Source organism: Dama dama, chromosome 4 (assembly GCF_033118175.1).
Source record: "Dama dama isolate Ldn47 chromosome 4, ASM3311817v1, whole genome shotgun sequence".
Taxonomy (NCBI): domain Eukaryota; kingdom Metazoa; phylum Chordata; class Mammalia; order Artiodactyla; family Cervidae; genus Dama; species Dama dama.
In genome coordinates, this window is record NC_083684.1 from 17,147,486 (window position 1) to 17,269,381 (window position 121,896).

The 121,896-nt window shown below is 51.7% G+C and overlaps 3 protein-coding genes and 1 long non-coding RNA gene across 7 annotated transcripts; 2 read left to right on the plus strand and 2 right to left on the minus strand.

Moving 5' to 3' along the window:
• Nucleotides 1-26,946: 26,946 nt before the first annotated feature.
• ZDHHC7 (zinc finger DHHC-type palmitoyltransferase 7) lies at nucleotides 26,947-45,238 on the minus strand. 3 transcript variants are annotated; one of them, XM_061138314.1, is made up of 8 exons: nucleotides 45,085-45,238; nucleotides 35,410-35,495; nucleotides 33,478-33,798; nucleotides 32,016-32,140; nucleotides 30,726-30,822; nucleotides 30,204-30,285; nucleotides 29,392-29,522; nucleotides 26,947-28,790 (listed from the first exon to the last, which is right to left on the minus strand). In XM_061138314.1, the coding sequence occupies exons 3-8, from the start codon at nucleotides 33,790-33,792 to the stop codon at nucleotides 28,614-28,616; spliced, it is 927 nt and encodes a 308-aa protein (XP_060994297.1). In that variant the 5' UTR covers nucleotides 33,793-33,798; nucleotides 35,410-35,495; nucleotides 45,085-45,238; the 3' UTR covers nucleotides 26,947-28,613. The 3 variants fall into 3 exon arrangements, with proteins under 3 accessions (XP_060994297.1, XP_060994298.1, XP_060994299.1); XM_061138315.1 differs by lacking the exon at nucleotides 45,085-45,238 and adding an exon at nucleotides 44,862-44,987; XM_061138316.1 differs by lacking the exon at nucleotides 45,085-45,238 and adding an exon at nucleotides 37,988-38,040.
• A 141-nt stretch (nucleotides 45,239-45,379) lies between these two features.
• On the plus strand, nucleotides 45,380-53,464 carry LOC133053879 (uncharacterized). The gene is made up of 3 exons (XR_009692341.1): nucleotides 45,380-45,652; nucleotides 46,852-46,930; nucleotides 49,453-53,464. It is a non-coding gene; the product is annotated as an uncharacterized LOC133053879 (long non-coding RNA).
• Nucleotides 53,465-54,290: 826 nt separating this feature from the next.
• Nucleotides 54,291-105,643, plus strand: KIAA0513 (KIAA0513 ortholog). Of its 2 annotated transcripts, none has more exons than XM_061138319.1 (12): nucleotides 54,291-54,371; nucleotides 83,755-84,263; nucleotides 86,194-86,293; nucleotides 87,115-87,188; nucleotides 89,967-90,037; nucleotides 91,322-91,526; nucleotides 91,872-91,912; nucleotides 92,383-92,461; nucleotides 94,870-94,947; nucleotides 98,919-98,999; nucleotides 99,392-99,486; nucleotides 100,401-105,643. In XM_061138319.1, exons 2-12 carry the CDS (start codon nucleotides 83,935-83,937, stop codon nucleotides 100,448-100,450), a joined length of 1,203 nt encoding a protein of 400 aa, XP_060994302.1. In that variant the 5' UTR covers nucleotides 54,291-54,371; nucleotides 83,755-83,934; the 3' UTR covers nucleotides 100,451-105,643. The 2 variants fall into 2 exon arrangements, with proteins under 2 accessions (XP_060994302.1, XP_060994301.1); XM_061138318.1 differs by lacking the exon at nucleotides 54,291-54,371 and adding an exon at nucleotides 68,815-69,032.
• Nucleotides 105,644-108,384: 2,741 nt separating this feature from the next.
• On the minus strand, nucleotides 108,385-119,233 carry CIBAR2 (CBY1 interacting BAR domain containing 2). The gene is made up of 9 exons (XM_061134170.1): nucleotides 119,214-119,233; nucleotides 117,135-117,369; nucleotides 114,978-115,046; nucleotides 114,784-114,885; nucleotides 114,651-114,656; nucleotides 113,734-113,838; nucleotides 110,679-110,792; nucleotides 108,829-108,930; nucleotides 108,385-108,498 (listed from the first exon to the last, which is right to left on the minus strand). Exons 1-9 carry the CDS (start codon nucleotides 119,231-119,233, stop codon nucleotides 108,385-108,387), a joined length of 867 nt encoding a protein of 288 aa, XP_060990153.1.
• Between the last annotated feature and the right edge of the window lie 2,663 nt (nucleotides 119,234-121,896).

A 121,896-nucleotide genomic window follows, 5' to 3' on the forward strand; every position in this document is an offset into this window, starting at 1 on the left:
ACCCCCTACAGAGGAAGCACAGATTCTTAGCTGCTGAACCACTAGGGAAGACCCTGTCTTGCTGTTCTTCAGACACACCAGACACGCTGCTGCCCCCAGGCCTTGCACCTGCTATCCCCTCTGCCTGGAATGCCCTTCTCCAGTGACCTTCCTCACCACCTCCGCACCTACCCCAAACCCCACCCTCTAGACTACATCCCCCTTTCTTCCTTATTGGTTTTCCAGATCGCTTTTTAAAAACGTGTTTTTACTTACTTTCTTGGTCATCTCTCTCACTAAACTGTAAACTCCACAAAGACAGGATTGTTCTGTTCTTTTCATTCACTGCTGAATCCCAGTGCCCAGGAGAGTCTCTGGGACATAGTAGGCCTTTAATAAATATTTGGCGGAAGAGAAAACTCAGGAGGAGAGGGAGGCGGAGGGGGAAGGGAAGAAAAATGAGGCATCAAGAAAGAAGGAAAAAACAAGGTGAGAGAGGGTGAGTAGATGGAGGGAGGCAAGGAAGGAATTGCGCCTTTCGCCGTCTCCTGGGCCAGAGCTTCTCCCACCCCATTTAGGCCCCCGAATCCCTAACGCGACGTAGAAGCAGGTCTCCCCATTGGGTTAGCTCATGCACTGAGGCTGTTGGTCAGTCCTGGCTTCCCTCCAAGAACCGAGTCTTCTTTTCGAAGCCAATTGACATTTCCACTTAAAAAGACACTGTCCAGCCCCCAAAAGCCCAGTGCATGCTTCCGGCCTGTTGCTTGTTCAGCTGTGGCCTGGGCTTGGCCAGCTCAAGGCTTTCAACGTACTGAGCCTTTAAATGACCCCAGTCTGGCCCATTTTTAGCTGTCTCTGGCCCACCTACCATCTGCAAGCCATTTCCTGCCCGCAGTGGGCACTCGGCGCTCATTTACCAGAAGCGGAGCAGAGGGGCCTAGCTGCGGGGCAGATCCTGGGTGGGACTGGCAGAGTACGCGTGGCGGATGTTCTTGGCCAGAGGCTGGCACTTCATCTCGATCGTACTTTAATGCCACTTGCCTCAGTCAGAAAGGTATGTGGTTAATTTCACGCCATGAATGGGCCCCCACAGCAACCAGAAAGAAGCTGTACCAGGGCAGCCTCGAGTGCCCGCAGCGTGGGGGTTGATGGTTATGACTGACGGCATGAGTCCTCTGCTTGAGGCTCACAGCAGGCCTCGCGGGCCAGGCCCTGGGTCATTGTGCATCTGTAAAGGGGAAACTGAGGCCCGCAGACTCTGGCCGATGCTAACAGAGCTGGCCACGTAATTTCCTCTCCCTTCGCTTTCCATATTCAGGGCAGGCTTGTTAAGGTGTTTTTCCCTCCTGAAGCACTTCCGTGTGTATCACGTGTGAGTCATGCATGTGACACATAAAGCTGGGTCAGGCTGAGGCCAGGACTGGGCATGAAATCGTACGCTCTCAGGCTTCATCCCGTCCCGTCCTGCTCCCCCACTCCCAGGCCCACGACCCCAGGAGCCCTTCTGTATCACCTGCCTGCAAAGCCTCCCCTCGGGGGTATGAAGTGACAACTCTAAGCCAAGACACTTGTGTGTTTGGGGGTTTCCTCCAGCACCCAGCATAGTGAGCACATCATTGATTTAGTCATTTTTTCATTTAATGATCGATTATTTTACTAAATAGATATTTACTGAGTACCGATTACATGCCAGGCACTAGAAGGTGCTAGAAATGTCCGTGCATGTGTGTTTGTGTGTCCCTGTGTGTTTCTGAGTGTGTCAAGGTGTGTGGGGGCATTTGAGGAGCAGGTGACAGTCACACAGGTGATGGGTGGCGGGGCTGCTGCTTCCCTGTGTCCCTCACAGGGGACCCCAGCTAAGGGAGCAGCTGCCATCTGGGCTGTGAGGCTCAGGTCACATTGACAATTAAAGGCTCTCACCGGGAGCAGAAAGTGCGACCCTCCAAGGTGCCAGGAAGAGTGAGATCCCGAGACTGAACTGCAGTGGGGCGTTGTGTGGGCCCGGGGGCCAGCAGTGCACATGGCAACTCAGATGCTGCTGGTCTAGCTGGGGACACAGTGGACGAGCCACGGCAGAATTAGTGGTCTAATTCCATCCGTGGTAAGTGCTGTTGAGAAGTGCAGGACACCAGGGTGCCAGAGAGCCACGTAACCTCATCGGGGTGTTGGACGGCTTCTCTCAGCACCTGAGCTGATGCTTATTAAACCTGAGGGACCACTGGGCTTCTCTCGGTGCAGATGAATGGGAGAGCCTCTGAGAAGTGGGCAATGATCGCAAAAGCCCATGGATGCATTAAGTGTCCTCTCGAGGAATGGGAGAAAAGCCATCTGTGCTGGAGCACAGGGCAGGGAGAGCAAGGTGAAGCTGGAAAGGTCAGCGGCCAGATCATGCACAGCGTGTCAGTGGGTTTACGAAGCTGGCCTGTGTCCTGAGGACCGCGGGGAGCCTCGGAAGGTTTTCAGAAGGGGAGTGGAGGGGCGGTGCTGGACAGCACCCTCTGGTGGCTGTGTGAGGGGCCGCAGCTTCGGTGCTCTCGGCCAGGACCTGTCCCAGGCTTGGTTCTAAGCCTCTGCTGCGGACCTGGAGATACAGTCCTTCTGAGGCTGCCTGCCCCATTAATGCAGGTAGACATGCTCACAGGGGCCGGCCTCCCAAATGGCATGCCACCAAGGCATGCTGTCCAGGAGACACCAGCCGGACATGCCAGCACTTCGTGGAGCAGACCCAGACAGCAAAAGGTCTGGCCGGCCTGGGTTTTCTCCAGCGGGGTGCCTGGTCTGGGTCTGACTTCAGACAGGACGAAAGGGAGCCTGATTACCTCCCCACCCCCACCCTGGGGAATCTCAGACCTCACATGGGTGTGTGCTTGTGAGTGTTTGGACAGACACCCCTCCAGTGAGGGGCGATGGAATGGCAACTCAGATCCCCCTGCATTACCAAAGGCAGATAAGCCCCAGCCAGCCAGAAGTGCGGGACCCCGTGGCGGCTGCCCCCACCCTCCCTGGCATGCTTGTGGCCTGTTTCTGCCTGAAACTGCAAATGCTTATCGCAGGCAAGTGATGAGTCATGGCTTGGGTTCTTCCTCAAAGGACAGCCTCAAGCAGGAGACGTTTATCAGCTGCTTTTCTTCTTTATTTTCAGACAGGATGGATTGAGCCAACTGAACTTTGTGGAAAGGGAGGGGAGGTGTTTTTCCTCCTTCATTCTTGGGAAGTGTGACTGTGCTAAAGGGCACTCAAGTCTCCCTCTCACCCTGGAATCCCTATTCCCTTCTCATCACCAGTATCTGCCCTTCCAGAAACACCAGATACACAGCAGCAACCAAGGGTCCACTAGTTTCTACAAAGGTTTTGCTCCCAAGAAAACAGCTGCCTTGCTGGCTATACTGGCTTTACTTCTCTAGGGGAAGAAGATTTTGAAATAGCCCAGTGCCCTTTTTTGAGGTGCCCCCAACGGCACCCCTTCTGTTATCCCAACCAGGCCACAGATGTGGCTTGTTAGGGCAGAGGAGAATGACTGCATAGGACTAAACACAGCTCTGAGCAGGAAAATATTTTCAGTTGTCTTTTTAATCCTTGGTGAAATAGTGGTCTCGAAAGTGGGGTTTTTGAGCCTGAGTAACCATTCCTGGAATTCCCATTGCTGGGCCGTCTCCCATGAAGAGTCTCACAACCAGGACACATCAAGGCGTGAATCAGAATCATAGCAGGGGGATGTGAGATGCAGCCGAGGGGGGAGGGGAGCCGAGGACAGGGCAGGTGGGAGAGCCGGAGCCTGGCCACAGCCTGACCCCTGGGAGGTGAAGACCCCGCTCAGCCTTTCCCTGCCCTCCGTTGTGGGTCCGGAAGTGTGACCCACAGCAGAGAGGCTCACTGTGGGCCCACGGGCAATCAAGGTCCAGCCCAGGAAACTGACACCCTGCTGGGCCTTTCAGCAGAGGGTACTGAATGCAGGGAATTGATGATACGGGTGATGGAAGAGCTGAGAAGCCAGACAGAGCAAGGGGAGAGCTGGAGGGGGTTTGAAGGACCCCGCAGCCCAGTGCCACCTCCAGAACGGCCCCAAGTGATAGAATGAAAATGGTGGGGACTGGGGCCCTCCTTCTTGCGACTTGTGTGTGGCGTGTGAGGGCTCGAGAAATGCCATGTGCCCCAGTGGGGAGTGTGGACTAGGGCTGAGGGGGCAGGTTGAGGAGCTCATGAAGGGATGTGGGGTCACCTCTGGAAGGAGCACAGATGGAGCAGAGGAGCCTTCATGTAGGAACTTGGTTCCCATGTCCTGTGTCCCATGGGACAGCCTCACTTCAGTGACCCCCACAGGGCTGCCTGGAACGGAAGACCGGCTAAGACATGGTCCCCACCCTCCGGGGTCTTTCTGTGTCCGTGGAGTTGACAGACCCAGGAAAGGAGGACTGAGCGGAAGTCCACACTACTGTCTGTGGGGCAGGAGGGCACCTGGGAGCTTCCGCTAAAGGCTCACAGCTGAGGTTAGCTCTGCATTCTCAGCAGGGCAGCCTGCCTCTGTAGAGGGCTCAGACCTCCGGGTCTCACCACCATCAGCCCTTCCCATCCTCTGAGCAGGGCCAGACTCTGGGAGCTGCTGCTGACCTGCAGGTGGGTTATTCATAAGTGTGGTCCTGAGTAAGTGGCGCAGTCGAATTTCTCACCTTCAGATCTCTTGACCATGAGCTCTGGATAATCCCTTGTTGTGTGGGTGGGTGGGTGGGTAGGGCGTGCTCTATGTACTGTAGGAGGTTGACCAGCAGCCCAGCCTTGCTCCACGAGATACCATTAGCATAGCTCTGAGCTGTGACCAGCCAAGATGTTCCAATTTGCCAAATGACCCCTGGGGACAGAACTGTTCCTGGTCAAGAACCACTGGCCTGGAGAGTGGTTCTCACACCTGATTTGCACATTTGAGTCACCTGGAAACTACAGAAAATGACGAAACCAAACCCTGCAGGGCCACTCCTAGGTATGGGAATGAGACAGAGGAGGCACATCCACAAAAGACTGGAACTACGTTCCTGTCAGCTTACTAACAGCTGATGGCTGGGAACAGCTGAGGTGTCCATCCGTGGGATACTAGACAAACAGGTTAAAGTCCTATAGTCCGAAAAGGAAGAAAGAAAAACCCACCAGCATGCGTGCATTGCAGTGATACTAAGCTGAGCAAAGGACACCTCACACCAGAGGACGTGCTGTACAGCCCCTGTATGTGAAGTTCAGGAGCAGGGAAAACCAGTCTTTCGTGGTAGAGGTGGGCAGAGGGGTTGTTCCTGGGGAGGGTGGAGGGTAGTGCCCGACCCCTGGGGTGCTGGGAACATTCTGTCTTGGTCTGCAGGATGACACGTGCTGTGTGTGGGTGTGGCAGTTCATCGTGCCGTGCACTTCAGATTTGTGCACATAACCGGCTTATGCCTTGTGCTCGTTTCCTGTGACAGCTGTAATAAATTACCATCAGCTTGGCGATTAAAAAAGCAAAGACAAAAAACAAAGCAGGAATGTATTCTCTCCAGAGGATTGCGCGCCCTCTGGAGGCTTCAGGGGAGGGACTCCCTGTCTCCCCTAGCTTCTGGCAGCCTTGTGGCCACATCAGTGTCTCTGCCCCTCCTGTCACTCTGCCGTCTCTTTGTGGGTGTCAGATCCTCCTTGGCCTCGCTTATAAGGATACACATGATAGCGTTTGCTTTTCGTTCTCGTTGTTCTTTTTTTCAAATACTTATTTATTTATTTGGCTGTGCCAAGTCTTAGTTGCGGCACTCGGGATCTCTGATTTTTGTTGCCGCATGCGGGATCTTTAATTTTGGTATGTGAACTCGACCTCTTAGTTGTGGCCTGTGGGATCTAGTTCCCTGACCAGGAGTCGCACCCGGCCCCTCACTCCCATCCCCACCCCCCAAATTGGGAGAGTGGAGTCTTAGCCACTGGACCACCAGGGAAACCCCCATGCGATAGCATTTAAACCCACCAGATAACTCAGGATACTTTTCTCATCTTGGGATCCTTAGTTACATCTGCAATTCTTTGCTGTAGAAGGTAACATTTATAGGTTCCATGGATCGGGACCTGATACGATGCGGGGGGCCATTATTCAGCCTGTTATATAACTAAATTTGAAAGGAGAATTCTAAGTTACCAGTGCAGTGACCCCACCCTACACAATTGACTCAGACTCTCTGCTGTTTCTGTCGGTAAATCACGCAGTCCTGGGCTCAGCATGTGGAGAGACCATGATCTGGAGGTTGCGCGTCCCATCTCTGTGAGTTCAGGATGTGCCTTTCTTGCTCATCACTTACCACAGTGCAGAGTTGACTTAAGCAACTTGTTAAACGTTGAATGAGTTAACGTGTGAATGAATATAGTTACTACTAAGGTCTATTTTTCATGCATAACATTTATGACACCAATTATGTGGATTTTTCACAACAAACAATTCTGTCATTCTCTATGGACACCAAGTGGATGTCCTACAACTTAATTCAATTCTAACACTTAACTACCAGGAGTCAGAGCAGACCCCACAGGTGACGGGCTTCACCCCACAGGTAAAGGGCTCAGTCCCAGAAGACTGCCTCCACTTCGATGCCAGTCACAAGTGGTGAGTCCCCAGGTGACACCCACTTCTTTCTGGTTTGGCTACAAATCAAGAAGTCCCCTTCTCCATTCAGTAGCTTGCTATGATGGCTCTTAGAACTCAGGGAAATACTTTCCTCATGTTTATTTTTTTTAGCCAAACCACGTGGTTTCTGGGATCTTAGTTCCCTGACCTGGGATTGAACCTAAGCCCTCAGCAGTGAAAGCATGGAGTCTTAATGACTGAACTACCAGGGAATTCCCTCTTTACATTTATTATTGTTGTAAATATGGATCCTTTACATTTATTGTAAAGGATACTGATGAAAAAATGTACATAGTGGAAGGTCTGGAATGGGCTCAGACCTTTTGTCCCCATGGGGTTTGGGGTCTGATCTTTGTTGATCTTTGTTGCACAACCTCTCGACACATGAATGTATTCACCAACCCAGAAGGGTTTTCATGGAGGTTCCATTATATAGACATGGCTGAGTAAATCATTTGCTATTGGTGTTTCCCGTCACCTCCCTGGAGGTCGGGGATGGCGCTGCAAGTTTCAGCCCTCTAATCGGATGGTTGGATCCCCCCACAACCAGCCCCCATGCTGAAGCTCTCTGGGGGCACCAGGAGTCGCCTCATTAGCATAAACTCAGGTACAATTGAGAGGGTTTTGTTAGGCGTAGCCAAGGACACGCCTGTCTCTCCATTGGCAGATTACATGGGTTCTAGGAGCTCTTGTGCCAGGAACCAGGACTAAGACCAGGCTTATATTTTTTATTCTGTTACAGTATCACAAGAGAAGTGGGTGTGGCCACAGTCAACTGGGATGATCTGAAGTCAGAGGATCCAGCCTCAAACCCAGCCCTGCCACTTATCAGCTAAGTGACAGGGCCCAAGTCCCCTTCCTCTCCCATTCCTGTTTCCTCATCAGGAAATTGGGGACCCCTGAATTGTTGGGGTAGGGAATTCATAAGATGACATGTGAACCTGTTGGAAGTCCAAAACAAGTGTACATCTTCCATGCAAAACATCTAATGCTGAGCCCATTGTAAATAGTGACTTCCTGCATGAATCCATTCAAATCAAAAGATGCTGGGTGTTAGGCAAGTGGGATATATGTGCCTGCCTCTGTCGGCATAAAATACACTCCCTGTAAACGTGTGGAGCTTGTGAAATAGCTGTGTGCTCTTTGAAGGCTGCAAGGAGGGACCCTGGAGGATACAAGCTGGGTGGGGGAACAGATGAGGTCCTTGTGACGATTAGAACTGTAAAACCCTCTCCTAAGTTGAGGGTGATGTCCTAACCAGTTCACACTTCCTACATAACAGTGTGCCTGGTGCTGTTTAGTTTGATGGGGAAAACAAACCAAAGAAAAGAAAACACCCAAACAACAACAAAAACCTTTTCAGGAGAACTTGGAGTCTAATGGTCCTTCCATAAGATGCCCTGCTTGGTCTGGGATTTCGGGCAGGTCTGGGAGAGGGGAAAGGGCCTGGTCCGGTGGAAATTTCCAAGTAGGTTTATTTTGAAGCAAAGGTTTGGCAGCCCTGACCCCGTCTCCTTGGCTAGACAGAGCTTCTTTGAAGAGAGTCAAAAACAGCAGGGGTGGGAAATGGCCCTTGAGTGAGCTGGGTTTAGTGGAATCCTCTTCTTTCAGGAAGAATTGCCAGGACCAGCCCAGGTTTCCCTTGCTCGATGGAGTTCAACTCGGCTCACCTGTGGTCAGCAGAGTACCGCCCGCCCCCTGCGTGCCCCCACCCCAGCCAAGACGCCCTCGCCCTGGTTCCTGGAACCTGTGTGTGTGTGTGACCTGACGTGGCAGAAGGGACTTGGCCGGCGTGATAGAGTGAAGGGCCTTGTCATGCGGGATGATCCTGGGTGATCCCGGTGGGCACTGTGGAATCACAGGTCCTTGAAATCAGAGTCCCTTTCCCAGCTGTGGTCAGAGAAAGAGGAGGCAATGGAGATGGGTCCGAGATGCAGGGTCACTGGCTTTGGTGATGGAGACAGGACCATGAGCCAAGAAAGAGGGGCCACTGCTGGATGCTGGAAGGGGCGAGAACAGTTTGTCCCTAGAACCTCAGGGGCCCCACTGACAGCTCAGTTTGACCCAGTGAGACCCGTGTTAAGTTTCTGACCCCCAGACAGCAGATACTGAGCATGTGCTGTTGAAGCGGTAAAGTTTGCAGAAAAGTATTCCATTAGCAGCGGAAAGTTAAAACACCATCTTTCTTCATTAAAAAAAAAAAAGTCATTGAGGTGTAGTTGACTTAGTGTCGTGTTAATTTCTACTGTATAGCAAAGTGTTTCCGTTATACATCTACATACATTCTTGTTCATATTCTTTTCCATTATGCTTTATCACAGGATATTGAATATAGTTCCCTATGCTATACAGTAGGACCTGTTTATCTATTCTCTATGTAATTGTTTGCATCTGTTAACCCCAAACTCCCACTCCATCCCTCTCCCACCTCTCTTCCCTCTTGGCAAACACTAGTCTGTTCTCTATGTCTGTGTGTCTGTTTCTGTTTTGTAGATAAGATCATTTGTGTCATATTTTCAATTCCACATATAAGCGATATCATATGATATTTGTCTCTGTCTGGCTTACTTCACTCACTATGATAATCTCTATGTCTATACATGTTATTGCAGTGGCATTATTTCATCGTGACAATTACTTATGGCTGAGTAATATTTCCATTGTATTCATGTACCATGTCTTCTTTATCCATTCATCTGTTGATGGATGTTTAGATTGCTTTCATGTCTTGGCTAATATAAATAGTGAACATAGGGGTACCTGTATCTTTTCCAGTTACAGTTTTCCCCAGACATGTACCCAGGAGTGGGATTACTGGATAATATGGCGGCTCTACTTTTAGGGTTTTTTTTGAGAAACCTTCATGCTGTTTTCCATAGCAACTGCACCAGTTTACATTCTCACCAGCAATGTAGAAGGGTTCCCTTTGCTCCACACCCTCTCCAGCATTTGTTATTTGTAGACTTTTTTTTTTTAGTTGCACTGGGTCTTTGTTGCCATGTGCGGGCTTTTCTGTCGTTGCAGTGAACAGGGGCTGCTCTTTGCTGCGGTGCTCGGGCGTCTCATTATGGTGGCTTCTCTTGTTGTGGAGCACAGGCTCTAGAGCATGGGCTTAGTTGCTCCTCGGCATATGAAATCTTCCTAGCCCAGGGATCAAACCCATGTTCCCTGCGTTGGCAGACAGATCCTTATCCACTGCGCCACCAGGGGAAGTCCTCTTTGTAGACTTTTTAATGATGGCTGTTCTGACCGGTGTAAGAAATCACTGTCGTTGGGATCTGCATTCTCTAATAATTAGCGGACATCACCTTTCTTGAGCACCTACTATGTGCCTGTTCCTGGGATGGGACCCCTAATCCTAGTGACCACCTGTGACACTGTGCTCGTGATCTCATTTTACAGGTGAATCACCTGAGACTCAGCGAGGTAAGCTGACACGCTGGGATGGCGTGAGAGGGGATGGGAACCCCGGGATGGCTCCAGCTGCCCTGGGCCTTTTGCCGCTCACAGGTAAGATGGTGGGAATGGGAACTTGAAGCACATGGTGCACAGTAGGTGTTTAGTCGGAGCTGCTTCTCTCTCTCTCCTTTTCCCAAAGATCAGGTGTCCAGCAGGCCTGCCTGTGAAGTGGATGACACTTTCTTCCTGACGACACTGTAAAACCACTATAAAATCAACCCTGGTTCCCAGGGGCAAAAACCTCCCCTCATAGAACCATCTCAGTGGGTAAAAGGCTCGCATTGGCAGAACTGGGAGGCAGGTCTCTCACGCTGGCACTGAATGATTGCTTTATGACCTCAGGCTGGTTACCACCCCTCTCTCAGAAGCATGTAGTTTCGGTTGACTCAAGCCCCCCCTGCAGCGTCGGCCTCCAGGGAGCCTGTGAGCAAACTCTGGTCTGCATCCAGAGGGTTGAGGTCAGGCCAGGTGGTGGCTGCTGCTGTGTCTCTGCACTCATGCTGGGAGGGCACAGGGGGGCCCTCACGGCAGAGTCAAGCCCTCCTGCCATCCGAAAGGCCGAGGTGTGAATCCCTCTGCTGTGAATCTGCCCCTTGGCGGGGCTGGTTTCCTGGCCTGGGGCGAGGCTTTGAGCTTCTTCCCCAGGAAGGTGCCCAGGTCATAGCCCAGCCCTGGCCCAGCACTGAAGGTCCATGTCTTAGCCTGGCTTTGCCAGCTGGCAACTGGCTGCCCTCCAGACAGTTACTCCTTGGAACGGAAATGTGTGAGGGAAGCTGGCTCTGCCCAGGGGTCCCCAGCTGTCCCTGGCGGTCCAACCCTTCTCCCCAAGCTGGGAGGGCACCATCCCTCAGATCCATCTTTATCACGCTTTGCTGTCAGCATGGGAAGGGCCTCGGGGGTGGAGGTGCCCTGTAATGCTGGCCTGCTCAGCCAGCTTGAATGGTGTCCCTTAGAAAGATCTACACCAGTCTTGCCCCTCAGAACCTGTGAATGTGACCTTATGTTTAGAAATAGGGTCTTTGCAGATGTCATCAAGTTAAGATACGTTCTTACTGGGTTAGGGTGGCCCTGATCTAATGCCTGGTGTCCTTATAAGAAGAGGGGAATTTACTGACTTATTTATTTTTAAAGCAGTTCATTTTTATTATTTTCTTCAAGTATCTCTACAGACCTTAAGACCAAATTTGTCCAGGCTTAACATTCATAATTGTTTACAGGATATAATCACAAATACTTGTATTACAGTCATTGCAAACATAACATATCCAAAGCAAAACTCATCTTTCCAACCCCACTTGAAGCTGGCTCAAACACTTTCTTCCCTACTGTTGTTAATGACTCAGAATATCAGTTTATTCTCACCCTAAGCCAGTGCTTCACCCCATTATCCAGTCAGGTGGAAGAAGGGACTTTAGACACAGACCACCTGAGAGGGGCCATGTAAGATGGAGGCAGAGATGGGAGTGGCCCTTGTACAAGCCACAGAATCCTCCCTGGAGCCTTCAGAGAGCCGTTGGCCTTGTGGACACCTTGATTTGATTTTATATTTTTGTTGTTTGACTGTGCTGGGTCTTAGTTGCGGCATGTGGGATCTAGTTCCCTGATCAGGAATCAAACCTAGGGCTCCTTCATTGGGTGGGAGCACAGAATCTTTGACACTGGACGACCAGGGAAGTCTCTGACACCTGGACTTTAGGGCTCTGGACTATACATTTCTGCTGGTTTTTTTTGTTTGTTTGTTTTTTACTAATTTTGCTTACTTTTGGCCGTGCTGGGTCATCATCGCTGGGCAGGCTTTTCTCTGGCTGCAGGGAGAAGGGGCCGCTCTCTAGTTGCTGTGCCCAGGTTTCTCAGTGCAGGGGCTTCTCTCGTGGAGCGCCAGCTCCAGGGCACTCGGGCTGCAGTAGTTGCAGCGTGCAGTCTCCATAGCTGCAGCTCCGGGCTCTAGAGCACAGGCTCGGTAGTTGTGGTGCACAGTCTTAGTTGCTCCGAGGCATGTGGGCTCTTCCTGGATCAGGGATTGAACCTGTGTCTCCTGCTTTGGCTGTCGGATTCCTTATCACCGAGCCACCAGGGAAGCCCCATTTCTGCTGTTTCAAAGTCCTCTAGTTTGTGGTGCTCGGTACAGCAGCCCCAGGATACTTGCACACCCACTGCCTGCTCATGCCCATTTCCAGTAGTCGGTGCTTTGAGAAAACGTGAGAAAATCACCTAGTGTCCCTCCAGACTGAACAAAATGCAAACAAGGGGACTGACATTTGCTCACAGCTCGTGTCCTTCCTCTATTGCTGGGGGTTAAGTTATCATTTTATGAAGGGATGCTGGTCAGGGATGGCTGTGGAACTTTATTGATTCTTTTTAGTTCTCAAAAGATTTTTCTAAGTTTCTACGAAATTCAAAAGTCTGGGGACATGGGCTCTGGAGTTAAAAGAGTGCTTCAGACACCCTGTGTGTGATTTTGGAGGGGTACCTAAACCCTCAGAGTCTTCCTGCCATCAAGAGGGTTAGAGCATGGCTATTTCTTGGCCAGTTGTCAAGTCCCTTTAAAACTGGCTCAGCCCTATGCTTGCTCTTCCTGCCTGCCCTCTCTGTATCCCTTGAACTGTCTCAAGTGCTGTCTGGATGCTGCAAACTGTATTTGGTTTCTCAGAGAAGGACACCACTAAATAAATAAACAAAAGCAAAGTTCTTATTTACATTAACCCCTGAGAAGCTTAAAGATCCACTCCGGGGACTTTGCTGCCAAGTGAGCTTTCTTGACTTTCCCCATTGAAAATGAGGACCTCATTTTCTCTGAGAGTAAACAGGTTTTCTCCCAGCAGTGAGAAACATGGTGCTGATGTGAACTCAGGCTTAGGCTTGATGAAAAAAGAGAAGGGATCATGTCTCTTTTCCTGTTTCAGAATATTGGTGGTCCAGGGAAGACTCTTGATTGTCCAGTCTTAGTCACATGACTAAGCCTTGGTCCTATCCCTGTGGCTAGAGGGCAGGAGTTGTTTGATTGGCCAGGCCTGAATCACATGTAGGCTCAGTGGTGGGGCCCTGTGATTGGCAGCTCACCCAGCAGCACATGACTGATAAGAGAGAAGCACAGCTAGAAAGGAAGGTGGACAGTCAGGTCCTAGATGACTCTGACCACAACCCAAAGGGCCCTGGACAGGAATCAGAGCCATGAGATCCCGAACCACTGGCCAGTAGGTTTTGCACCTCCTGGTGGGGAGCTTTTACTTGGAAGACTGACCAGAGTTGTTCTGGCTGAGGCAGGAAGGGCTGCAGTGGAGGCAGGAGGGCTCGGAATCCGGCCTCCACCCTCGCCCAGGCTTCTCCACAGAGCAGGGCCTGGAGGCCACGGGGCCATCCCACCCTCGGAACATGCGGGAGTAAGATCCCACTTTGCAGACGGGAAAACAGAGGCTCCGAGGGCTCTACCCCTTGCCTGAGGAATTCGTCACAGTTCATCGCCACGTCTTCTGCTGCCCAGGCCAAGCGGTTGCCTGGAATTTGGGCCAGCCTCCTTTTTGCCCAGATGTTGGACCAGGTCCTTTGAATTCCCAGCAAAAGGGAGAGGTCCACAGACATTTCAGAGCTCAAATTAGGACAGTGGACTGTGGCTCCCCAACCTGCTTTGTGGCGAACCTGAGAGGTGACTCTGTGGTGCGGCCGGCTGGCGAGTGCCTTCAGCCTGGGCAGCAAGACCCTTTTTCATGAGTGTGAACCGCCCTCGGCCCTGATGAAACAGAAGCGGACTCCAGTTCTGAGGTTGTGCCCGCAGGATTCGCCAAGCCCAGCTGGTCAGACCAGCCTGAGACGCACAGTCACCGAAAGCCACAAGAGTCCCCACCTAAGGGACCTCTCCTGCCCTGGGCAGCCTCTGTTGTCTGCTGGCAGTGCCCACGGCGGTGCCCCCTCCCTAGGACACCCCGGGCGCAGCTGCCGGGAAGGCCCCCTGGGGCTGGTAGGTGTGGGCAGGGTCCTGCCCCTCCCCCAGAACCACAAGACCACCTGTGAGCCCTGGCAGAGGACACCGAGGCCCCAAGATCTGCAGCCTCCCGTGTTGACAGGGAGGCGGTGGGTGCACAGAAAGCGGGAGTGTGAGTGGGGCAGGAGCGTCAGGAGGTGACTCTGGCGGGAGGCACTGAGGCCAGTGTATACACGGCGGTCGTGGACTTGCTCCTGGAAACACACAGAGGACTGATTTCATGGGGTGGGGCAGGGGTGACTCTGCACCCAGGTCCATGCTCGCCTGAAGGACCAGTCCCTCCATCCTAGTCCACGTCAGTCTGCCTCAGTGTGCCCGGAAACCAGTTGGCTCTTTGCTTTGCTCTGATGGCAACTCCGCTGTCCTGGTATCTTCGGCTAAAACCTGGAGCTCCCCCTTGATGCCTCGTTTTCCCCCATTTCACGTCCAAATGCAGAGTTACCTTTTACTCCTTCAAAGGGACGCCCCAGGCCACCCGCTTCACCACCTGCACTGGCTCCGCCTGGTCTGAGCCGCCATCTCCTCTTGTCTGGATGGCACAGTGGTCTCCCCACTGTACTTGCTGTCCCCCTGAGCCCACCCTCACCCCCACTCTCCCAGCACAGCAGGTTGAGGGATGCTGGGAGAACTTGACATCAGTCGGCTCCTCACCACCCCTCCTTCTGAAGCTTCCATCTATGCTGCAGCGAAAAGCACCCCCCCAATTCACATCCATGTGGACCTGTGAGTGTGACCGTATTAGGGTCTTTGCAGACATGATGAAGTTAGAATGAAGTCAGACTCAAGTCAGGTGGCTGGGGTCCTTCGAAGAAAACGGGAATTTAGGCACAGTGACACACATGGTCTAGTCAAAGCTATGGTTTTTCCAGTGGTCATGTATAGATGTGAGAGCTGGACTATAAAGAAAGCTGAGCACCGAAGAATTGATGCTTTTGAACTGTGGTGATGGAGAAGACTCTTGAGAGTCCCTTGGACTGGAAGGGGATCCAACCAGTCCATCCTAAAGGAAGTCAGAACTGAATATTCATTGGAAGGACTGATGCTGAAGTTGAAACTCCAATACTTTGGCCACCTGATGCAAAGAGCTGACTCATTGGAAAAGATCCTGATGCTGGGAAAGATTGAAAGCAGGAGGAGAAGGGGACAACAGAGGATGAGATGGTTGGATGGCATCACTGACTTGAGTGAGTCATGAGTTTGAGTTTGAGTAAATTCCAGGAGTTGGTGATGGACAGGGATGTCTGGCATGCTGCAATCCGTGGGGTCACAAAGTCAGACACGACTGAGGGAATGAACTGAACTGAACTGATATACACTGAGTGAAGACACGTGAAGACGAAGGCAGAGGTGGGAAAGATGCAGCCACAAGCCAAGGACACCTGTGTCCATCCAAAGGCGGAAGAGGCAGGAAGGGTTCCCCCTGAGAGCCTTCAGAGAGCCTGGCCCCGCTGACCCCTTGACTTCAGACTTCTGGCCTCCAGAAGTGTGAGACGGGATACTGCTGCTGCTTGCCATCACCCAGCTTGTGGTCGTTTGTTACAGGAGTCTGACACTGCCGCCTCTTTCTGTCTCGTGCAGACTGCAGTACCCGCCATCAAGCAAAAAGGCTCCGAGAAAGCCTGCAAGGAAGCAAGTGCCCATTTCTCCGGCTTATCCAAGCATAGAGGCATCCACTCCACCTACCCTTTCACCTCCCACTTTGGGGAATGTTGGACTAGAAGATCCCTGATGTCCCCTCTAGACTGAAAGTTTTATTGCTTTCGGAATTGAAAGCCAAGCCATGAAATACATAGAAATACATATGCATGATTAGATGCTAATTTTCAACATAGTCAAAATGCTCTTGCATTTACGGGGGAAGCAGAACAAGGCTGGGGAAGAACAGCTGCTCCAGTGAACCAGTTCCAGTCAGGCTGTCAGACGTGAGCTCCCCTGACCCCGTAGGAGCTCAGTCTGAGGTCGGTCACTGTGGCAGTGAGAACAGTTAGTGTCCAGTAGACTGTTTCCTTGGGCTGTGTTCCTAGAAGTGGACTTGCTGGGTCAAAGGCTTTGCGTGTTTAAGACGTCGGATTCATGGTGCCAGACTGCTCTCCCGAAGGTTGTACAGGTTTCAAACTCCACTAACGCAGAGCAGCCGTGCCCATTCTCCATCTGTGCCGACACTGGCCATCATCCTATTTGACGTCTGTAAAATTGTCCTGTGTGTTTTGACCACAAAGACAAATAGAGTTTTTCTTGAGTTGTCTGAGTTTCCACTGCGTCGTGCCAAGAGCAGCCTGCCTACCAGCCCACAGCTGCCAACAGGGCACTCTGGCCAGTGACCGGGCAGCGGTGCCCTGAGGTCAGGCCAAATTTTGGAGGAAACGGCAAACCTCACTCAAATCTGGCCCGAAATATTAAACCCTGAAAAAGAGACGATTCAGTGTCATAGGATCCTTCTCCTGGGGCAGAGCTGGAGAGAGAAAAGAGATTGGGGATTCGGAGTCAGGAAAATGCGAGGATTTGTCCTGACTCGGCGCCTTTTAGTGCCGTGACTTTGGGCAACTCACATGACCTCTTTGCACCTCAGTTTCCTCATCTCTGATGTGGGGTGACTACAGCCCCTGCCTCTCTCTTGATGGGGATTAGATCATTTCCTTGTTGTGAAAGGGGCTTTGTGGATGGAACCCTAATAAGAACCGAGGTTCCAGGTGGCCCAGTCCAGAGAGCATCATAGAGGGGTGTGGCCCATCCACCAAAAAGGATTTGGAAGGTTGGAAGGAAGCCACGTGTTCACTTTTCATTTCTCTCAAGCGTCAGGAGGAACCCACTCCTCAGCCCACAGTTGTGTTTGCGTGTGTGTTTAGCTGCTCAGTCGTGTCCAATTCTTTGCGACTCTGGACTGTAGCCTGCCAGCCTCCTCTGTCATGGGGTTTTCCAGGTGAGGTTTTCCTTGCCTTCCAGGTAAGGCGTGGGTTGCCATTTTCTTTTCCAGGGGATCTTCTGGATCCAGGAATCAACCCTGTGTCTACTGCATTGGCAGGCAGACTCTTTACTGCTGAGCCACCAGGGAAGCCCATGGTTTCTCAGAACTCTCTCTCCTCCCCATGTCTTTTGCATCCTGCAGTGACTCCATCCAGAACCCCTCCCCGGCCATCCACTGCAGCCCCGCTGCCAACCTCAGATCTCAGAGTTGCCTCTCGTTCCCTCCCTCACTTTGCTTTTATCATGGAAATGAGCTTCATCTGCAGTTTCACTTGTTTTCTTTTATAGATGAACGTATTTACTTATTTTTAGCTGTGTCCGGTCTTAGTTGAGGCAGGCAGGAGCTCTTGTTGCAGTGCATGGGCTCCTTTGGTTGTGACACGTGGGCTTGGTTGTCCCATGGCCTGTGGGATCTTAGTTCCCTGGCCAGGGAACCCTTGTCCCCCTGCATTGGATGGTGGATTCTCAACCACTGGACCACCAGGGAAGTCCCCAGTTTTGCTTGTTTTCTCACGGTCTCATCCAGATCTCAAGTCTCCACAGCAAAGGCTCTCCCTTGGCTCTCCAGCCTCCGTAGGGCCTGTTTCCTTGTCCCCACTTCCCAGCTCTGCTCGCAGCATGGAACCCCCCTGAGAAAGGCACAGCCCTCAGCAGGAGGCAGGGTGGGGGGAGCTGGCCAGGCAAATGACAAAGCCCTGGTTACCTGGTGAGGCCCCGCCGGAGATGTGGCCGTGTGTGCACCTCCCTGCCACGGGCTCCCCAACCCCGTCATGTCTCCCTGCGCTGAAGCTTCTTAGTATCTTCTGCGCTTTCCCCTCAGCGAACGTGTTCCTTTCTCCCTCCTACTCTCCCACAACAGAGGTGAGAGAGGGCAGAGTGTACCGTGAACCCAGCCACCTGAGGCGGGCCAGCCCTTTGCTCTGGGGTGCGGCGGGGAAGGGGCGCTGATAGGTGGCATCTTCCGTGACTGCCTCTTTCCCAGCATTGTCAAAGGGCTCTGGGGCTGACACACGTGTGCTCACGTGCAACTCCCCCAAGGATCACCTCCCCCTCCCTGCTGGGGTCCTGAGGGCACCAGGGTGCTGGAGACACTGCCCACCTCCCACCCCACCCAGCCTTTCCCCGAGCCTCCTCCTGCTCCCCAAGATCCAGACCGTGCTCTGCTCTGTGGGTGCCCTTCAGCCCTAAGGAGGGTGGGAGCAAAGTTCGGGGTGGGGGAGAGCTGGAGAGGTGGGGTCACCAGCCCCTCCCCCAGTGAGAAGCTGGGTGCCTCAGGTAAGATGCTGAGCCTCTCCAAGCCTCACCTTCCTCATCTGGAAAGTGGCTGTGATTGCACCTGCCTCCCACCTCCCTGGGCCTGGAGGAACCTGAACCTACTAGGCACGCTTTAGACCCGATGCTGACCACACTGGTGTCCATTCACTGCTCTGTGCTGGGTGTCCTTCCAACTCCTGGCAATACCCAGAGAAATCACAGCTGATGAGGTAGATACTGATAATCACAGGTGGTAGGCGTAAGTACTGTGATGAGAGTACAGGGCCTGTGGGCTCAGAGAGGGGTGACTAGGGAAGGCTTCCTGGAAGAAGTGGTATCTGAGCCAGACCTTAAACAATGCATGAAAAGTAGTTGTTTCTTTTTTCATTTGTGTGATTAACAAGCATCTGTGACATGTCTACGGAGTACAAATGCACGTCAAGTGTTGGAAAAATAAAGGCACATGAAGTGTTGGCCCAAGGAGATTTGAAGCCAAGAAAGCAGAGAGGACATCTTAGACTTCCCTTTCCAGGCTGGGTGTCTGAGTGTTGGCAGGGTTGTCCCTATGTGGGGATCAGAGGCGTGGGCTCTCACTCTGTTAGGAATTAGAACCATGCAGTGGAGTAGCATGCAGCCAAGAACAAGAGGAGATGGTGCTGCCTCTGATGTGGAACAACCTCCAGGATATACTAAGTGAAAAATAGCAAAGTGCCAAGCCACAGGATGGGGCTATTCTGCTACATACATGTGTATGTGTCAGTGTGTGAGTACACGTCGGGGACACCCAGGCCGGGGACTGCCAAGTCACTCAGCAGCTGAGACCCTGCTCCTGAGAGGACGTAGCTGCTAATCTGAGTGGTCCACGGGGTTGTAGAAGCCAGCAGGGCCAGAGGAAGAGGGGACAGGCCCAGAGCAGACAAGCAAGGCGGGAGTGCATGCCTGCCCTGCCGCTCCTCGGGGTTGCCGTGTGACATGGAAGTGGATGCTTGCAATATGCATACAAGCGTGTGCTGGGGCAGTCCTCAGCCCTGACCCATGTGTGAACCTCAAAGATGCGCCGAGTGAAAGAAGCCAGGCACAATGTGTGGTTCCATCCGCAGGAAGCATCCAGAATAGGCAGATCTGTAGTCGGAGGAGAGGAGTGCTCACCGGGGGCTGGGGAAGGTGGGGAGTGAGTGATGCTGAGTGTTTCGGGGGATGATGGAAACGCTTTGGAGCTAGGAAAAGGCAGTGGTCACACAACACTGAATGTGCCCAGTGCCACTGATTGTTCATTTGAACGTGGTCAGCTGTTTTTCTTTTCTTTTACTGAAGTATAGTTGATTGACAATGTTGTATTACTTTCTGCTGTACATCACAGTGATTCAGTTGTACAAACATACACATTCTTGTTTTATATTCTTTTCCATGATGGTTTATCACAGGACATTGAATATAGTTCCCTGTGCTATACAATAGAATCTTTTTATTGATCCATTCCGTATGTAATAGAGTGTTTCCACTAATCCCAAATTCCTGCTGCATCGCCCCCCTGCCCCAACTGCTTGGCAACCACAAGTCTGTTCTCTATGTTTGTGAGTCTGTTTCTGTTTCATAGGTTAATTTATACCCTGCTTTAGATTCCACATATATCATATGGCTATTTGTCTTTGTCTGGCTTACTTCACTTGGTATGATTGATAATGTTTGGTTGCATCCATGTTGCTGCAGATGACATTATTTTGTTCTTTTTTATTACTGAGTAGTCTTCCATTGTAGTTTATATACTGTGACATCTTTATCCATTCCTCTCTCAATGGGCATTTACGTTGTTTCCATGTGTTGTCTGTTGTGAATAGTGCTGTGAACATTGGGGTGCCTGTATCTTTTTGAATTATAGTTTTGTCTGGATATATGCCCAGAATTAGTCTGCTGGATCATTAGGTAATCCTATTTTTAGTTTTTTGAGGAACCTCCATACGTTCTCCATAGTGGCTGTACCAACTTACATGTCCACGAACAGTGTAGGAGGGTTGTCTCCACACCCTCTCCAGCTTTTGTTCTTTGTCGTCTTTTTAATCATGGCTGTCCTGACTGGTGTGAAGTATGGTACTTTAGTGTAGTTTTGATCTGCATTTCTCTGATAACTAGCAGTGTTGAGTATCTTTTCATGTCTTGTGGCCATTTGTATTTCTTCTTTGCAGAAATATCGATTTAGGTCTTCTGCCCATTTTTCCGGAGAAGGCAATGGCAACCCGCTCCAGCACTCCTGCCTGGAGAATCCCATGAACGGAGGAGCCTGGTAGGCTACAGTCCCTGGGGTCGCGGAGAGTCGGACACGACTGATCGACTTCACTTTCACTTTTCACTTTCATGCACTGGAGAAGGAAATGGCAACCCACTCCAGTGTTCTTGCCTGGAGAATCTCAGGGACAGGGGAGCCTGTTGGGCTGCTGTCTCTGGGGTCGCACAGAGTCGGACACGACGGAAGTGACTTAGCAGCAGCAGCAGCAGCCCATTTTTCAATTGAATTTTTTGTTTCTTTGCTATTGAGTTATATAAGCTGTTTGTGTATTTTGGTGATTAAGCCCTTACCAGTCGCATTGTTTGCAAATACTGTCTTCCCTTCTCTAGGTTGTCCTTTCATTTTGTTTATGGTTTCTCCTGCTGTGCAAAAGCTTGTAAGTTTGATTTGGTCCTATTTATTTTTTATTTTATTTCTATTGCCTTGGGAGACTGACCTAGTAAAACATTTGTACAATTTACAGTAGAGAGTATTCTGCCTGTCTTCTCTTCTAGGAGTTTTGTGTCCTATCTCCTGTTTAAGTCTTTAAGCCACTTGGAGTTTATTTTTGTGCATGGTGAGAGGGTGTGTTCCAACTTCATTGATTTACATGCAGCTGTCCAGCCTTCCCAGCACCACCCTTGCTGAAGAGACTGTCGTTCCTCTTGTATATTCTTGCCTCCTTTGTCAAAGATTAATTGACCTTAGGTGTGTGGGTTTATTTATGGGCTCTCTGTTGTGCTCCATTGATCCATATCTCTGTATTTGTGCCAATACCATGCTATTTTGATGACCATAGCTTTGTAGGATTGTCTGAAGTCTGGGAGGGTTATGCCTCAAAATGGTCAATGTTATGTGAATTTTGCCCTCATAAATCCTTTGAAAAGAATTCAAATGCTCTCCTGACGACTTGTGTGCGTGTGGGGACAGCTGCCCTGTCACCAGGCATCTGGCCAGGAAGAATGGGACCCAGGCGGCCGTGAATCTGCATTTCTAGGTGAAATCTCCTGATCTGCAGATGTTAGCAACTGACCGTGGTATCTGACCCACCCGTGGGGGCTGGATCCAGGACACGGCCGCCAGCCTGCAGCCTCTGCTCCAGAGCATCACTCTGAGTGCAGAGCGCCTTGCCGGCTGCCCACAGTCCTCAGGCTCTGCTGGGAAATGAGGGCACATGGAAAAGTACCCCGGCGGGGAGAGAGTCCCAGACAAACACGAAGACGCTGGCGGTTTTCAAAGACACGAGCTGCAGCCTCTTAAAATTCCACAGGCCTCCCTGCCATGGATAAAATGCTTTCTGGGGAGATTGCAAATGTTTGCCCTGGTGGGACTTTGTTATAAATGGACTTGGTTTTGTTTAGTTGGTTATATTTTTATTTGGTTAAAAAAAAAAAATCTTGCAAGATCTTAACTGAGGACTCCATGTTAGTCCAAACAAACTAAGAAAGGGCAGACAAGATGGATGAAGGATCTGACTGCCCCCTGCACATCAGATCTGGCTTGAGGTCTTGCTTGGCTGCAAATCCCTTCAGTGGATAGGCCCGTCACAGTTACCCCTGTTTCTGGAGTGCCTACTATGCACCAGCCCTCCCGGTCAGCCCTCCACGTTCCCTCCTTTCTAATCCTCCCAAAGGCTGCACGAGGCAGGAAATGTCGTTGCATCGTTTTAAAGATGAGGAAACTGAGGCCAGAAGGGTGAAGGCACTGGCCCCGGGTCACACAGCTGGGAGGTGGCAGGGATGGACAATGTAGCATATCTGCCTCTTTCAACCATGTTTCACAGCCACGCAGGCTGAAGCCAGACCTGCCCACAAAATAACCCTCACGGAGGCTGCCTGGTCACTCAGCTTTCTGGGACACAGAACCCATGTGTGCCAGCCAGCCTGCGAAGCCACCCAGTAAGCAATTCTCCTCTATTACACAGATGGCAGACTATCACCCAGGCCACGGCCAGAGAAAGGCCAGGTGCAGACCCCTCCCAGCCACTTAAACCCCCACCCCAGCACCCCGCTGGGCCAGCTTCCCATAGCAGAGGCCAACCCTGCTCCCACCAAGGCCCTCTAACAATCCACTCAAGATGGAAATGTCTCTGAGGTCCCTGTCTTCAGAGGTCTGTCTGCTTTGCTCCTGGACTTTGGGGAAGGTGGTTGGCCCATGTCTAAGAAATCTGCTTCAGATGAGCTTCCCTACACCCGGCGGATGACCTCGGTGTCTGCACACGTCTTAACCCCTCAGCCTCTTTCCTGAGCCCAGCAGGCTGACACGTGACTTTCACCAGCTCTTCCAACCCGAGTTCTTGGATTTTAACCAGCTCCAATTCAGAGTTGAGCACCACACCTTTCCCTGCCCAGCCCCTCCCCGAGTCCTCACTCTCCATCACACTAGCACTAACGCTCCCTCTCTCTGCTGCTCTGTTTTTTAGCACGAATCAGCAGTATATAATTACACATTCAGTTTCTTTTTTTATTCACAAAAATATTTCCCTTTAATAAAGACTTTCTCATCATGTTTAATGGGAAACAACTAAAATGTCATGAAAACAGTCCAGAAGGGAAAATTTTGCTATTTATCTTTCAGATCATATATTTTTTTCTTCAACACCTGTACATATTCTGGTGATGTTTTCAAAAGTAGGTCTTGATACAGATATGACCCATCTGTAGATCCTAGAGGAGACACTCCATAGGACTCAGATTCAAATTCAGCAGCAGCTCAGAGTTCATTTCCTTATTAAGCATTTCTTTCTGCTTTTGTTTGGCAAGGTGATTGGTCAGGATTCCCTCCTGTAAGATTCTGGCATTCCGTTCTCCAGAAGGCTGCTTCTGAGTGTCATATGTTGCTTCCATAACCTGGAGAGACACTGATTCAGATCATTTCTCAGTCTTCAGTTCCATCTAGTGCTCTGAGAGTGAGTTCAAGTTGCTGTTTCATTTCAGCTTCTTTACTATATTGGTCTTCCTTTCTTCTTCACCGCTCCCTAATTTTTCATGTAACATATCAGCATTTCTTCTATTCTCTTCTTCTTGCTTTAAGAAGCAAGACCATGAATTATTTCCATGAATTTCACATTCCACTATACTAACGACGCATTCTCCCCTCAAGCTGCCGAGCTCTTGTTGCCACTCTACTTTCTGATGCCCTGTGATTCACTTTTTTTCTTTCGGACAGTTCTTTCTGTAGCTTACCAACCTTACTTTCCAGTTTTTTAATTTCTCCTCTAAGTAGTTCACAGTGGCTTTTTAAAAGTTTTATTTATCTTTCACATGAAAGAATTGCATCCCGAATTTGCAGTAAGCTAACACAATCTTTATACCTCAAGCCTAGTGGTTCTACTTGCAACGTGGAATTCTTAAAGACATCGCCATCCTGGGAAGCACTTTCAGATGACTGAGTTAAGTCATTCAGGTAGCTCACGTCATTAATTTGTGCTTTGACCTGTGAATGGTTATTTTCATCTCCATCAGATTTTTCTTGTTCTTCCTCTTATGTCATTTATAAGTCTAGTTCTGCTGACAAATCTTCTACTTGTCCACTTAATGGCTTTTTTCCTCTTTGACCAGCAGCTCCAGATAAACGATCCACATACTTCTGTGGAAGTCTCTTAGAGATACTCTGGAATAACGCAGCAATTTTTAGATAAATGTCACTTCAGAACCCAAAGTGTAGGGTGGAAAAATCAGGATATTGTCATTATCTTCAAATTAAAAATAATTAGGAGCCCAGTGGCAGCAGGACCCACGCACTGGCCAAGCCCACCGCTGGCGCCTCGCAGCTTTCTCCAGGCGCCCCGCCGGCCCCACTGGGAGGGGGCCTGGGTTCGACCGCCAGCTGCCCGCCCCTCAGGCCAGAGGATGACCGCCGCCCTCCCGGCTCACAGGGCCACGTGCCAGGCTCACAGGGCCCAGGGGCGCCTGCGCGTGTTTCCCACTGACAGGGCCCGGTTTCCGGCGCACACCCGCTCACAGGCTCCCCGCTCACACGCACCCCTCCCGCTCCCCGGGGCAGGCTCACCGCCCACACCACCCCCGTCCCCCAGGCGCTGCTGGTGCTCGCCGCCACCCGCCCCCTGCGCGCCGCGGGCCCTCGCAGAGGCCCGGCCTAAGCTCTCCGCCAGGCGCCTGCTCCGTGTTCTGCGCAAAGGCCCTGGAGCCGGCTGGGGGCTGCCCCTCGCGGGCGAGGGGAGGCTGCCTGAGGCGGGGGCGGGCGGGCGCCTCCCGGGCCGCTTGACCGGGGCTGCACAACCGCGAGGGATGGCGGCTGTGCCTGTGGTCCCACTCCGTGGCTGTGGGCAGGTCGGTTTCGGCGGCTTCCCCCGCGCGCGCGGGGGTCGGCGCCGCTGCCTCAGTGACCCCCGCCGCCCCGCGTCTTTGAAGCCGCTCCACATTCAGTTTCTTGTGCTTGTGTCTACTGAGGGCAGAGGCCTTGCCGGCACATAGTAAGTATTCAGTAAATATTTGTGGACTGGCTGGCTGAATGAGACGATGGTGCAGAATTTTTCTGTGGCCTCAGCAGCGTGCAGTGTGGGTGCATTTGCTGTCCCATGGCGCCCTCTGGTGGACGCGATGCTGACGCCAGGCTGAGGACTGACCCATTTCTCCTTTGCTTTCAGCATTGTTCCCAGCCCTGTGCTACCTGGGATCAGTGAAGGTTTAATTTGTTGTTTTCGGTTCCTTGTTATTCAAGAAGTTATTACTATTACTGTTTTTAAACTCAGTGCTTTTTTAAATTTTTAAAATACCTGTATGCATTTGACTGCGCTGGGTCTTAGCCGTGGCACATGGAAATCTTTAGTTGTGGATATGGCATATGGGATCTAGTTCCCTGACCAGGGATTGAACCTGGGCCCCTGCATTGGGAGCGTGGAGTCTCAGCCCCTGGAAAGTCCCTGAACTCAGTATTTTAAAAAGTAAAAACAGAGACGGATCTAGGTTAGAAAAAAGTGCTTTTATTCTAAACGTTCATGTGGACTCACTCCTTTCTTCCTCCCTCTGAGAACCTCAATGAAAGTCTGTTGGTCTATAAAATGGGTGCACTGTTATCAGCCTGGAAGTTCATAGGGAACATGTGATCCGGCCACAGAGGAAGGCACTTTGGAAACTGGAAATGTCAAAATCACATCTTAGCGATCGTCACCATATTTATCTATGTACTTGGGACTTTTCTTGAAACTCAAGCAAGTTCTCCCAGCCTGGGGATGGTGCTGGTGTGTCGGAGGACTGGTTGCTGCCTGAGTCTGAGTTTCCTGGTGCCCAGGTGGACCTGTGGCTAGATGGCATATGGAGCTTGGCTGTCCCATGCCAGGCCTGTCGGGGAGAGGACTTCAGGGCTACTGCGCCTGTGTTGCAAGTAAGTCAGAGCTTCTGCACCCGGAGGACCACGTCCCCTTCAGAGTGGGCCCACCAGCACCTGGCGATCCGAAGATGTCTCCAGGCCTTCAGACAGACGTGCCACTGGCCTCAGAGCAGGGTGACCCCTTCTTCAGGCTGGCTGGGGTAGGGAAAGTAGCAGAGCTATTCCAAGACGGCAGACCTGCAAGGGCCACCCGCCCTGCACGGTCTCAGCAGATCCCAGCAGTGGCCAGGCGGCTGACTCTGAAGGAGCACTCTCTTCTTTCCTGACTTTCCACACGACGTCCTCAAGGATGACAGAACGAGGAGATGCAATAGAAGCAAAATTAAACCTCAGACGTTTCATTTGATTTGAACATTGCTGCTTTAGCGATTTGAGGTCTCACGTTGCCCCCACAAATTCCTCAAAACAAAGTATGTGCCGCTGGCACTTGCCTCTGCATTCCCCAGAGCAGTAATGACCAGAGTGATGACTGGCCATGCTTTCCCAAACACACCGTGGCACCCACCTCGGCTGGCGTCTTCTAGTGGATGCTGTTTCTTCGTGCCTTAGTCTCAGTATGTTTCTGATCCTGGGAATCGATCCCCCTCTTCTAGTCATGCAGCTTGCTGGCCATAGTTGCTCACAGTGGTCTCTTGTGATCTTCCTCTGGCATTGGTTATAATGTATAGTCTTTCATTTCTAGTTTTATCAAGTCTGCACAGAACTATAACTAATGTGGAGATGGAGTCAGTGATCAAAAACCTCCCAATATAAAAGTCCAGGAATAGATGGCTTCACTGGTGAATCCCAGCAAGCACTTAAGGGATTTTTAAAACTTTTTATTTCCAAGTACACTAAAAAATTAAGGAAGCTTTAGTGCAAAGCTAAGTGAGACGAGGTGCATCAACTGAGAGTAAAATGAAAAATGTGGAAACGGCAACCTGTGTGAGCACGACCTTGGTGCTGAATCACACGTCTCAGGCGCTGTAGGGGCTCTGGACACCGCGGCCCGGGTGTGGCGTCCATGAGCCGAGGCAAAGCTGAGCACGGAGACACGCCCACAACCCGCCAAGAACCGGCCACTGGACAAACTGCTGGACAATGTCAGTTGGTGACTTTATTTCTTACAAAAGTTACATTGAAAGAAGAGGTTGAAAAGTCAAGTATACTTGATTTGCACATATTTGCCAAGTCTCACAGGATTCAACCACTTCGATAATTTTTATTGATAACCAGGATATACATATTAAAAGCCTCACACTGAAGCTCAGTACACACATCCAACCCCAGTGACGGATGTGCAAATGAGTGTGCAGAACAACCTCGGGAACTCCTGTCTCCTGTTTGTCCTCGGCTGTGACTCAGCCCCCCCCCCACCCCCTTTTCTGCAGTGACTGAGCCCCCTCACCTCTACCCTGCAGCCTGTTCCCCTCGGCTACATCTGCTGTCAGCCTGGATCAGGAATGGTGAAGCCCCGGTCAGGATAGAGGATGGGTTAATTCAAACAAAAGCAAAATGGCTCATGGGTGAGCAGAGAGGCATGGAGACCAGGCGGGAGATGCCCACTCTTCTCAGCGTGGAAGGGGGCTGGAGACCCCAGACTCTGTCAGAGATGGTGGAATCCCGTAAAACATGGACAGACCAGGCAAGTTTAAGGCGAATCCCCAGGGCGGGGAGCTGTTTGCTTTCTGGCATAACTTTAAACTCTGCACCAAGGGTCCTGTTTTATCACTTGTGACGTGGGTAGAGAAACAAACAAAAGGATACCCCCCAAAAGTAAGAATTTAAAAAATCAAACCAGTTGTTGCCATCCTGAATACTGTTTGCAAACCAGGTCCACAGGGCTCCTGCCTCCAGGTCCCTTCCCCTTCTCAGGGCCTCGCCCGCCTCCTGCAGGGTCAGCCGTGCAAGCCCGGGGCCACAGAGGGGCCAGTCCACGCCGCTGATCTGGCCAGAACCACACAGCGCAGTTCCAAATCCCTGTCAGGCACTCCAGATTGTTCAAATAAACTGAAAACAGGAGGGAGGGCAACAGAGGACCACACAGGAGTGACTGTTCTTTGGATCTCGATACTCTCCAGTATGCAATACATTCATGTAAACCCCATGGGAGGGGACCCCGCACAGCTCGCCCCTCTTCCCTGAAACATTGGTTTCTAAAAAATAGCTTGTTTGCAGCACACCCCCATGACACATTGCCTGAACAACACGGCCCACTTTAAAACACACGTGCACGCACACACACTGACACGCGAGGACTTGCTCATGGGGTCAGGGCCCACTGGCTCCAGGCCAGGAGCAACATACAGCCCTGCTGCTCCCGTAGCCCCCACGGGCTCCTGTGTCCAGACCCCTCCTGGACTGAGGGGGCCCGAAGAGTCCCAGGGCCACCAACCGTGGCGTTCCTGTCCACTGGACTGGCTTTTCTTCATGATTGAGGAAAGCAGCTCGGCACATAGGATTCTAACAACCCGTGTAACAGCCCACACAGCTTCCTACAAAACGCTGAGCGTGTTAACAGACTCCTGACCGTGCAGGGAGGGAATGACGTCTGGCTTCTCCGAGCGGCCACATCCCTTCATTACTGGACAGTGACGTCACTCGTGGGGGAAACCTGCCGTCTGTGACCATGAACGTGTGAAGCCCCGCTCGCTGCAGGCCGCTGGTCCACTCGCCCTTGGGGTCCCAGGGGAGCTGTTGATACCCTTTCCAACCCCAGATAATTTAAGTCCATGGACAAGTTCTGGAGTGACGAGAGGGCCTCACACTGAGAACTCTGGGGCCCCTTTCCTGGGTCTCGTCTGCAGTCGCCTGAATCGGAAGCCGACGAAGGGGTTCATCCAGAGCAGCGAGGGGGGGCCTCCAAAGACGGACTTCATCCCTTCCCACCGCAGCCGCCGCTCCCACGTCGGCTTCTCGCTCTTCAGCCTCTCGATCTCCTGGGAGAGAAAGAAAAGCAAGTGGGCGGCAGCAGCGGGAAAACCCTGGGCAGGTACTGAGCAGGAAGGGCAGGTGAGTGGCCACCACCCGAACCACACGTCCTGGTGCCAGCCCTGTGGGCCCCTGTGCAGACAGCCGGGCTCTAGCCACCGGGCCAGACCACATCAGACACAGCTGGGCAGGGGCCTCCAGGTGGGTGCAAAGCTCAGGCAGCCCCAGGGGTGCGAGGGGAGCCGGTCCTCTGGGCCAGGCACTGATCTTCTTTCTGGGTCTTACAAATACGTGTCAAGTGCCTGCTAGAGGCCTTGAGCTGAAAGGCATGAATGTGATCCAGTCCCTGCGACTCACTCAGCTGCCGAGAGCGGGGTCTCTGAGAAATGGGGCATTTGCTGGCTCCACCTGCCTGGCTCTGTTGACTTTCAAATCAAAGGGACCCTTGAGCCCTGAGCTGTGCCCGGGGAGAGGGACACAGGCAGTGAAGCTGTCATGGTCCATGAGGGCTACTCCGCCCACCTCCTGGGGAACACCAGGCCCTTGCGTCCACTGCCCACCCACTCCGGTGCACTGAGGCCACACACACCCAGCAGAGGAGGGGCGTACCGTCTCGTCATTGCATATGGAGTGGATCTGGGTGCCGAACATCACCGCGGTGAAAGTGAAAAACAGCAGACCCTCAAGGCACAGGAAGATTAACAGGATGACAGTGACCGGAGGGGAGAAGTCACTGCACTCTGCGAACGAGAGGGGGCTGGCTGTGAGGCGTGTCTGAGCACCCCCAGCGTCCTGAGCCGCAGGTGCGGGGGTCCAGCTCGCGGAAGGGCCCCCTCTGTGCCACTGTCCACAGAGAAGCGAGCTCGTTTCATTCACGGGCACACCTGCTGTCCGCCCGGGGCAGAGGGTGGCCCTACCAGGCCAGCATTCGTTCGTGTGTGTATTCGTGTACTGAACTGTGTATTAAAAGACAACTAAAGCCAGAAAAGATGGGAGTTGCCTGTGCCTACACTTGTGAGCAGGGCACACACACGAGTCCATGCCACACGGCTTGTCCTGCCTCATCCGATGGCCCTGAATGATGCCTGGCCAGTGGCCAGAGCACACACCAGGCCTGCGGGGATCATACGAATTTCCACTCAGTCTCAAAGGTCTGCAGGATACAAATGGAACTCAGCAGAAACTATCAGCTGACTAAGGAAGACCGAGTGTGTGTGTGTGTGTGTGTGTGTGTGTACATATATATATATATGGCTTCATCATGCCAGGTAAATGGCAGTGTGAGAACTTTCCCACATTCTCCTCTCAAAATGCTCCGTTAATTCGTAAGACAACCTTGAGGATTTCCTCTGAAACTGGAGGCCTCTTCCTCCGTCTCTCCCCACCGTGGCACGGGCAAGAGGAGCCGCCCCCAGGCCTACCTGTCCACTGTCCTCGGACGCAGGCGATGAACTGCAGCCCACAGAGGACCAGCGCGTGCACGGATGCCAGAGCGATGTACATCTGCAGGGAGACACTGGTCAGCACGGTGCCAGGACCTAGGGTGAGGACCCGTGCATCCACTGCCACACCTCGGACTCAGGGAGGGTGTGGGAGGCGGGCAGCAGCAGTGAGGGAGCAGGTGACGTGCCTCCTCTTGGTCACTCGGGACCAAGGATAGTAATTGCGCAGACTAATACACCATGGGGAAAACACGTTTTAGTGACAACTGAACAAGGTATCCAGGAGAGAGTTAAATCACAGTGAACACTTGGAGCAACACAGGCAACACACACTCATCTGCTGGGCGACTCCCCACCAGCGACAGCACAGTTGTAATCTGAACCCCAGAGAAGGGACTGCAGGTCTGATGTCAGAATAAACATGCACTCGTTTCAGGTAAGACTGTAGATAAAGAATTAAGACTCAACACAAATCACTACATGAGTAGTATCTTTACTCACAGTGAAGAGCACAAAAAATCTCTGATTCTTTTCTCCGACACAGTTGTTCACCCATGGGCAGTGATGGTCCATTTTCCGAATACATCTTTTGCAAATGCTGAGAAGGAGAAGTTAGATTTTCACTAATTTTGTGCTCTGAAGAAACACCACCCACTGAAAACAGCTCTGCTAAGAGGCCGCCCCAGGGGATCCTGCCCCAGGGAAGGTGGGTGCTCAGGATGTCCTTTCGAAGTGGTCCCAGCGGTGGGGGGGGGAGGAGCCGTTGCTCAGGCTGCCCTAAGGATGGGGGGTCCCTCCAGTGGTGGGTGTTCAGACTGCCTGGAAATGGGTTCCCTGCTGTCAGTGGTGGGTGCTCAGCACCCCCCACCCCCGCTCTGGGGCCCGTGGTCCCCTTGGGGCAGAGCCGCCGTGCCTGCAGTGGTGGGCGTGCTCAGGGCCCCCCACCCCCCAGCCCGGGGCCCACAGTCCCCCTTGGGGCAGAGCCGCCATGCCTGCAGTGGTGGGCGCGCTCAAGGCCCCCCCCCCCCCCCCAGCCCGGGGCCCACAGTCCCCCTGGGGCAGAGCCGCCATGCCTGCAGTGGTGGGCGCGCTCAAGGCCCCCCCCCCCCCCCCAGCCCGGGGCCCACAGTCCCCCTGGGGCAGAGCCGCCATGCCTGCAGTGGTGGGCGCGCTCAGGGCCCACCCCCCCCCCCCAGCCCGGGGCCCACAGTCCCCCTGGGGCAGAGCCGCCGTGCCTGCAGTGGTGGGCGCGCTCTGGGCCCCCCCCCCCCCCAGCCCGGGGCCCACAGTCCCCCTGGGGCAGAGCCGCCATGCCTGCAGTGGTGGGCGCGCTCAGGGCCCCCCCCCCCCCAGCCCGGGCCGCGGTCCCCCTGGGGCAGAGCCGCCGTGCCTGCAGTGGTGGGCACGCTCAGGCCCCCCCCCCCCCAGCCCGGGGCCCGCGGTCCCCCTGGGGCAGAGCCACCATGCCTGCAGTGGTGGGCACGCCCAGGGCCCACAGTCCCCCTGGGGCAGAGCTGCCATGCCTGCAGTGGTGGGCACGCCCAGGGCCCACAGTCCCCCTGGGGCAGAGCTGCCATGCCTGCAGTGGTGGGCACGCCCAGGGCCCACAGTCCCCCTGGGGCAGAGCTGCCATGCCTGCAGTGGTGAGCACGCTCAGGGCCCCCCCCCCCCCCCCAGCCCGGGGCCCACAGTCCCCTTGGGGCAGAGCCGCCATGCCTGCAGTGGTGGGCACGCTCAGGGCCCCCCCCCCAGCCCAGGGCCCGCGGTCCCCCTGGGGCAGAGCTGCCATGCCTGCAGTGGTGGGCGCGCTCAGGCTTGATGCAGCAGCACTTGGGGCACTTGTAGATCACCTCTCCGGGCTTCAGCTGCAGGCTCTCCATGTACTCTTTAGTAGCGTTTCCTTTGGGTACTGCCCCCTATGGTTTAATAACAATGTATTTTAGCTGGGAGAAGAGAAGTTTTAAGAAAGAAAAAAACCCAGTAAATTTAGGAATTAGTCTTAACATTTACAATGCTGTCCTTGCCACTTATATCAATGTGAAAAACAGCTATTATGTAATGTAGGACCAGAAGTTTTGTTTTCATGAAAAATTAAGCTATAAAATGAACTCAAGTAGCACATTATCCTTCATGATGTGGTGAGTCACCTGGATTTTTCCAACTTCATGCAGGACACGCCAGAGGCTGGCTGTGTTTGCTCAGCCACTCTCCCTCCACCCTGGGCTCTGGGCAGGGTGTCCCTGATAAGCACACCCACAGGTTTCCTATCAGCTGCAGCAGGGGGTGGCTGAACAAAACAGTCGGAAAAAGGACTTTATCTCGTGTTTTAAAGTTACATAATGCTTCCCTGCACACCTATCACAGCCCGGGGACTGTGGCCCTGGGCCCCTGACCCCCAGGTGTCCAGCCCCAGGGGTGGGAGTAGCTACCAGGCTCTCAAAGGGTGTCCACACGAGCCCCCAGCACTGGGGAGCTGCAGAGGGCCAGGGAACCCGGTGTGCTGGGTGGCCATGGGCCACAGGCTGCAGAGCGGAGGGTTTCCTCTCTGGGTGGTGGACACAGGCAGTGAAAATCATGTCTGGAAGATCATTCTGGAAGCCATGGCCGTGTAGACTGGGAGTAGGCCTGGGTCTCGTTTCTGTGCCCCATGGGGCTTGTCCTTCACACAGAAATACGTGTTTCTGGAGAAGGAGCCCCACTAGGGAGGAGAGAGCAGGCGTGTGGGGATATCAAGGGCGGGGAAGATGGCAGGGCACCGCCGTCAGCAGGAGTAAAGACATAGCCCGCTGCCGGGGACGGAGGAGCCGAGCCCAGCTCGGCATGGCCGGGCTGACACCACGTCTGCAAAGCCCAGCAGGCGCGTGTGAAGACCGAGGACCACTGGGCTCCAAGGCCCGCAGGAGCCGGGCAGGCTGCCCTATCACCGGAAGGAAGTGATGTGGGGGAGGGTCACAGGTTCCGTAAGAAGAAAGGGACCAGGTTTAGGAGTGCCGCCCCTTCGTTCTCATGGACACACACTCGCTGCTCCACAGTAAGGCACGTGACCCCCACCCACCCACCCACCCAAGAGCGCTCCTGCGTGCTCAGAGGACAGATGTGCAGCCCAAGGCGGGGACGCCGAGGACCAGGTTGCCAGCCTGTGCCCAGGAACTTGACCCCCAAGGCCACGGGAGTGCGAGACCCTCCGGCCACAGCCGCTGGTGTCTCCCCAGCCCAGACCTGGCAGGAAAGCCCTGCGAGGGCGGGCACTCACAGGGTCGGTGAGCATGGTACGCAGGTGAGACGACAGGGCGAGCACCGCCAGGCAGTTGAAGACCACCCCGTTGACCACGGAGTACCAGAAGTCCTTGGAGGGCAGCAGCATGACGAATGTGACCACGAAGTCCGCGTACACGACTAGCAGCCAGGTCAGCACAGCGCAGATCATGCCGCAGCCGTCGCGGATGAACCACACCCTGTCGGCCGCGTCGGCCTCGGCGGGAGAGGAGGCCGCGGAGTCGTAGCTGTCATTCTCGCTCAGCAGAGGGTGGTGCTCGACGTCCCGCAGCCGGTGCCCTGAGGACGGCATGGTTCCCTGCGGGAAGGCGGGAGGGGGCACGCCTCAGCAGGACGACACAGGACGACGGCCAGACGCACACTGCGGGGCCCAGGCTCCGAGCCCGAGGGGACCAAGCCTGGTGGACAGGTGACTCCTGCTGCTCATGTCCATGCTGGCCCCCGGATGCGGAGCTCAGGGTTCTCACCCGACGGGTCTCCACCTCACCCTGCGTGTGCTCTCCCTTCCCCCAAGTTCTAACTCTTTGACGATGGGTGAGCATGTTTTTGAGGCAGGCTCCCATTTTAATCTCCATCTTCTTTATGTTGTTCCTAGAATGCCCTTCCTCTCTCATTCTTTTGACAGTTTCCCTCACTCACTGGTCTGTTCTTTTGACAACTCTCCAACATTTCCTGGGAAATTACCTGACAGGCAAGAACATGGAGAGTCAGACATGCACTTTTCCTCATAAACATCCTGCTGTCTCTGCACCCCTATAACGCCTCTCATCTCATTTACAACCAGATGCAACAGCATGAGGTTGGTCCCTCTCTCAGATCTGGCGAGTGGCCTGGTGATCGCCACACAAGCTTCCTAGTGGGTCATACACGTCCACCAAGGCTGAGAAAATCCTCTGGCCAGAATCCCACTGCTGCATGGCTACTCCTCAGGTAGGCTGCAGGCTGAGAAGTGGCACCTGGGTGCTGGGCAGGGAGCAGAGCCATGCGTCCGGAGACGGAAGAGCCTTTCGTCAGAGCATGGCTGTCTGGTCCAGAAACAGGGGCGCAGATGGCAGCTCTGACTGTGACAAGAGTGATCGCGCACACACCCACCTGGGCGGGGACCGTCCCAGGGCACGTTAGGGTCCCGCTGTGTCCCGCTGTGTGCCTCAGGGCCAGATGTGTAACACCCACCCGGGGGGAGAGGGAAGACAGTCTCATACCCCACAGTTACTTCCCGAGATGTTCAAGAAAGCAGTCCATGAACGCGGGGAGGCTGGGCTGCGCACACTGGGCTCTCGGTGACCGAGCGCAGGTGCCTGCCGCTGAGTCACAGCACCTACGCCATGTCAGTGTGACAGGAAGGGAGGGGAGGAAGTGCAGAAACTGTTCCCTCAGGCCCAACTCGGCTACAGACACTGGGCACACCAGGGCAGGGCAACGGGCGCCGCGGCCCCAGGGCGAGGGTGCAACCTCACTCCGCAGCAGCGCCTTCGAAAGGAATGCTCCGGATTTCAGTTTCCTGAGAGAAACCTGAAAGCATAGTGTGTTGACTGAAGGCCAAGCAGATATCGCATCATCGGTTTTCTACTTTCATGGCTAGTTTAATGGGATTTTGTCTACACCCCTGAACCTGTTTCTCCTCCTGTTAAAGCAAGCCTCACTTCCCAGAACACCAAGGGCAACGCTGCAGATATCCATTGTTTAAGTGACAGCCATTCAAGCAAAACCTTTCCAGTGATGTAGACTGGAGAACTACCCTCATTTTGTGACTCCTGCTAATAATCGGGGTCTTGCTCCAGAGACTCACTATACTCTTAGGGTAGGTGGTCAGCAAAGCAAAGACAGGAGGGGACTCTCAACCATCAACGGGTGCAAGTCAGTGCGAGCACTTAGGGAACAGTGATTATATACCTAGGGAGACACTTACCTCACAAGTTATCACTAGACATCACTTGAATATTTTGTGCCTTTTCTTGAGTATCTTACGGTACATACTGTCCTATGTGATAGGATCTGGAAGATAATAAAATCTAATTAGAAAAGTGACTTGTTCTGGCATTCAGAACTATCTTTATGAAATCATGACTCCTGTAGGTTTTCCTTACTAGTAAATTGACTGAGAATCCTGAAAATTTTAAACCTGTCCGTTTTACCCCCCGTTACATTAGCCCCGGTTTTAAATAAAACCTGTAAGCCAAAATCCCTCGAGAAAGAGCCCTGGGGATAATCCAGACCAAATCTAGTCAGCCTGCATTTCCACAGGTAACTGTTTCACCAGCCACAGCCGAGGAACTGCAGTAAACGACGGGAGTGAGAGGTGAGAGGTGCGCCAGGGGCCCCAGGGGAAGGGCCCCGGGAGGGGCGGCACGAGTGAGCAGGCGGGACAGGGAGGAGCGGCCGGGCTCACTGGGCTCACTGGCAGGTGGGCGAGCAGACAGCCTTCCTGGAAGCACTCATCTGGCCCAGGAAGAAAGGCCGACTGACACCACGAGGCGGGGGTATCCCCCAGAGAGGGCAGAGTGCTGCCAGGCTTCCCCAAGAGCAGGGCCGCCAGAGGCCAGCTGACCACGGACACGGCCCCCTCCACGCGCCTGGCAGATCTTATGCTTAAATGTCAGCGAACGGCCAAGAGTCAGATATTTTGGAGAAAGCCCCAACCAGGTGTCATGAGAGACAGAGCCCCAGAAAGAAGCCAGAGGGAAACAGGAGTTAAGAGCAGGTATAATGCACAGGGAAGAAAACCAAAGAAATAAGAGACTGCCTTTGTGAGACAAAGAGGAACATTCTGAGAACTTCCTACTTATTGAAAAATGATATGATAGAATTTTAAAATCTTAAAAACAGGATTGGAAGAGTGGGAAGCCTCCCAGAAAGGAGAATTAAACAAAAAAGAGGCAGGGGAAATAGGAGTTTGAGATTAACAGATACACGCTACCATATAGAAACTAGATAAGCAACAAGGACCTGCTCTATAGCACAGGGAACTGCGTTTGACACCTTGTAAGAATGATAATGGCAAAGAATCTGGAAAAGAATACACACATACACACGCATGCACACGTGTGTGTGTACATATATATACATATAATCAAATCACCCTGCTGTACGCTGAAACTGACACAGAATTGTAAATCAACTAAAAAACAAACTGAAGAAAAGTCAGAAAGACCACAGGAGAGACAAGGAATCAGAGGACCAACTTCCGAACGACGGGCTGTCTGGCAAAGGCAGCCCCCAGCCGAGACGTCCTTCCTGGCACGGTTCCACTGCTGCCCCAGCCCCCAGCCCCTAGCCCCGGCGCCTGACAGCCGGCCCGCTCCGTTTGCACCCTGTGTCCTACAGTGTGACACTGCTCTGCTGGGCAAATCCTCGGCTGGTGTCTGTTTTCTGAAACCAAGACCCCTAACTTAAGACGCCAGAGGGCTGGCGTGAAGGACGGTGAGGCGCCAGAGCACTGGTGGGACTGAGGAGCAGGCAGGCTAAGCTTCCCTGGTCGTCTCCAGGGCACGGACTCTGGGTCCCCCCAGGAACCGGGGGCTGCTCGCTGCATCCTGGCCACGTGCGCCCCCTTCCGCGTGCTGGTTCTGGGGTCAGGCTCCTCTGCCCGCCTCCACACTGAGCTGGACAACCTCCTGCCCACAGCCAGCGCTGGCCCGCACACCAAAGCTCTCTGGCGTCCCTGTGACTCTGAGTGCCTTCGGAACTCTTAGTAACACATGTGGCCATGGACCACAAGCTGCTTAACCTACAGCAGGTGACCTTCTTTTTGATAACTGTGTGTATTGATAACCTGACCTATTTATTTTTCGCTGAGCTGGGTCTTCGTTACTCTGCAGGCTCTCCTCCAGCTGCAGAGAGCAGGGGGTGCTCTCTAGTTGGGGTGCGTGGGATTCTCACTGCCACGGCTTCTCTTCTTGCAGGACATGGGCTCTACAGCATGTGGGCCTCAGCAGCTGCGGCTCCCGGGCACAGGCTCAGGAGTGGTGATGCTTGGGCTTGGTTGCTCCATGGCGTGAGGGATCTACCCAGATCAGGGATCAAACCCACGTCTCCTGCACTGGCAGGCGGATTCTTTAACCACTGAGTCACCAGGGAAGCCCAGAGCTGACTTTTAAATTAAAATCTGGCATTTACATATAGTAACTTTATTCAAGTATCTATGCGTAGCCAACAACTTTAAATGCTGAATAACGTGCTGAACCAGTAATGCCTAATTATGCTTAGCAATATTTTCCACTTTTCATTCACATTCATTCTGAATATCTTCAAATGAGCTTATGTGAGCAGTGTTTTAAGAGAAAACTGACTCTGCAAAACACAGGTCAATGCATCCCAGGCCGCGGGCCTAAGCAGAATCTCTACAGTGAGGCCAAATCCCCAGTTACTTTCATAAATTTTAAAAAGTAACCAACACAGCAACCACTTTGGAAAGTGGTCTGGCACTTTCTCCAAGTAAAACCAAACACCCGCCCTGTGACTTAGAAATTCCACTTTTAGGTATTTACCTCAAGGTGAATGTGACCCAGGCTTCCCAGGTGGCTCAGTGGTAAAGAATCCGCCTGCCGATGCAGGAGATGCGGGTTTGATTCCAGGGTCAGGACCATCCCCTGGAGAAGAAAATGGCAATCCACTCCAGCATTCTTGCCTGGGTTTGATTCCAGGGTCAGGACCATCCCCTGGAGAAGAAAATGGCAACCCACTCCAGCATTCTTGCCTGGGAAATCCCACAGAGAGAGGAGCCTGATGGGCCACAGTCCCTGGGTTTGCGGAGCCGGACATGACTGCGTGAGTGACCACACACGCCTGAGTGTGAACACAGAACATGCACACAGCTGGTCACAGCTGCTCCCTTCATCACAACCACCAAACCAGAACGCCCAAACATGCCCCCCCAGGGGATGAACAAACACACCAAGTTATTCCTACAACTCATACTAAAAAATGGGGGGAGGTTAGATACAGAAGAATGTATTCAGTAGGAGTCAATCTCCATGGCCCTCTAACCAAGCAAAGCTAATGTACTTTGAAAGAACTCAGAATGGGGCTGGACCACAAGAGGGAAGGACAGAGACCCCAAGGCAGCTTTCTGATTTGATGCAAAGTCCCCTATGTGGCCAAGGCAGCAGGCTACAGACACGCACACACTGTCAGGACCAAATCAGCAAATTGTTAGAGGACAGTTAGGGGGCTTCCCTGCTGGTCCAGTGGCTAGGACGCAGCCCTAAGACAGGGGCCCGGGTTCAGCCCCTGGTCAGAGAACCAGATCCCACATGCTGCAACGAAGACTCAGCACGCCAAATACATATTTTAAAATAAAACAAAAAATTACACACTTAAAATTGTCCGTTTCATTTTACATGAATTATTCCTCAACTAAGAACTGAAGAGAAAAAACCACCAGCACAGGTGCGTGTGCAGGTGTGAAGGGAGCGGTAACAGCCGCGTTCTAGGTGCTCTCCCCGCGGACTCTGCCTTCTGAGCCAGGCCCTGTCTCAGTCGACCCTTGACAGTACCTGTGGGCAAGTGTCTTATTAATCTCCTCCCCCAGTGTTTTCTCTTCATGCCTATAGACAGAAAATGCATCTCATAAACAAACTGAAAACAAGTAAACAAAAGACATCAGTATTCTTCGGGGATCAGTTGCTATTGCAGTAACAGGAATGCCTACCCTAGAGTCTGGTGTTCATGTTTACATTAATGCGCTGCTTTTACACTCAGCATTGTTCTACTCTTCAGACACCCACTGCTGACCTATAAAAAAGAGCAGTAAGCAAATCTCTGCCTTGGGCACAGAGGCGGCGTGAGAAGCAGACGCAGCGCCCTGAGATCTGCTGCATTCAGACGTGGGGGCGGGCCCCCAAGCTCCAGACACCACGTGAGGCCCACAGGATGCTCGACCGCAGACAGGCCCCCGGCCCAGGAGCGCTCACACACCAGAGATGGGAACCGGCCTGCGCAGTGGTGTCTCGGTGTTTCCCCCAGTGACAGCAGAGGGTGAGGACGAAGAGAGCCAACAACAGCTCACCCTGTCCAGAGAACAGAGCGGTGTCCACCAGGAAGGCAACGGTGCAAGGGGCACGGAGGGAAGAGAGGGAACCCACGGGCTGCAGCACCTCCCACCCCGCCCCCAGCGTAAGGGAGGCAGGGAAGGAGGCCGGGCCGCCCAGGAAGCACCCAGAGGCCAAGCTAGGACATCTGGAATTCCGCACTTCGTTCTGCTGCAAAGGGAGACACTGGGGCTTTGGTAAACAGATGTTTTAGAGCCATCACTGACCAAGTACGACTGGGGTGGAAGGAGGAAGGCAGGCAACCAGGAGGGACTGCCAGGACCCAGAGCAGGGCCAGGAGGGAGCAGATGGGGGCAGGCGCACGATGGCTGGAGCAGTCAGCACACACAGGCCTGGCAGGTGGGCTCGGGAGCCAGGTGGGCCTGAGGCTGGGTCAGCAGGGGTACCTGTGTGTGATTTAGCCTCTTTAATGGTCCGCCCTGGTACATTTTCCGTCATTTGGTCTAAAGTTCATTCTCTGGATTTCCTGTTGTTTTCTCAACTTACTATGATGTAAGGGAAATAATTATGACCAAAAAATAAGCTTCCAGGGAGAATTTTAAGAACTCCAAGGAGGTGCCGTCACCGGGGATAACGGGAAGATGTCACATGTGGCCCCGCCAACAGGCTGCTCTGTAGCAGGGGAGGCTTAGGAGAAGGGCAGACGGCTGCAGCCCGGTGTAAGCGAGCCAGCATGGGCCTGGGTGAGGCGGGGAGACAACAGGGACACAGGCTCCTCACTGAGGGAGGGGAGCGTGCAGATCACCTAGCCCAGTGCATTCACTGCAACTGCAATTACGTTCTTAAATGTTCTTTCCATCCATTTGCAATCATGAAAGATTTAGTTTGGGCTTTGAAACCAGACCAATAATGTATGCCATATGAACCACTATTTTCTTCTCAAATTACTGAAGCTGAAGAACAGAATATAAACCTTTGAGGGAAAAAAAACAACGGACCGAAGCCAAGTCTCAGTGGTATGCTGGCATATCGGCCATTCTGTGAACAGTAAACTTATGCAACCTCTCTCGAAAGGTCCTTCATACTAAAACAAAAGAGGTCAAACTGAGAAACACAGAAGGAGCCGAGGCTCTCGGTGGAGGTGGGGGCGACATGGGCTTCTTCCCCTTCCCCGCCAGTCACTCCCAGACTCCTGGCAGGCCCCTCTCTCCACAGACACCTCAGTGTTGGGGTGCTCAGGCGGGGTCTTGGGTTTTCCTCATTGGCTGTGTGCTCTCCAGCTGATCTCCAAGAGCTCAGTTCCGTGAAGTTAGAGAAAATGCATGTGGGAAACCCCCAAACAAAGAATGTGCTGTTGAGTGTCTCTGACCGGTTACTCAACAAGACCACAGTCAGGTCAAAGCAGAAACCTCTCCACCCACCAAACTGCTGGGATCCCACCTTGTCATCTTGATAAACGGCACCTGCACCACCACCTAGTTGCCAAAGTCAAAAATCAGGACACACCCTTCACGTCACTTTTCTCCCCTAGCCCTCCACACTTCACCCATGAGCAGGTCCTTCCTGTGAGCTTGACTTTCAAAACCTGCCTAGATGTGCGCCACCCTCCACCAGCCTGCCTCGCCTGATGAAGGCTCAGGAGCCCTCACCTGGGCTGCATGAACCAGCACTGTTACACACTCGCGGCCTCTGCGCACCCCCCAACCTACTCTCCGGCTCCTAACCCATTCCCCAGTCAGCATCTGGAGCCAGTTTTAACAGACAGAAGTCAGACCCTGCCACTCCCGGGTTTATCAAAACCAGCCAGTGGCTGCCTCTACGGTTAGAACAACACCCCCAGGCCTCCCGTGTGGGGCCTGTGGACCTCCCCCTCACCTCCCTCCCACCCCCACTGTCTCCTTCCGCTGTCCTCACCTCAATGGAATGTTCTACTCTTATCCCCGGCACACCCTGACCTCTGCAAATACCTGTTGAGTGAGAGAAGAAAAAGCAAAAATGAAGCCCACAGGAACACGAAAGGACTAGGGAAAAGAGTCAGAAGTGGGAGTCTGGGGTGGGGTAATGTGGACAGGTTAGGACCGGGACCCCCAGTAGCAGGGTTTATTCTGGGTGTGTCCCCAGGAGTGCACAGGCTGCGCGAAGCAGCCTCGAAGCCACAAGGACAAAATACCAAAGCTCCCGCCTTTATCCCCGTATCACAGCCACAGCCTGTCAGTCAGGTGGGGGTCTGTTTAAGAAAAAAACAACTTTGGAGTTTTGACTCCAAAGCCCATGTTCTTCTATTAAAACACACGGCCTCCCAGAGCACGTGGTTTTAGAAAATGCATTCTGTGACAGAGTGAGTTTTGGAAATACAGAACGCTAAGAATTAAAAGCATTTCAACCAAGATAACGCTGTAAAAAGCCTGTCTCAAGAGAAGCTGGAAGCCTCTTTATCCTGACTGCTCCTGCTAATTACCGGGGCTGCACACGCCCCGTGCCCTCTCCCGGAATGACCTAAACCGCCGGCTTAACAGAGCCGGCCTCTCCTCCCATTAACTGATAATGCTCCCCGCACACCCAGGTGCACTATGCACCTTCCCCTCGAGACCCAAGTCCTCCTCCCCGTCCCTCCTCCTAGGAGCTGCTGACACTTGTTGCCGCTAGGCCCTTCCCCTGCCTGCCTTCCCACGACCCAAGCTCAGGCTCCCCTCACCTCTCGCTGTCCCTCTGCAGAATCTAACCGATAGAGGGGCCAAGCCTTGGGGCCATGGCATTCAGGGCTCCACTGAATCTGGCTCCGGGGCCTCTCCAGGCTCTTTGCCCAGCCTTCCTGCTGTTTCCCTGCTGTGTCTGTGGACACCCCCCCACCCACCCCCGGCCCTGTGCTTCTGCTCCTGCTGTCTCCTTAGAAGACTCCCACTCTACCCAGCAAGATCATTCATTCACCAAGCACCCAAGACACAGAGAGCACTGCAGGATAAAGTGTTTTCAAAACTATGAGGTGCTGTACCAATATAAGGCATTATCTTGGCCCCAAGAGGAGTCTGGATTTTATCAGACAATTAATAAAATTCTACTGGCGCTTTTTCAAGAATGGAATCAAGCAGTAATCGAGACAAGAACATGTCTGTAGATAGAGGCAAAGAAGTGGGTGAAAGAGAAAAAAAAAAATCAGAGGCAAGTGATTGACGAAATGCCATCCCGGAACAGGCAGACCAAAGTACAGACAAGGTAAACTGTTCCCTCTAGACTTTGTAGCTGACCAGCTCTGCAGGTGGCTCAATTATTGGGTACTACAGCTGAAGGGGCACACACAGGTTGTTAACGTGACACATAAACTACAGGACATAAACTACAGGACAACAAGGAGCAAGAGTAAGTGTTTGGGACTCTATATTTTATGCTCTGCTCTAGTGTTTGATTTTTTTTTAAACAAAACAAGTATGTATTAATTTTATAATTAAACCATTACTTTAGGGAATTCCCTGGCAGTTCAGTGGTTAGGACTCTGCTTTCACTACTTAGAGCATGGGTTCAATTCCTGACTCAGGGAACTAAGTTCTCACAAGCCTCATGGTGTGGCCAGAAAAGTAAACAAAACATTACTTTAAAGAAACATACCCCCAAAAAAGACACTGATGCTGGGAAAGATTGAAGGCGGGAGGAGAAGGGGACGACAGAGGATGAAATGGTTGGACAGCATCACGGACTCAATGGACATGAGTTTGAGTAGGCTCCAGGAGTTGGTGATGGACAGGGAAGCCCGATGTGCTGCAGTCCATGGGGTTGCAAAGAGTTGGACACGACTGAGCGACTGAACTGACTGACCCCCAAAAAGCTGCTTCAAGAAAACTATCCTTAGAACTGTTCAGCATGGTCTGGAGCAGGGAAGGTCTGGAATCATCAGGAAAACTAGTACTCAATTCATCCCAAGCATTAACTTCATATGAGAACTTACTGTTCGGTCCAGTTCCTCAAATTAACAAAGATGGTATTACTTATGTCACCAAAGGGTCCAAGCCTGCAGGGAACAGTTTCAGTAAAAGTGGAAAGGCACATCCAGGCTTTTGACTGGCTCAAGACAGTTCTTATACAGAGTTCCTTTCAGTACTTTCCCTCTCACTGAGGTCATTCTAGTCATGCCGGTATTTCCCAGTTCACTCACTGTAATCGAGGCAGGCTCTGAGTCACTGGTTTAAAAAACACAAAACAAACTCTGTATCCATGTCTACTCATTTCACTTTGACTTGAGATGTGTGCAGAGAGTTCCACCTGCTGTTTTATGAATTCTTTAGGAAATTGCCTTCATTTAGTCTCATTCTCCTCCACCTCACAACTCAAAAGTTAACCTACCAGCCTCATTCCAGAAAGTACACAGTCCCAATAGTGTCCATCACTCTGATCCTTCCATTTTTACCAGAAGGTTCAAGAGATGCAATTTAACATGTGTGTTCCACCCCATTTTTCAAATACCCCCAGTGACTTTCTCTTTAATCAAGTATCCCGACCTACTAACAAGCAAATTTAACAAGGTGACTTTTGAAAGTTGCCTTTGGTTTCATAAAAGTTGTAAGACAGCATCAAACAACTAGGTCTGACTTTGAAAAAAATTAAAAGTTGTAGAAGTATCAGAAGATTCAATTCACAGTCTTTGAGGTGAATAGTCTAAGAAGGAATATATGTTGACCGAGATTTCCAGACCCTCAAGCAAGGGGCCCGAGATTGGCGGACGGGGGTCTAGCTTTCTAGACTGAGATTTGAGACAGTAGCAGTAAAATAGATAAATCTATGTGCATTAAGTACAAATGCTAAGCAGACTGCAAATGTTAAGCACTGTTGCATTGATTGGACTGCATTTTACAGGACCTGGTCAGCAAAAAAAGCTACAAAGCAGCCATGTGGACAGTTCTTACACTCATAAAACCGGTTACCCACAAGCCAATAAAGTGTCTCCATCCAACAGCGAAGAGAGACAGTTCCAGCAGCAATGACTCCTCAGGAGAGATGATTCTGGCTGCAGCAAGATTCAAACACTGCCCTGAAGGCTGACCTGACTGTCCCAGGTGGCCTGGTAGGTAACCCCTGAAAAGATCCTGGACAGGGAAAGAGAAGAGGAGGGAGCTGGCAAAGAACAAAAAAGAAAAGCTAAAAACGTATAAAGGAGTGAAGAACAGGCGCATTTGAAAAGCCATAGGCGATGTTTAAGAAAGCCTATTGTAATGCAAGCCCATAAACTACTCTTTACAGCTTACAGAGGGTTTATAGCTACTGTGTCTTCTGGCCCTAACCACCCCCTTATTAGCTATCAAAAGGAGGGAGCTGTGGCTGGGAGAGCTGAGTGTCACGCCTAAGGTCAGGCAACAAGCTGGGGCTGCAATTCGGGCCCTACCCCGAGAGGTGCACCAAGGAGGGACGAGGAGACACCCGGCAGAGGAAGGAGTCAAGCGCCGGCACAGAGGTGCCCCCGAGAGGCACTCAGGAAGGTCGCAGGTGCGGCGGGGCGCGGCGGAGCAGGACGGAGCAAGGCGCCCGAGACTGGCGGACGGGGGGCCCCGGATCGGCCGGGAGAGCCGGGTGCCAGCAGCCCGCCCGACCCGGCCCGCCGAGCTCACCCGAGGCCCGGGCGGGGTCGCCCGGCGCTGCGGCTCCTCCCGATCGGCGGCGGCGGCGGCGGCGGCGGCGACTGCAGCGGCCGAGGCAGGGACGCATCATGCGGCCGCGCTCATGGCCAGGCCACGGCGGGCCCCGCGGCTCGGCTCGGTCCCGCCGGGCCGGTCGGAGGGGGTCGGCCGCCCAGGGGGACACGAGACCCGGAGGCCAGCCGGGGAAGCGCGGAGGCTCGGCTCCCGGAAGTGAACCGCTAGGGGTCGGCGGCGCCGCGCTTGCGCAGATCCGGCCGCGCCGCGGCGGGGGCGGGGGCGGGGCTTCTGCGATTCTGGAACCGCGGGTCCTAAAAACTGGATGTTCGCAGGGAAAGATGGCCCTCCATAGTCTCAAGGTCCGCTTTCTAAAATAAAGCGATCCGTGCAAGCTGACGTCTGGGGAAGAGAAAGGATGGGGGCTACGGGCTGCCGCAGGCTTTCGGACCCGCGTGTCCAGGGGCCCGCGGCGGCGCGGGAGAAGAGCGCGAGAGGTGCGAGCTGTGCGTCCGGCGCGCGGGGATGAGAAACCCGATCACGGGTTAGTGGAGAAGCGCCAGGGGGACGCCTGGGCCGGAAAGCGCGTTGGGGGAAGGGGAAGCGCCGCTGTATGCGTGATTCCCGATTAACAGCCTCGGGGGGGCTGGACACCACAGCGTCCCAGCGGCCCCTTTACAGATGCTGAGTCCTAAGTTTGTCGAAGGTAGAAACGTGGTTAGCTTTTGTGTGTGTGTGTGTGTGTGTGTGTGTGTGTGTGGTGGTTGGGGAGTATTTCCTATAATGGGAACAATTTCCGCAGGGCTGGGAAGTAGGCGCTCAGTTAGTGTTTGTTGTTAAATTCTTTAAGTACTAACTTGTAACTAACTTAACACTAACTTGTAAGATTGATAGAAACTAATTGAGGGTGAAGGATAGAATCTCATTGTCTGCAAGCCACCTTCTCACAGTTTACCATTCTTGCTCCCAGATATGCTTATATAGCTAAGCTTTTGGAAGTAAAAGGTGCATTAGTCATTGAATTCCAACTTTTAAAAGTTTAAGATTTTTGTTACTGTCCCTGTGCATTTAACATGGTGCTATACATTCCTTCTTGGAGAAGGCAATGGCACCCCACTCCAGTACTCTTGCCTGGAACATCCCATGGATGGAGGAGCCTGGTAGGCTGCAGTCCTTGGGGTCGCGAAGAGTCGGACACGACTGAGCGACTTCCCTTTCACTTTTCACTTTCATGCATTGGAGAAGGAAATGGCAACCCACTCCAGTGTTCTTGCCTGGAGAATCCCAGGGACGCGGGGAGCCTGGTGGGCTGCTGTCTGTGGGGTCGCACAGAGTCAGACAGGACTGAAGCGACTTAGCAGCAGTAGCAGCAGCATACATTCCTTGTGGCTCAGCTGGTAAAGAATCCGCCTGCAATGCAGGAGACCTGGGTTCGATTCCTGGGTTGGGAAGATCCCCTGGAGAAGGGGAAGGCTACCCACTTCAGTATTCTGGCCTGGAGAATGGGTCGCCAAGAGTCGGACAGGACTAAGCGACTTTCACTTTCATACATTCAGTCAACCCTCATTGAGTCTCCTGTGCTTATTCACTCAGTTGTATCCGACTCTGACCCTTTGGACTGTCAACCCTCTGTCAATGGGGTTTTTCAGGCAAGGATACTGGAGTGGGTTGCCATTTCCTCCTCCAGGGGATCTTTCTGACCCAGGGATCGAACCAGAGTCTTTTGTGTCTCTTGTATTGCAGGCAGATTCTTTACCGATGAGCCATCAGGGAAGCCCTCCTATCTCCTGGCATATTTATTTCCACAAGGAAGAAAAGAGAGGTAGGCTTCCAATCTGTGCGCGATTCTTTTTGTATAGGCTGAAAGAAAGGGTGATTGTCTTTGGATAATGTCGAGACTGCAAGTGGTTGCTATGCTTAAGATACACTTGCTATGAACAACGTGAAAAGACATCTTTTTAAATATTGAAGTATAGTTGATTTACAATATAGTTTCAGGTATACAGCCCAGTGATTGAGTTATACATATATGTGTATATGTTCCTTTTCAGACTCTTTCCCCTTATAGGTTATTGCAAAATATTGAGTATAGTTCCTTGTCCTATACAGTATGTCGTTGTTGGTTATTTGTTTTATATATAGCAGTGTGTATATGTTAATCCCAACCTCCTAATTTATCCTTCTCCACAAAAGTATCTTTAAAAATAAGTTAATAAACACAACAATCAGATCTGAGAAATTTTAAAAGTTAAATCATGACTCTCATACAAATATAAACACATGTCAAAGATTTAACTCACTAATTTACGAGGGAAAAAGTAGGTAAGATGAATGATACAAGTGGTTCAAAGATGAATCCAAAAGACAGGTACATGTAGGCAGTCAGGATGCTGCCAGTGGTTAAGACTACACTCCCAACGCAGGGGGCACGAGTTCGGTCCCTGGTTGGGGAACTAAGATCCCACATCCCTTGGTGTGGCCAAAAAATTAAAAAAAACAATTTGTTTAATTGAACCAAATCGAAACTGGCTTCTACAGTGGGGAAGTCAGTTGAATTTCTGCCAGACAAGTTTCTTTTGAATGTCAGATATCGGTGGGCAAGAGTTGTTACCAAGCAGGTCAACTGGACTTGCATGGAGACCTCTTGTCTTTTTCCTGAAAGCGGTGCTGAGAGCGGAATCACACAAGCTATATTCAATGGCCAAAGGATGGAAAGGGGGAACCTAGTTTGCAAATCAGCTCTCAACCCAATTCTGGTGGAGCCACCAAATATATTAGAAGGTCAAGGTTAAAAGGAAGGAATTGGAAGGAGTGGAAAGAATATTCCTGACTTACTGGAGAACAGGGGTGTGGTTTGGACCTGAAACTGTTGCTCTCTTCTCTGCAGTGGTTGTGTGGGCTTTTTTAGTTGTTGTCCTGGCAGTTGTCAACTGTCCTGGCGCTGGTGAGCGTGTCATTTAGCGTGTGCTAATATATTAGAGTGAGCTGATAATGGGACTCAAGGTCCACTGGAGGAAGCCAAATCTTCCCCAGTCTTTGGCCTAGTTTGTTCTAATCAGTTCTTGTTACTTTTTCTCTTTGCATCTTCCTCCTGAAACGTGTGTGCTTGTGGGTGCTCAGTTGCTCAGTCATGTCCAACTCTTTACAACCCCATGGACTGTAACCCACCAGACTCCTCTGTCCATGGGATATTCTTAGATAAGAATGATTGGTTTTGGAGTTCTGTGGTGGTCCCAGTAGTTAGGGCTCTGAGCTTTCACTGCAGGAAGCACAGATTTGATTCCTAGTCAGGGACTAAGATCCTGCATGCTACATGGTACAACCAAAAATTTAAAAATTAAGTAAATTAAAGAGAAAAAAACACACTGATTTCATTTGAAGGAGGGGCAAGGGTAAGATTCTGGGGCAACAGCCTTGGTAACAGAATCACTTGCCTTGCTGTCTATTCTCCAGAACCTATAGAGCTGGGACTCCCCTGTTGGGTCCAGTGGCTGGGACTGCGCACTTCCAGTGCAGGATGACCGAGTTTGATCCCTGGTCAGGGAACTAGATCCCACACACTGCAACTAAAGATCCCAAGGGCTGCAACTAATACCTAGTACAGCCAAATAAATGAATAGATAAATAAATAAATTTTAAACCTATAGAATGGAACTTCCCTCATGGTCCAGTGGTTAAGAATCCGCCTTTTAATGCAGGGGACATAGGTTCGATCCCTGGCCTGGGAACTAAGATGCCGTGTGCTGGGAGGCACTTAAGCCCACACATGCCACAGCTACTGAGTCCCTTCACCACAATGAAAGGTCCCTAGTGCTGCAGCTAAGACCTGATGCTGCAAAAAAAAAAAAAAAAAAAAAAAATCCTATAGAGTTAGAAAGAGCTTAAAGCAAACAAAAAGATCCTTAGACCCAGATATCCCAAGGGTGTGCACGACAACACCTAGTTGTCCACTGAAGACACACAATAATTTTGTGACCCATTTCAAAGTCTTTCACAAAAAGACTTGTAATTCTCCTCAGCCCCCACACTTGTATGGGTTTGTTTACTGTAACTTGAAAATTGCCCTGTTGCTAAAGGAAACAGCATGATGAAATCATTCATCAAAATATCTAACAGGATGACAACAGTTGACAAAAACAATTCAACTCTTATCAAGGATTTTCATCTCTTTCTCAATAGACTTGATATGTGGTCTTCTGCAAGTCATTTCCCTTCTCTAAGCCTCAGCTTTTTTTAATCTCTAAAAAAATACAAGATTAGACTTGATTTCTAAGGTTTCTTCCTGTTTTGAGACTGTGGTTCAACACACTTTTTTTTTTTTTTGTCTCTCCTTGATTTCTTAAGGCCCATGGAACCAAACACCTACCATTGGACGTCCTCACAGGAATGAGGACATCTCAGCTCCAGGATCAGTTCTGTGTATCCATCAGGAGCTAGTGTGCAGCTAACCACTCATCCCACGAGATAGTTCTTTTAAAGTGGAGCCTCTGTTCAACCACATGAAAAGATGTTCAGCCTCATTCAAAGTAAAAGGAATGAATGCAGATTTAAGAGTATCAGGAGATCCCATTTTTCACCTAGTCAGTTGATGAACATTAAAGTTTGGCGATTCTGTGTGTTGGCCAGGAAGACCAAATTGGTGCAATTGTCACTTTACTCAGCTCTTTGCAGAGCAAGACAGAAGTATGAATCACAAAAATTTAATTGTATTTACCCTTTGACCCAACAATCCCACTCAGCAATTTATCCTCCAGATAGAGTCCCTCATGCACACAAAGATGTTTGCACTTCAGTATTTACAGTAGAATGTTTGTAGAAGCAAAAAACTGCATCGCCCTATATGCTGTCAGTATATTAAGTAGAGTATGTTATACATAGGAATGGAATACTGTGCAGTGATCTTTGAGGTATATTAACTCTATCATGTCAGTTCAGTTCAATTGCTCAGTCGTGTCTGACTCTGCGACCCCATGGACTGCAGTACGCCAGGCTTCCCTGTCCATCACCAACTAACTATGGTGTAAAACTGTGTATTTGAAAAAGAAGATCTGGGGAATATATATGTTTATATATACAATCCCTGGGAAAATGTACAAGGAATAGGTTTGTAACTTGTTAAGTTTGTAAACCATGTATCCATTTTTAAATATATAAAAATTTAAAATAAATGAGACAACCCTATAGAACAATTGGCAAAACACTTGAACAGGTACTTCACAGAAGAAAATCCAAACGTGAAAAAATGCTAATTTTCATTAGTCATCAGGGAAATGCAAACTTCAACCACAATGAAATACTATTTACATACCCACTAGAATGACTAAGATGGAAAAACACCAAGTGCTGGTGAGCGTGCAGAGAAACTGGGACTTCCATCCACTTCACTGCTGGGGGCAGGAATGTGATTGTTAAACCACCCCACAGGGGTATCTACTGAAGACAGATGGAAAGACGTGTGATAGAATGTTCCCGCAATACACAGCACAGCATTGTTTATGGATATTCAGGTGGTTTGCAGTTTGGGGCTAGAATGAACAAATAGTAGTATACCTATACAGTGAAATATAATACTAGACAGAATGAAAGTGTCCACTACACACAAGTAAATCTCACAAACAGGATGTTGAATAAAAGTTCAAAATTGGGCAAAACTGACCTTTGGTATAGGAAGACAGGGCAGGGCTGTGACTACCACTGTAGTGGGGATGCTAGGGGGCTAGTGATCTTCTCTTTCTTGAGCTGGGTGCTAGTTGTATGAGTGTTCACTTGGTAAAAATTCAGCCTTGTACATTTATGATTTGTATGCTGGTACTTCAACAGTGGGAGGGAAAGAGACTTCCAAGGGCTGTATAGTGGAAAAATCAGAAATTTATTCAGAAGGGAGTTTCTTATTTTTTCCACTGAGATTGTGATGTGGAATGCATCAGCCAGATCAGGGAAGCCAGAAGGCTGAAGCTCCCCAACCCAAGGTGTTGAACAAGGCCCAGGAAGTCTAAACAACCCAAAGTGGAGTGACACGTTCCTGAATTCCTTTTCACTGGGTCACCTCACCTCCGGCTGCAGGTAGAGCCCTTGGGGGCGGCAGGGCTGTGCCTCGGGCTGTGCGTTCTCTGGAATCCCAAGCTGGCTCTCTCCTGCCCTTCAGCGTGTCTTCCTCCCTGGCACATTATAAAAAATTCCTCCTTCTCTCCCATTCCTGCGACAGTGCAATACGCAGTAAATGAATGAATGAACATGCATTGGCTGGCCCCTTGTTCAGATGAAGAAACAGGCCCATGGAGTTTAAGGCGTGTGCTGAAGGTCATACAACTGGGAGAGGAACTCATAGCCTCCTGCTCCTGAAACGCCCTCTACAGGAAGAAACGCGTATACACATGGCTGATTCATTTTGTTGTGCAGCAGAAGCTAACACAGCATTGTAAAGCAATGATACTCAAAAAAAAAAAAAAAAAGATACTAAGGAGAAAAAAAAATCCTGAAGAAAAAATCTGATCTGAGAATGAAGCCCACCTCAAAGGGAAGCAGTCAAGAAGGTGAGAGAGATGAGACCCAAGTTCTGATGATGTCACTTGGCCCCTGGATCCAAGTTGGCCCCTGGGGTTGGCTGGGCCAACCCCAGAACTTTTCAGTCATGTAAGCCACTGTATTCCTACTATTACCACTTTACCATTTTTTTTTTTTGGGGGGGGGGTTGTGTCTTGAGGCATGCAGGACCCCAGTTCCCCCACCTGAGTCAAACCTGCACCGCCTGCAGTGGAAGCTCAGTCTTAACCACTGGACCACCAGGGAAGTCCCTATATTCCCTCTTTTTGAAAAACCAGTTTGCCTGGACTTTTGTCACTTACACATTTACATTCTGGTAAATATACCTCCTAGGTCCAAACACACTAGTTCTATATTTCCTCGAATTACCAGTATAGATTTCGTATCTTGAAATCTCATGGTTAACCCAGCATGACTTGATCTTTGCCACTGGTGCTTCCTCTTCTGAGGGGTCACAGATGTTTTTCATGAGTCATCTGTCCTGAATGTTTCCCAGGCCCAATGTCTAGGTCACTGATCTGTGGTTTGCAGAATTTACTTTCTTCCCCTTTTTAAGTAAAATGGCCGTGTCATGTGCTTCTCTCCAACCTTCTGGCAAGTTCAGAAGATCTTTTCTGAGGTTTGGAGAGACAGATGAATCTCTTGAGGACAAATGATATTTCCCCCAAATGGAGTCTGACCCGGAATGAACCCTCATTTTCCAATTTTCCTGAATAGTTGGTATCACCAGAGTGAGAACAAGGCTGCAAGAGTCCACTTCTGGTGCTGGGTTCACTCACTGAACCAAGGTAGGACTTCCTCCAGTCACAGGTACGATCCTCCTCCATTCCATACAGTCTTCATGATGGTCTTGTAGCCTGCGGGATGCCCCCATCTGTAGTGCCCACATAAGGGAATGAAGACCGTCTTACACTTCTCTGAATTCACACGAAGCTTAAAAAAGAGATCTGTTTCTCACAAATGATGACTACACGGAGCTGGTCATGCAAATTAGAAATGGACCAGAAGCAGCTGAGGTGCTGAAGGCCCCATGTCTCTTATAGAACCACAGCTCCCAGATCTTTCCTTCCCGTTGGTCCCTTAAACCTTCCCAAGCAAGTCTTAACAGGCCACCTTCCCAGGGACCAGCAGCTCCATGTGTGGGGCACAAGAAAAGACACTTGATCGTCAATCCACAGGTCGTCTTTTCGTCTAAGTGGCAGAACTCCAGTTCCTCCTGCCTAACGCCTTGGACTTCAGAGAACACCCCCCGCCCCAGTTTTCTGAAGCTGACATTCTGTCCTAGTTCAGATGCCAGGACATTTATTTAAAGGTCGAGCCTTATAAGGGCTTCCCTGGTGACTCAGTGGTAAAGAATCTGCCTGCCAATGCAGGAGATGCAGGTTCGATCCCTGGGTCAGAAAGATACCCTGGAGAAGGAAATGGTGACCCATGCCAGTATTCTTGCTGGGGAAATCCCATGGACAGAGGAGCCTGGAGGGCTGCAGTCCATGGGGTCGAAAAGAGTTGGACACAGCTTAGTTACCCACCCAAAGGCGCTCTATAGCTCTGCCGTGTAGCTCTGGCACTGTTTTCAGAGAATTTGCAGTGTCATGATTCAGTCTGTTTGACTAGGTGCTAGAACCAAGCTTGCCATAACCCCAAAATGTTTGGGAGGGGGGTGTCCATTTATATTCCTATGCTTGCTCTTGAACTGAAAAATCTTCCAGATACATGTATAACTGAGTCGTTTTGCCGTCCACCTGAAACTGTCACAACACTGTTAATCAGCTATACTCCAATATAAAATAAAAAGCTTAAAAAAAGTGTCCGAAGCACACTTATTTTTTACCTTTTGTGGTTTGGTTTGTTCTTTTGAAGAGATGTGGAAGAAACCCAAGCCAGACAGCCCGAAAATTGTGTTTACTGTATCTGGTGAAAAGATGCTGATGGGCGTAGGAGTTCTGGAGCAGAAAGTGGAATCCATCAGCTTATTAAGATGCCCCCTTTAAAAAAAAAAATCAATCGGCCTCACGGTACCCTTCCTTCCGTTCCATACATCCTTGCCTGACTTCTTTCACAAGTACGTTCCTTAATGTCAAGGCTTCAGCCTAACTGAAACAGGCAAGCAGGAAATGGCATAAGGGGATCCTTGTCTTAAAGGTGCGGACACCACGGCGGGGTAAAGCAACCCGAAGCGGGTTATACCTCCTTCCCGGGCTTCCCCACCTCCAGAATCACCAAATAATCCACTCGTCTGGCCGCAGACCGGCCTGCACGCACCCCCCCCACTCCCCAGCTCTGCTCGGCCCGGGAGAACACCTTAGTTTTTTGAGCAGATCCAGGAAACGGGGTTGCGGCGACTTTCTGTTTGAGGTCCCCAAGAGTACTCCCAGGGTGGGGCGGGGTGGGGGTGGGGGTGGGGGGTGGGAACCACGCCTGCAGCCGAAGGGCGGCCCCAGCCCGGGAGCAGCGGGGAGCCTCGGAGCCTCGGAGCCTCGGGTGCCGGTGGCTGCCCCACCCCAGCACGTGACGCCGCTTCTGGGCCGCCCCGCGCCTGCGCAGTCCAGGCGGGGGCCGGGGGGGCGGGCCCGGGCTGCTGACTGACAGCTCGCGCGGGCCGGCGCCTCAGAAGTACCCGGCTCCGAGGCCGGCGCAGTGACCGCGCCACCGAGCCCGAAGGCGCCCGCCCGCGCGCTCGCTCCCGGGCCCGCCCGGCCGGCCGGCCGACCCCCGCCGCGGTGAGAGGGGCGGGGGGCCAGCTGGCGCCCGTGAGGGGGACGGCGTACCGGGCTCTGTGGGCGGCGCGGGGACTCGCTCTCCGAGGGGCGACAGCCGGAGCGCGCGGAGACCGGCGGGTGAGGGGTGGTCGGGTGGGGGCCGGGGCCCCGGGGGGCTCTGCGGGGTCGGCCTCGGCTCGCGCAGAGGTGAGGAAATGGGAAGAGGGGGCCAAGAGTCCACCTTGCGGGGAGCAGGGTGCTCCCGGGGGTGGGGGGGGGACGGCTGGAAAAGGTGTCCCCATCCCTGGCGGCTGACGGTATCGCCCGGTGGCTTAGGAATGGAGCTGGTTCCCCAGTTTGGGGGGAGGAACCCCCCCCACTCCTGGACGAGCGTGCTGGGGAGGGGCTTCCTCGAACCGGGATAGGGAAGACTCTTGGCGAGTTGTGCTGCGTGCTGGGCTTTAAGTTTGCTGCCCCTCTGCTTCTTAGGTGGCAGCGGGGGCGGTGTGGGGGCACAGGAGCAGGGCTCGGCCCGCCTCCCCGGGGTCCCCGCCTCCCCGGGGTCCCCTCCTCCCCGCGGTGGTCGGAAGCAAGTGGAGCTTTGCCGCGGGGCCGCGGTACCCGCGCTGTGGAGAGCAGCTGCTTCAGGGTGGCCTGGCCCAGGGACCAGGGTCTTGGAAAGGACAGGATGGGGGATTTTCTGGAGCTGGGTGCGAGTTTCGCCTTGCGTAGGGTCTGGGCTTCCCCGGGTTGTAGGCTGATTGGATTTGGGAGGAGGAAGAGGACTTGATTAGTAGGCACTGGCCAGCTCCTGTGACTCCTGTTAAGTGTGAGGCCAGGGTGCCCCCTGCAGACTGGGCAGGAACCCACCTCTGAGCTGGCACAGGTGAGGAGCTTGACGGTGCAGCTTGACTTGCTGGGGTGAGTAAATGCTAGGGGCAAGCTGACAGCTCTCAGGGACCAGGCCACCCTCCAGACCATTGTCACCTAAAGCTGAGGTTTGGCGCTCATTTGATTCTAGGCACCCCCTCCCTCAACCTAAACCAGGGCAACCATGGTTAGGTGCTTAACACTGAATTAAGCAAAGGGAAAAATTTCAGTTGGATTACACGTGAGCGCTCCTTTCCGTCTTTCCGTGGTTCTGTTTGGAAGTGTGTGTTTTCCCCTTGTTCCATCTCTCCCTTGGGCTGTCACTGGCTTTTGTTTCCACTTGGTGCAGAAATAGGACTGCTTACGCATTTGAAGCACAGGGCGATCGGCTATTGAGATCAGCTCACAATGAGAAAGTTGACTCATGAGGTTCTTTTTCCATTAAAGAGATGAAGATGGTTGAGGACTCAGGCATATGCCCTTTACTGAGCAGATTATCTCTAACTTCTCATTTGGTTCTGGAATACATTCCTGTGATTTTCTGCTGTGTTTGTCTTATGTATGGCATGTGTGGGTTAATGTGAAGATAGTTTGTATTATTTGAGAACACAGCAACTAAGGCCAATGAAAAGCCAGTGACCTGAGTAAATCACAAACCTTAAATAATTTGCTACAGATTTCCAGACAGTGTAGAATATCCACAGATATTAGACATGGTCCTTTTTGCATGACAGTAGCTTTGGTTCTTCGGAGGTAAATTGCTTTGGGGTGACCCCCAAATGGCTCTGAAGGGCTTCTCAGGTGGGTCAGTGGTAAAGAATTTGCCTGCCAATGCAGAAGACATAGGTTTGATCCTTGGTCCGGGAAGATCCTTGGGAGAAGGAAATGGCAACCCACTCCAGTTTTCTTGCCTGGAGAACCTCAAGGACAGAGGAGCCTGGCAGGGTACAGTCTGTGGGGTTGCAGAGAGTCAGACATGACTGAGTGACTGCGCAGTGACAAAATGGCTCTGAGGGGACTTCTTTTAGGACAGTTTTTAGGAAGGGTTTAAGGTGGAATGAGTCATGCTACCTGCCTCTGTCTCTTTTCTCCTCTTCTCTCAAAAGAAAATAATCAGGTGAAAAGAAACATCAAAAGCATTTCTCTCTGGGAAGAGAGAAAGTCAGGGAAAGTCAACCCATATGACCTGCAAAGGGAGGAGTAAAAATCCCAATTGCCAATGATAACCCCTCACTTTTACACCACAGAGTAATTTGTAAAGGGTTCTCACACAGAATCTTAACTGATCTCCATAAATGTCACAGATGAGGAAACAGGCTAAATGGCTTGCTCGTGGTCACTTAGCTAGTAGGGGCAAAGCAGAGTGTTCAGCCTAGCTGTCTGACACCAGATGCAGTGGCCCATCACTGCTCTGCCGAGCGGGATGCAGGATGCGGGCCGATGACACACACATCCCAGGGCCCGAGGGTTCCCAGCATCCCTGTCTCCCACTGCTTTCCCCGCTCGCTAAGGCAGCATGGCTCTCAGGCATAGGTGCTCTCCACCACTTCCTTCTACCCCCGGCTTGAGCGTCTGCGTGTACTCAGATTTGTTTATAGATCCTTGAGAAACCTAGTGGGAAGTATGATTACAGGGAGTGTTTTGCTCAAGCGCTCAGAGTTTCCTAATAGTCTAGGTGTCTTCAGCCGTGTGATGCAACAGACCAAGGCAATTCTAGGGACACTTGCCATAATCATTTTCCTTGTCCTCCACCCGGAAGAAAAATGCAGTGGTTGTGAAACCTGAGGAGTTGACCCAGTACTTTTGTTTGTTTTATCTAGCTTTTTTTATACATGGCATTGTTTGCGTTATGGCAATGCTTTTTTTTTCCTTTAAAGAGGGCACAGCTGTTCTCATTAGGGAAGAATAAACTTGAATCCCATCTTCTAGATCTGAGCATCTAGATCTGAAAAAGGACACCAGAGGAGTTTATCTGAGTTTGTTTCAGCAGGTCAGTGGTACAAAACAGTTTTTAAAAAGTCAAGGCAGTCTGGGGCACATCAGTGGATGTGTAGATCTGGAATGACAAAGGTGAAAGTTCTCGTGTTGAGGAGTACAGGCTCCAGGTACACAGGCTTCAGTCGTGGCATTCGGGCTCAGTAGTTGTGACTTTCAGACTCAGTTGCTCAGCAACATATGGAATCTTCCTAGACCAGGGATCGAACCCGTGTCCCCTGAATTGGCAGACAGATTCTTAGCCACTGTACTACCAGGGAAGTCCCTGAGTGATTAAACAACAACAACAACAACCAACAACTATGAATCAAGTCATGTCTCTCCCCAGTGACATCTTAGTAGTCGTGGGATCAGATGCAAGCTTCTTACCTGGGCCCACTATGCAAGGACTGACTGACCTTCCTCGTTGCTCCAGCTTCATCAGTTGCCACTCCCTCCCTCAACAAAAGTCCTTACTTCTTTCTGAGCCTTGACTGGGTCTAACTTGCTCTGTCTCAGGGCATTTACACTGGCTGTTCCTCCAGCCAGATTCTCCCATGGCTGACTCCTTGTCATTCAGGTCACTGGTCCAGTATCACAAGCTTAGTGGGACCTCCCCTAACAATCTAAATAATTTCATCCTGGTCCCTAACCCACTTCGCTCATGTTATATTGTTTTACTTTCGTCATTGGTGTCAGAAATGGCCATATGTGTACTTGCTTTTAGTGTTGGCTCCCCATTTAACATTGTATCAACAGTGCCCCAAAGAGTACCTGACATGTAGTAAGTGCTCAACAAATATTTTCTAAATGAATGATTTTTATAACAGACCTTGTCAAAGATAAGAGGGATTGCTGCATTGGTAGATAATAAGTTAGTCTTCTTTTACTAGAGACAGCTATCCGTAGGCTGGTCAGCTGACTGTCAGGCCACAGAATTTTAAGCTTTAGACAGACAGTAAAACCAGATCGGTTTCTTTATGAGTCTCCTAGGGCTGCTGTAACAGTATTTTTGTACCATAAACTGGGGGGTTTTAAGCAAGAGGTAATTATTCTCTTACAGATCAGGAGACAAGATGTGCAAAATCAAGGTGTCAGCAGGGTTGGTTCCTTCTTGGGGTCTCAGAGGCAGTATCTGTTCCTGCCCCCCTGTCGGCCTCTGGGGGTTTCCAGCCATCCTTTCTGTTCCTTAGCTTGCAGCTGCATGACCCCCATCCTTGCCTCTGTGGTCACATGGCCTTCTCCCTGTGCGTCTGTGTGTATGTATGCGTGTTTTCACAGTATCTTCCCTCCATGTGTGTCTCCCTGTCTCTTCTTATAAAGACACCAGTCAAATTGGATTTGGGGCCCAACCTATTCCATTATGACTTTATGACTTAAAAAAAAACTGTTTGTTTAGTTGGCTGCGCCAGGTCTTCGTTTCGGCATGCAGGATGGTTAGTTGTGGCATGTGGGATCTAGAACCTGGGTCCCCTGCATTGGGACCGCAGAGTCTTAGCCCCTGGACCACCAGGGAGGTCCCTCAGCATCTCTTTACGTGGTTCAGTTCACGGAGCGCTCAAAGCATAACACCTTCTAACTTCGAGAGCCAGTAACATTTTACGGGGTAAAACTGGCAGGAGGGGCCGGGTTATTTTTCGGGCTAATGACATGGATTTGGATGTTTGTGCCTAAAGCATTTGTGATCCTTACAACTTGCAGCTTACAGCTTGTGCTCTAGGTGTGTCCTGGGCGAGGAGAGGGAGGGTCTGAGCCACAGAGGGACTCGCGCTGGGTCGTCCAGGGCCGCACGAACCTCCTGACTGCCTGCAGAGCCCGTGGCCTCTCCCTCAGCCGCTGGCGGTGAGGTCTCCCTGCTGGCTCCAGCCTGGGGCAGGATGTGGAGTTTCTCCTATGGCTCCAAGGGGCCCTGGGGGGATGACTGCTCCCCTGGCACACTTCTGTCTCTGCCCTTGTGGCAGAGGGTTGGCTCCCTGACGGCGAGATAATCGATGCAGCTGGACACGATGTTCCCATGTCAGGCCTCGCGCAGCCGGTCGGAGCTGGAGGCCACAATATCAGAGCAGTCACATTTTTCCTTTGTGGGGCTTTCCCAGTGATTCTGAGGGGCTTTTAAGTAAGGCGTTTGAGAATTCTGAGTTTCAGTGTCTCAGATTTTGACCCTGCAAAAGGTTCAGACAAAGGGCCATGTAGGAGTTGCTAGAAAAACTTGTGATTTGGGCCTGGGCGGGGAGAATGGGGTTGGGGGTGGTGAGAGCGGGGCAGCCTGTGAGCAGAGCGGCCGATATAACTTGTCCCTTCGCCTTCGGAGACCTTCTTATTGCTGGCTTCATCTCACCCAGGAGCCCAATTCCCACCCCTCCCCTATTTAATTTTTTGTTGGCTGGGTAATTCATGCAGATGGTACAAAACTCAAATGATACGGGAGGATGTCCAGGGAAAAGTGATTTCTGTCTCTACCTCCCCTCCCCTGGCTTCCCAGTCTCCTCCCCAGCGGCACCATCTCTGCCCATTTCTGTGTCTCTTTGCAGAGACTAGATGTCCTTTAACGTCCCCAAGTAGCGCCCTCACCCACCCCGTGGCATCCCGCACGCTGCGCTCCCATCCTTCCTGACTTTTCATGCCTCTTGCCTTTTCAGACCCCTTGCTGTGGGGGCCTGTGAAGCTGGCCTGTTCCGAGGTGCTGAGAGCTGATGGCAACACCTCTGCCGAGAGTTTTATATTTAGAAGGGAGATGCTTGGGAAAAAAGGAATCTGTAATGGTAGAGCGTGGGGCCTTCAGGGAGGAGTGTGGGAGCAGAGCTGGTATCTGTGGGTTCAGATCCGGTGCCTTGAACTTCAGGGTTAGCCCTGGCGAGGAGGCCTGTGTGCCTCCTGTCACAGCCTGTGAGGGCATCGCTGGCTCTCAGGTTCACGCAGGTCCAGTCCAAGTACCACGCTGCGTTTACAGCTCATCTCTCCCATGTCCTGGTCTGGGGTGGGGCCCATCCTCCGTGTTTTACACACAGTTTGGTGGTATCTTCGTAGCTCTCAGAAGGTAGTGTGGTTCCAGCGTGGCACATGGGGTGACACTCTGTGTCTCGTGACAGAGGAGGGACGTCATGGAAGAAAAGCCTCTCATCCTTGGGGCCTTCTGGGCTCATTCTGGAAACTTTCTTCTGCCTCTGAAGATGCAAAGTGAATGATCAAGATGCACTGCACTGTGGGAATCATCTCCACCAAAAGCTGAAAGAAATGGTAAATCTGGAGGAGAAAAAAAGAGAGTCAAGGGGATTGTCTTTTCTCCTCCTTACTGAATCCATGTATGGAAGCTCGTGCTGGGTGCGGGCCGTGTTCCCAAGGGCCAGCCTTTCACAGACAGGTGTGCTCCGAGGCCTTTGCATCCCAGCCAGGCATGACTCAGAGCTGATGACTCACCGGTGGCAGTGATGACCAACAAGCAGGGGAAAAGGAGAATCTCGAAAGAGCAGCACAAACGGAAAATGCCAGAGTTAATGAGCTTGGAGGGTTACTGTTCAGGTGACATCCTTGAGTGAGGGGCTTTGGGGGTGAAGCAGGGAAGCTAAGATGTAAAAATAGAGCCCAGGAAAAGTGTGTGGGGGGGGAATCCTCACAAGAGAAGAAAGCTAAACTGAACTGTGTGTTCATAGTAAATGCCAAGAATGAAGTCAAAGAATTTAGTGAGACCGGAACAGTGAAAAGCTTAATTCTTGTGGTGATGCACAGGAAATAGGAAACCAGTTCACGGAGGGAAGCTGGTTCACTTCCCTCTCTGGAGGGAGGCAGGTTATGTTGGACTTCTAGAAGCAGCAGGATCACTCTCAGGAGCCCGAGGCCCGATCTGGATGATGAAAAAATTTCATTTTCCTGTTGTTGTGGAGTAAAGGTTGTCCACATAATCAAATGTAATGTACAGGGAATTAATAAGACCCTTGTGCCCCATGAAGGAAGCAGCATCTCGGACTTCCATCTCTCAGGTCACCCCAAGGGGCCAAAACCTGAGGGACCCCAGAGATTGACCCCTCCCTCCCAGTGGTCCTTCTCTATCCTCACCTGTCCTTTTTCTGCACAGCCACAAAGAGCGCAGCATCTTTGTACAGTTAAAATCAGATCGTGGCATTCCCCTGAGGCAAACCCTCCAGGTCTCTCCAAGTGCTCCTGGGATGAAACTCCCCGACTCCTTAACTTGGCTCCCAAGCCCCTGCCTAGTATGTGGCAGCCCCGCAGCCTCAGCCAGGCCAAGTTCATTCCCGCTACAGAGCCTGTGAACTTGCCGTTTGCTGGAGCTGGGCTGCTGGTGGGCAGTGGAGATTTCTCAGGCTGAAGGAACAGAAGGGCAGGATGAGCCACACATGTGGGCTTCAGCTTCTAGCAGCCGCACAAACAAGTCAATGAAACAGTCCCAATTAACTGTAATAGTAGATTTTATTTAAGCCAGTATGCCCAGGATATGATCATTGACATATCTAATCAATATAAAAAATTGTTAACAAGACAGCTTACATTCTCTTCCTGCACTAAGTCTGGGGTCTGTGTGGTTGGCACATCTCAGTTTGAGTGAATCATGTTCCCTGGCTCAATGACCACACAGGGACAGTGGCTGCAGCCCTATCCCACTTGTGCTTTTGTTTCATTTTGTTTCATTCATCACTGCACTTAGGATGGGGAGCATGATGCCTCCTATTTACCTCTGTTCTCTGATTTGAGCACATGCTCCTGGAGGCCTGGACTTGTTTGCCTTGTCCACTTGGCATAGCGCCTGGCACCCTGTGATGCTCAAGAATGTTTGCTGAGTGATCAAACAAACACATGACCGAACAAATGAACCACGTCTCCATCCTCTTCACATCCCAGAGGCAACTGAATAGTCACTGCCATTTAGAGCCTCCTTTAATCAGGGGAATTTCATGCACAAGGCTTCCTGTTTCTCGTAGGTCCGTAACTACTTCATATCAGGACTTGGGTATGTCACCAGGCCCATCGTGATAGTTCTTTACTGAGCTTATTTGTGGGGTGACGGTGATACTACCAAGAAAAAGATTTTCAAAAGGAAACAGTGAACAGGATTGAGGCTCTGTGGTGTTGTTACTGCTCACAGTTAATCTAGATCAGGGATTTCAACTGGGGACAACATCTAGGGACCTTCTGCTTGTCACAGCTAGATGGTGCTTCAGGCATCCGTGGGTGGAGGCCAGGGATGCTGCCCAGTGCGCAGAACAGCCCCCACTGCCGAGAATTATCCAGCATGCATGCTGCTGGAGCCCTGCTGTTGATCAGCATGGCTTCCTGTTGGCTGCGTTTCTGAGTTGCCTCTGGTAACGTCAAGGAGGCTATTAGTCTCCAGAAACTTGACAGGTTCTGTGCTGGCCCGTCTTTTCATTCCCTTGTCTCCCTTTCATGTAAACCCACCGCTACTTAGCATTTCTTTTCCTAAAAGGGCAGACCAAACAGGCACTGCCTCCAGCTAAAGGCTTTGAGATGAAAAAAAAATGCCGCTCCACGTTTGCCGCAGGAATTAGATTTCTTCAGGGAAGACGTCTGGAGAAGCCCGTGCTGAGAACTGTGGATCCATGTGCTTTACGCCCGTGGAAGCTGTTTGGAAACCTTTGCAGCAAAGCAGAAGCAGAAACCCATTTCTTGCCACCTTCCTCGAAGTCAGCATCTGCCATCTACATTTTCAAGCAAACAGACAGACATGTACTGCACTGCGGGAGTGCAGTGCAGAATCACACCTGTTTCAATTCTTGTTAAATATGAACACCCCCCAAAATCAGAGAGTTCAGCTCCCATACTATTGTGGGTAGAAAAGGGATTGATGATAAGTTTCAGGTTTACACTTTTAGAGAATACTTGCAAGCATTAAGTGGCGTTGTGCTGCACTTGATGATCTTTCTCCTCCTCAGTCGTCTGACTAGGTCTGAGTAAGTCTGAACATCTATGTGTGTGTGCACGCGCGCGTGTGTGTGTGTGTGTGTGTTGGGGATTATTACTGTCTCATGCCTGCTGCTTCGTGTGTGTGTGTGTGTGTGTGTGTGTGTGTTGGGAATTACTACTGTCTCTTACCTGCTGCTTCTTGCTGTTTTCTTTTTTCTTTCTTTTTACTTTTTGGCCACACCTCACAGCATGCAGGATCTCAGTTCCCTGACCAGGGGTAGAACCACACCCCCTGACTGCTAGACCATCAGAAGTCCCCCGTGCTGTTTTCTCTGCAGTGTCTCCCCTTGCCTGGCTGGCAGGCTCCCACCAGATTTGACCCGAACAGTGCAGTCCAGGTCTTCCCCAGGCAGCATCACCTGCTTCTGCTTCCGCTTCCGGTCTCCCATTCACGCCTACATCCTGGAAGGACAGCGCTGCTTCTCCTTGCTATAATCATTCACTTATGTCTGTCTCTTCTTAGATGGTGTTTGGGAAAGGAAGGCCCATATCCTATTCACCTTTGTGTCTCTAGGACTTAATCACAATTCCCACGACTTGGTGAGGACTTCATAAATGGTCACACGCGTGGCCTGAACTCTACAGGATAACACGTTCCGTCCGTCATGCTGGCTCTTCCTCCATCTGAGATGAGAGGCCGCGGCTGTGTCCTTGGCCTTCGACGATGAAAGTTGCAGGACTTGGCGCTGAGCAGAGAGATGTCAAACCAGCCCTGGGGCAGGAGTGCTCGCTCCTCTCCCTGGCTCTCTGTCTCACTCGGCTGGCGCTGCTGTGGGCACAAGTGTGGGCTCCAGACTCAGCTGCCTGTGCGCCGCTCTGCAGCTTTGCCGACACCCCGTCCCTTCCCTGTGTCACCATTTCCCATCTCAGAGCGGCTTCCGTGAGTCTGCACCTTTCCCCTGAGCTTCCTGTCAGCCTCCCCGTTCCTTTCTTTTTTTTTAATTAAAAAAAAATTTCTTTTGTTTTAAATCTTTTGGCTGTGCTGAGCGGCATGTGGGATCTTAGTTCACCAACCAGGGATTGAACCCAGGACCCCTGCTTTGGAAGCACGTTGCTTTAACCACTGGACGGCCGGAGAAGCCCCTCCCCATTCTGTCTGTCTGCCAACCCCCACCGTCTTCTAGAAATCTAAAGTCTCATCTGACACTAATGCTTTGGGGTTTTATTTGAGTAAAATAAAATTTGGAATCACTTAGTACATAATTGTTTTGTTTCTGCTCCTTTGCAAGAGTTAGTTGCTTAATCCTGTCCAACTCTTTGCGACCCCATGAACTACTGCTCACCAGGCTCCTCTGTCTGTGGGATTTCCCAGGAGAGAATACTGGAGTGGGTTGCCATGCCTTTCTTCAGGGGATCTTCCTGACCCAGAGATCAAACCAGGGTCTCCTACATTGAAGGCAGATTCTTTACCATCTGAGCCACCAGGGAAGCCCAACATCTCCTTTTGTTCTTTTATTATTATTTTAAAATTGTTCAGTTTTTTTTTTTTTTTTTCATTAAGGCCCCGAGTAACTAATAGGAAAACCTAGTATTTGTGGGTGAAGAGCTCTAAGCTCTGTGTATTTGCCAGTCTCTACTAAAGTAGGAATTAAAAAACTTCTTTAAATGCTTTGTAAAAAACGTCACACTGCTAATCTGACATTGCCTGCATTACTTCCAAACAGGAAGAGATATAGCTTGTCTTCTCCAGTAGGGATTGATGAGGGGGCTGTAATCCACTCCGGTCACTGACAGCTCGCTCGAGCATGTTTATCTGTCTCCCAGTGAGCAGTTACCTCCTCGCCTTACAGCAAGGTCATGGACCCAGACTCTGCTGGGGCTTATCTAGACTTTCTTACTTAGCTCTGTGGCTTTAGACAGTTAGTTTAAAATACTTAGCTAAAAAGCTCTTTAGACAGCTTCTCTAACCCTTCAAGTTTCTTCAGCCATAAAATGGGAATAATAATAACCTAGCCTCTGTGTTACAGGAGGATTAAAGCAGCTTCTCCATATAGAGTGCTAGCTCGGGGCTTGGTGTGTCGTGAGCATACACTGGGTGTTGATTGTAATTATTAGTTAGTTAATTATTAAAAAGTGCTAAATAATAGTTACAGCATTGTGGAAAAGGACAGTCCAAGTCACCTTGGCTTTCTCTCTCATACCATTGTCGCTGGCTGAAGCAATAGTCCTTCTGGAGGGCACGTCACACCAGGAACCACGGCAGTGCTCAGGTGTGGCCGGACGTCTCCGGTGCTTGCTGAGAGGTGGGAGCAGTGTCTGTTTTGTGATGTCTGCAAATGCCATCCTTTCATTCAAATTCAAATTTGCAAGGGGAGAACATTTTTAGAAAAATGTAGTTGTGTGTAGCTTCTATCATGAGTGGTATAAGAATCTTGAAAAGGTTTGATAAAAGACTCTGATTTCACATCTCAGACTTCTTTGTAGAATCGATGATGCTCTGTCATTAGGTCCCGCACTGCTGGACTGTTGTCTCACCCCGTTGTCTCCCTCTCTCTGTCTGTCCGTCTGTCTCATTGTTTCTGGCTCTCTCTCTGTCCCTCTGTCTCTCTGGTCACTGGAACAACCTAGCAGGGCTGGTCTGGTCTTCTTGATGGGATGACACTTTCCTCCATCATGTTTTCAGGAATACTCAGTCTAAAGAGCACATGGGATCTCTCCTGTTGACACGAGAGTCTGGAGTGGAGTTTTAGGAAGACACGTTTCCTCAGTAAGGGGGCAGCAGTGGGAAAATGGGGGCTTCCCTGGTGGTTCAGACAGTAAAAGGAACCTGCCTGTAATGAAGGAGACCCAGGTTGGATCCCTGGGTTGGGAAGATCCCCTGGAGAAGGGAATGGCTACCTATTCCAGTATTCTTGCTGGGGAGATCCAATGGACAGAGGAGCCTGGCGGGCTGACAGTCCATGGGAACTCAAAGAGCTGGACACGATTAAACAACCAACACCCGCCACCCCCCGCCCCAACCACACGAATGGGCAAACAGGGGCCAATCACTCCAGGAAGGAACAAGCAAAACCAGCTGTGGAGGTGGAGGCCTGGAGGTGGGCATCCTGTCTCATCTTGGCAGGGGACCCAGAGGTATCGCCCCAGTTCTCTTGAACTCTGGGCCTCGGTTGGAGGGGTGGGCTGATGGCTGGCAGAGCTTCAGGTGTGGCCGAGCCTGGAGAGCGGTGGCCACGTTGCTTCCAGGAGCAGACGCCGCCCTACAGAGTTGGCCTCTTCTTTCTTGGGCAGTTCTGCCCTGCGTGACTGACGTGTCTTGAACTGCCTCAGATGCCTTCCGTGGACCTTCATGTTTTTAGAAAGGCATGAGCATTTGCCTGTCTCTTGTTTCCTGAAAACCACAGCGGCTCAGAAAGAAGTCTTGTCTTTTCTCCACATGGACACTTGGTGCGGCCTCTGCAGCTCAGCCCTCGTCCAGTCAGTCATGAGGAAGCTGGGTCCATAGTGTGAACTTGAAGGAAGGAGGTGACCCTGGGCCCGGGGTGCAAGTCAGGAGCCCTGAGTCCCCAGGAAGGGACTCCTGTGTCACCCAGCCCAGGCTTTCAAGGAGATGACTCAGAGACCAGGGCCCTCCCTGGTGGTCCCAGAGGGGAGCTTTGACTGCATTTTCTGTGTGCAGAAGCATGAGACCCCCAACTCTCCCATCAGCTCCTTCCACTGAAAGAGGGGTCCATCCCTAGTCACAGGCATTGTCTCTGACAGACAGACGTGCTCCCCGACGTTTCCTCGGCAGGAAAGGGTGGGTGGAGAGGGGCCGGGGTGCTCCCAGAGCCGCTCAGGCTCTTAGAGCAAAGTGAGCATGCTCTCTGGGGAGCGGATCCTTATATTTGGTTCTTAAGCAGAGGGCCCATGACTCTATTTTAAGACTGTTGCGGGGGCTCTTGAAATTTGAGTCCCATTTCAAAGATTCAGTGATCCCGAGTCACTGTTACTGCAGAGGAGGGGACCGAGTCCTGCCTCGCATATTGGGGGCACAGGGGGCCTCTTTTCCAGCCTCTTCAGGCTCTGTTGACCTTCTCAGACCAGTGGTCAGCTCACTGGGCTTAATGGAGCTCCTCCAGGTGGCTGACCTTGATCCTTATGTCCAGCTTGGGCTTTTGTACTTGTCTCAGGCCCGTGACTGGACCCCCTACGGGTGAGGCACATCCTCCAGTGGCCGCTGGCTGAGGGAGGGGCTCGGAAAGGAGACGCTGGCTGGTCGGGGGGAGCCATGCGCAGCCCTGGGGAGGCCAGTGGGCCAGGCGCTCGCACTGCGACCGCCCGCTTTCCCTGATGCAGGGAGTTGCTCTTAACTTGACTGTCGTTACTTTGGTCTTTGGCTATTTGCGCTTCCTGTAGAGAATCCAGGGAGAGTTGTCTCTGTGAGTTTTTCTCTCATTAAACTTTTCTTACTGTGTGTCTTCACTGCCTATCCACACCTGTGATATGTGGCTATTCTACTAGCATTGCCTAACCTGTTTTGTTTTAAAACCAAACTGACTTGATCCAGAGTACTTTCTTCCTACTTGGCCCCTTCCTCCACATAGACAAAGGATGAGAAATTATGGAAAAATGAGGGACCCTGGGATCGAGGACCTGCCCAGTTCTCCACCTTCTGTCTCACGTGTCTGACCCTGTCTGCCTGCAGAAGACGGGTGGCCCACGTGTAGGCAGGTGGTGTCCCGTAAGCTCAGCTGGCACAGGGATTGAAAGGACTGATTTGTCTGACCCTGTTCTCCAAGGATTCAGGTCCAGACCTGTTTGTCAGGAAGGGTGTGTGGTTCCAAATGGATGCCTGGGAGAAATGTGGACACAGCTACCTGCCAAACCAAGAAATCTAGGGCACGCAGTAGGCTGCATGAACGTCAGCCATGGAGCTGTGGGGCCTGGGGGCTCTGGGGCCCCACTTTTTATAAGAGAAGTGAAGTGAAGTCACTCAGTCGTGTCCGACTCTTTGCGACCCCATGGACTGTAGCCTACCAGGATCCTCAGTCCATGGGGTTCTCCAGGCAAGAATACTGGAGTGGGTTGCCATTTCCTTCTCCATTTATAAGAGAAGGGAACTACTATTTACTTATTAGCCCCTGTTCTAGGCACTCGGCTCACTGCTTCCACCTCTTTTTTTAAAATTAACATAGAGTAAAATTTAGTTTGGGCCGACTCTGGGAGAGAGTGGAAGATAGGGAAGCCTGGCGTGCTGCAGTCCATGGGGCCGCAGAGTTGGACACGACTGACCGACTAAACAACAAATAGTAAAATTGACTTTTTTGGAGTACAGTTCTGTGTATTTTAAAATACATACAGATTTGTGTAACCATGAATTCAGTTAAGAGACAAAATATTTTCTCCATCACCCCCACATTTCCTTTTGTTGTTTGTTGCACCCCATCCCTAACTCCTGGCAGCCCCTGACCCCCATCTTTTGGAGCACGTCTTATAAATGGAGTCAGGGTGTAGGTGAAATTCCAAGGACAGTGTTTTTCACTCGGCATCATGCATTTGATGTTCACCGGGGTGTTACGTGTGGTGGGATTTTATTGCTGAGAGGTCGACTCTAGTATGGGTACACCACAGTTTGTTTAGTCATTCACCTGGAGAAGGACATTTGGGGTATTTTCAGTTTGGGACAGTTATGAATAGAGTTGCTAGAAACATTTGTGTACAGATTTTTGTGTGACCCTGAGTTTTCATTTCTCTTAAATACATATCCAGGAGTGGATGGGTGTGATAAGTATATGTTTATAAGAAACTTCCCAAATCTCCCATCCAGAAGAATTCCACATGATGTCTGTATATCCTCCACCCTGAAGGGCTTGGCGCATAACTCCCCGTTCCTTAAAGGGGGCCTGCCCACAGCGACGCCTTCCGAAGAGCACAGTTTGGGAAGGGAGATAAACAAGAGAGCACTCTCAGTGGAGAAGCCTGGTAAGTGTGACCTCAGCCTGATGATCAAGGTCGCCTGGGAGGAGTCATGTTGATAGTGTGTGCCTTTGAAATGCTATGATAGAAATGGTACCTTCTCTCTGGGATCTTCCTCCCCAACACCCATAACCCCAGTCTAACCATGAGAAAAATACCAGACAGGTCTCCACTAAGGCATATTCTACAAAATACACAGAAATACACCTCAGAATTTTGGTTTTCAAAAACAAGGAGAATCTGAGAAACTGTTGTAGCCTGAGGAGACAGGATGACAGTGTCATGTGGGATCCTGGAACAGAAAAAGGGCATTAGGAAGACATTGAGAAAATATGAATAAAGTATGTATTTCAGTTAATGAGAATGTATTAATACTGATTCATGAATAATAACAAATATACCTAACTAATACAAGATGCTGACAATAGGGAAAGTGATGTGGGGTATATGGTAGGTCTACAGTAAAGTGAAAAAAGTGAAAGTGTTAGTTGCTCAGTCATGCCTGTCTCTGTGCGACCCCTGGACTGTAGCTCACCAGGCTCCTCTGTCCATGGAATTCTGCCGGCAAGAATACTGGAATAAGTTGCCATTCCCTTCTCCAGGGGATCTTCCCAATCCAGGGGTCGAATTCACATCTGCATTGCAGGCCGATTCTTTACCATCTGAGCCACCAAGGAAGCTTTTTTTGTAAATATAAAACTACCCTAAAATGTCAAAGTTTACTTAAAAAGCAAAACCAAAACAGTCGGCAAGCCTTTTTACATTCCTGCCAACAATGTATATTAGAGTCCCAGTTGCTCAGCATTCTTGTCAACACTTGATGTGACTAATATTTTTTATTTTAGCCACTTTAGCAGGTATGTAACTGGTGGCTCTGTGCTAAGTAGCTTCAGTCCTGTGTGACTCTTTGCGACCCCACGGACTGTAGCCCTCCAGGCTCCTCTAGGGAGGAGGAATCCCTCCTCCCCAGGAGGGATCCCTCATGGGACTCTCCAGGCAAGAATACTGGAGTGGGTAGCCTGTCCCTTTTCCAGGGGATCTTCCCGGACCAGGGATTGAACTGGGGTTTCTTACATTGTAGGTGGATTCTTTACCAGCTGAGCTACCAGGGAAACCCCAATTGGTGGCTCACCATGGTTTTAATCTGCCTTTCCCTCATGACTAATGATGTCAAATACCTTTTCATGTACTTACTTACCATCTGTATCACCTCTGGTGAAATGTATGTTCTTTTGCCCCTTGTTAGGTTGGCTTGTTTTCTTACTGTTAGGTTTTGAGAGTTCTTCCTGTTTTCTCTATACAAATCCCTCATTGGATATGTGATTTGCAAATATGTTCTCCTAGTCTCTAGCTTGTCTTTTCTTTTAACAGTGTTTTTAACAGAGAAAAATTTTTAATTTTTATGGAGTCTAGTATATCAACTTTTCCTTTTGTGGACTGTGCTTTCAAATGTCATATCTTAGAACTCTTCACATTGTTTCAGTTGATAAGTTTTTATAGTTTTACATTTGTTCTGTAATCCATTTGAGATAACTTTAACAAGGTGTGAAGGTTTCAGGTCAAGGTTTATCTATTTACTTATTTCTTTGCTCATGGACGTCCAGTTGTTTCAGCACCATTTGTTGTTGAAATGGCTGTCCTTGCTCCATGGAATTGCTTTTGGATCTTTGTCAAAACTCAGTTGGCTCTACTTGTGTGGGGCTGTTTCTGGGCTCTGTCCTGATTCACTGATCCGTGTGTCTGTTGCCCAGTGACATCATACTGTGGAGGGCACGGCCAACAAGTATATTTTTGTACTGTCTTCTTTCTCCTCTTCTTCTGGGACTCTAGTGACACAGATGTTAGACCCTTCAGTTTTGCTCCACAAGTCCCCAAGGATCTACTCACTTTTTAAAAAACCTTTTTTTTTCCTCTCTGTTGTTCAGATTAGATCATTTTTATTGATCTGTCTTCATGTTCACTGTCTCTTTCCTTTATCATATTCGTCCTACTATTGTGCCTTTCTAGTGGTTTAAATTTTTTCAGTTACAGTATTTTGTACTTCTAAAATTTTCATTTGATTCCACTTCATTTCTTCTGTTTCTTTGCTGTGACTTTTTGTCTTTACCTTTATTTCAAGAACACTCCTCCTTACTCCTTTGAGTATGCTTTATAATAATGACTTGGAAGTCTTAATTAATTCCAGTACTTTGTCATCTTGGCACTGGTGTCAGCTGATTATACTTTCCCATGTGAGTCGAGGATTTTCCTGGTTCTTTGTATGTTGAGCAGTTCTGGGTTGATCCTGAATATGTGAATATTATGTTATGAGACTCCGGGTCTTGTTAAATTCTGTGGAGAATGTTGCCATCTGTGTTGCAGCAGGCACTAGACCTGTGTGAGTTCAGATTCTAGGTCCCCGCCAGCCCTCTGTGGGTTTCTGCGTCAGTTGTGTTTTCCAAGCCTTCATGATACTTATCAGCTCTGCTGTGTGTGTCACCAGTGTGATTCCGCGTTCTCTCCTGAGGCTTGGTACTCCAAGGCCACAGCATGCCTCTCACGCTTGTATCTGCACATGCTGAGCTCAGGGCTGATCCCGGGAGCACTCGTACGCCGCTTTATGGGGTTGTTCTCCTGAGTGTCTCCCACTCCACTGTCTCCCCGGCCCTTTCCAGTTCCAGATGCCTCTTTCTTTGGCTTTTCAGCCTGGAAGGAGGGGCCTTATTTCTCCTGCTCTGCTACACTGTTCCTGGGACTTAGCTCACATCCGTGACTAAGCAAGAGGACGACCAAGAGAGAAAAGTCCAGTGGGGTTTTCACCTCCTTCAGCTCCTCCGGTTGGAAAGGAAGCTTCCCTGCCTCAAAGCTTTAGGCACCTGTGGACCCCTCTGCTGCTGGGGGGTTGCTGGGGACTGGGATATGAGGACACCAAGAAGACAGAAGCATGGGAAAGGAAAAGCCCCGGGTTTGGGCCCACTGCCTCTGAGAATTAGGCAACCCCTTCCCTGCTCCGCACGCCAGCACCCGGCTTCTGGAGCTCTGCTGAGGCCTCTTTCTGGGTACTGGGTTGTATGCAGTCCCGGCTGGGGTCCTGGAGTCGGGAGGAGGCAGAATCACCCTCACTATGGCGGGGCTTCAAATTCTGGTCATCTTCCCTCCTCAGCCTGCTACTGTTTGCTTTGCAGAGCCCTCATATAGCTGCCCTGTCCATCCTGCCCAGGTTTTATAGCCACACTCAGTGGGTGAGATGGGATGGAGTGTGTGCTTAATTACTCCGCTCACTCAGAACCATAAGGAAGCCGGAAGATGGCTGTTTTGAGAGGCATTCGATGAAGAAATCTGGGTTAAACAGAGACATGAGGAAGTCAGGATGAAGCTGGTACAGGAGAACTGCGGTTCGTACGGGGAAGGAGGAAAATAAAAGGGTAAAAGTTAAAGGATTCAGAAAATAGTAACAGAAATACCTGATGTGCAGCATCACATAGAGGACTGATGGAGGGAACCCTTGAGCTCCGCTCCCCCGTCGGCACATATCTGGCCTTGCACACTCGTCAAGCTGCCGGGCTGAAGGGAATGGTTTGACTATAGACACCTGAGCTGTATTCCTCTCCCTTTGGGGTATTAGGAAATGTGTACACGGAGAAGCTGGGAAAGATCTCTCTGAGAGTCGAGAATCTTCAGTGTATTTAAGTATTTGTATCCAGGTGGTCACCAATGTGTATAGCCTCGTGCTACAGAATCTGACCTGAGCTTGATAAAAAATCTCTTAAAGTAGATTCTTCTTTCTCTCCCCACCCCCTGTCTCCCTCTCTCCCTTCCTCTCTGTCTCACTCAAGTAAAGCAAAGCCTTTATTGTAAGCATAACTCTTGCTTTCTTAAAAGATTTTCTGAATGAGAGGACCATTAATACCAATGGCTGTCACTGAATTTCTGTCTACACTTGTTGACACAAACAAAAGCAAAGGGCATTTGAAAATCATCAGGCAGAACTTTGGAAGTGGCCGTTTTCTCCAGGGTCTCTGATACTGATGAGATCTTTAAAGTTCCCATTGCCCTGTCGGTTCGTATACTGAACACTCTTCACATGCCTAATACAGATACCATTCAGAATTCGAACGGTACTTTAGCCATTTGACTTTTTTTCTTTTTTCTGGTTTGCTTTATTAGTTCGTTTGATCCTTATAAGAACAGTGTGAGGCAGACAGGATAACTGTGGCATTGTCCTGCATTATTTTTACATAGTTTTAATTACAGGGAGAATATAATATTACATCTTGGTTTTTCATTTTCTGCTCCATTTTCATTTAACATGAGCATTTTCACAGTGCCATGTTGTCATTTTCTCTGTCATATTTCAGTGAAGTGCCAGGATTAACAGCAAAATTGACACGACTTTCTTGTTGATTGTTTAGTTTATTTTCACTTTGCTTTTGCTGTTGTAAAGCTTGCTGCATAGAGGTTTTGGGGGCTGTTTTCTTCAGATAAGTTAGATAGGCTTTAAAAATATTGTTAAATGTATTTCAACACCAGGGAGGATTTCAAAAGGCCACCGATGACCTAAAGAGAACACCAGCGTGACACAACCACAATTTTCAGATTTCTCCACGTTGCAGAGCAGGGGTTGGATGTGCCAAGAGATTTAGCCAGAGGAAGGTGGGTGGTGTGTATAAGGAAATGAAGAAAGTGTTAGCAAAGGCCCAGTATGTGTCAGAGAGAGAGGGAGACAGGGAGGGATGGGGGAGAGAGAGAGAGGGAAGTAGTCTGATTATGGGAAAGTTCTGTCTTGAAGAAACCACCATCCTCATGCTTATGTGGGGTTGCTTTTAGCTGAGAGCAGTGTCCCCTCTGCATGTGGCCACTGGAGAGCTGCATGAGCAGCCTTGACCAGCTCCAGACGGCAGAGCACCTTGACCACCAGCCAGAGATGACAATGTCACGGCTGACTGGTGCCGGTCACTCGTGGTGTTAAGCCGAGGGCTCCCCGAGGCCGCCACGTGATCCCGCGTCCAGGAGGACTTGCTCAGAGCTGACCGTTCTGAGAAGGCACAGGTGGCCAGTGCGCACGGCTCTTTGTCTTGGCCCTGCTTTGGGCTGCCAGGGCACAGCACCGAGCTCAAAGAGGATGGACGTTTGTTGAGTTCCATCGCTCGCCGGCCTTGGGCTCTAGGAGAGGACCAAGGATCAGATCTTTTTCAGGAGCCTATTTCAGTTCAGTAAAGTGCGGCTGTCTCTGTGCCAGGGGCTCGGGTAGGAGGCAGTTATTTTGCCAAATTACCCAGAAGGATGGAAGGCCAAGTCCGTCTGTATCCAGGTGGAACCCAACTGTCACTGAATTGTCAGTGCCATTCTTTAACTAAAGAACTGCAGCTGGTATGTCTCTGCCGGTGCAGTGGTTAGGACTCCACTGCAGGGGTGTGGGTTCAATCCCTGGTTGGGGAACTAAGATCCCAACTGCCTTGAGGTGTGGCCAAAAAAAGAAGTGCAGCTGCTCATGGAAGGATGGGGTGTGCCTAGTCAGTTCTAGCGTTTGGTTGTAGTGCACTCAACCTGGGAAGTTAGTGGTGAGAATTGATGGAAAACACCGGTCACCAAACTCCTCCTTTGTTGCCTTAAACTCAAGGCTTGCCAGCTCACTGAGGAATTACCTGGGATGAGTTAGACATCAGTAAAGTGCAAAAGGTATTTCCAAGCACTGATGAGGGATGACTTTTGAGTAGAGACTTAGAGCAACTTTGGGAAAACTAAGAAGTTTCAAAGACGTAGACTGGGGAGGAGCCGTTGGTTTGTAACCACAGTATACCTTTTTCTCCCTCCCTGACCCATTTGGGGCTGGTTGAATTCCCAGAGCCTTCTGCAGTGTTGCTGAACCAAGGGAGGCACCCTGCACCAGATTACAGGAAGCTTGTCTCCTCTCCGACCCTGTTCCCCACCGTAGCCAGTGCCCAGCCCGTCCTGGTAGTTTTAATATTGACCCACCAAGGTCAGGTGTGAGGGAGCCAGCAGATGGCCCCTTATCTCTTTTTCCTGGGAACTGTGAATATTTTAGACCTTTGTTTCTTCCTGGAGGTCATAAAATAGCAACTGTTTTCAGATATAACCATTACAACAACTGCAATGGAGAAAAACCTGCATCCAGTGTCATAAAATGTTATCTCGGGTTGGAAACGGCACAGCACCCTAGAGGTCCCGTGGCCTCTCCCGCTAACACCTTCTGCTTCCGACTTCCCTTTCAAGAAGGAGACTCTGGACTGTCCATTCTGGGGGTGGAGACAGTTGCCTTGCTGGGACTCTGCTCTTCCTGCTGGAACCACAGAGGACAGTCTGATCGCTTGGTCACATGGCCGCTCCTCTCAGATTTGAAGCCGCTGTCTCTTCTCCCAAGCTACTCACCCCCTCAGTAACCCCCCCTTGAATTTTTCACTGTGGCTCACATGACACAGTTATCAGGTGGGATTTTGTCTTTATTTTCATTTTTGGGTTGCCCTGCAGATTCTTGGGCTTCCCTAGTGGCTCAGATGGTAAAGAATCCACCTGCAATGCGGGTAGACCCGGGTTTGATCCCTGGGTTGGGAAGATTCCCCTGGAGGAGGGCGTGGCAACCCACTCCAGTATTCTTGCCTGGAGAATCCCTATGGTCAGAGGAATCTGGTGGGCTATGGTCCACGGGTTGCAAAGAGTCAGACACGACTGAGTGACTAAGCACACTCCAGATTCTCAGTAGCTTTCTCCTTTTCCACAAGTCTTACAAGCATTTATCACATTAAAATACTTTCTCCAGTTTATTACTTTTTCCAAGCTGATGTATCCTGCTGGGCTGCTCCGGGCCCTACGACTGGGGAGCACAAGGCCTGGGTCTCCAGACATGTTTACTCTGATTTGCTGCCCTAAGAGGAGCTGCCAACTCCTTCTGGGGTGTGGAGTTGGACAGAATGTTCCAGGAGCTGCCTGACCAGCGGAGGCAGAGTTGAGTGAAACCATCTCTCAGGTTTTGGATTGGGTGCTCCTGATGGTGCAGCCGAAGGTCAATTTTGAGTTTATTATTCTCATCAGCATCAAACCCATTGATTCGTGGCACCTACCGTGGACTTGTGAAACTCTGGGTTGGACTATCAGGTTCCCTCACTGATAATTTATGAGTTATTCGAAGACAGAGGCTGGGGTTTCCCTGGCAGTCCAGTGGTTAAGTCTCCGAGCTGCCAATGCAAAGGGTGCAGGTTGGATTCCTGGTCAGGGAACTAAGATCCTGCATGCTGTGTGGTGCAGGGCCAAGAAAATAAATAATAAAATTATTTTTAAAAATAAGAGAGGTACCAGTTTTATCTCCAAGCAGAGACAAATGTATCTCAATGGGCCTGGCTTGAAGCAGCGCTAAGACACCTCTGATCTCAGAGATCTTAAAATGCAAAGAACTGTGAATCCACCTAATTACACAGCGTTTGGGCCACATTTTTCTGTTTTGTCCTCAAAACTGTAATGCATTTGTCTAGTCCTTGCTAGAGCCCACATGCTGTTCCCACAGCATTGCCTTAGTATATGAATCTGCAAGAAACGCGCGCGCACGCACATGCACACACACACGCATGGCGCGAGCTCACACACACACGTGTGCACACACACGCACATGGCGTGAGCTCACACACACACGCACACACGGCGCAAGCTCACACACACACACACACACACACGGCGCGAGCTCACGCACACACACGCACGGCGCGAGCTCACACACACGCACACACACGGCGCGAGCTCACACACACACACACACGGCGCGAGCTCACACACACGCATACACACGCACGGCGCGAGCTCACACACACGCATACACACGCACGGCACGAGCTCACACACACGCATACACACACACGGCGCGAGCTCACACACACGCACACACACGCACGGCGCGAGCTCAGTTTGGCATCAGCTCTGACCTCGTCGTCCCTGCCTGATGGTCCTGCGCTCACAGAACCACCGTGCTTAGACCTGCGGCTTTTCCCTGACGCAGCTCTCACCCTGTCCCAGCCTCCACCGCCTTCCCTTTTGAAACCTGGTTATATTTGTCCCTCTCCCCACTCCCCACCCATCTTCTCCGCTTCCTCAGCAATGAGAGATTGATTCGGAGACTCCCCGCTGTGGGCGGGGATTCATCACCAGGTGCTCAGCTCCCATCTCCGTAACCAGCGTGGGCTCCCATCCCGATAGGAAACCCTGAGCTGGTGCCTCGAGCGGGTCCTTGGGGGAGCCCCTTCCCTGCCCGCCTCCAGCTCTCATTGCCCTGTTTTCATCACCAAGTCAGAATGTGGGCACAAGTGCTCTTCAGAGAACTCAGCCATGAGTGGTTGGTGAGTGGGGCTGGCCAGAAGCCCTGGGGTGACATCTGATACTTGAGGGAGAGAGGGCCTATGCTCTAGTGGGCATATTAACTGTGACATCTCCAGGTTCATGATGCTCCATCCTGGCACCACCACCGAGAGCTCACCTTTACCCCGTAGCGTGCTCCAGCCAGACATAACCTGCTCCCAATGGATGTAAATACACCTTTCAGTTTTTGGAGAGTCATTTCATTTCATTGTGTTTGTTTTTGGCCATGCATGTGGCATGCAGGATCTTACTTTTTGGACAAGGGGTCGAGCCTGCACCATCCCCTACTTTGGAAGCACGGAGTTCTAACCATTGGACCACCGGGGGAGTCCTGGAGAGTCATTTTAAAAACATGTGTTTCAGCATCTCTGTATCTTTTGCAGAAACTTGTTAGAGACTTTCACTGTAATAATCAGTGCTCTTCATATGAAGATTTTCTTGTCAAATTGATTTTTAAATTTGGTGTCTGGATAAGATTCATCTACAAATGAATTTGGCAGAATGGAAAGACTCTTATGACAAAGGATAATTCCCTCTTTTGCTTTGGCTGCTGGGAAGCTCCACTACATTAATTGCCCAACTGCAGTAATGGTTTTCTTTGATCCCACTGGCCTGAAGTCGTCCTCAATCCACATCGACTGGACATAAATCTGTCTGAACAGCTGACATCTAAAAGGACAGCCCTGACACTTCTTATTTGACATGTATTCATTCATTGGAATGACTGTTGCCTCAAAGCCCCAAATGGCCCCACATTTCTTCCTGATTCCAGGACAGTGTCAGTTATCACCCAGCTAGAAAGTGCTGAGCGGATTTATCTGTCAGGAGCTGGGGGCTGAGCTGGTCAGCCCCTGCAAAGGCGGACAGAGGTCCCTGCTGTCGTCTTGCCGTGGGAGAGGTTCTGAGTGATGGGGAGCAGGTTTCCACAAGCCTCAGTAGTGGCTGAGGTCTGGCTGGGGCTTGTGGGGCCTGCCTCTACAGCCAGGCTGAGGCTCCTCTTCACCCCCGCCACCCCAGGCCAGCCCAGGGGGTCTCTCTGTGGCCTGTAGAGGGGGAGGGGCGCTCGGGGAACAGATGCTGATGGAGCCACAGGAAGAGCCTCTGCGCTGAGGCTGACTGACTGTGGCAGGCTGGGCAGGTGTGGAAGTGGTTGCCGCGCCCCATGCTGCTGGGCCCCTGCCAGGGCACAGAGGGGTGCCCGGGGAAGGGAGCAGGGCTCTGTGAACCATCCATCGTGGCCGCAGCAGCCTCTCTACCGGGCGATGGATGCAGCAGCGTGTGGGAAAGCTGTCTCCTATTTCTTCTGCCTCTCCTCTCCTGCAGCTATTCCAATGAGGCGCAGTTTTCCTGGAAACCGTTCATTATGGATTCTCTTGATGGCTGAACCGAAAGAGATAACAGTAGTCTAGTCATGGATCAAGCTCACTTGTCTCAAGACAGCCTCAGAGACCAGAAACCTCAGGCAGGGGCCTGTCTCTCCTCCCCTCATCCCTACAGCCAAACCCAGACTGTCAGCTGACCTTCCATGAGGTCTGTTTGAAATAAGACACTCTTCAGGAGACTGGACAAGACCCTCTTCACTAGGGTCACCTGCCGGTTTGCAGCTGTCACAGGAGGGATTGTCCCTAGCTAGGTGCAGGATGCACATCTGGATTTCTCTCGGCATTGCAGTGGTAGCAAAGGAGCTTTCCTGTTGACCAAGATTAGGAGGGCAGCCATGCAAATGGAGATGGGGTTTTGTTGGCATGGTGGGATCAGCTATTTCTTCCCCCTGTTCTGTCTCCAGATCTTTCTCTAATGATATGTTTCTGATAAAGGCGAAACGATGAAATAATCTCCACAGGCTTGACTTACTGCAGGGGAGAAGCCATCTAGCAGGTGCACGGGTAGACCTGCATGAGGTCTTTTGCTCTAGGGAGCAGGGAGGGCATTTACCAAGCATGGCTCTGGGCCTACCTTCTAGGCCACGGTGCAGACTTGGGAGGGTGACTGACCCACAGGAGAGCATCAGAGAGGCCCCTGTAGGGACCACATGGCGATCAAGAACCTGGGCTTGACGTTGACCTGAGCTTGGACTCCGTGCCTGGTCACTTCCTCACCATGTGCAGGGGGCCCCCTGCCTCCTCACCCCCTGGCCTCGATTCCCTGATGCCGCGAGAGGAGAGGCGGGCAGGAGGGAGGGAGCCTGAGCCTGCGTGTCCTGTGTGCTGGCCCAGGAGGCTTGCCGCCTCTTCTGGTGGGAGATGCAGCACCTCTGGTGGCTCAGGGACACTCGAGGAGAGGGAGCTGCCTGAGACGGACGGCAGGGGAGAGCTACAGAAGGTTCTGGAATCTCCCCTGGCCCCAGGAGCCTGTTTGCTTGCCCAGGGTCAGCCTGCTGGAGAAGTGCTCGCTCCAGGTGCTCTGGGTGCTGGGGAAATCAGGGTTTGAGCAAAGCTCCAGGAGATGTGGTCTGCAGCCACAGGAGGCAATCTCCTTCCAAGTTCTTGCCACAGTGGGGCGCGGGGGTGGGGGGTGCACGTGGTCAGGAAAGCTTCTGGAAGATCGCGCCCACCGCACCCACCTCCCCTGGCCCCCTTGCTCTTGTTCCAAACTGCTGCCACGGCTACCTGCCAGTCACCCTGAGAACCCAACCCAGGGTCCTGGTATCTGTCCCCGCTCCTCCACCCTGCCAGCCTCTTCCCTCCTTAGCCTTCCCTTGTTTGGAACTTTCCAAAATCATGGCTGCCTAGGCCCCTTGTGTGGGCTCTTCCTTCCCTAAGACACTGTCTTCCTCTCAGAAGACCTTAGAGTCTTATGGGGTCTTCTTATGAGTCTTCCCTCTCAGCTCAGTTATCCACTTCTCTGGCCCCAAGTCTGAAGAAGGCTCCTCTCTGAGCGATAGGCTGACTTAGGATTTTATCTAGTGTGGTTGGTAGAGGCTTCTGCCATAGGGCCTAGGAGGTGAATTGTGAGGATGCAGTTGCAGAAAGGTCCATTTGGCTGCAAGTCTGTGGAAGGCATTTTTAATATCTATGTTATTTGCAGAGATTCCACTCTGATTTAAACCCAGGGCTGTGGCCCTGCAGTGGGTCTAGGGACCTTCTTGTACACAGGACAAAGCAGAGGGATTGAATACAACCTGCGGACATGTCTTCTTTAGCCCAGAGGTATTTTGAAATAAAATAGAAGATTTCACAAAGTGGATTTCAGCACTTCAAGAGAGAAAGTTCTTTAGGTCTGATCCCACTGGGCCCACAAACCTTAGTGGCAGCCCCTGGCTGGCCCTACCTGGGGACAGTGCGGTCAGTCCCCCTGGGCCCACTTCTTCTGCGTTCTCTAGCTGGAGATCACAGGAGTCGAGTGAGGTATGTGATCCTGGTGTGTTGACAGTGACCGCCCCCTTGTCCTGGATGGAGGCCCATAATTCTGTTTCCTTCCTGAAGGAAGAGGGTGGGGTACTTCCAAGGCCCTCAGCATAAGCGGCTGCTTCACCTGCATCTCAGCCCCGGGAGCAGGTTTGGTTGAGAGAAGAGATCCCTGGGCAGAGGGGCCTGCCGCCTGCAGCCCACGGTGCCCGCATGGCACCCAGCACCCTCTTGGACCTCTGCTTCCTCTCCTGCAGGGCCCGGCCCCTCACCCTGTCCCCTCCTTCCTGAGCCCACTGAGGAGGCTTCTGAGAAAGAATGACTCATGCACGCCCCAAATTTCCAAGCTAGAAAGGCCCTGGGAGAGCTCCCGCCAGCCTCTGAAATTGCCTCGGGCCCGACCAGAAATAGCCGTGACAGTAGGGTCTGGTCTTGCCCTTCTGTTCTGTTGGGTTCTGCTTTGGTAAATAGATGCAGCCTTCAGACTAAATCCTGAAATGTTTCAAGATACTTGTTTCCTTTTCCTCTGAATTTTTCTTCATTGTAAACTACATGGTTAATGATAGTGAAATAAAAAGGGGAGATCTCAGTGCCAGCACTGTAATATTACACATTTCTGTCTACTTTTTCAGTCCTTTCTCATATGTACACATGATTGTAATTATAGTACAATTAAAACTCATTCACTTCAGTATTTCCAGCACCCAGAACAGAGGTTGGCATGGAATAGGATTTAGTAAATGTTTGTTGACTGTAGAATATTTGTTTATGTAAGTATAAAGTGAATTCTTCTAATTGCATCATACACTGATTACCATTACATCAAGTTGTTAGATTTTATTTGCCACTTTACTGTATTTAGATTTTCCCCCCAATTTATGAGGATTATAGATACTGTTACAGACCACATAATTGTTTTTGACTGTTTGGAATTACTTTCCTAGAATAAATTTCAAGCATTTGAATTCTTGGATCAGAGGAAAGAAAATTAAGAATTATGGAAACTGCTTTCTAAAATCTTATTAATATTTATCCCTGTTGCTGGAATTGTTTGAAAATATTAGTTTTATCATAATCTCACCTGCTTTGCGGTTATAGTTTTCAAAATTTTGGTTATGTTGTAGTGTAAGCTGGTACCTAATTGTTTTGATTTGCCTGTCTATATGTGTGGTTATTAGTATGGGTTGAAGAATTGTCTAAGAATTTAATAACTTCCTTTTGTATGCCTTACCTAATTGAGTAGTGTTATAGATTTTTAAAAAATTGGATTTGGGTGAATTTCTCACATAAGTATAATTAACTCAATTTTTCCTATCATAGTAGCTGCCCACATTTTCCTAGTGTGTGATTTTCCATTTTTAATATCTGGTGAGTTGTTATAGGTGTGATTTTCTGATCTTTGGAGAGCTGAGAGCATGGTTGTCAGAAGGACCTTAGAGCCCTCCCCTGCCCTTGATGTCTCTGACGGGGACCCCGGCCCAGAGAGCAGAGGCTACAGCTCACCCGCCCTGCTAGCACGAAGGGCCAGGGCAGCCCTGACCCCAGCCCACTGCTCTGTAGTCTCGGGCTCTCTGCACACTTTGTGTTGCTCTCCTGGCCCAGAAAGTTCTTTTGAGCTGGGATTCATGCTGGATCTCTGTTTTGGACCAAGGCAGTCTTTGTAGGACTCTGCTGAAGAGGGCTGTTGCCTCTGCAGTGACAGGGAGGCAGCCATCCCATCCTTCTGACTCAGGACATCTAAAAATATCCTGGGCTGGGGAATTTGGAGGAGCCCATAATCGATCTGTGGATATTAGGCTCTTAAGAGACAGTAAATGCAGTTTTGATACTGAATTGCCTCACAAGATGCATTAGTTGTATAGTATGGGAAGCCACCTGTCTGCCAGGTGTTGTAGAGGCAGAGGACAGGGACGGGGGCCAAGGATCAAGGTGGACTCATATCAGGAGGGCTCCTCCCTTGTCACTGGGGAGGTGCCCCAGAACGGCAGGTGGCCCCTGAGCTGACTGGCAGAGACCTGGTTAGAAGCAAAGATCCTCATCCCAGTTCTGCCTACATCATCAGCTTCCTGACTCGCAGCACATGTTCACGGTCAGGTCTGGTCATCCATTGAGCAAACATACAGTGGACACTTAGGACTCTGTGCTGGGCGCTCGCATATTGCTACAAAGGTGGCTGAGGCATGGTCCGCCCCTCAGGGGATTATACCTTAGTGGGGTAAGCAGGAATACTAATATCTATCTGTCAAACAAGCAGACTTATTAAATGAGTGTCAGTAAAGTTCCAGAGTGGCCACACAGGAATCAGTAAATAGATTGCACAAGGTCTGAGCAAAGTGTCTGTGAAGAGGTGGTACTCAGCCAAGTCTAGAGGGATGAGTAGAATTCCGGGTGGGGCTGAGGGAGGAAGATGGAGGAGAAGGGAGGGACCACCCAGCCTAAGGGTCAGAAGGACGGGCACCCAGAGGTGGATGCCATGGCCCTGGTGCAGGGAGCGGGCAGGGAGGAGGAGGTGGGTCTGGTTGGCAAAAGCTGCTTAGAAACCATGGAAGGGCTTGAGGGGTCATGATGACCCCACGTGTGACAGCCGAGGAGGCTCTGGGTCTTAAGTCTGCAAAAGCTGAGAAGGGGCCCGGGAAGGGAGAGCCTCGGGCCTCAGAGGTGAGGAGCCCACGTGCATAGCCTGCGCCTGAGGACACCGTCTTCCTCTGCTGCTGATCCAGCGACAGCGGGTGGCGGGTGATTTCTGGTTTTATCAGCCTCTGCCTGGTCAGCTGGAGTGGGGAGTGGGCCTGCGGGTGCAGCCCCGGTGAGGTCTGTTTGCTTAGTCTGGAGAAAGCCTGATTGGTGTGTTTGTTTGCTGTTTGCCCATCCTATAGCATGTGTTTAATGGTGAGGGAGCCGCAGAGGACAGCAGCAGAGAGCTGGCCCAAATTCTGGAAGTTGGGAGCCTCTTCTGCCGGGGCAGGAGTACCCTAATTGCTTCATCTAAGTTGGGAAGCTGTCGTGGTGAGAACGATGACGTGTCTCTGCTTACATTCCAGATGCCTTAGGGCCCCCTGGGCCATCCCGGAGGAGTCGATCCCAGCGGCCAGCGGCTCCCAAGCAGCGCACATGTGCCCGGCGCCCTCCCGCTCAGCCTGGGGCTTCTGCTGACGCACCTGGGAACCCCGTCCCCCCACCTCCCCACCGGACGTCCTGCTCCGCAACCCCCGGCCTGAGCCATGGAGGCCCCTGAGGTCCCCGTGGGCTCGCTGATTGACTTTGGGGCCAAGCCGTCTGTCTCCTCGCCGCTGGAGGCGCCACCCCCGAAGCTGCAGGATGGGGACAGCTCCCCAGGAGAGGGCGCCTCGGAGAGCGAGACCACGGAGTCGGCAGACAGTGAGAACGACATGGGCGAGTCGCCCTCTCACCCGTCCTGGGGCCAGTACCGCCGCTCCTCCTCCAACGAGTCCTTCTCCTCCAACCAGAGCGCCGACTCGGCCAAGGACGAGGAGCCGCTGGAGCTCCGTGACTTCATGCGCGGCTACGTGGAGAAGATCTTCTCTGGAGGGTAAGCCCCAGCCCTCACTGGCCGCTGGCACCTCCCGGGCCCAGCCCCATCCGCTACTTGCAGACCCCCTTGGGGAGATCCCTCCACTTAGGGCTGGGCTTTGCTTCCTTTGCGTCTGAGGTGAGCCCCATGGGCATGCCTTCCGAGGTGTTATAGCTGACAGCGAATTAGGCGTGCTGCAAGCCCAGGGGGTTTCAGGTGGCCATGCCTCTTGGTACCCTGACACAGCTGCTAGGATGGGGGCTTGCCCTCGCACCTTTCTCTGGCCTCTCTTTGGTGGCTCCTGACGGTTTGAACAAGGAGCATTACTCGCTGCAGCTGAAGTAGAGGCTGGACCTGGGAATCTGTTTCACAGCTGTTACCAGCTCAGCAGGGGAAAGAGAAACACTGTTCGGTTCAGGCCTCAGGTCTCGATGCTGGTCTTGCATCTTTCACAGCAGCACGTGAAATGCCAAAGTTCCCTCCTCAGGACCCGCAGCATCAGCGACACGGGTGGGGGAGGGGATTGTTAGAACCGCAGAGTCCCGGGCCCCAGCCGACCCACTGAGTCAGAATCTGCATTTTAACAAGGCTTCTGAGATGGGCACATGTTGTGGCCTGAGGCACTCTGGCCAAAGGGACCCTTTTCCAGTTTCATTAAAGCAAAAGGATTTCTGCCAGTTGACCACACACAGCGAGGATGTTGGTTCCTGTTGTGCTTTAGCCCCTCAATAGTTAACTGGCTGGGTGATTTCCACCTTTTGCAGATGTGGCTCAGTTTTCTCTGTGGTTGGAGAGGGAAAGGGTTTATTAGCATCCTAATAATTGTCCATCCCCCAAATGCTTTTATGTGTGATTTTGAGTGCATTCTGGGAGAGCAGTAGATGTGGCTTCCTACTTATTTTGTTTGACTCACACTGAAATTAGTCAGCTTTCTCTGAGCATACCCAGTTAATGAAAAGAGGAGAAAGCCCAGAAGCTCACTGACTTGCTAGGAAGGCCAGTCGAGATTTGTGGCAGCCTGTCTGTCGGCAGTATGGAAGCTGGACAACTGAGTCAGATGCCTTGTCGAGAGCATTCATTCCAAAGCTCCATGCACATGCCTGGCAAATTCTTACGTTTCATCTGGTGTTGGTATTTTGGGATAAATGAGGCCAAGATGTTTTCTGTGAAACCTTAAATAAATGAAATTGTAGAAGGTAATTGATCTTCAGCCTTCTGCTACCCCATTTTAGTCATTAAATTGGGGCTAGAGTACTGACCCGCCCACAAAGGTGCCTGGAAGTGGTTTATATCAGGTGAGCGGGTTGTCCACCCTGGCGGTGGTGACTCGCAGGCCTGGGGCCCCCTCCCCGGTCTTCAGCCCTCACACGCAGAGCTGGGGAGCATCAGAGAGCAGACCGGCCCCTCAGAAGTGAGTGGGATAAGCAACCAGGCCCTCTGAGGGCCGGAGGGGCGTCAGACCATGGGCTCTGTATGTCCTGCTGAGACTGAGCAGGTTAGGAATTCTTAACTCCAGTGGGTGGCTCCATACCTCATCAGCTCTAGAGATGAGGCGGGGTCGGGTGAGTTGGAGAACCCTGCTGTCAGAGGCCGTGGACCTTGTGGGTGCCAAACCTCTCTGAGACGGGTGGTCTCGTGGGCTTTGGAGCCAGGAAGTCTAGATGGGGCTCCTGCTCACTGCTCCACAACTGTGTCTGATCCTTGAGCCAGGCTCCTCTTCTTGGAAACAGCAATAATACCATTTCCTCTCGGGGTTGCCCAGGGGCTGAGATGTGCACCTGCACTTGGCGGAGTGCAGTACCTTTGGGGAGCTGAGGCAAGGATGGGGGTCCAGGGTCAAGTGTCACCTGCACTTAGGGGTTCCTGTCCTTCCTCTTCCCCGACTGTAGTCCTTTTAGTTCCAGAGGAGTGAAGCTTTCCTGTCTTTCCCCTCTGCCCTCTTCTCCAGGGAGGACTTGGACCAGGAGGAGAAAGCCAAGTTTGGTGAATACTGCAGCAGTGAGAACGGGAAAGGCCGGGAATGGTTTGCCCGGTATGTGAGCGCCCAGGTAAGGGGGTGACAGGGCTGTGGGGTGGGGCAGCCCACCTGCTCTGGAGAAATGACCCCACAGGAAAAACATGTGAAGCTCATCTAGAGATGTTTCAAAAAGGCCTTTTTAGAATAGTGGAAGATGCAGCCTGGCCTCTCAGCCACATGAAATTCCAGATATGTTTGTCTTTTTAAAGACAAGCACATGGGCTGTGTCCCTGCATGTTTTTATTAAAGAACCCACAACATTCAGTTTTCATAAAGATAAAGTATTCAAGACAATGACAGCCGTGTAAGCTCAGATGAGAAGTTTTGTAAATAAGCCAATAGGTACTTTTTTTTGTTTTTCCTGTAAAATGGATGAAGTTCTCAGTTTTTAAAGTACTTTTTACTAACACAACTTTGCAAAGCAATTATGCTCCGATAATAAAATTTTTGAAAAAGTATTTTTTTATCACAAATAATTTATCCTTACAAGACAAGAAAATGCTGGTAAGCAAAAGTAGAAAAACTGCCCATAAATCCCCCATCCAAAAAATAGCCGGCCTTGTCACCTTGGGGTTGCATCCTTCCATACTTCCCCATGTGTGGGTGAGTGGGTGAAGTTGCTAGCTTTTAAAATCTCACAGAGAGACACGGGGAATGATGTGGGGCGGTCTGGGGGCAGGGCAGCCCTCTGCCGAGTCCAGGTTTCTGTGGAGCAGGGCTCGTGCTGGGCCCGCGCGGGGCTGTGTGTAGAGATGCTCGGCACTTGGAGACGCTGTGGTGAGCCCGCAGCCCCTCCGAGCAGAGCACGGCTCTGCCAGCGGCTGCCTGACCACCTGCCCTCTTCCTGGATAGCGCTGCAACTCCAAGTGCGTCTCGGAGCCCACCTTCTACCGCCTGGTGCAGTCCTTCGCCGTGGTCCTGTTCGAGTAAGTCATGCTGCGGCTCAGCGCCTCCGTCCTAACTGCTCATCTCTCCTCCCTCCCCCGCCCAGAGACCCCAGCTGTGGTCTCTCCGCACACACGCGTCATCAGCTTGACTGCCCCGACGCCCCCCGGCACCTGCTGGGAGTCGTGACCAGCATCTCACGGGAGAGTGCACAGTCCCGTGAGAAGAGAGGGCCACAGCTGGGCGTGAGTCAGTCCCCCCTGCCTGTGTGGAGACAGGCTGTGATTCCGCGGCCCGCCCTGCCCTCCTCCAGCCCAGATGGGGGTTCTCTGGACTTCCTGTAGTGACATGCTCCACACACACTCTCACCGCCCACTAATGAGATGGCTGGATGATGTCACCTGCCCAGACTCCTAGTGAGGCGCTGCTGGGGCCTTTTGTCTCAGAGGGCGTCCTGGACCATGTGGGCTGGGGAGGAAGCCCACTGTCAATGTGTGGCCGTGGAGGCTGGCGGATGAGTCATGGGGCTCCTGCTCCTGAGGCCTGGGGCTCTAGGGCTCCCGACCTGCTTCAGACGCCCTGACTTGCATCAGAGTTGGACATGCCCTCCACAGTGTGAACCGGAGGAGCTGTGTCTGCCTGGGGTTAACTCAGTAGTGACTTTAATCACGGGGCGGGTGCATGGGAAACCAGGGGCAGAGGGAAGCCCTGACTCTGATCTGATCATCATTTAAGCCCGCTTGCCCCCATCAGCTCAGTGTGGCCTCGGAGCAGGTCTGTGGCTTAGGCTGTGGCCACTTTCCCATGTCTCCCCACCTTTTTCTGTTCCCGTGAACACAGGGCATGGACTGGAGGAAAATTGCCAAAAGCAAGGAGCCCCTGTTTTTCTTACACTTGCTCAGAATGTGCCAAGTTCCGGGTGTGCTCAGGAGGAATCCAGGCCTGGGAGCTGGCCTGGGTGGAGAGGCCTTGTGGAGGGAGCCGAGGGCCCACGTTCTCCAGGGGTGCATCGGGAGCTACACAGAGCAGCCCCAGGAGGTCGGGGGTCAGCACGCTCTCCCGCCCTGAGGACACTTTGACCTCCAGACATTTGTATCTATAGGAACTTTCATGAATGTATACTTTTTATAGATGGTGTCACATATGGTATGCCCCATATGGTAACATGCCTATCTAATTCTCCATTTTTCTTTCAATTATTCCTTAAATAAGTACACTGGGTGTTGGGGGAGTTAAATTTTAAACACAGACTCCTTCCATGACTTTGTGAGCATGTGATTTTTTATGGTTGCAAAAAAATTTTATAAAAATGTAGCTTTTTAGATTTATTGGATTATTTTTATGTTAAATGATAAAGTGGCCCTCATCCCACTGTTTAGATAATGTCTGTTGATTTTCATTTTTGAAGTAATACTTATCTGAGGTGAAAAACTAAACAGGAAAGAAAGTGCATGAGGGAACAGAATGGAAAGCACAGAAGCCTAAGAGGAAAAGGAAAGGTTCTCTCACTTCTAGTCCGTCTCCCAGTGACAACCCCACTCCTAATAACACATGCACCAGCAAGGGCATACTTCTAAAAAGGCAGTCCCATGCATCTGCATTCAGTGGTGCATCTGTCATGGCTGTGAGGTGTTCTGATATATGAATGTATGACTATACCATGATTTACTCAGCACCCTATTAACGGGCTTTAGCTGATTCCTCCTTTTCTTCTCTAATTCATGGTACTGCAGTGGACATCCAGAGAAGGCAATGGCACCCCACTCCAGTACTCTTGCCTGGAAAATCCCATGGACAGAGAAGCCTGGTAGGCTGCAGTCCATGGGGTCGCGAACAGTCGGACATGACTCACGACTTCACTTTCACTTTTCACTTTCATGCATTGGAGGAGGAAATGGCAACCCTCTCCAGTGTTCTTGCCTGGAGAATCTCAGGGATGGGGGAGCCTGGTGCGCTGCCGTCTATGGGGTCGCACAGAGTCGGACACGACTGAAGCGACTTAGTAGCAGCAGCAGCAGCAGTGGACATCATTATAGCTCTGCAGCTACAGAGTCCCAGGGGCAGGCAGGTCCTGTTTTTGAAGTTTTTTCCCCTTTTTTGTTTGCTATGTTGAATGGATCCATGTGTATCTCATACTCTCAGTATAATAAGTATAGTCCTTTACATCTGTAGGACATCTTCTCGCCTAGCGCAGGTTCTGGTATGTAATCGATTACTTTGATTTTCAGCAAGTGGTGTAGGGTAAGTAGATATTCATATTCCCAGTCATTCTCAAAGTGCTGTCTCTGGGCAAGGAGCCTCAGAACATCAGCTCCCAAGGCACTTTGTTAGAAATGCATGTTCTTGGGCCCTGCCTGAGACCTACTGACCCAGAGACTCCAGGGTGGACCCAGCAATCCACATCTTAACACGCTCTCCAGGTGACCCTGGTACTGCCCACATCTGCGTATCACCCAAGCCCATGCTCCTTCCCGAGAAGTAGGGCCAGACGCAGGTTTAGGCCTAAGATCTGAGGCCTGACCTCCAGTTCTGGGGCTGCCCCTTGGGGCGGGGTCAAGCTTCCTGGGCCCTGGCTGTCCCACCTTGACAGTGAAAGAGGTCAGGTAGATGGATGGCGAGGGCCTTCCCACCTGGAATCAGACCTTCTCCCAGGTCGTGTCTCTGGACCCAGGGAGCTCTTTCTGTGACTTCTCCTCCAGAGCATCAGGCGGGTGAGGTAACAGTTAGACATGTCTGTGAGTATGTTGGTCCTCTCAGGAACGTGCAGAGGGAATCGGGTGGGGGGACCCATCAGCCATTCACCACTCTTCCCATTTCAGGTGTCACCAGATGGACGACTTTGGGCCTGCCAAGAACCTCATGACCATGTGCTTCACCTACTACCACATCGGTGAGGCCCTGGCACGGCTCACGGGGAGGGTGGACCCTCACCTTCCAACGCCCATCGAGTGGAGCTTTCTTTTTTACTTATTTTTTACTTTTTGGCTGCACTGCGTAGCATGTGAGATCTTACTTCCCTGACCAGGGATCGAACCCGCAGCCCCTGCAGTGGAAGCACAGAATTTTTATCACTGGAACTCCAGGGAAGTCCCCAAGTGGGGATTTCTTAAGGCAAAGCTGCGGGGCGTCCAGAAAACAAAGGGAGCTGGTGTTAGGGTGGGGATGAGGAAGAGGGAGACTCCTAGAACAGGAGGAGAAGAAGGGTCCACAGCATAGGTCGGGAGGCTGAGGGTCCGGCTGTGAGGAAACGAGAAAGTGGACACACGGGGCAGGATGTTTCAGGGTGGATGCCAGGATGGCTGGTGTGAGGATGTGCAGGTCTCATGTTCTGGGTGAACGTGAACGCAGGGTCAGCCGAGGGCAAGGGTGAAGAGGAGCAGCCCGGGGCTGTGGGCTGGAGCTGTCTCTGAGCAGAGGGCAGGTTGACCTGTGCTGGCTTGTGGCCCTAGGGCCTCCCGTGCATCGCAGCTGGAGGGCTCCCCTGTTAAGCTCCTTGAGCTGCGACCACAGACACTTGTTCAGGCCTCCTCAAGGAGAGGGCTTCTGGGGGCCTGCCCAGGGGCTGGAGCTGGGTCAGGGCAGCGCTGGCACCGTGGGTGCACTCTCGCATCCCCTTCCTCTGCGTCTCGACTCCGTCCTCCCCTCGCCAGCTGTGCACAGCCCACCCTCTCCCAACCCCTCTGCGCTGCTGTAGCCACTGGCCTGACTCCTCAGCTTGGGGCCCTTTGACCTGAGAGAGCAACCTGGGCCTGCGGGGCTGCCTGGACCTTGGTCGGTATGCAGCCTTGGGGAGGGACATTCCTCCTTTCTCCTGGCTGCCCTCCTCCACCGTCTCCCGTGCCCAACACTCTCCTGTTTCAGGCCCGGCCCGGCTGCCACTCAGCACACAGTGTGTGCTACCCTTACCTATGTACGTGCTCGCCCGCCTTCTGGCCTCAGTGCCTCTCGGGGGCTGGGTCCCTGCCTGTGTCCTCCTCCGTCCCTGGTGGCGCCTGGCTGGCCTGGACACAGGAGGTGCCTGGGGTCCGCCCCAGAGAGCAGGGGCCAGGCCCTGCGTTTGCTTGCGGGCATCCCTGAGCCCCCCATTTCCTGTCAGCATGTCCAGCAATGGCAGGGGAGGCGACCCCGGCCTCCGTGGTTCCAGTCGTTCTCATCCCCGCTCTCCCACCTCCAGGTAAGCCGCACCTGCTCCCCGCAGAGTCCAAGGAGAAGCCGGCTGGGAGCATCGACTCCTACCTGAAGTCAGCCAACAGCTGGTTGGCGGAAAAGAAGGACATTGCCGAGCGGCTGCTGAAGAACACGTCGGCCAAGACGGAGAACGTCAAGGGCTTCTTTGGGCTGGAGACCAAGCCCAAGGGGCCCCCAGCCAGGAGGAGCGAGTGAGTGTGCCCCGTGTGCGCCCCTCCCTGACCATGGGTGTGACCGGGAGGCTGCTCCCTGGCCTGGTGACCAAAGCATCTCAGCCTCCTCGGCTGTCGCTGGGGCCTTAGAGCCACTCTGGGAAGCGTGGCTGCTTCCCCGCCCTCCAGAGTTTTCCATATCTCAGTTCTAAAAGACTGGCAATTGGTAAATGTAGCATTGATTTCATGCACATGCTTTCAGAAAACCACCTAAATGTACACATGGGTTATGAGACATAATCCTGTTTAAGCAATGTTGAAGGGTTCTTTGGGAAACTGGGGGTGGGGGATTGTTTTGTCACTTCTGTGGTTTCTCTCCCCAAGGGAGGAAGAGGGCAGACCCCAGGAGAAGCCGCGGAAGACGGGTGAGTGCCTCCCTGGGCCCAGGGCTGTGGGCGCCCGGGTGGCACCACTGCAGCCCCTTGGGGCCTAAGCTCAGCCCACAGCGAACCAGCAACCCCCCAGGCAGGTCCCCACACGTCTGGGGCTCCAGCTCCCCATAGCAGGAGACACTGTCCTGCATGATTCCCCAGTTGCTCTCCGCTCCAGTCTGTAATCTCTTACTGAATTTCCATGGAAAAACCACTTCTCTGGCGACCAGCTGCTCATCCCAGGGATGTCAAGGAACATTTCCTGGGGTAGGGGAGCCATTCCTGGGACCCTCCCTGGACTGAGTCCTTAGGCTGGGCCTGAGCATGTCGTTAATGATGTGGGCCTCAGAGCAGGTGCCCTGGAATTTCCACGGCATGTCTGTGTTACTCTGGGGGGACGTGGGGCCTGCCGGGAGGGCTGCTGGGGGATCTGCCCTGCTCAAGTCTCCCTCCCCATCCCACAGTGACTGTGTGCAGCCTGGAGGAGGAGAGGAAAGGAGAGAAGATCTATCTGTACACACACCTGAAGCAGCAGCCCATCTGGTAAGACCACCCTCCACCTGGGGGGCAGCAGCTGCCAGCGCCCACGTCCCCATCAGAAATGACAATAGCGAGTGTTGGCGGGGATGCGGGGAAATTACAACCTCACACACTGCTGGTGGGACTGTCCGAGGCAGCAGCCACTGTGAGAGACGACCTGGCAGTTCCTCAGAGGTTAAACAGAGTTTTATCCCATGACCCAGCAATTCTACTCCCGAGTAGATGCTCAAAAGAGTTGAAAACAGGTACTCAGGCAAAAATCTGTGTACATACATTCATGATAGCACTGTTCAGAAGAGCCCAGAAGTGGGAACAACCTGATGTCTGTCCATTCAGATGCACAAAGCATGGGCTGTTACTCAGCCACGTAAAGGAATGGGGCACCCACAGCGTGGGTTGACCTGGAAAACATTCTGCCAAATGACCAAAGCCATACCCAAAGGACCACACAGTGTATTTACATAGTGTCCAGGAGGCAAAGCCCTGGAGACCAAGCAGATTGGTGGTTGCCAGGATCTGGGGGAAGCGGGGAATGAGATGATGAAAATGTCCGAGAAAGAGATAGTGGTAATAGTTGCATAAGTCCATGAATATACCAGAACCCAACCCACTGAGTTGTAGACTTTAAAAGCGTGGGTTTTCTGGTATGTGAATTATGTCCTAGTTCAGCTGTTTTACGTATATAAATACTGTACACACGCGAAGGCCATGGAGTGGGAGACCCGTGTTCAGGGGACATCCCACCTTCTGCTGTGAGCACACCCTCGTCCCTCCAAAGCCTCTCCATCCACGTGTTTTATTTTATTTACTCACAAGTCAGCAGCAGATTAGCACCTGGAACCCAAAGGGTGTCAAACGCTTCCCTCCTGTGAGGATCAGTCTCGCAGCACGAGAGCTTGGCACAACAGGACAGGGTGTGGGAGACGTGCAGCCAGCCAGAGCTGGGCTGCCGCTGTCCGGAAGCCTGCGGCCCCGGCCTGCAAGGCCAGCTCGGGTGGCAGCAGAGAGGAGAAGCCCACCAGCCTGGGGCCCACGTCCATGATTTAACTCGGGCCCCTTTGGGCTCAGCTGGGCTACTGTCATTTTATCTTCTGCTTCAGGGTTCAGCACACTTGTCCGTAGAGGGCTGGGTGATAAATATTTTAGGCTTTGTGGGCAAGCACTCCTCTCTGCCTCTATAGTGCCAAAGCTGCCATGGACAGGATGTAAGTGGGTGAGCGTGGCTGTGAGCCCTTAACACTTGATTTACACAAAGACACAGGGGCCTGGGTTTGGCCCACGTGCCATAGGTTTGCCAACTCTGATCTTTGGGAAGAACGGTTCTGTCTTGTGTGACCCTATAAACGAGTCTGCTCTCTGCACATGGCCTGTCCCTGCCAGGTTCCCGTTTCTGTTAAGAGACGCTGCTCTAGAAAAGCAGGTCTCCTTGAGGCCTCTGCTTCCTGTTGGGAGCCTCAGCGGGAGACCGAGAAGGGGAAGTGGCTTCATCCTTGTCCTACAGGTGGTGGTTCCACCTTTGACCTGTTGAGTCCAGGTTATAGGTCCTGGGAGACATGCAGATGACCCCAGGACACACTGCCGAGGCCCAGGGAACCAGCTCCATTGAGGATAAAGGCACATAGGCCTTTATGGCCCATGTGGAACTAAAGTGAAGAGCCTCTTGATGAGGGTGAAAGAGCAGAGTGAAAATGCTAGTTTAAAACTCAACATTAAAAAGCCTAAGAACATGGCATCCAGTCCCATCACTTCTTGGCTAATAGAAGGGGAAAAAATGGAAACAGTGACAGATTTTATTTTCTTGGGCTCCAAAATCACAGCAGATGGTGACTGCAGCCATGAAAGTAAAAGTCACTTGTTCCTCAGAAGGAAGGCTGTGACAGACCTAGACAGCACGTTAAAAAGCTGAGACATCGATTGGCTGACAAAGGTTCATATACTGGAAAACCATCATGTATGGATGTGAGAGTTGGACCGTAAAGAAGGCTGAGCACTGAAGAATTGATGCTTTTGAACTGTGGTGTTGGAGAAGACTCTTAAGAGTCCCTCAGACTGCAAGGAGATCAAACCAGTCCATCCTAAAGAAAATCAACCCTGAATATTCATTGGAAGGACTGATGCTGAAGCTGAATCTCCAGTACTTTGGCCACCTGATGCGAAGAGCCGACTCATTGGAAAAGACCCTGATGCTGGGAAAGACTGAAGGCAGAACGAGAAGGGGTGACAGAGGATGAGATGGTTAGAAAGCATGAGTGACTCAGTGGACATGAATGTGAGCAAACTCCAGGGTATAGTCGAGGACAGAGGAGCCTGGCGTGTGCAGTCCATGGTTGCAAAGAGTCGGACATGACTTAGCAACTAAACAAGAACATGCGCCTGAGACCCGCTGTGTTCCCATCTTGTCTGTCTTGCAGGCACACACTGAGGTTCTGGAATGCAGCTTTTTTCGATGCCGTCCACTGTGAGAGGAGAAAGCGGTCTCCCACGACCAGGTAGGAGCCAAGTCCAGGCCTGCTTTGCCTCGGGGAAGAGGACCAGGGAGAGGCTTTTTTGTCCCGTTTCTGAAGAGGAGAGCAGAAGGACGGAACGGCTGAGTCCTCGCGTCTTGTGTTTCTTCCTCGAACCCTTCTGGCTCCGGTGCCCTGCAAGCTGCCTGAAGGGTCCTGGGCGCACAGCTTCCGGGTGGGGGGCCCAGCTTGCATGAGCGCTTCTCCCCCCCTGGGGCTCTGGCATGACTTGGCCTGACCCTCCTCAGAAATGCGAACTCCTACTGAACGAAGCTCCCGGGGCCCCCTCGGACCCACTCTGACTGTCTCTGTAAGAACCCAGGCTCCTAAGCTGGGACCCTGGGTGTAGGATTCATGTGTGGGGAAGGCAGTCGCTACTTTCAGCTGCCTCCTCTGGGCTGCAGCTTCCCTGGGGCCCCTTTGGAGACCCCCCTTTGTAAACCATGAGCAGCGAGGAGTGTGCAGTGGGGCTCAGCAAGCCAAGGTTGGTGCCTTCTGTATGCAGCAGTGGGGCGGGGAGGGGGCAGCAGCCTCCCAGGCCTGGGTCACTTTATTGGCCCCTCCAGTCATGGGACTTTGAAGTCCCCGCATCTCTTCTCGTTAATGAGATGAACCCCCTTCTCTAACACTGGGGAGACCTCAGAACCTTTCTCCCGGCAGGAGAGAGGGCAGAGCCTGCTGGCTAAGACTTCAGTCCACTGGCACTTGGGGGATCTTAAGGGAAATCTTTCTTTTCGGGGGAGAGTCAGTAAACCCCCATGGGGGCGGGATGGCCTGCTGCGGCTGTGTGTCCTGGGAGGCAGGGGAGCACGTGGGGAGAGAGGTCCCAGACCGTTCCTTAGGATTCTAGACAGAATTCTCTGCTCTGCTGGGAGACGCAGATGCAGGAAATGCCTGTAGGCAAGGGGGATCTCGTGTTGCTTTGCTCTCCGACTCCTCGGCCAGCGCCCCCCACCCACCCGGAACCCTGTCTCCATCTCTGTCTCTGCTGTGATAACCCTCCTTCCGCGCTTGCTCTCTTTTTCCATCCACATATCTTGCATGAGTTTGACATGTTCCTCTGTTTACCTGTTTCTGCTGCCGCTCCAGAGGGGATGCTGGAGAGGAGGAGAAAAAGAGGTGTGTGTCCACGTGCCTGTCCCTGGACAGTGCGGGGGCCCTTCCAGGGCCACTGGGGGAGGGCACCCAGGTGCAGGTGGGACTCGCAGTTGGCGGGCCCAGCGTTGGGACAGGCTGGTGATGGTGGGGAGCTCGCCCACGATAGAGACCTCGAAATGGCCAGGAGGCAGACACAGCCCCCCAAGAACCCTGCAAGGCCTGGTGTGTGTCCCGAGAGGAGGGGACAGTGAGGTCTAGAAGGTCAGCTCTGACCGTGAGTGAGCCAGCCTCCACGGGCCACTCTGGCCTTCTGAGCAGACCCCGAAACCACACCCTCAGGGTCACTTGTCGCCCACTTGGTCATTGATCCTGGCTGGAGCTGCCAGTGCAGACAGAGGACCTGTCTCTATAGTCATGTCCAGAGGCGTGCGGGCTCTGGCAGACCCTCGCCCACTCGGACGAGTCTGAGGGTCCCAGGGAAAGGACAGCTGCCCCGTGCTCCCCGGCCACTGAGAGATGTGGGGCCTGTGCATGTCAAGGGGCCCCTGAAGGCAGATGTCTAGGACCGGCTGTTTCCTGCGAGCCCACAATGGGCTCTGATTTTGTTTGAACTTGATATGTGTTAGAGTTCTTCCTAAGATATTTTTAGAGTTAAAGACCTGCCTATTCAAAATATAATTTCTGATACAGTGCTTTTTTTAAATTTGGTGGAAATTTCCCAAAGCATGTTTCCTTTAATCAGTGATGTATTTTTAGTGCTTATTGTTCTATGTGAAATCTTGTCTTTTTTTTTTTTTAATGCAGCCTTATTATGGCTTTAAAAGGAGCACTTAAGCACAGCAGCTACCTCCGTTCATAAAAAGCTCCCGAGTTCCCACAGTCTCTCTAGAGTATAGGGTGATTAACCAGCCTTCCTGGAGTAAGGCTTCCCAGCACCGTGGCCAAGGCCTGAGAGGGTCAGAGCATCATGGCCTCTGAACCTCGTGAGGGCAAGTGAATCTCTGGGCCTGACAGGCCTCCTTATCCAGGGCTGGTGTGGTCTGGCCATGCATCTCCCAGACCTGCCCCCCGGACACCCCGAGATTGGGGGACCAGAGTTTGGCTCTGGGTCCTTGGGCAACCTTGTGTCTCCAGCGTGATTTCTCTCTGGCAAAGTCAGCTGACAACACCATCAGCATCCTCTCTGTTCTCAGGAGCTTCCTGTTCTGTAACCTGCTCGTCACATCCAGATTCTCACTGTGGCATCTTAGACACATGACCTGCCCTCTTGTGGTATTAGACTTCCACCAGTACTGGGCGTTGGACTCAGTTTTAAAGCATTGATTTGATTGTAGGCATTCCCTGATGGACCTTCTGCCTATTTCGTCAGAGATCAGATTAAATGTCCCAACTCTAATCCTCACCACAGCAAAAAAAAGTCACCTCTGCGGCTACTGTCAGGACTTCTGTGCTACACAGCGGCAAGGGAGCCACTTCCACATGGGATGGGGTTGTGCAGTGCACAACCTGTGCAACTGTACCCAGCGAGCCTGGTGGTGGTTTGGGGATTTAATGCCTGGGCATTCCTAAGGGTGTCCACCAGGGGAAAGGGGATGGGAAGGAGCGTGGAATGGGATTAGCATAGTACCTGGAAGCACCTTCCAGGTATCTTCGTGGATGTTCTGCTAGCATGAGGAGACTGGAGTGATACCTCCTCCTACCTCTTATGCGCCTTGGTGTCCTGTGGTTCCCACTCAGCTGCAGCAGCACGAGTGGGCTCCCTCGGCCTGAACAGTGAAGAGGAGTCGAGAGTTGATGTTCTTGGTTCTGTTCCTCTTCCTTTGGCTTCTCCATCACCCTGACACCCCTCATACTCTCTCTTTTATCTTTTTTATCTCTCCCTTTTATCTTTTTTCTCTCAATGCTGTTTTAATCAGACTCCTTGTCCAGAGTGTAATTCTTCAGGGGAAGTAGGCATCTACTCATTTCCCAGGTGGCCATGTGGCTGTCAAGCTTGGGAGGACGGGGGTGGGGTGGTTGAGGGCTGACTTCCCCGGGACACTGAGAATAGCGATGCTATGCTGCAAGGGAAGGGGCTGATGCCCTGAGGGATCGGGTGGACTGGGCTCTCACTCGAGGACACAGCTCCTTAGGCTCAGAAGAGCACCCTCCCTGCCTAAGCCCTGACACCACGCTCCTGCACGGAGAACACCCAGCCCGGGAGCTGCACGGGCCGTGGTCCCTCCTCGCAGGGTTTCCCATCTCTACATAGAGGCTTCGCGCCATCTTCACTGTGGTCACAGGGTAGCAGTCACCGGCCCTGGGGCGGCCATGCAGGGCGGGCCTTGGCCGGGAGGAAGCCAGGAGCAGGGTGAGTGGCAGAGCTGGGCCAGCCAGGCGGGCAGCATGTGGTCAGAGGCTGCGGACCCTGCCGGAGAGCCCGAGGCCTGGAGACAGTGGGCAGGGAGCCCCAGGGCCTCCTCCTTGCTAGGTTCTCGACTCCCACTTTTGTCAGACACTGGTGGGGCCCTGGCATCTGCAGTTGTCCCTGCCTGTAACATGAGCTGTGGCCTCCTTTGTCCTTGAACCTTAGAAAAGGTAGGGGACGGGATTCTCATCTCCTAGCAAATGTTCTAGGTGACCGCTAAGCACACACTGTCTTGGGGCCCTGGGTCTCATATCTGCCAGGACAAGGTGATGAGTGTGTGTGTCTCACTCCCCCGCCTTTGGGTAGGCTTCTTAGAAGCAGCGCCAACAGCTCTTCGGCCCAGGAGTTCCCTCTGTGTCAGGGAAGCCAGCACCTGTAGGTCAGAGCAGGGGAGGGTCGAGCGGCGGGGACGCGGGCCTAAAGCCCCCCGCTGCCCCTCCTGTGCTTGCAGGGAGAGGTGGTGCCACATGACCCAGGAGGAGCGGGATGACAGCCTGCGGTTCAACGAGAACATCACCTTCGGGCAGCTGGGGTGAGTGCCGCCACCCCGGGGCACCCCGGGACGAGAAAGCGGGGCAGGCAGGGCCAGGTGCTGACACCAAGGCCCAGACTAGTGAGGAGAGGCCGGGAAAGATGCTCCTGGCGGGGGCTCCACTGGGGGAGCGCCACCTGTATGATGTCACACGCCCCTGACTCAGGGTTGTTACCACTGTGAGTTCCTAAATGTCTCAGAGGCACACGAGTCACTCCATTTGGCCTCCACACCGTTTCACGGTGAGCGAAGCTGGCTGGCTGAGGAGGCAATTTGGTTTTTACTTCTTTCTAATGATTCCTGGCAGGCTGCCTGTTGGGCCCTGGCTCCCTTCCCCCCAACCTGCCCCCCGGGAGGTAGGAGGGGTGCCAGCTCACGGCATGTCCCCCCAGCACGTTCACGCACAACATGCTGGCGTTCGGGCTGAACAAGAAGCTGTGCAATGACTTTCTGAAGAAGCAGGCGGTGATCGGCAATCTGGACGAGGGTGAGTGCTAGCCAGGCCGGCGGGGCTGGGGGTTCGGGAGCAAGTGGGCTGCATGTGGGATCCCCATCCCAATCAGAGAATTACCCCTACTTTACTTTGAAATGGGACATTAAATGTTCCTGCCTGCCTAAGTGCATGGGACACTTTTCCTTCCATTTGGAAACCCAGTTCTGCTAGGTAGGACTTGCTGGGGGTGGAGGGGCGGGGTGGCTCTGCCCGGTCAGTGCTTAAAGGCAGGGCCCAAGTAAAGATGTAACTTGGCACTCAGACTCTGACCTTGAAAATGGGCAGACTCTGGCCCCGAGTTGCCCTCCTTCTAAGTGACCAGTATATGGCCTGCCTTGGTTTCTTGAACCACACTGCCCTGGGAGGTTTGGGGCGAGGAGGGGCAGGGGTCCTGAGGTTGGTTTTTCTAGAATCTCTGACTTCTGTAATGAAAGGAGATATATTACTGATGTCAACTTCCCTAATAAACAGCTGGCCTTTCTGCATCATCCCACATGATGGGGATGCCTCCTCCTCGTCCCCCAAAAAGCCTTCCACATAGACATGTATTTGGCTAGACCAGTATTGTCTAAAACTCCACCCTGCACCAAGTCAAAGAGGGCCAAGGACAGGCGGCCTCAGGAGGTGCCCTGGACAGCCTCACAGTGCTCTCACCGGCCCTGTCGCCCAGCATAGGGCAGAGCACCATCCCCCCACCACGTGGCTCCTGTGACACGTTCCTCTCTCCACACCAGGCTGCTGGGCCCTGCCGGCCTGCCCTCTGTAGCGTCATTTCTGTGGGAGGATGCAGCCTGGTTCCCAGGAGCCCACCTCCAGGCTGCAGGCACACCTGCGGAAGCTCGCCGTCACCATGCCTGTGAGAAGACCCTGCCTGCCTGAGTCTCCAATAACGTTGTTCTCTCTTGCAGAGCAGTACAAGCTGCTGAGCGACCACATCGAGCAGATGGCTACCGAGTAGGCCACGGGAGGTGGCCCAAGACTCCCCCAGGAGGACTGCAGCTGGCTCTCACCCCCCATGCATGACATCGGCAGCACCTACGCCGCCCTAGAACTAGCGGTTAGAAGAATCTGGTTGCCCATCCTCCCCACCTCCCTCTGCCTGTGTCTGCCCCCCACCTGCGTGCCAAAGTGCCCCTGGGATTACACAGCTAAAACTGAGGTGACTGTCCATACCCCCGAGTGGCAGGCCTGCAACATGGGACCGAGGGGGCACAGGAGGAAGGATGCTGGGTCCAGGGCGGGCACGTGTCCATCACAGCCTTCTGCTGAGAAGACAGGGCGTGTGGGAAGGTAGGGAAGGGCAGCTGTGAGCTGGCACATGTCAGTCCCACGCCAGTGACACGGCACAGTTGGGAGTGAGGATCTGGGCCCCTCCCCGCAGGGTGGGACTGGGTTTCTCCCACAGCCAAGTACAGCGGGGGTGGCCTCTTGAGTGTCAGCCCGGGCTGGTACTGGGTCCCCTCTCTGTGTGACAGGAAGCCCCCAGAGGAGAGAGACACCCTCTATTTCAGGGCGAGAGAGAGACTGAGGCAGTGGACGGCTTTCTTGGCTGCAGAAGGCCCAGCCACAGTCAGGAGTGGGGGCGCCCGGGGATGTCGCGGCTCCGAGTAGCTGTGTTGGACCCACGCGGCCCTCAGGTGTCTGTGTGAAGCGTCTGAGATGTTCCTGGTCAGCTGACCACTTCCTTCTGAGGCAGAGAGACTTCCACCATTCGCTCCCTGGGGCCGTCTGTTCCATGATGAAGCCCAGAAAAGAGAATTTTCTTCAGCAGCTTCAAGACATCTGCCCTTTCTAAAAGCAAACAGTGCTGCTCTTTATTTTTAAAAGACAGAAAAATCTGTGTCAGTGTTATAGGCATCGTGGCCCAGGTGGCTTCTGGTGAGGACTGTGCAATTCGCAGGGTCAGGCCCTCCACCCCGGCCGCCTGGAAAGCCTGCACCATCCGCTGCCCGAGCCCTCAGGCCGCTTTCCCGAGGACTCTGCGGACACCCCCCTTGCCGTCTCGGGTGCTGGGAACCAGGGGTCCTCCCCTCAGGTCTGTCCAGGCACAGCTGCCTAGCCCGAGGGACTGCAGTCTGGCAGCAAGCCTCCAGCATGCTGGCTGCCCTGGCCAGCCTGGCTCCAGGGCACTGGCCTTGCGAGGCCAGCGGGGCTCTGTCCTTCCTGCCCTGGCCATCCACCCCATGTTGCACTCCACTTCCTGCAGCACGACAAACATGTCCAAGACTCAGCCCTCCAGGCGGCACTTCACAGGTTCCCTAATGGGGGATGCCTCCCTGGAATGTTCCAGAGAAGAGCAAGTGTTGGTTGAGCTGAGGAATGCACATCCTGGTGATCATAAGAGAGGCGATGGGAAACACGCAGGACCCGAGTGCATTGGTGTGAGATGTCCTGTCAGGAGACTCGGGGTAGGGGCTTGGGCTCCAGGAGCCCCGCTGTGTTCATGACGGCACACACACCCATGTGTGTGTGCGTGTGTGTGTATGCTGGCAGTCTCTCTGGCCACATCACTGAACAAAGCACAGTCATGTGGCTGGTTTGCCTGTCCTGTGTGGGGGCAGGCCACGCCGGCTGGAAACTGGCCCAGTGATTGGCTATGTCTCTCCTGAATGCAGTTCAGAGAAATAACATCCAGCTCACGAGTGTGCAGGTCCTGCTCCAATACCTGCTAGAGGTGATGCTGCCCCTCCTAAGACGTTCAACAACCCCCTGATGCTCTGTGCCGCGCGCCCCCCCCCCCCCCCCATTGAAGTCAGGGCCATGCCCAGTGAGCAGCCTGTCTGAGGCCCTCGAAGGGACATCTCTCCACTGCGTGTCATAGGCTTTCTTAGTTTTTTCTTAGTGGTTAGTTGAAATGTATTAACACTTTATTCTAAGGTGCCCAAAAGACTTATCTTTGTATATATAAGATTTGTGTGGAAGTGTGATTCACTCTGATTTCTGGAGGAAGACAGTAGCTTCTGGGTCTTTCCAGGGATGCTGGGGAGTGGAGGGCTCTTTCCCCCTGGGTGGGGCGGGAGGACCCATGCAAACTGGGAAGAAATGCAGCTTTGATTTCTCCCGGCTTTTCCAAGCACTTTCACTTCAGGATGATCCTGAGACCTTTTTTTTTGTTTTTCCCATATAGGTCTCTTGCAATAGCAGTTGAAGGTAGAAACAAGGGTGGCTTTGGGTCTTTTCCCCTCCCCTTCTTCATATATTAATAGATCCAGCTCCTGAGAGAGTAAGTCTGACCCCAAAACTGCTGCCCGAAACGCTGAGCCCCATGAGTGGACACCACCAGAGACTGTGGGCCTCGTGGAGTGGCTGACGTCAAGGTGGCTGGGAGGCTGCTCTGCTGTCTCCTCTTGGTGACTGTCTTTCTCTGAGCATGTCACCTCAGGGTGTCTGGCCAGTATCACTCGGAGGAGGCACAGCGTCCCTAGCAGAAGCCAGCCGCTTGCCTCGCTGACACTTCCTCTCTGTGACGTGATCTTCCTTGTGAGGCCCGGCCAGAGCAGACAGACCCAGGCAGGTGCTCAGAGGTGCCAGCGTGTGAAGAAGTTTCACCCCAACACATGCCCAGGAGGCTCTGCAGAAAGCGCTCTGCTGGCCCTTCCTGTAAACTCAGGAACTTCCTGTAAACTTAGACTCAGGGCAGGAAGCATCGGGTCGTATCCACAAGGAGAGTTTCCCATCCCAGCAGGTTCAGGGTCCCAAGCCGGAGCTTCAAAGCCCTGCGTTAGCAATGACATGGCCGGTCTCCTGCTGTCTGCCCTTCAGGGCTCTGTGAATGTAATGAGCCCAAACAGCTGATTCTCCCAAGTAAAAAGTACCCTGCTTTGCAAACAGGATTCTGTTGAGATGTGGCTTTGTGTGTCTTCATCCTTTGTTAGAGTTCTAGCAATATTGATAGGTGTTTAAGAGGGGCGTGCTAACGTTCAGATTGTATCTGCTGTGTGTGCATGTTCAACCAAAGGCAGGAGAATCAAGTTCTGATACTGTAAGTTATTTGTACAGTGAAATGGAGTAGACCGTGATTTTCCTATTGCCAAAAAACAAAACCAACCAGGCCGAGGAGCTCTTAATCTACCAAGAAGAGGACTAGAAAGAGAGTTCAATTTCTGAGATTTGTGCTCCAGTGAAACCTGGGAGGGTCAAGGTCACAGGTGAGCCCATGCTAGGTCAAGGATGGAGCCCCAAGGATGGAGTTCGAGATGCTGCCTGACCTCTTTCCTCCTTCCCAGAGCCCATACTCACCTCTCCCTCCCCAGTTAGATGGTGACTTCCACGGCCGTGGAGAGAAGGTGGCAGCCTTGAGGTGTGTTTTTCTGCGGGCTGTTTTAAGTGGGTTAATTTATCACCCAGAGCACTGTATCCCAGCCTCCTGATGTGAGAAAAAGGTATGTTCACACCACAAAGGAGTCTGTCAGGGATTTTGTCAAACCCAGGTGACCACAACCGGACGTCAGGGCCGCAGCTTTGAGCCTGACCTTCCTGGGTGTCACTGCTCCCTGAGTAGTTGGCTTTTCAGTTAGGGAGGATCCGGCAGGCCCGTGTGTGTGGTCAGATAAGCTGTGTGGCCAAACTACCTACAACTTGAGACAACTGGGCAGCCAAGGGGCGGAGTCATTTGCCAGAGGAGTGGGGAGATTGGGAAGGAAGGGGAAGGGCCCTGCTGCAGCCTCAGGGGAGGGGGCAGCAGCTGGGCCATCCCAGGCTGGTCACCCCACTGGCCATGCACTTTTTCAGCCACGGACAGAGCTACGGGTTTGCGGGTCCACAACCCCTTGGCCCCAGGGTTCTTGTTCCCCCACCCACAGCCTTTTAGTTCCCTTGAGCTGCTGCTCCTACCACTCAGAGGTCTCGCCTGTCTTCCTGTAAATCGTTTACTCCTTTTTATGACTCTGGAGGGTGAGATCTGCTTGACAAGCTTTTGACTCTCCCCTCTCCCCGCCCCCCTGCAGAGGAATGGTGTTGGCGACAGCTCCCCTAATTGGCTGGTGGGCGACACTCAGACCCGGGCTGGAGCCGGGCCTTACTCAAGCCACATGCCGTAGTACCTCCCTGTGGCCGTGTGGCTGGGAGTAGGGCTGTGAGGGTTATCCAGATAGCAGATAGAGGGAGCATTTCCAGATGGTTCCCATCCAGGGGTACCCATCCAGGAGCATCAAGATGCTCCTTATGGCTCCCCGGGCCTGTTCTGCCGCTGTCTCCCTGCTGTCCTTCCCCAAGCAAGCGCCTCAGACACCGTCTGCTTTGTCCCTAGGTGTCCTGGCTCCGGCCTGTGTCCCCAAGTCGGCTGGTCAGTCTGAGCTTGAGATGAGCAGAGAGCTGGGGAGGGGACCCTCCCCCTGGCTGTGTCCCCAGGATTCAAGGGGCCCCGCTCCTGCTGTAGAGTTCTCAGTCAGAACGGTCTGGGTTTGCTGTGTTCCCATCGCTTCTCGCAGGACCTCTGTGCAGGCGGGGTGACCTGCACCCTGGCCTGGCCTGCAGGGTCAGACCAGGCGCTGTCTCCCACCACCCTCCTGAGTGGTGTGCTGAGCTTGGAGGAGGGCTCCTGCTGGTGATGCCCCTTGGAGCCTTAGGGGGGGCTACATCTGTCCTCTCCTTGGTCCAGGATGATACGCTTGTGGAAACAAAAGAGAAGTGCTCAGCGGGCTTCATTCCAAAGCACGGGCCCACGTGAGGGCCCTGGTCTGTCCCTGTGCTGGAGGCTTGGAGTCCCATGGACACCTTGAGAAGGACAGGCCAACCAAAGGAGATGGTCACACTCAGACGGCAGGCCCTTCCCCTTAGAGTGTGAGAGAGCTGCGTGGCCCTCACTGTGGCCTCTGGGGCTGCAGCAGGGTCTCCCATGTGCTTTCCCTGTTTCTCTCTCACCCGTTGGTCTTGGACTCGAACATCCCATTGGCCACTTCCACACATCGCCCTTAGTGACCCAGAAATCAGGGTCAGTGATTCGAGTGTGTTATGTGTACGGTTTTGCAGTCTTATATCTCATGAGGTTGTGTTCTACAAACTATGTTTTCAGGTGGAGAAAGTTTCAAGACTGAGCTCTCAAAACAGCGCTAAAAATCAAAGCTGTTTCCTGTGAAGAAAAAAAAGTCCATATATTGCACCTCAGATTGTCAGAAGGTGGAAACTGAAATAAATTATCTCTAAAAAGGAAGTCAGTCTGTTGATGTTGAATTTTTGTTCTCACATACCCATGAGCACCTTTTAAAATGGAATTTGCAATCTTCTCACTGACAGCAGTGGCTTTTCAGAAGAAAACACTATTTTCTGGGGTCAAATAGTCGTTCTCCCCACTTAGCGAGCAGCTGAGTATTAGGTAGATATGTGTGTGTCTCATGGGAAGACTAATGGGCAGAAGCATGTCCACTGTGTTGCCGCTGGGCGTGTGTTAGTGAATAGAGGAGCCTCGGCCCTCGGGATACCTCCACCCCCTTCCAGCTGGCATCCTGGTCTTGCCTTTGAGCCCCAGCTGCCTCACTATTTCCCTCTGGGGGCCAAAGGGCTATGGGTACTGCTCCTGCCTGACAGCAACAGGACACTTGTCAGCCCTTACGGCTCGGTTCAACAGGCATGTTTTGTGAAATGGTCACCTTTCTCTCCTTCTGATTCTAAGAGTACCTGAAAGCTATGCTCCTTCTGCCCTTGCTAACCCCTCCTCCCACCTCCTGGGCCCAAAGGAGGGAAGCTAGGAATTTTGTTCTCATAGGAGAGAGCCCATGAAGCTTGGCCAATGCCCAACTCTGGAATTAGGAATGATTGGTCTTTTCCGGGCATGCTGGGGCCAGAAGGGGAGGGGAGAGGCCCCTTATGCCATCAAATTACCTTTAATGAGCTCATACTATGTGCCAGGTACCACCAGGCTCCAAGACCACAAGATGAACAAGCAAAGTCATTTTCCTTCAGGAACTCTCAGTGGGGTTGAGACAGCTGAGGTTAAAAAAGGTACATTTGTGTGTGTGGGTGCCTGTGTGTGCCTGTGTGTGTATGATTGAGTATATAAGTATGAGATAGTATTTTACACATATAGTGTAAAATGTGATATTATATACAATTGATACTTTATAAATTATGTAATATAGGAAATACAGAATGTTTTGGTTATTTTTGGAGTGAGTGTCCTTCCTGGTAGAATCAAGGTGGGCTTCCCCAAGGAGGTATCTTGGAAATGGATTTTGGGTAATAAAAGTCACTGTAGTGAGGATGTTAATCCTGTGGTGATCATATGAGGAGGATTTTAGTTTTTTTTTAATTAAACTTTAATTGAAACACAGTTAATTTACAATGTGTTTCAGGCATATAGCAAGGTAAATCAGTTTTATATATATGTGTATAAAATAAGTTCATCTGTATCATATTTTAGATCCCACATATGTGCTATCATATGATATTTGTCTTTGACTTCACTTCACTTGGTATGATAACCTCTAGTTCCATGCATATTGCCATATAAATGGCATTATTTCATTTCTTGTTATGGCTGAATAATATCCCACTGTGTAAAAGGTGATGATATATAAAACAATCGATGATGTGTGTACCACATCTTTCTCCAGTTCTCTGTCGATGGACATTTAGAGTGCTTCATCGTCTTGACTATTGTAATGAACAGTCCTGCTAGGAACAGGGATGCATGTATCTTCTGTTGTTTTTTTTTTTTTTTTGGTGATGCTGGGTCTTAGTTGCTGTGCGCAGCCTTTCTCTAGTTGCAGTGAGGGGGGCTATTCTTCATTGCGATGTGTGGGCTTCTTACTGCAGGGGCTTCTCCTGTTGTGGAGCGTGGGCCCCAGAGCGTCAGCTCCATAGTTGTGGAGCACAGGCTTACTTGCTCTGTGGCATCTGGAATATTCCCAGACCAGGGATTGAATCCATGTCTCTTGCATTGGCAGGTGGATTCTTAACCACTACCACCAGGGGGTCCCCGCATATATCTTTCTGAATTATAGTTTTGTTTGGGTGTATGCCCAGGAGTGGGATTGTGGGATCTTATGGTAGCTCTACTTCTAGTTTTTTGAGGCACTCCATACTGTTTTCCACAGTGGGTGTACCAGCTTACATTCCCACCAACAGTGTAGGAGGATTCCCTTTTCTCCACACCCATAAGGAAGGTTTATTTTTCCCACTTTGCTGACGAGGCGCTTGTGGTACCCCTACGGGGAATCGAATCAGCAGCCAGCCGGCCCCAGAGCCAAGCGTCTCTCCTGAGAGGCTGCAGGACGTCCTCTCCCCAGTAAAGGTCTCCAGGAGGCAGTGGGAGGTGTGCTGAGCCCGGAGTGACCCAGCACTTGGATGCCCCCCACACTGTGAGGGATCTTCTCCCCATATGTGCACACCCAGAGGGCTCTGGCAGTTAGCCGGCCAAGTCTGTGGACCCCCACCCTCCTTTCACTTCGGTGATGTGTCCCTGGTCCCAGGGTTACACACCCCACAGCCCCCCTTCCCTCCCTTTGTCTTTAAAAACCCTCCCCTGATAGCCGTGGGGAGTTCAGGCCTTTTGAGCACCACCTGCCGAGGACTCTTTGCTTGGCACCTGCAATAAGCACTTCACTTTCCTTCACCCCAACCTGGTGTCAGTAAAGTGACTTTACCGCACACAGGCAAATGGACCTGAGTTTGATTCGGTAACACACCAAGCTCTCAACATTAACACAGGCTTAAACACACTGGAGCCCTGGTCATAAAACAGGAAATGAGACCCAGTATGAGTTAGAGTGAGAGGTACCCATGTTTACTGAGCACCTCCTGGGCACCTTGGTCCCCAGGGCAGCCTGTGAGCCAAGGAATATGTTCCCTGTTGTACAGATGAGGAAACCGGGACTCAGAAAACACATGACTTGCACACAACAGAGCCTGTGAGGGTCCCGTGTGAGCCCCACCTCCTGACTGGGGATTCTTGTCCTACTGATGGGGCCCCTGTGCCCGTCCCCTGAGGTCCTCCACGGGGTCCTCCTCGGCAGAGTTGTCCTCATTCACTGCTTCCTTTCTCTGGCTCCGTATGGTGCTCTGAGCACTCTAAGTAAGAATAACAGTAACAATAATAATAAAATCATCATCATCACAGCAACAATAGCAGAAATAATAAGAATGGTAACAAGTATTATTTACTAAGTGCTTCAGGTAGATGTGTTCACCTAATTGGAGAGAATTATTCAGCAAGTATGAGACACCCCTCGTCCCCGCACTGTGGTTCCCTGAGTTCGCTTCAGGTGGGTCCAGGTCAGACTCAGGGCCACCCTCCCACCCCGCAAGCAGCACTTCCTTCTCAGACCTGAATTCTCGGCTGGCTTCTGGTCTCTGGTCACTTCACCTTGTCACAGGCTTCACACCCCACCCAGTACTCACCCGGGCAAGAGACCATGGGAGAGTTGGGGACAGGGTGGTGTCCGTGAGTGGTGGCCGAGCATTGTAACGCCCATAAACTCCGTGCATCTTGGCTCTAAAATCCTGTCAGGAGAGTTGGATCTGGTCAGGAAACAAAGTGGTGGGAGCAGGAAGGAAAGACAGCAAAACCAAAAGGCTGGTGCAGAGGTAACTGCTGGGACTGCCACCTGTACCAGGTCCATCTGGGAGCTGTCTATTCTTTATGCCATATGATCTGCAGCAGACTGGTGAGTGGGTATTATCATCACATTTTACAGATGGGAAAACTGAAGTCCAGAGAGGCTAGGTAACGAGTCCATAGTCCCACAAGAAGATCACACTCCCCCCATCACCAAAATAGAGATAAGTGAAGGCATCAAAGCCTGGCCAATCTTCACTGACCGTCCTGTGATGGTTAAAGCTCCTCCACAAATTCTTTTACTTCTCCCATCAGAAGCTGGACTATAATTCTCCTCCCCTTGAATACTGTCTTAGTGACACACTTCTAAGAGACAGAATGTGGCAAGCCTGTCACAAAAGGTGACACAGTGTCCACTCAGCTCTGTCTCTGATGCTCACTCTTGGATCAGCCGCCATGATGTCAGAAAGCCTACGCCCCATGGAGGAGGCATGGGCAGTTATTTGGGCACAGACCCCACTGCAGACCACACAGGGTGGGCCTTGTGGGGGTACAGCTCATGTCCTTTTCCAAGGGTCCCAGCTCGGAACGACTCTGCTATCTTGGAAGTCTTAATAATTACTGAACAAAGGGCCAGTGTCTTCATTTTGCCCTGAACTTTGTGAATCATGTCCTGGACCCAGATGACAGCCACACATGAACCAGGAAGCCTTTGAAACCACTCAAGCTCCAGCTATAGACTGGCTGAAAAGACCCAAGTGACAATGACCCAGCTGAACCCGCCAACCCTAGAACCACAGCAGATAATCATGGAAGATAATCACTGTGCTGCTTTTACCATGAGGCATGGCGCGGGACATTGTAGATAACTCAGAAGGCTAATGTTAAATCTTAATCACATCAGATAAGGACCATAAGCACTTAGACTACATGCAAAGTATAGCAGGCATCAGCCTGGAGATGCTTTTTGCTGTTGTTGATTCATTTGTTTTTAAGCACCCGGGTGATGGTGATACTCACAAATGGTCCATAAAGATGGTGTTGGGGAAATTTTCCACCTCTGGTTCTGTGCCCAGGGGCAGATATTTAAAAGAGTTCATTAAAACCAATCTTCAAAGTTTGAGAAATTACAAAATGTTGCCAAGAAAAACTGATTCTATCAAGACAAAACCAACTACTCGGCCACCAAAGAACTAAATAATGCCATTTGCAGCAACATGGATGCAACTAGAGATTATCATACCAAGTGAAATAAACCAGAAAGAGGAAGACAAATACCATATGATATCACTTCTTTGTGGAATCTAAACTATGGCACAAATGAACCTATCCACAAAACAGAAACAGACTCACAGACATAGAGATCAGACTGGTTGCCAAGGGAGAGTGAGATGGGGGAGGGATGAATTGGGAGTTTGGGGTTAGCGAAGGCAAATTATTACATATAGCATAGATAAACAACAAGGTCCTACTGTAAAGCACTGGGAACTGTATCCAATCTCCTGGGGTAAACCAAAATGGAAAAGAATATTTTTAAAAAAGAACGTATATGTGTGTAAATCTGAGTTACTTTGCTGCACAGCAGAGATTGGTACAACATTGTAGATCAACCAAACTTCAATAAAAAAAAGACAAAAACAACCCCCAATTCAGCCCCACCACATAAATAGGAGATGGGGTGTCTGTGACCCACCTCCAGATCTTTCTCTAGGTCATAGCTCTCCAGAGTCTGGAAGGCACTGGAATACACCTCCACTGCTTTGGCATGGAAGACCATCTCAATGGTCACAAAGTCCGAAAAAATTTTCTGTGGGGAAAGAAACCCAGATCACATAAGTAACGCTGTCAGAAGGACTGTTCTGGGCTCACCTCAGATGTAGACCAACCAGGGGGCAGATCCTAGGTGAGGAATTTCAATATATTATTTCTAATTATTTTTGTTTGAACCGTTAATGCATTCCCATAGTTCAAAAATTGCACAGGGGTTGTTCCAGAAATGTGTGAGGTCTTGGGAACTTTCTGAAGGGTGTCCTTTTTTCAGCTCTTGTCCAGCTGGTCTTCCTCACTCAGCGCTTGTTTCTCTCACTCCAAGGACTGGTGTTTGAAAATTGACAACTACAAACTTTCAGCCTCTATCACCCACAGACTGGAAGTGGGCCTCACAGGATGGGGAGGGGGTGCCGCTGGTAAGACACCGCCAGGTCCACTGGCCCCACAATCTGGTGGACCAGTTTGTCAAAATGTTATTAGTGATAAAGAGTTTTCCTTCTCTAGATCAGATGGTTTGGCTTGGCTCAGTAAACTCTCACAGAGCTCCTGCTGCACGGCTGGCTCTGGTGGGGCTCCTCCTCTGTGCAAGGCCCAGATAAGCTCCTACTATGTGCCAGGCCTGAAGGAAGGCTCCCACTGTGTGTCATGTCCAGCACAGCCTCATTGTGTTTCAGGCCCCAGTGGGGGTTTCTGCTGTGCCGTGAACCCAGCACAAGCACCTATTGTGCACCAGACCCGAGCGGAGGCACCTACTGTGTGTCAGGCCCCTCCTACGTGCTGTGCTCAGTACAAGCTCCCACTGTGAGGGAAGCCTCATCAGGACACAAGCTTGATGTTGGGGCAGGAGCCCCGCAGTTTGGGAACACGCCTCTTCCGGTCACATGGGAAGCACCTTGGGGAGGCGGACCAGAGAAAGCCGCAAAGCCACCTGGGAGAAGAAAGGCCTGAGGCGGCAAAGAGCGGGCTGGAAATTCCTGCTTCCCGCCTCCTCTCGTGCCCTGCCAGAGGCAGTGCTGGCGGTCAGGCGAGGCCTCGTCTGCCCTTCACTGGCGCGTGTCCCCGAGGGAATGACGTTCCCTGTCAAACCTCAGTTTCTTCGTCAGCACGGGAGGGACAGGAGTGGTCCCAGTCACAGAGACCTGTGAGAGGTTCAGTCAGGGCCGCGGCCCTCGACCTGTGGGCGCCTCGTCGACGCCGGCCTCACCTGGAGACCTGTCAGGGATGCAGATTCCCAGCCCACCCGGGGCCCACTGGCTGCGACCCCAAGGCAGGCCCGTCGGCAGCATTTTAAGGCGCCCTCCAGGGGATTTCTGACGCCCGCTTGGGTAAGTGAACCCCCTGCTTGGAAGCAGGGCTTCCGTTCTTTTCTCGGCGTCAGAGTTCATTTGTAAATATTTCATTAGAAGTGTGGCGTAAAACCGACAGAACGGTATTGATTACTTCCAGTTCGGGTTTTCATCTCTTTGGAAATGTGTTGGTTCTGGGAAGTGTCTCTTACAGGTGGAATCCCCCATACTTGAAGGACGCCCGCATCGCCCCGCGTGCTTCCGCTGGCCTCTGACCGTGGAGAATCGTGTGCGCATGCGCTGGCCTCGGCAGCATCAGGTGTTGAATAGGTGCGTGCTGGTGGTTTTAGGTTCTGCCTGCAACGTGCATGCTTGAGCAGTCATTATCAGTGTTTCACTCGCTTCATTCGTTCGTTCTTTCATTAATTTCCCAAAAGTTGACTGAGTACTCGCCGAGTGCCCGGCCCTGGAGCTGGTGCCCGGGACCCAGGAGGGGTCGTAGCAGACAGAGCCCCTGCCTGTATGGGAGGCAGGCATGGAGCGGCGAGTTCTCCCGGACTCTCCACCACCCCATCAAGGGCTCCGCATGATCTGTCTCCCGCAAGGTGTCAGCCCTGTCAGGACAGGGCCTCTCTTGACTGGCTGTGGTGTCCCCAGCCTCAGGCATAGCGCCTGGCACATAGTCAGTGCGTGTTCGACATGTGTTAGATTCACCAGTGAATTAAAGATACAATGAACGCACCCTCACGGATAACTGCGCACCCACCCCCGACCCGAGGGAGCGGAGCAGTGTGTGTTAACAGTTGATCGGACCAGGTCTGAGGCCCAGGTGAGTTTCTCTGAAGGACAAGGAGGTGTGGACTCGATGCAGAGTAATGCCAGAGCTTGGAGGAGGAGGAGGAGGACACAGCCTGTGCAAAGGCTCCCTGAGTTATGAAAGTCCTTGGTGCACGTGAGCTTGGAGTGGTGTGTCCAAGAGGAGGCTGGAGGGCTGGACTGGGGTTTTCCGGACCTTGGGAGGATTTCAGCTTTTCTTCTTGGAACAAGGGAAACACAGAAGGGTGTTAAACCCACACCAGTGACAAATCAGAGCTGCCTTTTGTGAGATTCCTGGGGCTGCAATTTGGAAAATGGATTAAAGGAGGGATCAAGAGTGGGTGCAGGGGCCTCTGTGACCATCTTGCCCTTATAGACCCTGACTCCCTGGGGCCTCTGGTAAGAGCTGGGGTGCTGGGCCTGTCTGGGTGGGGTCTGGGTGGAAGGAGGGAGGCTATGTGTGATTGGGGCTTCACGGAGGAAAGGAAGCAGTCAGGGCGAGCCCTGAGGGTCCTGTGTGGAAAGGCAGGGGCCTGGGAGAGACAGATTGCCCAATTCTCCTGGTGGGCAGGGAGCCAGCCGGGTGTGAGAGGCAGGACTGCCAGTGCTGGCTTCCGGGTAGACAGCTGTGCAGGACAGCTGCCCAAGCAGCCGGCATCTTACCGCCCACGGCAGGATGAAGCCAGGATTTACTGTTCTGGGAGTCAGGGGCCTGAGAATTGGGCAGGCACAAGGTCACACACACACTGTCACAGGGAACACATGTGCACTCACACAGGTGCAAACACAAATACACAGACATACATGAGCAAACACACCAAAGGTCACACATGAGACAGCTCAGAGTACTTCCGACCGGGAACTGACCACCCCTACCTGAATGTCCTTCAGCTTCTGCTTCTGGAAGGTGTCCACTGTCTCCTCCAGCTGGTGGGAGGTGCGGCTGGCATCCACTGAGGCCCTCTGCACACTGGTCTCTGCCTGGCCCCAGAGATAGAAAGTGTCATGGGGACTCCATTCTGGATCATTCTCTGTTCCTTTGCCCTACTTTTGGGCCAGCTGTCCTGTGTAATGGGCATCTCTTGCCAATTTGGTCATCAAAGGAATGGCCAAGTAAAACCACAGCAAAAGGGGTAGCTGCCACTTGGACAGACCCTCTTAGCTGTGTGACCTCAGTCAAGTGGCTTAACCTCTCAGAGTCTCAATGTACTTGCTTGCAAACATGGGTCAGTAATAAGGCCTGCTTTGCAGGATTGTTCCAAGAATGAAAGAGTGGGAGCAGCTGACCTATTACTCTAACTGTAACCTGTTAGGTACTCTACATTTGCTGATAATTAATTCCTGCATGTGGAATGATTTTAGTTGATTACTTTATTGGTTGCTTTGATTGAATCTCTATGGCCTGACTCCATGGCAGGCTTGGCACGTGAAGGAGCACACAGAGCTGAGTTGGGGTTGGCCCGTTAGCTCTCTGTGATCTTGGGCAAGTCACCTTTCTCAATTTCCTCATCTACAAGTGCCTGCCTTCTACAAGCAGTAAATAGGTGACCCCAATAAGGAAGCAGGCTGTGGTGAGGAGTGACTCCTCGACTTGCCTGAGTAGCATTGCTGATGGAACAGGACCCAGGTCTCCCAAGTCCCAACCGATGGCTTTCCCGACACCTCTGACCCTCCCATCCTGAGCCCAGGGCCCTGCGCACACCTGCCCAGGTAGAGCTCACCTTACCATTTTGTGAGTCTGTTCATTACCTGCATGTGAGCCTGCCTTCCTCACACAGATTTGTGACACTCACCTGAGACTGAGAACAGTTTTGTTAGGGATCCAGGTTGACCAGCATCCCCTGGGATGACCCACGCAGCCCCCACCCAGAGGGTGCAGTGACACACTGCCCTGCCCCTCCCCCACCCCTGCCTCGGGATGGATACGATGGTCTGTCTATCCGAGGGGGATTTCTGCCTCAGTTTCTCCAGTTTTTCCAGTTGTTTGATCTCATTGTTCCGGACACTTTTGAATTTCTTGATCTCAGCCTAAGGAAGGAGGAGGGTGGTTTCCTGAGGTCCCAGATCAGCCAGTGTCTCCCTCCCTGTGGCCCTCCCCGCAGCGCCATGCCCTTGCTCACCCGGGTCTGCTTTATTTGCACCCCATAGAACTTCAGGGGGTTGACGACCTTGGTCTCCAGCCTCTCTACCTGGGGGCACATAAACACATACAGTCAGAGCAGGTGGAGCCAGAGAGATGCTGACAGGCTGTGTGGTCCCTTGCCTGCATTTATAGTGCTCTGACTGCATACCCAGGACTGCACATTCGGCCATTCCCCAGCCTTGCGGTTGTGAGCACCAGTCTGGGCTCAGGGCTCTGCCTCCCAAGAGCACAGTTACACATTTCCTCTCGATGAGCCCTGTTTCCTGGCCTGTAAAATGGGTATAAGGAGTGAACCCACCCAGGGTTTCTTAGCAGCTGGGTGGGACCCAGTGCATTTCATTTCTCCAGACTGCCTCAAATTGTCACCAGGGAGGCTGACAGATTCACCTGGAACACAAACTAGTAGAGAATCCAGAGTGGACCATACTGTGAAGCCCCAGGGACTGGCAGGGTCGGCGATGGGGACACTTCACATCCCTGGGTCAGTGTCTGTGTGCAAGCCCAACGCTAGACACTTAAATAAACATTATCGGTAATAGTAACAGTCCAGTTAAAGCTGGTGTGGATTAAGTGCTTACCCTGTGGATGTCACACTAATCAGGCGTGGGGGTCCCTCCAAGGGCTTTTCTTATAACCCTGATCGCCAGCCACCCCCTCTCCAGATGTTCTGACTCAGCAGATCCAGGGCATTGCCCCCAAATCTACCTTCCTAATAAGATCTGAGTCTGGCTTGCCAGATGGACCAGGGGAGCTGGAATCCCCACCCAACCCCTTCCTCCTCCTCCATCAAAGCTTGTGGCTCTTCTAAATGCAAATCTAAAAAAAACCCAATAACTTCCCCAAATACCAAAAGGGAAAGGAACATTTTCCCCTCCCTTTCTATACAGCATTTCTTTGGAAAAACTTGCAGTTGTAGACCTTTATCTGTGCCTTTGAGATGGATGTAAACCTTTTAAAAGCTAAAGAAGCCTCTGGCTGGTTTTACAACCAGGCCAGGCCAGTCATCTCTGAATTGTAAACATCAGGAGGACAGACTCTCCAGGAAGTTTGCCTGGCACCTGGCTCCAGGCTGTACCTACCTGCTTGTTAGAGAGAGGTTTTAGTTTTCTTTGGATAAAGATGATTGGCCAGCCCAGTTGGCCCCCTAATCACCAGGTGGAATTAGGAAGTCCTCTGTGACAGAGGCACTGTCCCCTTCCCTGTTTTCAGGGCATCCCCTCCCTGAGGACAGTCATCTCCTATCTCCAGAGAGTGTGCTTGGTGGGGAGTGAGGTTTCTCTGTTTTTGCCATCACTTATCCAACCACCTGCGACATGCATTGTCTTCTGGTTTAATGCTTATTCAATGGAAAAGCTGTTTCATTTCAAAAGTCTTCTTTACCATAGCAGAGGGGACTTTTTTGGGCTGGCTGGAAACTATTATTTTTATTTTATTTCATTTTACTTTTAATCCCAAACTCCTAGTCCATCCCTAAACATTGATTTACAATATTGCTAATTTTTGCTCTACAGCAGAGTGATTCAGTTACACATTCTTTTCCATTATGAAACATAAGATATTGAGTATAGTTCTGTGCTATTCAGTAGGACCTTGTTGTTTATCTATCCTGTATGTAATAGTTTGCATCTGCTAATCCCAAATTCCCAATCCATGCCTCTCCCACGTTCTCCCCCTTGGCAACCACAAGTCTGTCCTCTATATCTGTGAGTCTGTTTCTTGTTAGTAGATGTTTATTTGTGTCATATATTAGATTCCACATATAAGTGATATTTTATGACACTTTATCTTTCTGATTTCACTTAGTATGATAATCTCTAGGTCCATCCATGTTATTGCAGGTGGCATTATTGGTGTTTTTAATGGCTGAGTAGTGTTCCATTGTATATACACCACATGGGGATTTCCATTTTTAATTCTTTCCTGGACTCCCTGCATCTTTCTTGTCTTGCACAAGCCTCCAGGCTCTCAGTTCTATAAACTGAGATTTGACCCTGGAAGGAGTGATATGCGCTCCTCTGGGGATGTCTTTGTAGGAGATGCATCCACTAACTGTGGACCCCACCAGGCTGCGTCAACCCTCAGACTGCCCCTGCCCCTACCCTGGGCAGCGGGTCCTCCGGAGCGACCCGCTCACCTCAGCTTGCCTGTAATCTTGCACTTTGGCCAAATCCTCAGCGAAGTTCCTCAGAGTGGCCCGCATCTCTGGGTTCTCCGTATTGGCGAAGTTGATGAGCTGTTTGACCAGCTGGTCGGCCTTGTCACGCAGCCGGGCTGTCTTGCGGGTGTAAGCGGCCAGCAGTGAGCAGAACTGGCCGAAGGACTTCTCAGCATTGGTCACCATGTCCTCCATCACCCGCACCTGACTGTCCCTGGGGAGGCAGGGGCCTGAGGGGCCATTTCGGGCAGTGACACCCAGCCAGGTCACTCAGTGACACAGGGATCGTCCACCCACTGCCCTCTTCCTCAGTGGCAGGCCTGGCCCAGGCGCCTGCTCCCCAAGATAATACCCGCAGTCTCTGGGTCAGGCCAGCAAGGCAGATGCTGGAGGCCAGAGGGGCATGGGACTGGTCAGTGGCCAGGCAGGCATGCAAGCGTGGGTTGGTCTCCTAACTTGGCCTTTTGCACTGTGAGATCCTTTAGAGGGGCTTTATCTTCCCCGTAGAGTTTGTCTGTGTTCTAAGCCATCCTGAGGGGCAATGGCCTCTTTTCTCTGAAGTTCCTTGATTCTGTCTTTTTCCTGAGCTGTTGAAATTTTCTGCCTTCTCTGCATCATAAAGCTTTTTATTTTTGGAATTAATAAACTTTTTTTTGGGGGGGTAAATAGTTTTAGGTATACAGGAAAACAGTGGAAAGTACAGAGTGTTCCCACAAACCATTCCCCAGCACATGGCTTCCCCTATTATTAACAGCCTTCCTTTCCAGCAGGACCTCTGTTACAAAAGATGAACCGGTGGTGATACCTTCTTATTAACTAAAGTCCCTCATTTACATGAAGGTTCCCTCTTGGTGTGGTGCATGTCATAGGTTTTGGCAAATGCTCAATGCCCTGTCTCCAACTATAACAGCATCATAGAGAAGTTTCACTGCCCTAAAGGCCCCGTGCTCTGCCCTTGGGTCCCTCCTGCCTCTCCCAGCCCTGGACCTTGTTTGTCCTTGTGGTGCACCATTTTTCAGTACTTATCACTTCCTGTTGTGCAGAGTGGTTGGGGGCGAGGGCTTGCTGACTCATCTTTTATGTGCTGCTAGCCCACGGCCTGCCCATCAAAGGTGTTCCATGAAGAAGTACAGAGTGAGTGAGGACCTGCTGGATTTTGTCTTCCCAAGACAGCTGAGTGGCACAGCCTCAGACACTCGCCTCCCTCTCGCCCCACTGCACCCTCTCCTCATCCCTCATCCCAGGTGGTTGCTGCCCTGGCCGCCTCTGTTTGACCAAACCTCCCAGCCGTGCATTCCTCTAATCATATCTCTAAGGCTGGAAGCTGGGAGGAGGGCTTTTTGTTCTCCTCAGAAACCCTAACTGGTGCAGTGCCCATCATGTGCATGACTCTGCAAGCAAGGTAAATGGAGGCCAGAGAGGTGAAGCACCTTGCTCCAGGTCACACAGCCAGCTGCATTCTCTGTCCCTTCAGGTGGAGTCCTTCGACCCCCTCAATCAGAATCACCTAGGGCACAAGTTAAGCCTGCAGAATCCCAGCTCACCCTCCCCCAGGCTTGTGACCTAGACTCCCTGTGAGTGAGGCCCAGGGGTTACATTTGTAAATAAACATATCATCAGGTGGTCCAGAGTTTGCAATCCCCAGAGGAGCCAGGTGTGGGAACAGCTGGCTAAAGGACAGGCAGGTTGAGAAAGCAGTGATCGAATCAGGCTGCAGGCAGTGGGGTTGGGAACAGTTCCACAGAAGGGGTGAGGCCTGGTAGGGTTTTGAAGCATGAAGGGGTTTCCCAGGTAGAGATGAGCTAGAGAAGTGGGAGTGGACCGTGTGAATTTAGCTACCCCAGGTCTGTGGGCAAAAATGCTGGAGAAGTAGATGGAAGCCAGAATCTGGAAGCCTCCATGGTCCCTTGACCTTGAGGTGGGTGTGGTATGGGCGGGAGAGCATCCTTACACCACCCCCTCAGCAGTCCAGGGAGCCTTGTCTGTCTCAGTTAATCTGGCCCTGAGAACCTGGCCTCCCCGCTCCCTATCAGCTGGGGCCAGCGCGGAGCTGCTTACCTGGAGAGAATGATGTTCATTGTGATCAGAGGCAGCAGCTGTCCTGGTCTTGAGGAATAAGGGCAGGGCCCCAGGGGTCCCCCAGAGCTGGGAGAAGCCACACAGGGCTGGGCACAGCTGTGTGGTCCTGGCTCAAGGGACGCTGCCACTTGATTGCTGGGCAACGTGGCTGCCCACAGTAACCCTGGGAGGAGCCTCTGCTGGTCACCAGGGCAACCTCTCCTGGGGCCAGCCTCCCCAGGCGGAGTTAGGAGGCCTCACCCTTCCGTGCACTGGCTCAGGTAGGGTCTCAGAGAGGCCCCTGCTGTGGTGAAGACAGAGGTTCTTGTGGACCTGGCAGTGTGAGGGCTCCCCAAGAGGTGCAGGGACTGGATTTAGGGCTGCTGGCCTGAGATGCAGCCCTGGGCCTAGCTGTGTTCATGGGTCCTGTTGCTGGGACTCCTCCCACGAGAAGGCTGCCCAGCCCTCCCCAGGCTTCTGAGAGACCTGGCTGCTCAGGAGAGGTGTGAGAAAGCACAGAGGGAATGGGGGGCCTGAGGACTTGCTGCTGAATGGAGGGGAGACATAAGTATGTCTGAAATAGGGTAATCCTCATTTCTGCTGCTTGTTTCCCGCTTGTTACCAACTGACTTTTTAGTTTTATGAGGACTTACTTTTACTGTTAGAAAAGTAAGGAAACAAAGATAACACAAAAAGAAACGGATACAACAGCACACATTAAATTGTACTAAGTAAAATACATTTTGCTAATTGTTAGATGTGTACATTTCAGTGCATCGACATTTTACCTAAAGAAATATGAAGCTAACAACCACAACAGTAACAGATTGGACGGGAAGAGGTGAAGGCAGTAAAGCAGAATGTTGGTAACTGTCACCATGGGGGACCATTGCCCAAGTCTGTTCACTTGTATATGCCTGGAGGTCTTCATAGTGAAGAGTGAGCTTTTTAAAAACGTATATGAAAGTAAGGACTTTATTTTTATTGAAACATAGTAGATTTACAATGGTATGTTAGTTTCTGGTGTATTGCACAGTGATTCAGCTATCAGTTCAGTCGCTCAGTCGTGTCTGACTCTTGGCGACCCCATGGACTGCAGTATGCCAGGCTTCCCCGTCCATCATCAACTCCCGGAGCTTACTCAAACTCATGTCCATCGAGTTGGTGATGCCATCCAGTGGTTTCATCCTCTGTCGTCTCCTTCTCCCACCTTCAATCTTTCCCAGCATCAGGGTCTTATCTGATGAGTCAGTTCTTTGCATCAATTGGCCAAAGTATTGGAGTTTCAGCTTCAGCATCAGTCCTTCCAATGAACATTCAGGACTGATTTCCTTTAGGATGGACTGGTTGCATCTCCTTGCAGTTCACGAGACTGTCAAGAGTCTTCTCCAACACTACAGTTCAAAAGCATCAATTCTTCGATGCTCAGAAATAAAGTGATGTTTATATGTTAATCCCAAACTCTTAATTTACCCCTCCCCTCTTTTCCCTTTCAGTAACCATAAGTTTGTTTTCTGTGCCTATGACTCTGTTTCTGTTTTGTAAATAAGTTCCTTTGTGTCGTATTTTAGATTCCACATATAAGTGACATCATATGGTATTTGTTTTTCTCTGTCTGGTTTACTTAGTATGATAGTCTTTAGATCTGTCCATGTTGCTGCAAGTGGCATTATTTCATTCATTTTTATGGCTGAGTAATATTCCATTGTGTGTGTATGCCACATCATCTTCATCCATTCGTCTGTTGATGGACACTAATGTTGCCTCCATGTCTTGGTTCTTGTTAATAGTGCTGCTGTGAACACTGTGGTGCATGTGTGTGTTTGAATTGTAGTTTTCTCCAGAGATGTGCCCAGGAGTGGGATTGCAGGATTGTATGGTAGCTCTGTTTTTAGTTTTTAAGAAACCTCTATACTATTCTCCGTGGTATCGGCACCAATTTACATTCCTTTCATCAGTGTACGAGGGTTCCCTTTTCTCCACACCTTGAAAGCGAGGACTTTAGAGTCAGCAATGGCACCCCGCTCCAGTACTCTTGCCTGGAAAATCCCATGGACGGAGGAGCCTGGTAGGCTGCAGTCCATGGGGTCGCGAAGAGCGGGACACGACTGAGCGACTTCACTTTCACTTTTCGCTTTTATGCATTGGAGAAGGAAATGGCAACCCACTCCAGTGTTCTTGCCTGGAGAATCCCAGGGACGGGGTCGCACAGAGTCGGACACGACTGAAGTGACTTAGCAGTAGCAGTAGCAGTAAACACAGATTCAGATCCCAGCCCCCAGCCCTGCTGTGTGACCTGGGGCAAGTCACCTGAGCTCTCTGGACAGCAGTCTTCTCCCCTGTAAAATTGGACCATGGCCCTCTTTCCTTGCCTTGTTGTTAGGAGAAATAAGTCCCTGGTGCAGCAGTAAAGCGACAGGGTAGGGCAGCCTCCAGGGCAGTTCCTAGTCTGCCAGCCCATGGTAATGACAGCGCCACTGTGGCTGGACCTGTGCTGGTACCTGCCCTCCCCCGCACCTCTGTATGGTCCCTTTATTACTCCAGCTGTCTCCTTGCATGGGAGCCTAGAGCTCCGGATGGGTCCTGAGCGATGCATTCATGTACCTCGGCTTCTTCCTGTCTGGAGCATGTCACCTCCCCGTCTTCCCCAGGTGGTGCCTCTGACCAGCTCCCTGAGGCTCTA

What these genes read in the sequence shown, in the direction of transcription:
- ZDHHC7 (XM_061138314.1), bottom strand. Translation starts at nt 33,792, where the DNA reads ATGCCGTCCTCAGGGCACCGGCTGCGGGACGTCGAGCACCACCCTCTG. An exon ending in GAGCGCGCCCACCACTGCAG is followed by an intron (nt 30,823 to 32,015) that starts GCATGGCAGCTC and finishes TCTCCTTCTCAG; the next exon opens with CATTTGCAAAAGATGTATTC. An exon ending in CCATATGCAATGACGAGACG is followed by an intron (nt 28,791 to 29,391) that starts GTACGCCCCTCC and finishes TTTCTCTCCCAG; the next exon opens with GAGATCGAGAGGCTGAAGAG.
- KIAA0513 (XM_061138319.1), top strand. Translation starts at nt 83,935, where the DNA reads ATGGAGGCCCCTGAGGTCCCCGTGGGCTCGCTGATTGACTTTGGGGCC. An exon ending in CCCCCAGCCAGGAGGAGCGA is followed by an intron (nt 91,527 to 91,871) that starts GTGAGTGTGCCC and finishes TCTCTCCCCAAG; the next exon opens with GGAGGAAGAGGGCAGACCCC. An exon ending in GATCGGCAATCTGGACGAGG is followed by an intron (nt 99,487 to 100,400) that starts GTGAGTGCTAGC and finishes TCTCTCTTGCAG; the next exon opens with AGCAGTACAAGCTGCTGAGC.
- CIBAR2 (XM_061134170.1), bottom strand. Translation starts at nt 119,233, where the DNA reads ATGAACATCATTCTCTCCAG. An exon ending in ATGAACATCATTCTCTCCAG is followed by an intron (nt 117,370 to 119,213) that starts GTAAGCAGCTCC and finishes CTGCCTCCCCAG; the next exon opens with GGACAGTCAGGTGCGGGTGA. An exon ending in AAGATTACAGGCAAGCTGAG is followed by an intron (nt 115,047 to 117,134) that starts GTGAGCGGGTCG and finishes ATGTGCCCCCAG; the next exon opens with GTAGAGAGGCTGGAGACCAA.